Raw genomic sequence first — 133603 nt, 5'->3', positions numbered from 1 at the left:
TCAAAATATAATGTTCATTTTTTTTTTAATCCCCTGCACAATGTATAGCATAGCCCACATAGATACATTTAATACCTTTTTCATAGCCTTCAATTTGCGCAATGTTTGAAGTAGAGCTGCAACAACTAATCGATGATAATCGATGATGAAAATCGTTGTCAACGAATCTCGTTATCGATTAGTCGGGCTGAGCAGCACGGGGTGCGTTTACTCATTACGTTACTTCTGTTCTGAAAACACACATCAGAGAGTAAGTACTAAAGTTGTGTCCCAAATGACGTACTATACACTTACACTGTGCACAGTGTACTCTACCGTCCAGCGTATGAATGTTAGAAAGGTTTTTTTTTTTTTACTACCCGGAAGTATAAGCCGCTTCCTAATAGACGGTGCATGACGTCACACGTACGTAATGTGACGCCGCTAGCTTTAGCAGATACCCGGAATCACCGACAATGACCTTCTTCAGTTTACTGTTTATATCAACATTATTTTACATATACATATACATACATATATACATACATTTATGTATGTGTGGATTCAGTCTTATATAATTGGACAAACAGTTGTATAAAGTTTATATTTGTAACACTCAGTTTGTGGATTTTATTTTAAATAAACGAAAAAGTGGTACTGGAAGTTTGCCCCCATCCGATTAATCGGGGGGGGGGGGGGGGGGGGGCACAGCTGTGCCAATCTCCAAATCCATCGCTACTGAATATAGAGACCTGGGAAACGAGGTCATCCAAATGAACCAGTACATTCCAAGCTAGTTGCCCAAATAAAAACCTCACAGTCATCCTCAAACACACACACACACACACAGATCAAACATGTCTGCGAACTGAAAGAATGATACATCACCAAAGCTTTGGAAATGAGTCTGAAGGACCAGAGACATAAATAACGAAATATGAATTGCAAATATGCACAAATGCGCGCACACACCCCTCAGGTGTGAGAAAAGTGGACCGGTGGATTGGTATTCTAGCTGCCAGCTTTGACAAGTGCTGAAATTCAGACATCAGGCAGACAGTAAAGACATTTGAATCGATATCTCTGATCACGACGAATAAAATTATCTTACTCAAAGCTAAAACTTAAAAATAAAAAGATTCAAGCAGTACATAGCAACTCAACAAATTGCTCAACAAAAATCCTAAGTAAAAATTCGACACTGGATGTCCACATGTCCAAAAGAGAAACAACACTTCACCGTTAACATAGAGCCAAGGACATTATTTACACAGGAAAAGAGCATCTGTTTCCGCCATTAGAGACACACAGGGAGAAAAGAAAAACAACAACTGGGCATTTGGACAACCCAACACATTCGGCAAAGAACGGAGGTGAACATTTGTTGGCCGTGAAAGACCATCTGTCTGCAGATAACTGCATCTCATCGAGGAATCTCTCTGAGGTAGGTGGCTGAAAAGCTGAATTCACAAACTTGTCACCATGTGGCCTGCTAAACAAGAGACATACACTGCAGAATAAACACACAAAAAAACAACAACAATCCAGTCTTTTGTGTCACACACAAGGTGACGACATCTGACACAAACCAAATATCTCAACTTTAATACAGAAGAGGAAATGGTGATCTTTCTGATTAATTTTATTTATAGCAAGCACTAGAGCCTTGAGCCACTAAAACACTGACAAATCTCAACATAAGAACAGGTTAATAACAACAACAACAAAAAAAAAAACAAGCTCCAGGTTAAAAACAAGCTCCACGTCTACAAGGAAGACAGTGTCAGCATTATAAGCATGGACTTGAAAATCGGCCATGCAAAAGCATGAACACGAGAGGCATTGTACCGGGGAAAGCCGAGAGGGACGCGTTCAGCATATAAAACAGCACCAAGCTGCCAACTTTGTGCTACTGGGTCTGGTGAATTTTTAGGCTCCTCTAGCAACTTCATTCCACAGTAAATAAAATTTTTTAAAAAAAGAGCGTAGTGACAATTCTAGCAACTTTTTGATTAGTGACTGTCCTGCACTGGTTAGGGATCTCCAGCCGACAGCACTGGATGGATGAGATGAGGGAGCAGGCTCAGTCCACTCACCACCAGCGTGCAAAGCCTCAATAAGTTACGCTTGCACGAGCCAACAACCCATCACCACTGTTTCCAACAACCAATCACTAATCACCAACATTCCCAATGACCAATCACTAATCACCACAATGACCAATCACTAATCACCACAATGACCAATCACTAAAGTCCCCAATGACCAATCACCAATCACTAAGCACCACAACGACCAATCACTAATGTCCCCAATGAACTATCACCCATCACCAACATTCCCAATGACCAATCACCAAACACTAAGCACCACAATGACCAATCACTAAAGTCCACAATGTCCAATCACTAAAGTCCCCAACGAACAGTCACTAAAGTCCCCAATGACCAATCTCCAGTCACAAACATTCCCAGCGACCACCATTGTTCCCAACAACCAATCACTAACCTCCATTGTGCAACAACCAATCACTAACCTCCATTGTTCCCAACAACCAATCACTAACCACCATTGTTCCCAACAACCAATCACTAACCTCCATTGTTCAACAACCAATCACTAACCTCCATTGTTCCCAACAACCAATCACTAACCTCCATTGTTCAACAACCAATCACTAACCTCCATTGTTCCCAACAACCAATCACTAACCACCATTGTTCCCAACAACCAATCACTAACCACCATTGTTCCCAACAACCAATCACTAACCACCATTGTTCCCAACGACCAATCACTAACCACCACAGTTCCCAACAACCAATCACTAACCACCACAATTCCCAACGACCAATCACTAAACACCACAGTTCCCAACAAAAAAAAAATCGCTGACCACCACTGTTTGTCCCTCCCATGCACGTTGTCTGAACTCTCTTCTTAATGATATCGATAAAAACGAGTTATTCCATCTGTAACCGTCTCCTTTGTGTTTATTTCCCAACCCCTCACGAACACAGCTTCATTTTCTTTGCGTTCTTCATAGAAAGTATGGCAATTAAAAAAAACAAACAGCTCATTCATGGCGAGTCATAACCAAAGACGACTTCTTTCCTTAAGGAACAAGTTCTTATTCATTTCCATTATATTGACCTTCATAAATCTTCCTCCTTCGCTTCACGACGTGCGGATATGCAAATGATCACGAGGACCCAATGAATATGCAAATGACCTCATGACGTCACCCAGTGACCTCTAGCTCCTGTTGGAGCATGCAGTACCCACTTACCCCCGAAAAGACTGTACAACGACACAACTTGCAGGCTGTCACTCTGACCCACCACTAATTCACAGCTCCAGCTAGCTTTATTACTAGCTAAGTTTTTGGTCTGGGGTTCTTCAGTTACAATCACAATACATCGCACATTACAAATAATTTAAGATGAAATTTGTTTTCTTACTTACTGGGGAGAAAAAAAAAAGCGACGACAACAACAAAAGGACAAACCCCAGGGCGTGTTGTATGGATTAGCCTACAAGCTAGCGACATTTTATTGTATTGTTTGCTTCAAAATATTGTTTTAAACAATTTTAAACAACTCGGAACAAACACTAAGCCGATATTAGTATTACAAGCAGTCTTACATTTAGGTGTTCAGACGTATTCACGGTTTATTAAAACATAATAAATCCAATTCTGACTCGCTTTTATATAAGTGCTGCGTATTAAAATCAGGCGAGCTGCTTAAGTACCTAGCTATCCATATTGATATCGATAACAACATTAAATGCAAAAGCAAGGGAAGTTTCCATCCTATTTATTCATCAACAATGCAATAAAAACATTAGCGCATTAGCCGTGTTAGCTATGAAGCTCTTAGCTAGCTAAACACGTTAGCTAATAGCTAGCACTCAAGCTAGACAGCGCTACAGAAAGAACCTTAAAGGAATGATAGGCGCTGCAAAAGTATCACCGCACACAAATCTTCTTCTGCATCCTCGTCGTTTTGGTTGTGTTTACCTGGAAATCACGTTCCTCGTTGAACCTTGAAAATCTATCAGCCATTTTGTCTCAGCTCCTCTCTCGTCTCTCCTTCGTTTCGGAATCTGAGCGCCTGAAACGCCCACAGGACACGCAGAAAGGCGAGCAAGGACCAATGGCAGAGCGAGTCAGGTTGATCGATGGGTTTATTGTCCAATCAGATTCTACAGATAGAAAGGCTTTCTGTAACAGCGTAGTTATGTCAAGTAAATCGACTCGGCTTCAACACCTTCTGTAAAGATTTCAATTGATCTCTATTTTTACGCGTGTAAATAGTTTATTTAACGAATCCTAAGCTTTAAAACAGCATTCTTCTTTGGACAAGAATCCGATAAATGTCCGCCGCACTATATAGCGTTGTAAATCTACACGGAGAGGCCGCCCCCTAGTGGTGAATTTGTGCATTTGACAACACCGTTTCTTCTTACTTTTCATTACAAAACAGAATCACAATAAATAGTTGTATTGTATAATTGTAAAAGTATCTTACTAGTTATAGAAAATTAGTTAGTATTATAAATACTAAGGAATTAATGGGGAACTTTTTGAATGACAAGGCATTCTTTATGCCAAACAATATACAAATAAAATGTCATTCAGTTGTTTTAGGTCTTTAGAAAGACCTGCCGTTTAGAAAGTTTGTACAGGCATGCTTATAGAAGGATGCTTTTCATTTTTACTGTTTCATACTATTTAAGAATAGTAATGAAGACATTCACTCCATGAGCTACCGGTATGATGGAAAGTATATATTTATGGGAACTAAATATTAGGGGAAAAAAATTCAAACATAAACCTTTATCTAAATGTCTTTAAGACAATGGCCATAACATTAACTTTAACATTAAAACCACCTGTCTAATATTGTGTAGGTCCCGCTTGTGCCACCAAAACAGCTCTAAACGTCGAGGTATGGACTCCACAAGACCTCTGAAGGTGTGCTGTGGTATCTGGAACCAAGACGTTAGCAGACGTTAGAGTAAGTTCTGTAAGTTGTGAGGTCAGGCCTCCATGGATCTGACTTTTAGATTTAGATTTTTTTTTGTCCAGCACATCCCAGCGATGCTCGAGTGGATTGAGTTCTGGGGAATTTGGAAGCCGAGTCAACCCCTTGAACGTTTTGTCATGTTCTTCAAACCGAACAATTTTTGCAGTGTGGCAGGGAGCATTATGCTGCAGAAAGAAGCCACTGCTATTACGGAGTACCGTTGCCATGAAGTGGAGTACTTGGTCTGCAACAATGTTTAGGTAGGCGGTACGTGTCAAAGTAACATCCATATGAATGCCAGGACCCAAGGTTTCCTAGCAGAACATTGCTCAGAGCATCACACTGCCTCCGCCAGCTTGCCTTCTTCCTATAGTACATCCTGCTGCCATCTCTTCTCCAGGTAAGCGACACACGCGCACCCAGCCGTCCACGTGATGTAAAAGAAAACGTGATTCATCAGACCAGGCCACCTTCTTCCATTGCTCCATTGTAGGCACTTTCAGTGGTGGACAGCGGTCAGCATGGGTAATCTGACCGGTCTGCAGCTACGCAGCTCCATACGCAGCAAGAGATGAGCTGTTGCACAGTGTTATCACGAAAGATAAGAATGATTTCCGAAAACGTTCTTTATGGCAGATTCTGCTGGAAAATGAGCTCTGCTGTCTTTGTAGTGTGTCATGAAGGGGATGGGATGGATTGTCCATGATGGAGAGCAGTTTGTTCAGTGACCTCCTATTCCTTGCTGACTCAAATGTCTCCAGGTTTTGTCCAGTGATCGTTTCGGATTTGCTAATGAGTTTACCGATCCTGCCGGCATCTCTGACACTCATGCTGCTTCCCTCAGCAGATCACAGTATAGTAGATGGTGCTCACGACCACAGACTTGTAGAATATGTCCAGCATCTTGGTGCATACATTGAAAGAGCTGAGCTTCCTCAGGAAATAGAGTCTGCTCATCCTCTTGTACACAGCGTCAGTGTTGGTCCTACAGTCGTCTGTTGTTCAAGTGGACACCCAAGTCCTTGTAGTGCTCAACAATTCCAACCTCCTCACCCATGATGTTTATGGGCTTGGTCGCAGTTCTCATCCTTCTAAAATCCATCACCATCTCCTTGGTCTTGTTTATATTTAGGATGCTATTAAAGGCACTGGGAAAAAAAAACAACCCAAAAAACATGGTTCTCACAGTACCATGCTGCAGCAGGTAGATGATAGCATCCTCCACACTCATAAGCAAACTGAAGAGGGTCTAGAGCATGTTTCACCTGTGGTCCAAGTGTACCCAGTACCAGTCTCTCCAGTACATTCATGACATGTGACGTTAGGACAACTGGTCTAAAGTCGTTGAGGTCAGATAGTGTAGCTTTTTTTAGGTGTGCTCTTTTGTGGGATCGGACCAGACAGGCCTTCGCATATCAATGAGCCTTGGGTGCCCATGACCCTGTCACCTGTTCAGCGATTGTACTTCCTTAGACAACGGTTGGTAGGTACTAACCACTGCATACCTTGAATACCCCACAAGACCTGCCATTTTGGAGATGCTCTGACCCAGTCGTCTAGCCATCACAATCTGGCCCTTGTCAAAGTCGCTCAGATCCTTATTTTTAACCATTTTTTCTGCTTCCAACACATCAACTTCAAGAACTTGCTGCCTGACATATCCCACCTCATAACAGGTGCCATTGTAACAAGATAATCAATGCTATTCACATCACCTGTCTGTGGTTTTAATGTCTGATCGGTAGTGTGAATGAGAACTTGGAGCAGACATGACACTATCATGTTATGCATGTTGTACTGATGCATACCTTGTAAATGGTCTGCACTTATATAATGCTTTTCTCCAAAGCTTTTTACACTGGTTCTCAGTCACCCATTCACACACACACACACACACACACACACACACACACACACACACACACACACACACACACACACACACACACACACACACACACACACCAGTGGTAGCAGAGCTGCCATGCAAGGCGCTAACTTGCCATCAGGAGCAACTTGGGATTCAGTGTCTTGCCCAAGGACACTACGACATGTGAGTCATGTGGGCCGGGAATCGAACCACCAACCTTACGATTAGTGGACAACCCGCTCTACCACCTGTTCCACAGCCGCCTTGTAGGCTGATATTGATCAGCTTTAGCTGATTGGAGTGTTGAGTGTCATACAGCAGGTGGAGCTGTGACTGCATCTATACACCAGTGACAATAACCAATAAAACCATTACAGTTAATAGCAAAGAATGTATTCAAACTCAGATTTCACTGAGATTCCACTCCCTTAAAAAATAGCCTTTGCAGTCATCCGATAACTCTATAATATAGACACCAGGAATTAAAATAAGCCAGAATTAAAAGTTTCACTTTTAAGAAGGGTACATTTACAAAATATGTACAGATTATTAAGTACTCAGGTGGACAGCTTTTTTTTTTTTTTTTTTTACCATAAAGAACACAATTGTGAAATAAACCTTTATTGTCAAGGTGATCTCATAAGGAGAGAACAAAGATCTGAGGGTTGCCAGTTGCTGAATTATACAGAGAAACGAGATTGTTTCTACTCCTGTTTCATACTAGAATCCACTGATTTGAAAAAGACTACAAAAAAGAAACCACTCCTAAGTGATTGCTTTAACTGTGCTGAAAACATTGAATGTCTTAATTATATTCTCCATCTCCAAAGGTTAACAGCTTTGAATGAACATTTGGTCTTTGTATATTTCTTTTATTTATTTATTTATTTATTTATTTTACATCAAAGCCAGTAATAAAACAAAAAAGATGAGTAGTTTTTAAATTGTTTCATTGCTCAATATTGTTATATCCAGCAAACCAGTGACTTCATTTCCCATCCTGCACTGCGGACTACAAACATGGCCGCCATGGACTGCAATTCTCACTCATACCAAGCAGGAGACTATTTGAACACCATGACTTTGAGTGTTTTGAGTATTGAGTGTTTGGAGAAGGTGAACGTGTGTGTGGGAAGTGCAGTCCATGGTGGCCATGTTTGTAGGCCGCAGTGCAGGATGGGAAATGTAGTCGCTGGTTTGCTGTGACATGACAAATATGGCATGTTCTGCAGACAGAGGATGGGAATAAAGAATTATGTCAGCAGCTTAAGAATACAATATAAACACACCCAATTATCTTTACAATGCATTTGGAAAAATGGCATGTTTATTGTTTTGACCCGTTTAATTAGCTCGTCGGATTAAATCTGCAAAAGGGAACCCTTCTTGATGGTGGTCAGAACGTCCATGAAGTGTTTTATTCTTCTTACGCCGCAGCGAATTTTCATCAGTGTATAGTTACTTATAATGTTGTGGACCATTTAAAACACGTTTAGTTCCTGTTATTACTTTCATTATAAGATCTATAAAGAGTCATTCCCTCATCAGATTCTCTTCTCTTTTTTTCTCTGTGTTGAAGTTAATAATGTAAAACATACAGCTTGTCATGTTACACAAAAACCACAAATTGTAAACTAGTTTTCTAGTGTCCCCTGAACACTTTCCCATGTCCGGAATGTAAAGTTGCGGTCGGCTTTACGTTACGGTTATGGGCATAAAGTTATAGGCAGCTGTGGCTCAGGTGGTAGAGCGGATTGTCCACTAATCGTAGGGTTCGATTCCCGGCCCATGTGACTCCACGTGCTGAAGTGTCCTTGGGCAAGACACTGAACCCCAAATGTGCTCCCAATGGCAAGTTAGCGCCTTGCATGGCAGCTCTGCTCCCATTGGTGTGTGTAAGTGTGTGTGAATGGGTGAATGAGACACAGTGTAAAGCGCTATAAGATAAAAATAAGATAACAGATAAAAGCGCTATATAAGTGCAGACCATTTACAAAGTTACAGCTTTATGTCCGGTAAATGGTCTGCACTTATATAGTGCTTTTATTCAAAGCACTTTACACTGTGTCTCATTCACACTCACACACCAATGGTAGTAGAGCTGCTAACTTGCCATCGGGAGCAACTTGGGGTTCAGTGTCTTGCCCATGTGGAGTCACATGGGCCGGGAATCAAACCGCCAACCCTACGATTAGTGGACGACCTGCTCTACCACCTGAGCCAGAGCTGCCCCATGCATCTCAATGGGTTTCAAGTGAGGTATCAAGCCAGTCTTTGGTTCTCAAACCAATTTCGGGGACCACTGGGGTCCATGAAGCATAGCCAGGGGTTTGTGATGTTTTAATTTCGTAACAGAGCTGGAAATTACAATGTAATTTTTCTTTTTTTTAATTAAATGTGTTATTTTTTTGTTCCCATAGTTGGTTGGTTCATTGAATTGTCAAATATGAATAAATAATCAAAAGTCAACTTGAACCTAATGTATCCTGTTGGTGAGACATTCAAAAATGGAAATCTCTATGGCTCCAATAAATTTTCATGAAATAAATCTGTACTAATGGGACCTGCGGTTTTTGTTTATTTTACAGTTAAAGGGGACCCTTGCTATGAAACCTTGAAGAAGCCCTGTTTTGTATAATAGATATATTTGGGGTTATTTTCTGCTTATATCACCACCAATAGTGAGAGTTTGTTTAACAGCTGTATGTGTCCATACCACATACTGTAACTCTCACACATGTGAGATAATAGATGTTTTTCTACACACTTCCCTTTTTCCATCACTCTCGGGAAGGTTCCACTTCTTCTTATCTGGCCATGAGTGTTGTTTTTTTTCTCCAGAACTCTCTTTATATACTCTTTAGCGCTCTGAAACTTGACCTTTCTGTTCTTTAGGCATACTCATGTGTGTGCATGGTGATGTGGGTTGAACTGACACTCAGGTGACATGTCAGCTCGACATCTTCATAATTTCTGGACTCTCTTCATTGCTCCGCTTTCACTGTGTCAAAATTTCTATATCCTGGATTTGTGTTTCTAAAAAGAAAAGTATTGATTTTGAATTGTAGCTCCATCTCAGTGATATTGAAGACTTTGCCATGATCCAGCAGCGTTATCCGGTGACTTTGATGACACAGGGATTTTTTTAAAAAAAACGAGAAGTAGATGTCTTGTATTGCACAAACTGTTTTCTAACTGCTCGTTAAGCTAGCTGCTTGTCTTGCACCCACACCAAACCTGCCTGGTTTTCCCCGGTGCTTACCTTGGAAACAATAAACACAAATGAGAAATTCATTAAATTGGATTCATTTTGAAGGAAAAATGTGAAGGTTTCCTTTTACAGTCCATGTATTTGCCAGCCATGAAGCTTCAGTACCCACTCACCAAGATAGATTTGAAAAATGCATGTCAAATGCATTTCAGAACTCAGCAGAATATAGAGTATGGCAGGGATGAAAAGAAAATGGCATCGTTCACCAGCAGGGGGCATAACGAATACCTCCTGAGGCCATGTGTTCTGATTTAAGCCCCTACTATGCTCCCTACCATGTTCCAAGAATTGTCCACCACATCCTATGAGAGGATATCAATTTACTGTGTGAATTTGTAGAAAAGTGGATTGTTTTCTAACAGTAAACCCAAGCACAAAGTATACAGAAGTGGGAAATAACAACATACAGCAACGATAAACACTAACCTGCATGTTAATCCTTATAATCAACATCCGACCTTCTCACTGAAGGTCGGATGTTGCTTATAAGGATCAATATGGAGGTTAGTGTTTAGCGTGGCTGTACTTTGTTTATTTTGTTACTGAAATTTTATTTCTGACGTTTAATTTTTTTATTGACACATTGGTCTATTTTCACTTTGGTTAACGGTTTTCCACGTTACCCACAGTGCTGTTAGACTACCTGCTGATAGTGGTGCCAGTAGGAATAATGCTGCATTTGACTAAAAATATTAACTTGGGCAGGCAGTGGTAGCTCAGTGGTTAAGATGTTGGGCTACTGATTGGAAGGGTATGAGTTCAAACCTCAGAACTACCAAGCTGCGACTGTTGGGCCCTTGGGCAAGGCCCTTAACCCTTGACTGCTCAGATGTATAAATGAGATGAAGGTGAGTTGGTCTGGATAATGGGGTCTGCCAAATGCTTTAAATGTAACTTGGAATCTCTGAATCCTACTGGGAAAAACCAAAGAAAATGACCCTTCAACTCAAAATTCCTACTTGAATTCAGTAAGGGATGTCAAATCTCATAGCATCAACAGTAAACATGAACTTACTTTAAATGAATATTATTGATTTACTAGTTTGTTTGTTTGTTTGTTTGTTTTAGATTAATTAACATCCAGAGATATTCAGTTCACTGTTTTGCAGAGGTAAATATATATCCCTCATCACAGTTAGCTAGCTAGTTTGTTGCTAACATGCACAGCAAAATCCCCATTGTTGATTTAACACCCAGTTTCGAGTTCCGGCTTCCCCCTTCCGAAGTAAGTTGAATGAATCGACAGGCCTTGTTTCACAGAGAGTGGTGCATCAGCACTTTAGTCGTTTAGTCCTCCCAGCTTTCTCAAACAGATCATCTTCCAAAGCTTTATGCTAATGCCGCTGTCATCGCCAGTACACTCGTCATCTCGTAGATTTCTAAATTGTCAAGCCGAGTCTCTCTTGTAACTCAGCATGACTTCATCTTATAGCTGCATTGCATTGTGGATCTTTGAATCCAGTGTTTGTTGTCTCCACTAATTATCAGGTGGATTTCTCATTAATTTGATGGTGAATGTCAATGGACAATGGTTACTGAGGAAAGAAACACTTGCTCTTTTGTTTTTAGGAGATAACAGAAAACTTACCATTATCCCTTATGTTTGAGACATATGAAAATTTTGTCCTATAAATTTTTTTTTCTCCTATTCAGAACCATTGTAACTATGCTAGTAATGCTCCATTCGGGTTACCGAAGAAAAAAAACCCCAATAAAAACCATCACAGAAATTCTAATGGTTTCCACTACAAAGACCACTACAAACCAAGAGCTAACCATTAAAACATTACCATTACCATCACTGGCTCTTAATGGTATCCACTGGACATAACATGCCACCAATAGAAGGCAACAAATTACCAATAGGGACCAGTACAGGGTCCACAGGGACCATTACAGTTTCCATTGAAACCAAAACAAGTCCCATTATAACTATTAAAACCATTACAGAGTCGATGAGGGTTTCAATTGTTTGTTTGTTTTCCAACAGGGGCAGAAGTGGGAAGCTCGGAATGACGCTTCAAAAGCTTCAAGCTACAAAGTTTACTGTGGGGGGGGGGGGGGGGGGGGGGGGGGGGGGGGGCTGGACATGGATGCTTTTGTTAGCAACAAGCAACAAACTGTGACGAGTCATGTATTCGTCCTCAAATCTTTGCAGTGGTGGCTCAATGGTTAAGGTTCAAGTCCCAGGACAACCAAGATGCCGCTGTAGTGCCCTTGAGCTGCAAGGCCCGTAACCCTCTCTGCTCCAGTCCAGGGGTGCTGTATCATGATGAACCTTCGTTCTGAACCCGAGTTTCCTAATAAGATTTTCACTGTTCTGTAATGTATATGTGACACAATAAAGGCTTCTTCTACTTCTTCTTCGTATAATTACCGTTGGTTTACTTAGTGGAACTCGTGGTTGAGGAGACCGTGCCTAGTTCCCAAGTAGGACTTTCAAGTCGTGGTGGGGTTTTCTTTGGTTTTGCCTGGTCAGATGTCAGGAATTATGAGTTATGACCTGTAGTCGAACGCAGCGTAGCGTCCCCACCGTGACGTCAAAATGGCAGACAATCACAAGGGCAACATCTCATCCATCCATCTTCTATACCGCTTTATCTTTTTCAGGGTCACGGGGAAACCTGGAGCCTATCCCAGGGAGCATCGGGCACAAGGCGGGGTACACCCTGGACAGGGTGCCAATCCATCGCAGGGCACAATCACACACACACTCACACACCACAACATCTCAAGGAAGTAATGAAAATACAGCACCAACCAACCAACCAACCAATCCATACCAGAATCCCAAAGCACATCGTTCACATTTCAATCTAAAACCGCTTGGTGTGTGGGTGGACTTTTCCTTTAATAGGCTAAACTTCATATTATAGCTTCGAATGCACACACTTTTACAAAATCTAGGTGTATTTTGCACTAGGATCAACGTTTTAGATGCACATTTGCAACTTTATATTATGCTGCACTGCCAACTTTGGTCTCTCCATCCCTCCTCCTTTTACACTTCCTGTTCAACACATCTGGCAGAGAGAGAAGAGAAGAAACCTCCCAACACCACCACACCAGAGTTTTACACTACATTTACACCAACAGGTAAGTTCTTCTCACTTGAAACGGTCCGAATAGTTACATCATGTGTCACGTAAACCAGTTTAAATACGAGTTCGCGACAGCTGGCTTTACTTCGGTTACATTTAAAAACGTTTCTGTTGCTGTGAAATGGCGGAGAGAACAACCGGAAGTGCTCGCGTTAACTTCACACAATTCGGTTACATCTTATCAATAACTTTATACCGTTTTGTTTAGTAACGTAACACGGTTAAAACTTCGCAATATAAATGTGTATATATATATAGATAAAATATTTTTGAGTTTTTTAACAGGATATATTTATAGTACAGTTATAGATATTTTTGTACCAGGAAGCCCGTCGCGAAAATCATTTCCTCTTGTGCTTGTATATCTTTATCCGGGTTTGTATACATATATATATATATATATATAATTTTATTTATCCTCTATTTTAATAAACTAACGTTTTTCTGAGTTAGAACTAAGCTTAGGAAGTAAACTGTGCCTAATTTTAATTAGAAATAAGTCGTATTTGGACCTGTTATGTTCACTTACTTATGTATGTTCACATACATAAACGGTAATGAACCGTTTATGTATGTATACTAAGGAGTGTATTCAGCTGGGTCTTGTTCACACACACACACACACACACTATATATATATATATATATATATATATATATATATATATATATATATATATATATATATATACACACACACACACACACACACACACACACACACACATATATATATATATATATATATATATATATATATATATATATATATATATATATAATATACAATGAAGGGTATATTTGCAGTTTGTACACATAGAAGTCTGGGCTGCACACTTCATATATATATATATATATATATATATATATATATATATATATATTTGCATTTACACACTTTTAAACATCTTATACATTACAATAATATTAAAATAAGTGACACTAAATGGTGTTAATTCAATACTTGTATGAGTGAATGTAATAAATTGTTTATTACATTATCACTGTGAATTTTTTTGCTGGAATATTTTCAAATTTGCCACAAGAAAAAAGTCTACACAACAAAGTAGTGCCCCCCCCCCCCATATGCTTGTTGTAAACAAGTAAAAAAAAAAAAAAAAAATATCTTGTAGCATGTGTGCATGGATTTAGAAATACTATTTGAATACTTTTTAAACATTCATTCGTAGAATATTTAACATTGTGTTGTTACAGTATGCTGTAATACCATTACTGTGCAAAAGGTCTTAGGCCACCCAAGATGTTTATGTTTACAGGAATTGATCTGGGTATTAAGTGATCAGTTATCTGTTAACATGCAAATAAATGTCATATATTAGTCATATACTATAATATTATCAGGCTAACCAGAATTATTTGGATTATTTTAAATCGTTCCAGAATTTACACGTGCCCCAAGGATAGTTTGGAGGAAATTGACTTAGCTGAAATGCTGCCACCTTTTGCATCAAGATATTGTGAGCAATATCATAAAATAAAAATAAAATAAAATAAAATAAACTTTCTGAGATGTGATGGTTCGAATTTACATAAAGAAACTTGAAACTGGATACATTATAGAAAACGCATTAGAAGACCCTGGTCATTTCCTAAATGGTCAAAGAAATGTGGTATTTTCTGGCAGGAAGTCAACATGGAAGAGATTGCATTATACTAATAAAAACTAAAAAAGTTTACATGCAGCAAAATAATCGGTTCATAATCTGACTGATCAACCTGAATAAATAGGTTCATGTAAACATCTCGCTGACCAACGTGGCAGGTGCAAGAAAAGTCCCGTGGCTATACAAAGTTCATAATTACATATTTTAATAGCAATACGCGCAATACACATATACATGTAACTTTGAATCGGATTACGTGTAGCGTTCTTTGTAAAGAATCTCACAAGTACAAGTATAAGCTCGGATTTTAAACATGCGTACATACTATGAACCCAGAGCTGTTGTAGTTTGCATGGCCTGTTGATTATGGTGTTGTTCCTCCACACGGAAGAGAATTTCCCTCGTGCTGTGGCGTAGGTGTCCGAGCGAGCCAAACATATTCCGTCAAAATATCCAGCACCATTGCTTTATTCCGCGGAAGATATTATTGTGAAATTGTAGATGTTGTAGCTGAACATTTGGTGCAGTCGTAGTTGTATTCGCGTGTATTTCGTTTCATTCGAACGATATCTGTTGTTATTTCAAGCAATTCGCCATTTGCTAGTGAGACATGTTTTATACGGTTTACAGATACACGAGTAAACATATATATTGTACGAAAAATGCTACAGAACTCAATTATCTGATTTGGCTTCCTTGAACAATAGGCGTAATCCCGTCATGTTTCATGAGTTATTACATTTTCATAGCAAATTAATCTAACTATTTGAACTGAGTCAACTTTAGTGACTCAGTGAGTCAACTGACTGAACTGAGCAAAATTACAAGGAACTATACTGGTCAAGCTCGGTTTAAAATATTTTTTTTTTATATATACATATGACGAATAAGTCAAACACTTGTGGTGAGCTGTTATAGGGTAATAATCAACAGCAGGATGTTTGAAGTGTGATGTGGCCTGACGCGAAGCGGAGTTACCGATAAGCACCCCGAAGTTATTTTCCTATAACAGCATGTCCCAAAGTGTTCTGTTCTTCTTATACCACAGCAACGCCTACATATTTGGTCATTTATTGCGGAAGAAGCATCGAACATTTTGTCTGCGTATACAGTAGTAACAAGTTCCTGTTATTACTTATGCTAGAGCAACACCAGCCTCTCCTTTTCCTTCTCTCTCTTGAAATGAATGAGACAAAACAAATGCAGTTGATTATTTTCCCAAGAAAGGGCAGGTTGCTTCAGCTAATTGCATTATTTAATTACATCCTTCCGAATCATAAGATGCCATTATATATATATATATATATATATATATATATATATATATATATATATATATGATGCCGGTGAATGAATCCGTAACATGAATGGACGTCTGCGTAGCGATGCGCACGCTCGTAATCCGCATAGCGAACTGGATATAGCTTTGTATCCATGGTATATTTTTAGCTGCTCAGCGCAAGCAGGTGTTGTTGTGTATGCCGTGTTTAGTCGAGGTTGCCACAGCAGCTGGAAAATGTCCGTGCTGAGAGGTGCAGCATCGAGTGTCCAACGGAAACATTCCTTAAAACGAGGACGCGAGTGTAAATCCTGTTTCTTTGCAAACATGCACAAAGTTAACGTCTATACGAAGTCCACCGCGTTCTTTTGCAGTTTTCCGGACCACGTGCCACTCGGAAACCAAGCTAAGAACCGAACACTTCAAAGTATTTTATAACAATGAAGATTTTATTCTCAAATGTTTATTAGCAAATACTGTGTGAGTGTGCAGGATTTTAAATAGAGTAAAATAGTTCTAAAAAGTTATGGCATGTAAATAAATCAAACATTTAAAAAGTACTTTGAATGTAATTCGACATGCAAAATGCTCGAGCCAGAACATAGTGCTGAAAGAATGTACTGAAATTCAGTCTATAAAAAAAAAAAAAAAAGGGAAAGTAAAAACTCTATGGTAAACCTAAATAAACTTTATTTCGGTATTAAGATCTGACTTTAAACACGTAGCCAATGTAAAAAATGTTGTGTTTTTTTTTTTTAAAGTGGCAATAAGGCGTGTCGGTACAACGTAAAAAATGATTCGAAAGACTGTATATTTTTAGGTACCCCAGGAGAGGTGCGTATGATTTAAAGACTTAAAGACGCACTCGTTTACCCTGCCGAGGAAATCTGTGTGGGTGGTAGCTAAATGTGGATCATTTATTCAAGCCATCCGTCTCCCAGAGGATTGTGGGTGTAGAGGAGTGGGGCTATAGGGGTCTGAAGAGATCTCTTGGTGCAGGTTGGGGCTGGTTTGGGGCTTTAGGTTCCTCTGGGCCACAGATACAAAGCTCAGAGTAGGTCTTACTCAGGCCTGAAGCATCCTGTACATCTGCGGGGGCATACATGAGTCATAGCCCTGTGTGTGTGTGTGTGTGTGTGTGTTTCTCATTCTGCCTGGTTCTGCATTTTAAAGTCTTCCTTTTTTTCTCTCTCTCTTTTTTTTCACACGTTATCCGGTCTTTTTGATACACCCACCACTCGCCCCCGGATTATTACACACAATCCTGAGTGTACACTTTCCTCTCTTCCTCTCCTCTCCCACTCCTGTACACTCCTTCTCGTCGGGATTTCAGGGAGGAGAAAACATCCGATTTTCATTAGGAGCAGCCCCGTAATCCGTCTTTCTCATGCATTCCGACGTATCGAACACATTTTTCTCATCGTTAGTCATACAGCGGGGTCTAAACACAAATGTTTTCATTTGATCAGCTCGTATTTCAACTTATACCATATATATATATGTGTGTGTGTGTGTGTTTTTCATAGTGATTTCTGTTTCAAACAACATATTCCTCCATAATAATAATGGGGGGGGGGTGTTTTAGTGTCAGATATCTGATAAAATCTTGGACTCTATGATTTTAAGATCCAGAATAAAGAGGGATAAATTAAGATCATAGTTAGTACTCCCATGCAAAGTACAGGGAGGAGCCAATATTTAAACAAGGTTTTTCATTTTTTTCTTTCCTCATGCTAAATGGCCTGTTCGGATTTCATACACACTCAGACTGAAACTTGCTGAACATACAATATACGTAGTTATGTGCCAAGTATAAAGCCTTTTAAAAGGTTTCTGTTAAACACCTAAACACGAGTGTGTGTGTGTGTGCGTGTGTGTGTGTGTGTGCTGTTCATGAGGTAAAACTCTTATTACATGCTCTTTAAACGCTGTAGGGACCTGATATGCGAACATGCGATGAAGGAATAAACGTGAATAACCAACGTGAAGAAAACGTCAAAAACATTTCCTGCTATAATGTTGAGAGCAAAATTTGAGGTTTGAGGAAAGTTAATAAAAAATAACGGTTTTATTTTTTCGCAGAAACAGGCTTTCGCGAATGTATTACCTGCCCTTTGGTCGTATTCTGTCTTTAATGCAAATCAGACAAGACACACTCCACATTTCTTTGATAGCAAACTGACTGCACCATTACAAGGTTGCATTGTTCCGTGGCGATGAGTTAGTTAGGCTGCTGTCAGAAACCTGGTGCGTATTCGGTTTCAGTCATGGACGTTACTGAGCATGAGAACGTTCATGCCCAGTGGTCAGGGTGGTTTTGTAGTTTCAGACCATGAAGAAGCGAACCCTGTCATTATAGCCGAGTGTGTGATTTCCTCCATGTTCAGCTCCCACCCAGTTGCTCACCACACTTTTCCGGGTGCTCTCGCCAGAACCGTCCTTACTTCCCTTTATCATTGGTGCAAACTTCACTCACTCGTGCTGGAAATTGTGAAATTTCAGTTATACCCCCCAAAAAAAACAGTTCTTGATTGGGAACCCTATATTGTGTCTACTATACACCAACTATAGCCTCTGGTTTTTATGAGGTGAGTGACAAAGTGAGTGAGACAATCACTTTGTGTCTTTCACTTCCTCAAACGGCCCGGAGCGTTTCAGAGGAAAACAAGGATATGAGAAGTGGCCTGCTCTGTTCAGCTTTGGAAAACATTCACATTTTAATTCGATGCAGTCGAGGTTCAGGCGTCACCGTTCGGTTTCCAATGCCGTCCCGACGAAAGCCAACACCCAGTAGAATGAAATTTTCCTCAAAACGTTCTCCAACACCAAAACCGAAACAGGAGTGTCATCTCAGACTTGTGGTCTAACGCCTGTTGTGGGTAATTAATAATTCATCATGACTGTAAAACTAAAAGAAAACGAAAAAAAAGAAAAGAAAAAAGGATGTAGGATGGCTGGTCATAATGAATAAAGCAACTAAGTGCCAGTGGCAGTTACACCACAAGCCAGTTGTTTTTCCTTTAAACACACTGCCTTGTTGATGAATTAGGAACATGTGGAGTCTAATTTGAATAAATCATGTTGCGCAACACAATGCGAACCCAAAACACTCTGCTTGTTTCAGGATAATATCACGTACTGTTGCGTGATCCGTGCCATTATAGCAGACACGGTTTTAAAACGGCCAATTCCTCCATGTTGTGGAGGAAAAGAAGAAGAGGAAATAGGATTTTTTTTTTTTTTTACTGATAGGACATTTAGTGTGTTTGGTTTCTCAGTTGTTCCTTAATCATTACATATAATAGACATGGTTCAATAGTGTACTGTGTATTGAGATGCTAATAGTGAAACAATGGCATACGTTGTCCCTGTTAGTCACGTCTACACTAGTATAAACCTGCGCATCTGTGAGCTCAAGTATGCGGAAGAGGGCAGATAGTGTGCACTTTTTTCAGATTGTGTTGCTCTGCCCTGTAATGCTTGTTTGTTATGTCTCAGAGGAAGCACGTGTTTGCCCCGCCCTCCCCGGGTGGTGGTTGTCTTGTGATAAGGAAGAGTTAGCTAGTGGGTGGCAATAGGCAACACCTAAATTTGGGGAGCAAATTGGGAGAAAAATAAAAAAGAATATATATGTATCATGCTATATATATATATATATATATATATATATATATATATATATATATATATATATATATATATATATAATTGGTAACCAGCTGGCATTAAAATATATATGATCTTAAAATCGATTATGTCTACAAAAGTAAATTATTTTAAAGTGAAAATGATCAAAACAATTCTAAGATCAATTTTATCGTAAAATGTAAGAGTTCGAACATCAGACCAACTGCTTCCGATCAGAAAAAGTTCGTGTTGAAAAACTTTATCTCGTGTTAGCTCAGAAAAGTGTACCGTGACATCATTTGTAGCGATATTGATATTTCATCGTCTTATTTCCCATTATGTATTTATTCATTCAGATTGAGAGCGTATAAGGTATCTGGATCTGGTATCGGTTATGAGACTTACTGAACTCCTTACTGTAAGACTTACTGAACTCATTGTTTAAGCAGAGTTGGTACACTGGTACGTTTTGTCAAATCAACTCATGTCCAGCTCGTATCTTATTTCGCTCTTAAGGTCTAGCTGTAAAGGCTTAAGGCTTCTGCTCAGCCTCGTCCAGGTGAGACGATCGAAATAGTTTAGCAGCGACAAACGTTTCTCATAACTACGGCCTCCACCTTCTCTTGTATCCTCTGAACAGAATCTCTTGTGATTGGTCGATAAATTGGCGAAACAGACGGGAAACCCACGTTGGGCGAAAACCTTTTGCTCTCGGCCGTACGGTAATGAACTCCTTTCAGAAATGTCATTGAGGTTGGTGGTCGCATAGGCCATTGCGAGTCCAACATAAGCCGTTTATGTGCATGTAGACGACCTATGAATTTCTGTGTGTCTGACATGCCAGAGGAATTGAGGAAGCGGAATTAATCATTCGCTCGACAGTGAAGCTCGGGGGTGGGGCATGGCCATAACTTCTCACAGATCAACGACTTGTTGCTTGTTTTTTTTGTTTTTGATTGTCTGACTGGTCAATTTGGAGAATAGCCGTGTTTCCTCAGATGGTAAGTGTAGCGAATATAGTATGATGTTACACAGGTTTGAGCGATTGCTCAGGCGTGGAATTGAGTTTGTCGCTGTGATAGCAGCAAATCCAAACTTGGATGTTAAATAAAAGACAGATTGGCAGAGAGAGAGAGAGAGAGAGAGAGAGAGAGATTGAGAGAGAGAGAGAAAGAAAGAGAGAGCTTTCTTTTTGAAAGGTCACACTGCCGTCTTGTTAAAACGGGAACAGGAGAGAGAGCGAGAGAGAGAGAGGAGGGGTGAGAAAAGAGAAGCCGGATAGATTTCTTGTAAATCAGCATACCGCTTGCCCAATGAGAGTCGCCTGGAAGCAGGCCAGCATCCGACGTACACAGAGAGAGAAAGAGAGCGAGAGGGAAGAGCTGAATGAACAGAACGCCGTGTGTGAGTACACCAAACACACACGGACATGAGCGTAGAAAGCGTGCATTCTCCCTCATGAGCCTTTGAACGTATAAAGAAAGGAGAAACCGCCAGGAATGAACGATTCTCTGCAGTCTCATAGCTGGTATGCTTTTCATCTCTTCTTACTATCTTTTTGACTTTATATATATATATATATATATATATATATATATTTTAAATTCATGTGCAAGTGTACGTCATACTGCGTATCGTATTTCATATTACCCCTGCACAAATGAGGTGTTTGTTATTACTTGGTGTGTGGTATTATGTGTGATAGACAGTATTTCGCACTGAAAGGTGTGTGCGAGTGTAAGCGTTCCTGTACACAAGCGCTTGTGTTGTTTTGAACTCGGCAGTATAAGGAAGTCGGACGGAAAGAATGCGGTATTACCGGAGCGACACTGAGGCATGACAGCAGAATGATGATTTCGAGAGAAGAGTTAAAGATCTAATCTAGCGAAGCACGCTCCTCGCGTGTTAAAGTTAATCAGTGGTTATATTTACACGGAAACACCGTGCATTCAGGACGAGTGTTTTCCAGGATGCAGGGATGCCTTACTCCGTGCAAATGTGTTGTTTTCAGAGCAGTCGGAGCATGACGGTCACTGATTGGTCTCCTCGATGAAGGGGGAAAAAAAAACAGCAGCACTTGCCATGCTGTGTGGGCCTGTGCTGCCTGTTTGATTCGGATCAAAGCCCAGGGACTTTGCTCTGGCAGAGGCACGCAGTCGCGGTGAGAAGACGTCTTGTGTGCCTTCACCCACCCACACATTCTTCATTCGAGTTTATCACAGAGAGATCCGCCACTCCCTCTTTTCAAAGGTCGTCTCGGTACAAGTGTCACATGACCTAACATACATCCATTTTATACCCTTTAGCATGATACAACAGCGTAAATAAGAACAAGATGCCTGCAAGGCTTTGGATTACATACATTTTGCATGGAAGTGAATGCGTCTGCGTGCACTGTGCGTTGTTCTACACGCGATTTCGCGAATCAGCAACGGAGCAAATGTGTGTGTTTGTACAGTCGATGTTGCCTAATGCTTGATGATGACATCTCCCGCCTTTTTAAAATGGAGAACTCGGCATTCTGAAGGCAACGAGTGTTTGGCTCGCAGTCAGTTCATGTCCGCTTGAGAACGAGGCCTGCTTTCTTTTAAGTTGAGAGAGAGAGAGGGAGAGTGAGAGAGAGTGAGAGAAGTCAAGTGAGGACGCACTGATGCAACATGCTGTAACCACTGTAATCTTTACACACACCTCTCGCACTTCCAGTCAACTAAGTATCTCACCAACACTGTCTATTATTAATAACCTTTTATTTATATTTTTCTGTAGCTTGTGCAGTGAATACATCAGTTTATTTTGGGAGTTTGGGAAATAAAAACGCTGAAAATTTTTTGTCGTTGTTGTTGTTGTTGTCGCTTCCTTAAAGACTCAGTCAGCAATTGTAGTGCATTGAACGTTATGGTAGGGACACGCGTTTGTGAAATTTCGTTCCTCATCGACGATATATATCCTTTCCTCTTTCATCTAGCCCATCCGATGCGAACGTTCCGATAACGCGAATAAAAAAAAAATCGCACGGTGGTTTTAAAAAACGCTTCTGTAAGTAGGTCGAGACGCGGAAACAGAAGCGTCCGAGCGGCGCAACAGAAAACCGCCGAGAGATCGCACGTCAGGATCCTGAGAATGCTACAGCCAACCGTGGCCAGGAGCCAAGACGGCAAATTTGGACGTGCTCTCCGGTTGGGAGGGATGGAATACTCTGTCCCTGTTAGTCACGTCTACGCTAGCAAACCCTGCTCATCTGTGAGCTCAAGTATGCGGAAGAGGGCAGATAGTGTGCACTTTTTTCAGATTGTGTTGCTCTGCACTGTGATGCTGGTTTAATATGTCTCAGAGGAAGCACGTGTTTGCCCCGCCCTCCCCGGGTGGGTGTTGTCTTGTGATAAGGAAGAGTTAGCTAGTGGGTGGCAATCGGGAACACCTAAATTTGGGGAGAAAAATTAAAAAGAATATGTATCATGATACGTATTTCTTCATTCAGATTGAAAGAGTATAAGGTATGTGGATCTGGTATCGGTTATAAGACTTTCTGAACTCCAATCACTGTTTAAGCAGAGTTGGTACACAGGTACTTTTTGGCAAATCAAATCACGTCCAGCTCGTATCTTATTTCGCTCTAAAGGCCTAGCCGTAAACCGGCCTCTCTGGCTTCGCCTCCGCCTCGTCCAGGCAGTTACTTCCTCATCAACTTCACTGTCATCCTTTGAGGCCTCCGCTCCAACTGAGATAAGCGCTTGAGAACCGTGATCGGGTTTCCTCCTCACCAGATGGCACGAACGTCCTCGTGAGGCTCTGAAAGAACAGACTAGCATTTGTCCCTGTGAGCCAGAACACTGTCGGCGGTACAAAGTTCACGTGAGATTAGCGAAGCCACTGGCTGTTGGAAGTCGACGAGTTTTTATTACTTTCTCACGTCTGAAAGAAAATACTTGCCGGTGTAAGTCACCGTGACGAGCAGCCGTTAAAGAAGGCCAGGTGTGAAGGTGGATCTCTTGTGTCTGTTTCTTCCAGGTTCTGAAAGATGGCGGTGGAACAGAGGATCTTTAACTCCACCCGGCCCTTCTCCATGTCCACAAACCAGCCGAAAGCGAAGGGCCACGTCTGCCTCGCGTCCAGCGTCGAGCCTCAGTCGCCTGACACCTCTGGGAAGGGCGATAAACAGCATGAGCTGATGGATTATTCCAAATTCATCGAGGTCATCTCTCATGGAACAGCCAAGCATGTAGGCACAGGACCTCTGGGAACCGAGAAACCGTCCTTCATCGCCCAGGCAGAGTGTAAGTCTTAATCCTTCTACTAAAGAGCTTGAAAAAAGGAACGCAAAGGAAAAAGACTGACCTGTGGTCAACGTTATCTTCTCTCTACAGGTGAATCTCAGGACTCACAGGAATTCTGCCCCAACAGCAGGTAAAGCCCCGATCGATCGATCGATCGACCGCGTCACTAAAAGACACCGGAAACGAAAACGTGAACCGGTTCGTTTATATCGGTTTCGTTCCTTTTGTTTCTTTCCAGACATAAAAACGTGTACAGCAACTTCAGGCCAGCCCTGTCCTTACCCCAAGGCTCTGTCTCTCACCGCCAGCCGAGGAAAAAACGACGGAAGAGACAGCGGCGGAGGGTTTCGCAGAGGGAGGGCCAACAGAGGGACGGCGGGAGCGAGAGTGTGAGAGACAGAAGACTCACTCGAGTGCCACAACAGGACAGCGGCGAGGTGAGATGGACTCGAGTGTATATGGAGTGGTTACGGGTTAAACGCATTCATTATTAAGGGAAATCATAGGGAGTCATAAAGTCCACGAAGAACAAAGAGACTTCAACTAATTAATCGCCATGGTGACGGCAAACCGTGAACAGGAAATGTCGACCATATAAGGAAAGTGGAGAGAAAACGGGACAAAAACGAAACACATTGGGAAGGTGAACAGGAACAGAATCCGGGTGGACTTAACATTCTGTAACTTTAGCGTAAATTTATCACGGACGCTCAATACTTGATGCAGTGAGTAAATTAGAATTAGAACGTCTAGTATAGAATACCACTGAATATATGTTTGTATATAAACAGTTATACCAGTTTGTACCTCATAATTGAGCACTGAGACTGTGTGTGTGTGTGTGTGTGTGTGTGTGTGTGTGTTTTTCCACCAGCTTGGACAATGTAGCTACATCAGCAGCAGTGCAATTAGCACAGAAAGCCTGTCTGTGCAGGAGACAGCGGAGCCGTCCTACTCCTCTCACCCGGGCCTCAGCACTCCGCTGTCTTGCAAATCCTGGGAGCGCCTTTTCATTCCCGCTCATGGCCTGGAATCGTACGGCCAGGAGAGCGAGTGCTCGCCGGACCCCGACTCGCCGCTCATCAGCGAAGCCGAATGCAGCCTGGCACTAGCAGGCCTCAGGAACAACGTCTCGCAGGCCGAGTGCTCCTTCGCCTCGGCGTTCGCCAAACAGATGGTCCGAGACGCGAAGGACAGAGAAGACGAACAGGAAGAGACGGAAGAGAGCTACACGAACGAAGGCATACTTTTTAAAGAGGTGAGATGTGTGTGAAGTGACACTCGATGTGTCATACTGAAAAGAAAAAAACAAACAAACGGAAGAACGGCCAACCTATACCCGTTGTGAATACAAATACACACGCAGCCTGAGACAAGTACATACATGACTGCACAGTTAAATAGTTGAAAAAGTGAGTCACATGCAGTAGTCATACTACTACATACAAGAGAGAGTGAAACATACATCGATTAAAAAAATACACACACAAAAAAAAAACCATCGGGCGCGAACGCTTGCATGTTTGTCAGCGGTTTCCTGTTTTTCAGCTCGAGAGGTTTCATGTTTATCTCAGTAGCCTACTTCTGCTTACGGGAGTTTCCTCACATGCACCCCGCGCAACACGCGAACATTTATAGATTGCGATTCACTCTTTGCGACTGCGAGCACCCTTTCCACACCGGTCCAATACTTTACAAGTAAAAAAAAAAAAAGTTTCAAACGCTACGACCGAGTTTGGAAAATCGCAGCTTGCAGGAAGTGTGTAGAGGATGTTACACAATGTGCTTATATTCAGGAATTCCTCTGGAAAAAGATTGGACAGAACTAACATGAATAAATCTGACGTTTAATTCTAAAAACGTAAGTAAGTAAGTAAATAAATATCTTCTGAGTTCTCCTGAGGTGTTTAAACTTTACTGATTCATTTCCATTAATGTCCACTTGTTGTAAAACTAGCAACTGTTGTATAAACTAGACCTTGTCCTGTGTGTTTGTGTGTGTGTAGGAACTCCAGCCACAGGACTATGAATATCGAGAGGGAAGGGATTACGAGTGCTGTGATTTCCTAAAAGAAGGCTCGTTCGGATTCGTCTACAGCATCAGAGACAAAACCAGCGGCTTTGTGTGCGCTGCCAAAAAGGTACTATGAATGCTATGTGCCAGTGTGTACATGTGTGTGTGTGTGTGTGTGTGTGTGTGTGCAGGTCATGGTTGCATGTCCTTACCTCCTTCTCTCTGCTGCGTTTGTTAGGTGCCGTTAGAACATTTCAGAAGTGAGGAGGTGGGCTCGTGGAGTGCCCTCCAGTCTCCTCACGTGCTGGAATTTTTCGGATTCGTCCGAGAGGGTCGATCCGTCGTCCTGTTCATGGATCTCAAACCTGGTACGAATTAAGGCGAACCCCTGCCCCTAATGTGTTATAACCTCCTGTGCGATTTGAGTCGGGAAGTTAGTTGAATTTGCATTTGGGAGACAAGTGTTATGAAATACACACACACACACACACACACATATATTTAAATATATATATATATATATATATATATATATATATATGTGTGTGTGTGTGTGTGTACAGCAAGATCTGAAAGCAAGGACACACAAAATCACTTAGGACACGTGCGTTACACATCGTCACCTCTGCTTCCTTCAGCCAGTATGCCGTTGGTTAATCTAGTGCCAAACTTCACTTTCTCCTGACTCTCCTCTTTGTCCCGTCCTTCCTCCTCCACCTCCAGGCTCTCTGGGGCAGTTGTTGTCAGAAAGGGGTCGCCTGCCCGAGGATCTCTCCCTGCACTACATGCATCAGGTCCTGGGGGCGCTAGAGCACCTGCACAAGAGACACATCCTACACCTGGACGTCAAAGGTAACGACCGAAAAAACAAAACAAAAGCAATATAAGCGTAGCCGTGGTGTATGTTATATACTGTTTATAGTTCCATTTAATGTTGGGGAATGTCCACACAACACCTTATCGCTTGTTTTATAGCAGCTATACACAGTCATTCCCTCACCAGCTCTCCTTTTTTTTTTTTCCCTGTTACAAAGTGCTGACACTGGAGACTCCTTCCCCATTAAATTCGAAAGAAACATCCAAGAAAACGTCACCACATCCAACCATTCCACGCTTTTATCCGGAGCAGCTGTCGCTGCGAACGAGCCGCTACTCTAGAAACGAGAACGTGTTAGAACGAGCGGCTCTTCCAGAAAACCTTCCGACCAATAAGAATTCGAGCCGACTCGACCGTGACGAGGTTTAAATCTGGATACTGACTGCCTTTCGGGAACGTTTTATCTTTAAGATATCAGCGCTTCCAGTCTGAAACCAAGACGTTGAGTCACATGTTTGTAAGCAGATCATACCGGAAAGGTGCGCGTCCTGCTGGACACTAGGAAAGCAGTCGCAGATGCCGTGTGAGATAACTGTAGCTCGCTAATAAATACTGTTTTAATATGAGCACCATCAGAATTCAAGCCAGGGCTGATTTTTAGTTTTAAAAACTGCTTTGTGGTAGAAAAAAAAAAAAGTGCTTTGTGGTAGAGCACTGAAATGACCTCAGTGATGAATCTCTGTTCTGATCAAAGTCTGAGAGTGAAACGTCGGTGTTATTAGAGAACGATGGTTTCAGTGAAGGATATGATGTTATTATAACGTATCAACACATCAGTTGTTTTGTTCTGTGGCTTTTTTTTTTTTTTTTTTCTTGGTTTTAAGGCTTTTCACAGGAATCGGGTGCGGCACAGAGCGTAGCACCTGTGGTGAGAGAGTGCAGTCCAGTATGTGTGTGTGTGTGTGTGTTTAAGTTTAAGAGAGACAGACAGAGAGAGAGAGAGAATGTGTGTATGTGACTGAGACCAAAGCTGGGAATTTCCCAGAGTGACTCATGAAAAGTGCAGAGGGGAGGGGGGGATGAGGTGACATCGAGAGTCACAGGAAAACGAACAGACACAAAGAACTCAGAGAAGTTTGTTTAAAACAAAAACAAAAACAAAAAAAAAAACAACAAAAAAAAAAGAGTGTGAAGACATGAATCTGTAATATGAACATTTCAGTCTTCGGTACACACATTCGAGAGAATTTTTAGGAAGTTAGGAAACTATGTTTTGCTCCGTCTGTCTGTCTTTTGGAGCGCCCTCTGGTGTTCAATGAAGAAGGAAATCTTGTTTGTGTGGGCCATCAGATTTATACTCTAGTCCAGTCACGACATGGAAACCGAAAGCGCTTTTCTTTTCTTTTTTTTTTTAATCACACCTTCCTGGAACAAACTACTGACTGAGCAAACCGCCTGATTTCTGGGAAGCGTTTTGTTGCCTGGCAGTCGGGTTTATCATCCTGCAGAAGTCTTTAATGAACTTTAACCGATGCACACTCACCGGGTCAGCGTCCTTCCAACACCTACGTTTCACAATCTAATCAAACCTCGTTGTATAAAAGTCAAGTCCGGGTGTACGTTATTAATTTGCTCTGGAAAAATGCATCATGTTTAAGCATTAGTAACAGTGTTAATTAGGAATGAGTAAAAAGTTACACTTTTTAAATATCCGTACGTTGTCTGTGCTTTCAGTGGATAATGTGTTGTTGTCCGAGGATGGGAAAAACACATTCCTGTGTGACTTTGGCGAGTCAGAACGACTAGACGTGTATGGATTCAGCCCTTTCCAAGGTAAACTCTCCAGTAACAATGAAACGTTATATTAAAACCGAGTAAAAACCATGTTGCAGACTGGATGACCAAGCATGCATTTGTGTATGTGTGTGTGTGTGTGTGTAGCTCTGAAGGGGACGGAGACTCACATGGCTCCTGAGGTGGCGAGTGGAGAGAAACGTTGCTCCAAGGCGGACGTGTGGAGTAGCTGTTGCATGCTACTGCACATGCTCAATGGCTGCCAGCCATGGACGCGCTACTACTCCCGCCCTCTCTACCTCAAAGTAAGCGTAATGCCAAGCGATTCGTTTCGTTTTATGTACTATATGGAAAGTAAGCGTCGTCTACGAGCGTGGCGACGCAGATTTGTATTCAGTCCTCGTGGGTCTTGCCGATAACTGTTCTGACTGTGTCGATGCAGATAGCCGAAGAGCCGCCGCCCCTGAGAGAGATACCGCCCGACTGCAGCCCTCATACCTCTGATGTCATCAAACGGGGACTGCAGAGAGAGCCGAGCCGAAGAGCGTCAGCCACGGAGCTCAGAGTTCAAACAGCTAAAGCACTTAAACAACGTAAGCGTATGCATATAGACCACATAACTTCCTATAACACTCTACACCGCACGCACACTGCTATAGATTATATATATGTGGATGGTTGGGTTTTTTTTTATGTATCATCGTAATCAGGAGGACAAAAACAACACGTACGATTGATTATTTTACTATAACTGCGTGAACCGTCTGCCACGTAGAATGAATCCGATCCGTACGGGACTCTATAACCCCATGTTCACACTAGTAAGCAATTTATTGTCTATGTATTCTACGCATTACACGGCAAGTCAAGACATTTGTCCCGTGCAAATTAGGCGTGACACGTTGACAAGGCGACAAATCCGAACGATTCATAGCAGGAACTTGCGACTAGCTAGTGTGAACATAGGCATGATGTTATCACTGTAGTTCTGTGACCTTGACTGACTGTCTGTGTGTCCGTCTAGTGGGAGGTCTTCGGAGCCCAGCAAGGGGAGGAGCCTATCAAAAGCCACTTGGGAAGCCAGAAAGGTGTGTGCCCAGCCCCTTCTCCGATAGCTCTGTGCAGCAGTGGATGGGCCCAGGGCAGGAGAACAGAGAGCAGGCTGGACTGAGTGCTGAGCCAAAATGCCATAGACAACGAGTGGAAACAGTGGACGACGTGAAAGAGGAGAATGACAGGGAGGACGAGATCGTATCGAGAAAGGAGAGTCACCTCGCTCCACCTTCACCGCTCTTTCCTTCTCCACGCCCCGAGTCCCACAAACCCACAGAGCAGGAGCTCCGCAAACTCGAGAGGGGTCAGTTCTTCACTAGTACCCTACACTTATATTCATTCACTAAGCCCCTCGATATATATATATATATATGTATTTTTTCTTGAATAAACATGAGCTCACTCTCGTCCTTTGTAGAATTTTTCCTGAGCAGTCTGTCTCAGCCGCACTCAGTCGAGCTCCAGGAGCAACTCCTTTCCTGCCTGGGTAGTGACTGCCTTTCTAGCAGAGAAGCAGGAGACAAAAAGGTAAACACACACACACACACACACACACACACACACACACACACAGCGCAGGCCAGCGCGTGGTATGAGGAAAGCCGATTTTTGCTTGCAGATTAGATTAATCAGAATTAGTCCAGATAACATTAGCGTTACAGTTAGTGTGCGTGTTTTGTTATTGTGTTTCTGCCTGTTACAAGAAAACCGTAGGAGGCCTCGGTTCTCGTGAAATCTCTGAAATGAGTTCATCGTTTCCTGACGTACCGATTCTTTTTTAGTATTAGCTAATAATCACCGTAGGTTTCAGACGCTGAAGTGCGTTATAATGCTCCTCGTCAATAAAGCAGTGTGTCCTCGCACTTCTGCATTCCTCCTCTGACCGGAATGTCCGCACTTCCTCAAAGCCTCAAACCCCATCGACCTCCGCATAGTTGTTTTTCATCTCTGAATTTTGCATAAAGGTCTGTGTACGCAAGGGTCCTCCTCCAACTACACGGCTGAACCGGATGTCATAGTTTCAATTGAGAATCGCTTCTGAAAACATTGTAATATAGTAAAGATGTACCTGTAGAGCAAAGCCCAGGAAATCTAGCATTTAATGACGTTTAAATATCTTGACTTAAAAAAAAAGTGTTACTACATTTTTATTAAAGAATGTTTGTAAGGTGTATATATATATATATATATATAGTCTTTTCAAAGAATTTTTAAAGAAGTCAGATTTGCATATACGGTACTGTGCAAATGTTTTAAGCACCCTGTGTTTTTTAGTACAAACTTTGTTAGAGGAAGGAAAGAAGGAAAGAAGGATCTGATAATCCCGTGGAAAAACAGTGAAGCTTGTTGCATTTGTAAACAGTGCGTGTCATTTTTGGAGGTTTTAGTATTGAATTACTGTGATTTATTTGGAGTTAAAGTCGTTTTTTTTTTTTTTTTTGCGCTTCCGTAGCGTTTGCTACCCTGTTTGTCGTAATGCCGTGATCTTATATGTCGTCTCTTTCTGTCTTTCCCTTCTTTCAGGACTCTGGTCGCTGGTCAGTTGGCCCCGGGGACGACCTCAGCTCAGGCGTGTTTTCCTACAACAGCCAATCAGACGGACAGAGCTTCAGTATGGATTGGCTTGGCCCCGCCCATCAGCCGCCACCTCGCTGCTTTGAGGGTGAGTGATGAATCACCTGACCAAGTGTCAGATTTCGGTTTAGAGAAAACGAGTCTAGCGCATTGTGTCATACACTTCATTCAGAGATGCTATTTCTGTCCGAGCAGGAGTGGACGTTTGCATCAGGGACTTCAACGGGCGATGCCTCCGTATCCGGGAAACCCCGCGCGCAAAAGTGGGTCACATCGCCATAGGAATCAGCGATCAGGTAAGGAGACACCAAGGCGAGAGAGCGCAAAGGAGTTCAGAATGAATATGTCTGAACATGTGTGTGTGTGTGTGTGTGTTGACGTGTCTGTGCTCATCTCCGGCAGATCTCAGAGAGTGTGTTCAGTCTGCAGAGCGAGGACGGATCTCTGGTGCCTCACGATAAGCAAGTACAGGAAGCCGGCCTCTTCTTGCGCTGCGTCCTCGCCCCTGACTCCGCCCACGTCCCACGACACAGACAAGGCTCCTGCAGCAACATGCCGTGGAGCTGGAGGATCAGAGACGGGAGGTTGGAGACCAGGAACTGATGCCTTCATTACCTCCTCTGCTGTCTTATCGTTTTTTCAAAAAAGGTTTCACACTTTTATATTTCCGTGCTGCATGAAAGCGTCACGCATCTTCTCTCAGTTCTTACTGTAGATCTGTGCCAGTGTCCTCCATTCTCTGTATTCACCTTCGGCATGAGTTCACATCTGCTCGACTGTGCCAGTGCGTTTTGGAAAGATCTTATGCTCCTCTTCCAATATTGCAAGAATGTATTCATTTTTAAAAAAATTTTTTATGTGAAATGTCTTACAGTTTAAAAGTGTTATAATTGTGTTTATACAGTATACAAATACCGTCTACTGATGCCAGTATACATTTATAAATGAATGTTAATACATGTTATGAATTTCAACTTTATAGACTCTTATCTCACCTCTGTCAAAGACATTACATATCTTTTTTATATATATAGAGATATATATATATATATATATATATATAGATCGCTTTGCTTGTATTTCCACATTTGTAAGTCGCTTTGGACAAAAGCGTCCGCTAAATGAATAAATGTAAACACCATTTCATTTCCGATCAGGCAAAAGTAACAGAGTTATTTCTGTTTCATCGTATAAAATATATTAACTACTCTGCATTAACATTTCCTTTTTGCCACAGTGTCTATGACTGCAACAATAAACCCTGTGATACATCATTCCTCAGCTGTCGTTATTGTTCCAGGCCTCACTATCGGGATAAATGAAGTGATCTGGCAGTAAAAACCCATCTGTATACAGAGAGAGAGAGACACAGAGAGAGAGAGAGAGAGAGAGAGAGAGAGAGAGAGAGAGAGAAACAGAGAGAGACAGAGAAAGAGACAGAGAGACATACAGAGAGAGAGAGAGAGACAGAGAGAGAAACAGAGAGAGACAGAGAGAGAAACAGAGAAAGAGACAGAGACATACAGAGAGAGAGAGAGAGAGAGAAACAGAGAGAGACAGAGAGAGAAACAGAGAAAGAGACAGAGAGACATACAGAGAGAGAGAGAGAGAGACATACAGAGAGAAACAGAGAGAGAAACAGAGAAAGAGACAGAGAGACATACAGAGAGAGAGAGAGACATACAGAGAGAAACAGAGAGAGACAGATAGAGAAACAGAGAGAGAGACAGAAAAACAGAGACAGAGAGAGAGACAGATAGAGAGACAGAGAGAGACAGCTAGAGAAACAGAGAGACAGATAGAAACAGAGAGAGACAGAAAGAATAACAGAGAGACAGATAGAGAAACAGAGAGACAGAGAGAGACAGGTAGAGAAACAGAGAGAGAGACAGAAAAACAGAGAGAGAGACAGATAGAGAAACAGAGAGAGACAGAGAAAGACAGAGAGAGAGAGAGAAACAGAGAGACAGACCGAAAAAGACAGAGAGAGAGAGAGACAGAGAGACAGATAGAGAAACAGAGAGAGAGACATAGAGAAACAGACAGACAGACAGAGAGACAGACAGATAGAGAAACAGAGAGAGAGAGACAGAGAGATAGAGAAACAGAGAGAGAGAGAGACAGAGAGACAGATAGAGAAACAGAGAGAGAGAGACAGATAGAGAAACAGAGAGAGAGAGAGAGACAGAGAGAGAAACAGACAGAAGAATTACTACAGAATTACAGATTTTTGATTAAATGTGCGTCACCTCCATTTCAGCTTCCTTGTCAATGACAGGAAACTGTAGATTAGATTAAACTGTCAATTAAATTCTTTTCACAGACTTGTACCTCCCTAAAACACCGATATACTCAACGACCGGTTACTATTTTTAAAAATAAACTCAGAAAATTATTGAGCTTTTTGATTCATTAAAGTAGATGTCACTGTCTGTCTGGTTTTTTTAGTAGCTGTATGATTTTATTTAATATAAGCAGAAATGACATGGCACTCATGTTGTTATGATGTCACAGGCTTTGGATCTGGTGGCACAGCCTAAATTTTATTCAGGTCAAGGTTTTTGCATTTGCAGAATATCTTGTTTATTTTTGCACAAAATTCATATCTACAGCTCGTAATGCTGGTCAAAATTCCTGTACTGCCACGATGACGACGTATTTAATCATCATGTGCACCATGTAGGCTGAGTAGCAGAAAGCCACATGCACCAAATCTGGGAAACTACGCCTGGGTGCTGACTCAAATCAAGCCTGACTAAATGTATATATATATACATATATATATACGTATACACACACACCACATATTCTTTTATACATATACAGTATATTCATACGTTATGATTCTTTACTGGAAACAAAGTCAAGCGTCGATCTGCCACCCCAAAACCCGTGACTGATCTCAATACACTGATTTATTAGGAAATTCTATAATGGTTGTTCGGTATGTAGTTAATCAAACATGGGGTAAGGTGTTGAGTATGCAGCGCTTTGCAGAAGTATTCACCTCTCCTGAACTTCTACACATTGGTAGTGTTCGAGTCTGGACTGAAATGGACCTGACGGGAACGTATGTCATGACTCTAAACCAAGCTGTGGATAAATGAAAGTGCAGAGAATATTAGTATGATCAGTATAATATTATCTACGAATGAAAAACATAAAAGGTTACAGTGATTGCGGAAGTATTCACCCCCACTGCTGTGATGCTGTGATCAGTTCTAGTGCAGTGCATCAAAAGAAAACAATCAGTAAACAATCCAATTTCTGGTTTCTTTCCCATTAAGTCCCAACGCGATTTATTCGATTAGGCCTCAGCTACTTGAACATGAACACCGCTGTGATTTTTAACCGTGACATTTAACGCTGTGGAAGGGCTTAGAAAGAAGTTATTCTCATGTTATTACTTATACAGATCAGCCATAACATTAAAACCACCTGGGTAATATTGTGTAGGTCCCGCTTGGGCTGCCAAAACAACTCGTCGAGGCATGGACTCTACAAGACCTCTGAAGGTGTGCTGTGGTATCTGGTACCAAGATGTTAGGAGCAGATCCTTTAAGTCCTGTAAGTTGCGAGGTCGGGCCTCCACGGATCGGACTTGTTTGTCCAGGACATCCCAGAGGTGCTCGATCGGATTGAGGTCTGGGGAATTCGGAGGCTGAGAACCCTTTGTCATGTTCCTCAAATTGTTCCTGAACAATTTTTGCAGTATGGCAGGGCGCATTATGCTGCTGAAAGAAGCCACTGCTAAAACCTGGAATACCGGCGTGTACATTAGGGATGTAACATCCACATGAGTGCCAGCACCCAAAGTTTCCCAGAAGAACATCACCCAGAGCATCACAATACCTCCGCCGGCTTGCCTTCTTCCCATAGTGCATCCTGGTGCCATCTCTTCCCCACGTAAGCGACGCTCATGCACCCAGGCGTCCACATGATGTAAAAGAAAACGTGATCCATCAGACCATGCCATCTTCTTCCATTGCTCCATGGTCCAGTTCTGATGCCCATTGTAGGATCTTTCGGTGATGGATAGAGGTCATCATGGGCACTCTGACCGGTCCGCAGCTACGCAGCTCCATACACATCGCGCTGTGATGCTCTGTGTGTTCTGACACCTTTCTATCATATCCAGCATTACCCTTTTCAGCACTTTGTACTACAGTAGCTCCCCTGTGAGATCAGATCAGATCAGATCAGACGTGCAAGTCTTGAGTCTTGTGCGCCCACGACGTCGTCACTGCTTCATCGGTTTTCCTTCCTTGGACCACTTTTTTATAGGTACAAACACTTCATGAAAATTTCGTTTTTTTAGACGCTCAGACTCAGTCGTCTAGACGTCACAATCTGTCCCTTATCGAAGTCGCTCAGATCCTTACTACGCTTGTCCATTTTTTTTGCTTTCAACACCTCGACTTTGAGAACTGACTGTTTTCTTGCTGCCTAATGAATATATCCCACCTCATAACAGGTGCCAATCGAGGTTACTCACTTCATCGGTCAGTGATTTTAATGCTGTGGCTGATCGGTGTACGTCACAGCAGCTATAACTAATTGTTACCTCACCAGCACTCACTTCTCTCTAAGTTAATTTGTGCTACATGTTACCAATAAGCTTGAAACTTCCAACAGCACTCGCTGTTACAAAGCGCTGACACCGGAGACTTCCAAAAAAAAAAAAAAAAAGCTTAAAATAAATAAATAAATAAATAAATAAATACTTCTTCTAGCTTCACAGTAACGATGATACATTTTTTTTTCTTTGTTAAATATCAGCACATTTTATTAATCTCTTTATATCATTAGGCTTGGATTATGTGGAGCATCTGCCTGTACACGAGTTGTTACCATGGAAACAATCATGTATTAGAAGGAGTACATTAATATAAATCTGTGATCTGAATTGAAACTACCGTCGTAGACCATTAATCCACGTCTTCAGATCAGAGAATTCAGCGTAACAAAAATCAGCGCAATATCCGAAGCTGGAATCAGTTTAGTGAAGGTGATTTGAACATTGTGATGTTTTAAAAAAGAAATAAATAAAATAAAATAAATAAAATAACTAATCCTGATCAGTCGCGTTTAGGCCCCATAACAAACTCATTCTCCATCCGTTTAGAATTGAATGTCGTAAAAACATTTTATTATCACTCGTTACAACTTACAAAAAAATAAAATAAAAAGGTAAAGGGATCACAGAGAAAACAGCTCCAGCAAAATTCATACAATCATACAAACATTAAGAAAAGACAGAGGAAATGGTGATCGTATCAAAGTGGATTTATAATAAAAAAAGGCCAAGGCACTGTCAACGTAAGAAGAAAAACATTTGTTTTTTTTTTGTTTCGTTTTTTTGAAAAACAGACTGTATCCAAATACCACAAAATGAGAAGGTGTATAAAAGTGTGATTGCATGTGATTTGTGTTTTGAATAAATCAAGGAAAAAAAGTACAGTACTAAGACCACGTTGAGAAGACCGGGTCGATGTCCGTCTATGTGCAAGTGTGTACTTCCTAACGAGACACACGCATACCTATTCACACCAAGGGAGCTCGCAGCTAACTGGAATATTTGGAGTATCTATTGCTGTTGTTAATCCAACAGGTTGATTGAATTCAAAATTGTTAAAAAAAAAAAATACATAAATATATATGTATGTATAAATATATATTTATACACACAGTATCTCACAAAAGTGAGTACACCCCTCACTTTTTTGTTAATATTTGATTATACCTTTTCATGTGACAACACTGAAGAAATGACACTTTGCTACAGTGTAAAGTAGTGAGTGTACAGCTTGTGTAACAGTGTAAATTTGCCGTCCCCTCAAAATAACTCAACACACAGCCGTTAATGTCTAAACCGCTGGAAACAAAAGTGAGTACACCCCTAAGTGAAAATGTCCAAATTGGACCCAAAGTGTCAATATTTTGTGTGGCCACCATTATTTTCCAGCACTGCCTTAACCCTCTTGGGCATGGAGTTCACCAGAGCTTCACAGGTTGCCACTGGAGTCCTCATCTACTCCTCCATGACGACATCACGGAGCTGGTGGATGTTAGAGACCTTGTGCTCCTCCACCTTCCGTTTGAGGATGCCCCACAGATGCTCAATAGGGTTTAGTCCATCACATTCACCCTCAGCTTCTTTAGCAAGGCAGAGGTCGTCTTGGAGGTGTGTTTGGGGTCGTTATCATGCTGGAATACTGCATACTGTTCATGCTCTGCTTCAGTATGTCACAGTACATGTTGGCATTCATGGTTCCCTCAATGAACTGTAGCTCCCCAGTGCCAGCAGCACTCATGCAGCCCCAGACCATGACACTCCCACCACCATGCTTGACTGTAGGCAAGACACACTTGTCTTTGTACTCCTCACCTGGTTGCCACCACACACGCTTGATACCATCTGAACAAAATAAGTTTATCTTGGTCTCCTCAGACCACAGGACATGGTTCCAGTAATCCATGTCCTTAGCCTGCTTGTCTTCAGACAACTGTTTAGAAGAGGCTTCCTTCTGGGACGACAGCCATGCAGACCAATTTGATGCAGTGTGCGGGGTATGGTCTGAGCACTGACAGGCTGACCCCCCACCCCTTCAACCTCTGCAGCAATGCTGGCAGCACTCATACGTCTATTTCCCAAACACAACCTCTGGATTTGACGCTGAGCATGTGCACTCAACTTCTTTGGTCGACCATGGCGAGGCCTGTTCTGAGTGGAACCTGTCCTCTTAAACCGCTGTATGGTCTTGGCCACCGTGCTGCAGCTCAGTGTCAGGGTCTTGGCAATCTTCTTACAGCCTAGGCCATCTTTATATAGAGCAACAATTCTTTTTTTCAGATCCTCAGAGAGTTCTTTGCCATGAGGTGCCATGTTGAACTTCCAGTGACCAGTATGAGGGCGTGTGAGCGCGATGACACCAAATTTAATACACCTGCTCCCCATTTACACCTGAGACCTTGTAACACTAACAAGTCACATGACACCAGGGAGGGAAAATGGCTAATTGGGCCCAATTTGGACATTTTCACTTAGGGGTGTACTCACTTTTGTTGCCAGCAGTTTAGACATTAATGGCTGTGTGTTGAGTTATTTTGAGGGGACGGCAAATTTACACTGTTACACAAGCTGTACACTCACTACTTTACATTGTAGCAAAGTGTCATTTCTTCAGTGTTGTCACATTAAAAGATATAATCAAATATTTACAAAAATGTGAGGGGTCTACTCACTTTTGTGAGATACTGTGTGTGTATGTGTGTATATATATATATATATATATATATATATATATATATATATATATATAAATAAATTTATATAAAGTCCTGGATGACTGTTAGTTCGAGCATTTTTTTGGGTCCTATTCCGGGTCCGAGCACACTACACAGTAACTGGCTCATATCTGTGAGAAACTGGTAAAGAACCCGATCAGGACTCAAATAAACTCCCTGCATTATCAGATTGTCAGAAACATGAACTCTTATTCTCAGTCAAAGCTGCGAACCCCCCATTGTGCCTCTGCATATGACTTCAGCACCAAAATCACAACCGTGTCCCCACACACACATACACACACATACACACACACACGCACACACACGCACACACACGCACACACACGCACACACACGCACACACACGCACACACGCTCACTCACTAGTAGGACAATCTGGGTGTTGAGATGAAAGGAAGGAAAGAGAGAAAGAACAGAGGGAGACAGAGCAGAGTACCTCCTGAACCTACTGCTAACGGCTACAACTTTAGATAACATTTAAAAAAAGCAGACATTAATGAGGTAAAATATCGATGGCATGCTTATAAAGCCTTTATAAACCCTTTGAAAGTAGTAAGTATGTGCAATTCTCTCTATGTGTTCACTGCAAGAGGAGAACGATTCAAGTAGACATGCAGATCATTTCCTAGTACAGGAAGAGTCTGTCAAATCCTTCAAAAGTCTAATCTAAACATCTAATCTTGTCCATGTATAAAGACAAAGGCAATTACTGTTGAATTTGCCCGATGACAAAAAATAAATAACTTAAAAGTAAGGCCCAACACCATCTCCTCTCACACATCCTTTCACACGTCTTTCTCTGTTTATTTCCTTTTTTCAGTGCATGTGTGTGTGTATATATATATTGACGAGAAAGGAAATAGGCTCAAAAGTCACGAAGTGGAGCGATTAAACATCATGCTTGGCTCTCTCTATTATCCGATCTCAGTCGAATCTCTCTCTCCGTTCACATAGCAATGGATCTGCCTCTTATTGCCTTTCTCTGTCTCGCAATCTCTCTGTTCCCTTTCAGTCAGCTCTCTCGCTCCCTCTTTCAGTCCTCTCTCTTTTCTTGCCTTGCTCTCTCGGGTTTTTTTCCTCTCTTTTTTTCTCTTCACATCTTGCGCATGACCAAGACAGTGGTGAGAACTCCAGCCAGAAAGACGCCGACGGTCTGCCAGGTCGGTGTGCCAAAGTAGGACCGGATCCCCTCCTGAGGGAGAGAGCGGGAGGGAGGGAGAGACAGAGAGAGAGAGAGAGACAGAGAGATAAAAACAATATTATACTTGATCTTTGTTGGTCTCCACTCCTGGTTTATGGCGTGTGGCAGCCTACAAGAGACCTTCCTTTAGTTTACACGCGAGGAGAGATGTCTATTGCTCTAAGTGGAGGAAATTTCTTGATTTTTTGCAGTTTGCAGTACTTTTGTGGCGAGGTAGGAACAATATTGCACCAATGGTCACAGTAACAATGTCATAGTTTCGTATGGAACCTGATAGATATAGCTTTTTGTATGTACTATTTTTATTTGCATTGATTCATTCTCATTTTGTTTTGTGTCTCTTTGCTTATGGGTTTTGTGCTAAGCGATTGAGCATATGTTTGTTCTACCTTCTTGTCTGTTTGTAAAAATAAGAAAACCCAATAAAGAATAAATCATTGAAAAAAAAGTGTACTTACTTACTTGTTTAAATAATAATCTAGGTGGGATATTAGTATCCAGTATAGTTAAACGCCCATAATATATGAGATTAAGTGAATATGAAAAGTTGTCTTGCATGTCCCAATCAAAAAATAAGCAGCGGGACACTTACCCAGCCTCCCTGTTCCCTAATCCAATTAATCACATGTTCCCGCAGGTAGTCCAGAGTCCAGTTGATGATGGTTCTGATGATGTCTGGAATTTTCGTCAGGAGAGCCTGAAATTGTATGTGAACGAGAGACAGGTCGAAAAATGCAATGAGGATACATGCAAATGTAAAAATAGCTAATAGAGGCAGATACAGGGATGGGGGAAAAATACAGCTTTACGAAAGAAACGAGACTTCCCTCGGTTTCAAGTTAGAGTGGTGCTTTAAAGTTTGTATATAGTTTGTACAAGTTGCTATATATTTGCATAAATATGACATGAAACATCGTCAAAAGTCCTAACAGTACTGGTCACGCCAGATACTGAAAGCAAAGGTTCACATACTTTTGTCTCTCACAGATATGGGATGGATATTGGATCATTTTTCTCAATAAATAAACGGCCAAGTATAATATTTTTGTGTCGTTTGTTTAACTGGGTTCTCTTGGTCTACTTTGTGAAAATATGATGAGGTTTTAGGTCGTATTTATGCAGACATGTCGAAAGTTCTACAGGGTTCACAAACTTTCAAGCAGTACTGCGCACTGAGAGTAACTGGGCATGAAAAGGATAAAGAATCCTGTCTTGGAGACGGAAGGAAGGCTTTCGTTAAGGCCGAGTTAATTAGTGTCCTTGCCTTGATCACAAGTCGACAAGCAAAGTAGAAAAGCGCCACCACTCTGCCCCAGTTAAACTTCCCATCCGAGAAAATCTCGCGCGCCACCTTCACAAACACTTCTTTAGTTGGCTGGAGAGCTGAGTCGGCTAACATTCTGTCATGGAGAGAGAGAGAGAGAGAGAGAGAGAGAGAGAGAGAGAGAAACAGTGAAAATATGGTACAAAAGTGGGATTTTCCTCCTTGTTCCATCCGACTCTGGCAGGCTGGCAGGCACGCACGCACACACACACACACGTGTAAATAAGAAAAATAAAAAAGGAATAAAAATATATAAATAGTATATTTTAAAATAAATGGCAGGAACATCCTGCATAATCACCTGTAATCCTATGACATCAGCAATCACTATATATATATATATATATAGATATAGATAGATATACACACACACACATGCATACATACACAGTGGAGGGAAATAATTATTAGAAGTATTAGACATTTTTTTTCAGTAAATATATTTCCAATGAGGCTATTCACATGAAATTTTCACCAGACATCAGTATTAACTCAAGAAATCTGCAAATGTAAAGAATTCACAACATTAAAGTCCATTAATAAAGTTATGTGTAATAAAGTGGAATGACACAGGGAAAAAAAAAAGAAAAAGTATTGAACACACTAAGAAAAAGCAGTTCTCCAAGCCAAGGTAAGGCAAGGAACCAGCTGAAATCCGTAAGTAATTACACCCCCTATCTGTGCAAATTAATATCAGCTGGGTCAGTAAATTGATGGTCTATAACAGGGGCTCCCAAACTTTTCCAGGGCAAGGCCCCCCAAACGGCATTAACATTTGACCGAGGCCGCCCTTTTGCAAGATGTCTTTAAAACACATTAAAAATACAGACTTCTGAATATATCCCCCTTTTTTTTTATTAATAATTACATCTTACATCTTTACATTACATTAGGAACTGATGGTGTGTGTGTGTGTGTGTGGTTGTCTGAGAGTAAGAATTTTTTTTCACACCAAATTGTTGAGGCCCCTCGGGCGCCCCCTGGTGGCCCCCACTTTGAAAACCACAGGTCTATAAAAAAGGCTTTTCATTACCGAGGTGTCACACAAGAAAGATCTCATAATGGGAAAAAGCAAAGAGCTCTCCCAAGACCTTCACAACTTTATTGTTGTGAAACATATTGATGGAATCGGATACAGACATATTTCAAGACTTCTGAATCTTCCAGTAAACACCACTGGAGCCATTATCCACAAGTGGAAGCAACATCACTCCGTCATCACCCGGCCACGCACAGGAGCTCCTCGCAAGATTTCTGACCAGGGGGTCAAAAGAATAGTCAGAAGAGTAGCCCAAGAGCCAAGGACCACTCGGAAAGAGCTCCAGAAACACTTGGAGGCAGCAGGTACCATCGTTACAGAGAAAACAATAGACAATGCACTCCACTGCTCACACTCACCGCACAGGACTGCATTACTAAAGAAAAGGCATGTCGAAGCTCGTTTAAAGTTTGCTACAACTCATTTGCACAAGCCTATGAAATACTGGGAGCGTGTAGTCTGGTCAGTCGAGAGCAAAATTAAACTTCTTGTCTGTGATACTACACACCATGTTTGGAGAAGAAATGGCACTGCACATCACCCTAAAAACACTACACCAGCAGTGAAGTTTGGAGGTGGAAGCATCATGGTGTGGGGCTGTTTTTCATCGCATGGTACTGGCAGACTTCATATAATTGAAGGAACGATGAAGGGAGCCCTTTACCGGGAGATTCTTGAGAAGAATCTGCTGCCGTCCACCAGGATGATGAAGATGAGACGTGGGTGGATCTTCCAGCAGGACAACGATCCAAAGCATACAGCAAAGGAAACTCTCAATTGGTTTCAGAGAAAAAAATCAAGGTGTTAGAATGGCCCAGTCAATCACCTGACTCGAATCCAACTGAACAAGATTTAAAGACAACATGTTTAGAAGAATGGACCAAAATCACACCTGAATACTGCGGCCCATTAATTTCTTCATACAGGAAGTGACTTGTAGCTGTCATTACAAACAAAGCCTTCTCCACTAAGTATTAAATACATTTCAGTTAGCGTGTTCAATAATTTTTTCCCCGTGTCATTCCACTTTATTACACATAACTTCATTTATGGACTTTAACGTTGTGAATTCTTTATATTTGCGGATTTCTTGAGTTTGTCTGGTGAAAATTGTATGTGAACAGGCTCTTTGGAAAAATATTTACTGAAAAAAATGTTGCCGCGTTCAATACTTATTTCCCCCACTGTATACACACACACACACACACACACACACACACACACACGTACAGGTTGAACTGAACACATAATAATAAAAGTATATAACATAAGAAGCAGGCAGACATCACACTTTTATTACTAACACGACAGGAAACTTATTATTGAATGATGTATTTATCAATGCAGAAATGCAAAACACTTTCATTATTTGGTTTCTGTTAGCTCAGACCAAGGTTTGTTTACTTAATGTCCAGTGAACTGAATTTTATTTATTGCGACACAAAATTGTAATCTCACCTCTGTAGGTCTACGTTGTTGTCCAACTCGTCTCCAATTTGCTGTAAGCACTGAGCGAGTTTTTTATGGGTGGGGTCGCAGAGCTCGCTCCCGCCCAGTTCGTGCCGTGATACAACGGTGCCGCTGTCCCCATGACGACGAACTCGCTCATAAATGAAACTGTGCATCATAGAGAAAGAAGGGTCAGGCTCGATAGAGGAATGAGGCAAAATATAATATAATATAATATAATATAATATAATATAATAAAATAAAGGAAGACAGGATGGAGCCTCACTCCTTCAGCAGCACAGCTCCTACTTCTAATATTTGGTCAGGGCCTGAAAGAAAAAAATGTCACAGCTCAGGCCATCGTCTGTAAGAGCTCCTTTTAATCTCATACGAGAAACCAGACAGAGCTGATATTTAGGGACATGGTTACATTTCAGCCTATTTGTTAATAATCATTTCTCGCCAAACACGACAGGAAGGAAACATGAAAAGGCCTACGGCGACGTGAAGTTTCAGTTTATACTTCGGCGCTCAGACACACAACAAAAGCCGAAGAGTTCGCGCTGTTATGCGCTGCGAGTCATCACTCAACACCATGAACTGTCGATGACAGGATGAGGCACAGGATGAGGCACAAGATCACGGCACTCTCACCGACAATAATCTGTTGACCGCAGTACAATAACATTTCCCACTGTTGACTGCGTTGCCACCTACATATTTTTAGATTCAGCTGTTAATGGGTGTGTGTGCTTGGCTGCTGCCATTGTTCGGTCGTCTTTTATAAGCCTCTATACGATTAACGTATTAGGTAAAGCGTGTTCTAAGTTAGGGCTGGGCGGTGTCACAGAAATATCGTGTCACGACACGAGGTGGTTTCTACGATACGCAACGCGCATCACGATATATAAACTAGCTCACAAACTGACTGCAAAACAGAAATAAAATGAACAAAACAAACTATTAAACTGACTTTCACGCCACCTTTGTTCAATGCCTACAAATAAGATTTGTTTTAATTACACCAAATCGGCGGCATCCATGTATGTATGTATGCATGCATGTATATATATCACCCAGCCCTATTCGAAGTGAACTGGGGTTTTGTATCTGAAGTAACTTCTAATGCATGAGCACATACATACATACATATATATACATACATACATACACACACACACACACATATATATATATATATATATATATATATATATATATATATATATATATATATATATGTGTGTGTGTGTGTGTGTGTGTATAAAATAAAAATTCCAAACAATTATGCACATTATTCATATTTGTAAACATCCCACTGACAGAACAAATCCAAGTTCAGATGATTTCTAGGTGTGATCACGCAGAATAAAACCCAGCCTAACATAAAGTAGACTAAATGACACTCCACACTGCCAAAATCACATTATTTTCAACGAACTGCACCTCATAGATTCTGCAAAGTCATTTGGTAAACGTGTACATTGGGGTACTCACTCTGTTACACTGTTTCTGAAAGCACTCTTAACTCTAACGTCCTGCCGCCATAATCTGATGTCGGGCAACAAGCAGCACCACCTCACCGCTCCAGTGGTATGATCCTGAGCTCGGGTTACTGTCTGCGCAGAGTTACACACATTCTCCTCACGTCCACGTCTGTGTGTGTGTGTGTGTGTGTGTGTGTGTGTGTGTGTGTGCATGCGCATGGTGCTGGACTGGCGTCCTATTCAGGGTATGCCCCTGTCCCTATATCATGCCCGGTGTTCCCTGAATAGATGTGGCTCCAGATCCACCACATCCTCGATCAGGATACTTAAACGGTTACTTAAGATGACTGAATGAATGAAGTTCTGTACGTGAGTGTGAAAGAAGGACCACAGATTGAAGACGAGGCTGCTGGCCTGTTCGTTTCTCTCCAACGACAACCAATGACTCAGCAAAGTAAATTAAATTACAACATGATCACATGGCCTATTATGATCACATGGCCTATATATGAACTATAAGTGTAATATTAAGGATTTTACTTTTTGTTCTAAAGAGGAAACAGAACATTATTATTATTATTATTATTATTATCATTTGTACGTGACTACACTTCCTACATGAGCAGCAATAATTCAAGTAAACAATGACTAACCAGTGGAGCTAAACAATCAACACAGAGATGATGATGATGATGTCATCCCTCTGTCAAGAAAAACATCATCATCATCATCATGATCAACTCATGATCTAACTGATAAAGCACTTTATTTCCAGGAGGCTGTTAAGATGTTACCTGTTTATTAAACATGAGCGAGTGTGAACGCCGGTCTTTGTTGACACTCACACTGACACTGACAGCGAGCTGAGAATATGTACGGGCATGTTTCTGTCTCCCGTTAGCTTAGCTATGCTAACTAGAATGCTAGCCGACATGAGGTTCACAAAGCTTCCGTATCCCTTTTATTTTATTTTAATTTTTTTGCCAATATAAATATATCTATATATATAAACGATTCAAATACACTAGTGTTTTGTTAGACATGTTGAATACTGCGTTGAACAATACTGGTTAAATTAGTCTTACCCGCATCGCCTTCTCCTGATAGCGCCGCTGCCATGTTCGTGTGAAAAATGATTACACTGGACTTCCGCCTTGAGTGACGCAAACGTTAGGGGCAGGAAGAAGGGCGTACCCGGAAGTGCACGCTCATCTACATCTGTATTGTTTTTATTTATTAAATTGTTATGATTTAATTTAATTATTAAATAGAGTGCTATGTTACTATTACAGCATTAGAGATAAGCGGAAAATAATAAATATATGATTCCATGTTAAAAAAATGGTCTTTGTGGGTCTCTACTGGTAATTTGTTCCCTTCTACTGGTGGCATGTTATGTCTAGTGGATACCATTAAGAACCAATAATGGTAATGGTAATGGTTTTAATGCTAAGCTGATGGTTTGTAATGGTATTTTTTTATATAGTGTAAACCATTAGAATTTCTGTGATTTTTTGTATTGTTTTTATGTTTGTTTTTTCAGCATGGATGTTATGTCTAGTGGATACCATTAATGACCTATGTCCTTAATACGAACTAGTACGTAATGGAAACCATTTGGTAATGGTTGTAATGGTTAGCAGCTGATGGTTTGTAATGGTATTTGTAGTAGAAACCATTAGAATTTCTGTGATGGTTTGTATTGGGGTTTGTTTCAGCAGGGATGTTATGTCTAGTGGATACCATTAGTGACCTATGTCCTTAGTACATCCTAGTATGAAATGGAAGCCATTTGGTAATGGTTGTAATGGTTAACGGCTGATGGTTTGTAATGGAATTTGTAGTGTAAACCATTAGAATTTATGTGATGTTTCTATTGGGGTTTTTTTTTCCAGCAGGGAGGGCAAATAAAACGTATATTAAACACAACAACAGCAACAACATAGAGATGCACTATATGTCCAAACGTATGTAGACACCTGTCCATCACATCCATATGTGGTTCTTTCCCAAAATGTTGCCATGAAGTTAGAGGCACACAAATACACAGAATGTCTTTGTGTGTGTTTTAGCATTAAGATTTCTTTTCACTAGAACTCTTCACCTGACCTCATGAATGCTCTTGTGTCTCCACAGCCAAACTCCAAAATTTAGTGGAAAGCCTTCCCAGAAGTGGAGTGGAGGTTATTGTAACAGCATCGAGGGACTAAATCTGAAATGGGATGTTCAACAAGCACATATGAGTGTTATGGTCAAGTCTCCACAAACTTTTGGCCATATAGTGTATATTCAAGACGTTGTATATCGCAATAACTTTGTTGTTTCTCAGTCGGTAACGTGTTTTTAAAAAATTAAGATCTATATTTAATTCCATGCATCCAGAAGTTTCTTTTCTCATTTACATGTACGGATAATGTATTTGCAAAGTACATTCAATGTAAACGTCTTATTATAAACATCAATATCGCTTCCATGGTAGTGAAATATAATATTCGTTTTGCTAATCTGGATTAAAATCCCAAGAAAATTACACAAAAATAGCATTCAATATCCAACCAAAAGATTCACAGCACACTCATCTACTGTGATCTGTGTCTCAAATTGAATGCTTATCTAGTAATAAGATATACTTATATAACATTTACAGGGTCAACGATTCACAGGACGAAATACAGTAGAAGCAGACGAGGAAGCTAAAAAGACCCAGATGATACATTTGTTCAACTGAAATGTAGAGGAAGAGAAGTTGTGTCTTAAATGGCAGACTATGAACTACATAATAAGTAGTAATAAAATCTCATTTGATTGATTATATATTTAGAGCAAGATCATTAATAATAATATAAATATAATCAACACTATACCTATGTACTCAAGTGTGTAGTAGGTGGTTTTTGTTTCCCCAGTAACGATTCAGATCAGGTCTAAACAGCATCCCAGTGAACAGAGGCGATTTAAAACCCCAAATGTTTTTATCAAATTTGATCTTAATTAGCATGCGTAACAAAAATTTTGATTTTCAACCAAATTTAAGATGCAGCGCCCTCTAGTGGTTTCCCTTTTCCGTTACTCCCAGTGCTAAGTGCAAATAATGTCCTGTGTCATTGGAGACGCAACTAGATGATCGCCGTTCTTTTTTATATATATATTTCCCCCCCATCATTTCATTTTGCTTTTATAAGATATATACGCTCACCATCCACTTTCTTTACGGTACACTGCTCAGTCAATCATGTGGTAGCAGTGCAATGCAGACAGAGGTTCAGCTAATGTTCACATCAAACATCAGAATGGGGAAGGATTGTGTTCTTTGTAACTTTGATTGTGGCATGGTTGTTGGTGCTGGTTTGAGTATTTCATAAACAGCTGATCTCCTGGGAATTTCACACACACACAAATCTCTAGAGATTCCACAGAATATATATATATTTTATATATATTTACTTTTGCAGAATTTGGCAGATGCCCTTATTCAGAGCGACTGACATTTATCTCAGTTATACATCTGAGCAGTTGAGGGTTAAGGGCCTTGTCCAAGGGCCCAACAGTGGTAGCTTGGCGGTGCTGGGGCTTGAACTCCTGACCTTCTGATAAGTAACCCAGAGCCTTTAACCACTGAGCCACCACATGGTCTGAAAAACAAAAAACATCGAGTGAGTGGCAGTTCTGTCCGTGGAAATGCGTTGTTGATCAAAGAAGTCAGAGGAAATTGGCCAGATTGGTTCGAGATGCCAGGAAAGATATAATAACTCAAATAATCATTTTTTTACAACCGTGGTGAACAAAAAAAAAAACATATCATAATTGTCGCTCACTCAGTGGCTGCGTCCGAAATTGCGTACTTTAACAGTACTAGTGAATTTGATGCAGTATGTATTGCACGGCAAGTTGTGTTTAACCAAGGTTTAGTACTTAAAAAGAGCCGACGCTGTCTTCCGTGTTTTTTTTTCTGAGCTCTTCCACGCCAGTCCTGCTGCATTGTGGGATTGTTTGACCCGTGTAGTGTCCATTGGTTGCATACTGCAAAATCTCGCCGGAAGCAGTTCGCCATCCGGGTATTGCTCGCCTACTGAGAATTTGAACATACTACCCCTCTGGCGTACTGCTTTTCGCATACCGTGTAGTAGGTAAGTATGCGGTTTCGAATGAAGCCAGTGTTTTTTGTTTTTTGCACTATTTTGACTGTCGTGTGTATAAATGTTTTTCACTTAATACAAAATGTATTTATTAATTTGTTTGTTTATATAAATTACATTTAGCCATTTAAGTACCTAATTTGCTTTATTAATATACGTATTATAGACCTTGTAGGTCAGAGGTTCTCAACCTTTTGTAACTAAAGCCCTCCCCAAGTCTCCCCTATCATGTGACACGCCCCCATTCCCCCCATATTGGAGGAGACCAGGTATAATGATTATCTATTCTATATAAAATATATCTATCTATCTATCTATCTATCATCTATAATCTGTTTTTGATAGATAGATAGATAGATAGATAGGTTTTTTTGCTTTTATACTTTTTAAATTACTTTTCATCACTTTTATGATTTTTAAAATAACTTTTATAAAGCTATATAACGGACAGGTATGGAACATGAATGATCAAAACTGTTTCTGAACACTATAACTACTTTGAACAAGAGAACTAGGCTGTAATAACGTGTGCTATTTTACATGGAAAACATGTTGCATTCCATTCGTCTATGAATGATGTAAATTGGGACGAAGGGCGCGTCTCGTTATCCATGACGTTCTTAAATCTGCTCTCAGCCCCTCACTGAACAGAGCAGACGCAGAGAGAGGTGAGAGTGCAGAGGGAAAGCAAGACCTCGCGCTTGCAGGACAGTACTGCCATTATTTGGAAAGTTGCTACGGTTTGTCCAAATAGTCGCTAGGCGTTTTTTTATTTTTATTTATTTTTTTATTTATAAAATGGAACATGGAAACAGGCAGTTATAGTTCCAATACTCAAACCTGGAAAAGACCCGTCAGATCCAGCAAGCTATAGACCCATAGCATTAACGTCACAGCTAGGCAAAACTATGGAGAGGATAGTAACAGATAGACTAGATCACTATATAGAAAGTAAAGGGCTTCTTTCACCGTATCAGTCAGGATTTCATGAAGGGAGGGGGACAATGGATTCTATATAATGCCTTGAGTCAGAAATTAGGAAAGCTCAGACTAACAAAGAAAGTGTAATTGCTGTATTTTTTGATGTTAAAAAGCGTATGATATGCTTCGGAAGGATGGACTTCTAATTAAACTTGACAAATTAGGAATAAATGGTAAGATGTATAATTGGGTATTAGACTTCCTGAACAAATGAGCAATAGAAATTAGAGTAGGTGCAGAGTACTCAAATAGGTATGCAGTGGAAAATGGCACCCCACAAGGAAGTGTATGTAGCCCAGTACTGTTTAATATTATGATTAATGACATATTTGATCATGTTGGAGAAAATATAGGAAAGTCACTTTATGCGGATGATGGGGCACTCTGGCTTAGGGGTCGGAATATAGAATATTTAAGAAAGAAAATGCAACATGCAATAGGGAAAGTAGAACAGTGGGCAAATGAATGGGGATTTAAACTATCAATTTCAAAAACACAAGGTATATGTTTCTCTAAACGTCATAAAACAGTACCACTTAAATGATATGGGCTAGATCTTGAACAGGTCAAGGCTGTGAGATTTTTAGGAATGTTTTTTTGATGAGAAGCTGACCTGGGGTCTGCATACTGATAAAATTAAAAACAAACGTAAAAAGATTAGTAATGTTCTGAGATGTCTGTCAGGGCGAGACTGGGGCGCAAGTAGGGCATTGCTCATAGATATATATCAGGCTCTTACGAGGGCCGCCTTTGATTATGGCTGCCTAGTTCGATGCCGTATATGTCGGCATCGAACTGTTCTACATCCGGAAAAAACTCGTCAATCCTCACATTCCTAGCATGCTTAGTTTTTTCCAGAAAAGCTTTGATGTCATCTACGCTATATTCACGGCCCGAAAAGCCACTTTGATTTAAACTACATGTGATACTGCAGTCAGATGATTCGCTCTCACTTTCTACCTCCACGGAATTTAACTCATCTGCAACATCTTTCCTCTTTGCTTGTGTATGAGGATGGTTTCGCCGTCTCTTTCTCTGGGGTACCTTGAACACATTCTCTTCCGTTTCCATGTGAGAGCTTTCATCCCCAACTTCATCAGCTAGAGACTGATCAACACTATCCAGTGACACATTACTGTCTCGTGTATCTTTATCACATAAATCTGGCTCAACCTCAGCTTTCTCTTCTTCACCTGGTTTAGCACAGACACCCTGGTGAGAGGGGCCAGCTTCAGGTGTCTCCACCTGAGAAGGTACTGCTGCTTCCGCTCTCGGTGTCTGGGCCCCATCCACCCCAACACCCTCTCCAGCAGTAACCTCGTTACCAGCGGCCTCGTTAGCATCATTACTATTTGCGGGATTGCCACGTTTTTCCGGACAGGCCTACACCAGATGACCAGTTAAACCACACCCAAAACACTTCATCGTTGTAGTTGTAGCATAAATGACATAATTAAAATCGTCCACCTTTACATTTAGTGTCAGATCATTATTATCCTTCATGACCATGTACACAAAACGTCTGAAAGACACGATATGTTTTACAAGAGGGGATTTACTTGTTATCGCTATCTTCTTGATCTGCGAGACCAGTTTTCCATAGCGAGTTAAAGTTTGGGACAGAATCTCATCCTTAATAAAAGGCGGAACATTATCACAATGATGACTTTTTTTGATGGGGTTGACAAAGGAAGCACTGAGGTAAACACACCATCAAGCACAACTCCATTGTCTACCATTTCGTTGGCCAAGTCCACCGTTTTCAAAAACAACACGACGGCACTATTCATACGGGCCGCAGACAGAATCTTGTCGTGTCCAACACTCTCCCCCACGGCCAGACTAACCTCCTCAACACTGGTGGTAGTGGCTACTTTTACAGCATGCCACCGTGTGAGGGAATCATACTTCCCCGTACCTGAGGCAGCCATGCTCCCAACCACGGAAGCAGACGCCCAGGTCAGCGGGAAAAATCACACACACACACACACACACACACACACACACACATACACAAACAAGAGTAAATTTAGAGTATCTCAGAAAACAAAGAATAAAAAGGAAATCGTATTTCTGAAGAAGAAAAGATAGAAAAGGGAACAAGCGAGAGAGAGAGAGAGAGAGAGAGAGAGAGAAACAAGAGAGAGACAGGCAAAGACAGAGAGAAACAGAGAGAGGGACAGATAGATAGAGAGAGACAGATAGAGAAACAGAGAGAGAAAGAGAAACAGAGAGAGAGAGAGAGACCGAGAAAGACAGAGAGAGAAAGAGAGAGAGAGACAGATAGAGAGAGACAGATAGAGAAACAGAGAGAGAGAGAAACAGAGAGACAGATAGAGAGAGAGACATAGAGAAACAGAGAGAGAGAGACAGAGAGACAGATAGAGAGAGACAGATAGAGAAACAGAGAGAGAGAGACAGAGAGACAGATAGAGAGAGACAGATAGAGAAACAGAGAGAGAGAGACAGAGAGACAGATAGAGAGAGACAGATAGAGAAACAGAGAGAGAGACAGAGAGACAGACAGACAGAGAAACAGAGAGAGAGAGAAACAGAGAGACAGATAGAGAGAGACAGATAGAGAAACAGAGAGAGAGAGAGAGAGAGACAGAGAGAGAGAGACAGATAGAGAAACAGAGAGAGAGAGACAGAGCGAGAAACAGACAGAAGAATTACTACAGAATTACAGATTTTTGATTAAACGTGCGTCACCTCCATTTCAGCTTCCTTGTCAATGACAGGAAACTGTAGATTAGATTAAACTGTCAATTAAATTCTTTTCACAGACTTGTACCTCCCTAAAACACCGATATACTCAACGACCGGTTACTATTTTTTAAAAATATACTTATTGAGCTTTTTGATTCATTAAAGTAGATGTCACTGTCTGTCTGGTTTTTTTAGTTGCTGTATGATTTTATTTAATATAAGCAGAAATGACATGGCACTCATGTTGTTATGATGTCACAGGCTTTGGATCTGGTGGCACAGCCTAAATTTTATTCAGGTCAAGGTTTTTGCATTTGCAGAATATCTTGTTTATTTTTGCACAAAATTCATATCTACAGCTCGTAATGCTGGTCAAAATTCCTGTACTGCCACGATGACGACGTATTTAATCATCATGTGCACCATGTAGGCTGAGTAGCAGAAAGCCACATGCACCAAATCTGGGAAACTACGCCTGGGTGCTGACTCAAATCAAGCCTGACTAAATGTATATATATACATATATATATATACACACACCACATATTCTTTTATACATATACAGTATATTCATACGTTATGATTCTTTACTGGAAACAAAGTCAAGCGTCGATCTGCCACCCCAAAACCCGTGACTGATCTCAATACACTGATTTATTAGGAAATTCTATAATGGTTGTTCGGTATGTAGTTAATCAAACATGGGGTAAGGTGTTGAGTATGCAGTGCTTTGCAGAAGTATTCACCTCTCCTGAACTTCTACACATTGGTAGTGTTCGAATCTGGACTGAAATGGACCTGACGGGAACGTATGTCATGAATCTAAACCAAGCTGTGGATAAATGAAAGTGCAGAGAATATTAGTATGATCAGTATAATATTATCTACGAATGAAAAACATAAAAGGTTACAGTGATTGCGGAAGTATTCACCCCCACTGCTGAAACAATCATGTATTAGAAGGAGTACATTAATATAAATCTGTGATCTGAATTGAAACTACCGTCGTAGACCATTAATCCACGTCTTCAGATCAGAGAATTCAGCGTAACAAAAATCAGCGCAATATCCGAAGCTGGAATCAGTTTAGTGAAGGTGATTTGAACATTGTGATGCTTTAAAAAAGAAATAAATAAAATAAAATAAAATAAAATAAACTAATCCTGATCAGTCGCGTTTAGGCCCCATAACAAACTCGTTCTCCATCCGTTTAGAATTGAAAGTCGTAAAAACATTTTATTATTACTCGTTACAACTTACAAAAAAATAAAATAAAAAGGTAAAGGGATCACAGAGAAAACAGCTCCAGCAAAATTCATACAATCATACAAACATTAAGAAAAGACAGAGGAAGTGGTGATCGTATCAAAGTGGATTTATAATAAAAAAAGGCCAAGGCACTGTCAACGTAAGAAGAAAAACATTTGTTTTTTTTAAAAAAAAAAAAACAGATTGTATCCAAATACCACAAAATGAGGTGTATAAAAGTGTGATTGCATGTGATTTGTGTTTTGACTAAATCAAGGAAATAAAGTACAGTACTAAGACTAAGAATATCTTTAACCCTTTAAATCTATTTAATAACTTATTCTGTGAATGTATCAATTTAAATAATAACACTATTTTCCACCTTGCTACATATATATGTATGTATAAATATATATTTATACATATAAAGTCCTGGATGACTGTTAGTTCGAGCATTTTTTTGGGTCCTATTCCGTGTCCGAGCACACTACACAGTAACTGGCTCATATCTGTGAGAAACTGGTAAAGAACCCGATCAGGACTCAAATAAACTCCCTGCATTATCAGATTGTCAGAAACATGAACTCTTATTCTCAGTCAAAGCTGCGAACCCCCCATTGTGCCTCTGCATATGACTTCAGCACCAAAATCACAACCGTGTCCCCACACACACATGCACGCACACGCACACACACGCACACACACACACACACGCTCACTCACTAGTAGGACAATCTGGGTGTTGAGATGAAAGGAAGGAAAGAGAGAAAGAACAGAGGGAGACAGAGCAGAGTACCTCCTGAACCTACTGCTAACGGCTACAACTTTAGATAACATTTAAAAAAAGCAGACATTAATGAGGTAAAATATCGATGGCATGCTTATAAAGCCTTTATAAACCCTTTGAAAGTAGTAAGTATGTGCAATTCTCTCTATGTGTTCACTGCAAGAGGAGAACGATTCAAGTAGACATGCAGATCATTTCCTAGTACAGGAAGAGTCTGTCAAATCCTTCAAAAGTCTAATCTAAACATCTAATCTTGTCCATGTATAAAGACAAAGGCAATTACTGTTGAATTTGCCCGATGACAAAAAATAAATAACTTAAAAGTAAGGCCCAACACCACCTCCTCTCACACATCCTTTCACACGTCTTTCTCTGTTTATTTCCTTTTTTCAGTGCATGTGTGTGTGTGTGTGTGTGTGTGTGTGTATATATATATATTGACGAGAAAGGAAATAGGCTCAAGAGTCACGAAGTGGAGCGATTAAACATCATGCTTGGCTCTCTCTATTATCCGATCTCAGTCGAATCTCTCTCTCCGTTCACATAGCAATGGATCTGCCTCTTATTGCCTTTCTCTGTCTCGCAATCTCTCTGTTCCCTTTCAGTCAGCTCTCTCGCTCCCTCTTTCAGTCCTCTCTCTTTTCTTGCCTTGCTCTCTCAGGTTTTTTTCCTCTCTTTTTTTCTCTTCACATCTTGCGCATGACCAGGACAGTGGTGAGAACTCCAGCCAGAAAGACGCCGACAGTCTTCCAGGTTGGTGTGCCAAAGTAGGTCTGGATCCCCTCCTGAGGGAGAGAGAGAGACAGAGAGAGAGAGAGAGAGAGAGAGAGAGAGAGAGAGAGAGAGAGAGACACAGACAGACAGAGAGAGAGAGACAGAGAGATAAAAACAATATTATACTTGATCTTTGTTGGTCTCCACTCCTGGTTTATGGCGTGTGGCAGCCTACAAGAGACCTTCCTTTAGTTTACACGCGAGGAGAGATGTCTACTGCTCTAAGTGGAGGAAATTTCTTGATTTTCTGCAGTTTGCAGTAAGTTTTGCGGTACTTTTGTGGCGAGGTAGGAACAATATTGTACCAATGGTCACAGTAACAATGTCCTGGTTTCGTATGGAACCTGACAGATATACCCCCATCCCCCCCCCCCCCCCCCATGTTTTATTTTATTAAATTTTTTTTTTTCCAAAGGTGTCAAGTTTTTAACTACCGGTCAAAAGTTTGTGGACACTCGACTGAAATGTTTCTCATGTTCTTAAAGACCTTTTGATCTGAAGGTGTGTGATTAAATGTTTGAAATCGGTGTCGTAGACAAAAATATAATCGTGCTGACATATTCGTTTCTTTCATTAGAAAAATAACATTTTAATTAACAAAAAATATTTTTTAAAAGGACGACGCGGAGAGAAATATCCCGAAAAGCAGCCGATAAGAGTCCAGCGTCGGTGTGAACTCCTTTAATACTGTTTAAAAATCATCTCAGGGAAATTCCTCAAGAAATCGCTCGAGAAAACACCAAGAATACATTTCTGGAAATTCTGCTCAAAAAGGACGTCTACTCTGAAGATGCTAAAATACTCAATTATTTAGATTTATTTTAGATTTTTTACCACAACATAATTCCCATAGTTCCACTTGTGTTATTCCAGAGATTTGACGACTTTATTATTATTCTAAAATGTGGGAAAAATAAAAATAATGGATGAGTGTGAACTTTTTGTATGTACTATTTTTATTTGCATTGATTCGTTCTCATTTTGTTTTGTGTCTCTTTGCTTATGGTTTTTGTGCTAAGTGATTGAGCATATGTTTGTTCTACATTCTTGTCTGTTTGTAAAAATAAGAAAACCCAATAAAGAATAAATCATTGAAAAAAAAGTGTACTTACTTACTTGTTTAAATAATAATCTAGGTGGGATATTAGTATCCAGTATAGTTAAACGCCCATAATATATGAGATTAAGTGAATATGAAAAGTTGTCTTGCATGTCCCAATCAAAAAATAAGCAGCGAGATACTTACCCAGCCTCCCTGTTCCCTAATCCAATTAATCACATGTTCCCGCAGGTAGTCCAGAGTCCAGTCAATGATGGTTCTGATGATGTCTGGAATTTTCGTCAGGAGAGCCTGAAATTGTATGTGAACGAGAGACAGGTCGAAAAATGCAATGAGGATTCATGCAAATGTAAAGATAGCTAATAGAGACAGATACAGGGATGGGGGAAAAATACAGCTTTACAAAAGAAACGAGACTTCCCTCGGTTTCAAGTTAGACTGGTGCTTTAAAGTTTGTATATAGTTTGTACAAGTTGCTATATATCTGCATAAATATGACATGAAACATCGTCAAAAGTCCTAACAGTACTGGTCACGCCAGATACTGAAAGCAAAGGTTCACATACTTTTGTCTCTCACAGATATGGGATGGATATTGGATCATTTTTCTCAATAAATAAACGGCCAAGTATAATATTTTTGTCTCGTTTGTTTAACTGGGTTCTCTTGGTCTACTTTGTGAAAATATGATGAGGTTTTAGGTCGTATTTATGCAGACATGTTCTACAGGGTTCACAAACTTTCAAGCACTACTGCGCACTGAGAGTAACTGGGCATGAAAAGGATAAAGAATCCTGTCTTGGAGACGGAAGGAAGGCTTTCGTTAAGGCCGAGTTAATTAGTGTCCTTGCCTTGATCACAAGTCGACAAGCAAAGTAGAAAAGCGCCACCACTCTGCCCCAGTTAAACTTCCCATCCGAGAAAATCTCGCGCGCCACCTTCACAAACACTTCTTTAGTTGGCTGGAGAGCTGAGTCGGCTAACATTCTGTCATGGAGAGAGAGAGAGAGAGAGAGAGAGAGAGAGAGAGAGAGAGAGAAACAGTGAAAATATGGTACAAAAGTGGGATTTTCCTCCTTGTTCCATCCGACTCTGGCAGGCACGCACGCACACACACACACACACACGTGTAAATAAGAAAAATAAACAGAAAAAAATATATATAAATAGTATATTTTAAAATAAATGGCAGGAACAAAGAGCTCTCCCAAGACCTTCACAACCTTATTGTTGTGAAACATATTGATGGAATCGGATACAGACGTATTTCAAGACTTCTGAATCTTCCAGTAAGCACCACTGGAGCCATTATCCACAAGTGGAAGCAACATCACTCCATCATCAACCGGCCATGCACAGGAGCTCCTCGCAAGATTTCTGACCAGGGAGTCAAAAGAATAGTCAGAAGAGTAGCCCAAGAGCCAAGGACCACTTGGAAAGAGCTCCAGAAACACTTGGAGGCAGCAGGTACCATCGTTACAGAGAAAACAATAGTCAACGCACTCCACTGCTCACACTCACCGCACAGGACTGCATTACTAAAGAAAAGGCATGTCGAAGCTCGTTTAAAGTTTGCTACAACTCATTTGCACAAGCCTATGAAATACAGGGAGCGTGTAGTTTGGTCAGACGAGAGCAAGATTAAACTTCTTGGCTGTCATACTACACACCATGTTTGGAGAAGAAATGGTCTTTAAATCTTGTTCAGTTGGATTCGAGTCAGGTGATTGACTGGGACATTCTAACACCTTGATTTTTTTTCTCTGAAACCAATTGAGAGTTTCCTTTGCTGTATGCTTTGGATCGTTGTCCTGCTGGAAGATCCACCCACGTCTCATCTTCATCATCCTGGTGGACGGCAGCAGATTCTTCTCAAGAATCTCCCAGTAAAGGGCTCCCTTCATCGTTCCTTCAATTATATGAAGTCTGCCAGTACCATGCGATGAAAAACAGCCCCACACCATGATGCTTCCACCTCCAAACTTCACTGCTGGTGTAGTGTTTTGAGGGTGATGTGCAGTACAATATGTTTAGAAGAATGGACCAAAATCACACCTGAATACTGCGGCCCATTAATTTCTTTTTGCGGCCTTCTCCACTAAGTATTAAATACATTTCAGTTAGCGTGTTCAATAATTTTTTCCCCGTGTCATTCCACTTTATTACACATAACTTAATTTATGGACTTTGACGTTGTGAATTCTTTATATTTGCGGATTTCTTGAGTTTGTCTGGTGAAAACTGTATGTGAACAGGCTCTTTGGAAAAATATTTACTGAAAAAAATGTTGCCGCGTTCAATACTTATTTCCCCCACTGTATACACACACACACACACACACACACATACACACACGTACAGGTTGAACTGAACACATAATAATAAAAGTATATAACATAAGAAGCAGGCAGACATCACACTTTTATTACTAACACGACAGGAAACTTATTATTGAATGATGTATTTATCAATGCAGAAATGCAAAACACTTTCATTATTTGGTTTCTGTTAGCTCAGACCAAGGTTTGTTTACTTTATGTCCAGTGAACTGACTTCACCGCCGGGTGAATTTTCTTTATTTCGACACAAAATTGTAATCTCACCTCTGTAGGTCTACGTTGTTGTCCAGCTCGTCTCCAATCTGCTGTAAGTACTGAGCGAGTTTTTTATGGGTGGGGTCGCAGAGCTCGCTCCCGCCCAGTTCGTGCCGTGATACAACGGTGCCGCTGTCCCCATGACGACGAACTCGCTCATAAATGAAACTGTGCATCATAGAGAAAGAAGGGTCAGGCTCGATAGAGGAATGAGGCAAAATATAATATAATATAATATAATATAATATAATATAATAAAATAAAGGAAGACAGGATGGAGCCTCACTCCTTCAGCAGCACAGCTCCTACTTCTAATATTTGGTCATTGCTGGTGCCTGAAAGACAAAATGTCACAGCTCAGGCCATCGTCTGTAAGAACTCGGTTTAATCTCATACGAGAAACCAGACCGAGTTCTGTACGTGAGTGTGAAAGAAGAACCACAGATTGAAGACGAGGCTGCTGGCCTGTTCGTTTCTCTCCAACGACAACCAATGACTCAGCAAAGTAAATTAAATCACAATTGCACAACGTGATCACATGGCCTATTATGATCACATGGCCTATTATGATCACATGACCTATTATGGTCACATGACCTATTATGGTCACATGACCTATTATGGTCACATGACCTATATATGAACTATAAGTGTAATATTAAGGATTTTACTTTTTGTTCTAAAGAGGAGACAGGACATTATTATTATTATTTGTAAATGACTACACTTCCTACATGAGCAGCACTAATTCAAGTAAACACTGACTAACCAGTGGAGCTAAACAATCAACACAGAGATGATAATGATGATGTCATCCCTCTATCAAGAAAAACAACATCATCATCATCATGATCAGCTCATGATCTAACTGATAAAGCACTTTATTTCCAGGAGGCTAAGATGTTACCTGTTTATTAAACATGAGCGAGTCTTTGTTGACACTGACAGCGAGCTGAGAATATGTACGGGCATGTTTCTGTCTCCCGTTAGCTTAGCTATGCTAACTAGCCTGCTAGCCGACATGAGGTTCACAAAGCTTCCGTATCCCTTTTATTTTATTTTATTTTTTTGCCAATATAAATATATATATATATATATATATATATATATATATATATATATATATATATATATATATATATACATATTTAAACGATTCAAATACACTAGTGTTTTGTTAGACATGTTGAATACTGCGTTGAACAATACTGGTTAAATTAGTCTTACCCGCATCGCCTTCTCCTGATAGCGCCGCTGCCATGTTCGTGTGAAAAATGATTACACTGGACTTCCGCCTTGAGTGACGCAAACGTTAGGGGCAGGAAGAAGGGCGTACCCGGAAGTGCACGCTCATCTACATCTGTATTGTTTTTATTTATTAAATTGTTATGATTTAATTTAATTATTAAATAGAGTGCTATGTTACTATTACAGCATTAGAGATATGCGGAAAATAATAAATATATGATTCTATGTTAAAAAAAAAATGGTCCTTGTGGGTCTCTACTGGTAATTTGTTCCCTTCTACTGGTGGCATGTTATGTCTAGTGGATACCATTAAGGACCAATAATGGTAATGGTAATGGTTTTAATGCTAAGCTGATGATTTGTAATGGTATTTTTTTATATAGTGGAAACCATTAGAATGTCTGTGATTTTTTGTATTGTTTTTATGTTTGTTTTTTCAGCATGGATGTTATGTCTAGTGGATACCATTAATGACCTATGTCCTTAATATGAACTAGTACGTAATGGAAACCATTTGGTAATGGTTGTAATGGTTAACGGCTGATGGTTTGTAATGGAATTTGTAGTGTAAACCATTAGAATTTATGTGATGTTTCTATTGGGGTTTTTTTTCCAGCAGGGAGGGCAAATAAAACGTATATTAAACACAACAACAGCAACAACACCATAGAGATGCACTATATGTCCAAACGTATGTAGACACCTGTCCATCACATCCGTATGTGGTTCTTCCCCAAAATGTTGCCATGAAGTTAGAGGCACACAAATACACAGAATGTCTTTGTGTGTGCATTAAGATTTCTTTGTAGCATTAAGATTTCTTTTCACTAGAACTCTTCACCTGACCTCATGAATGCTCTTGTGTCCCCACAGCCAAACTCCAAAATTTAGTGGAAAGCCTTCCCAGAAGTTGAGTGGAGGTTATTATAACAGCATCGAGGGACTAAATCTGAAATGGGATGTTCAACAAGCACATATGAGTGTTATGGTAAAGTCTCCACAAACTTTTGGCCATATAGTGTATATTCAAGATGTTGTATATCGCAATAACTTTGTTGTTTCTCAGTCGGTAACGTGTTTTAAAAAAATTAAGATCTATTTTAATTCCATGCATCCAGAAGTTTCTTTGTTCATTTACATGTACGGATAATGTATTTGCAAAGTACATTCAATGTAAACGTCTTGTTATTACCATCAATATCGCTTCCATGGTAGTGAAATATAATATTCGTTTTGCTAATCTGGATTAAAATCCCAAGAAAATTACACAAAAATAGCATTTACTGTGATCTGTGTCTCAAATTGAATGCTTATCTAGTAATAAGATATACTTCTATAACATATACAGGGTCAATGATTCACAGGACGAAATACAGTAGAAGCAGACGAGGAAGCTAAACAACCCAGATGATAAATTTGTTCAACAACGGAAATGTAGAGGAAGAGAAGTTGTGTCTTAAATGGCAGACTATGAACTACATAATAAGTAGTAATATATTTAGAGCAAGAGCCATCCATCCATCCATCCATCTTCTACCGCTTACTCCTTCTTCAGGGTCGCGGGGGAACCTGGAACCAATCCCAGGGAGCATCGGGCACAAGGCGGGGTACACCCTGGACAGGGTGCCAGTCCATTGCAGGGCACAATCACATACACACTCATACACCCATTCATTCACTACAGACACTTTAGACACGCCGATCAGCCTACCATGCATGTCTTTGGACTGGGGGAAGAAACCAGAGTACCCGGAGGAAACCCCCGCAGCACGGGGAGAACATGCAAACTCCGCACACACATGGCCCCGGCGGGAATCGAACCCCGGACCCTGGAGGTGTGAGGCGAACGTGCTAACCACTAAGCCTAGAGCAAGATCATTAATAATAATATAACTATAATCAATACGATTCCTATGTACTCACGTGTGTAGTAGGTGGTTTTTGTTTCCCCAGTAACGATTCAGATCAGGTCTAAACAGCAGCCCAGTGAACAGAGGCGATTTAAAACCCCAAATGTTTTTATCAAATTTGATCTTAATTTGCATGCGTAACAAAAACTTTAGATTTTCAACCAAATTTAAGATGCAGCGCCCTCTAGTGGCTTCCCTTTTCCGTTACTCCCAGTGCTAAGTGCAAACAATATCCTGTTTTTTTGCACCATTTTGCGTAAGAGACTGTCGTGTGTATAAATGTTTTCCAATTAATACAAAATGTATTTATTAATTTGTTTGTTTATATAAATTACATCTAGTCATTTAAGTACCTAATTTGCTTTATTAATATACGTATTATAGACCTTATAGGTCAGAGGTTCTCAACCTTTTGTAACTAAAGCCCCCCAAGTCTCCCCTATCATGTGACACGCCCCCATTCCCCCATATTGGAGGAGACCAGGTATAATGATTATCTATTCTATATAAAATCTATCTAATTATATATATACACCTCATCTATAATCTGTTTTTGATAGATAGATAGATAGATAGATAGATAGATAGATAGATTTTTTTTTGCTTTTATACTTTTTACTGACTTTTCATAACTTATGATTTTTAAAATAACTTTTATAAAGCTATATAACGGACAGGTATAAAACATGAATGATCAAAAATGTTTCTGAACACTATAACTACTTTGAACAAGAGAACTAGGCTGTAATAACGTGGACTATTTAACATGTAAAACATGTTGCATTCCATTCATCTTCTTTTCTAAAACCTTTCGCATATGTATTATGTAAATTGGGACAAAAAGTATAATATTTATAAGGTTAATGCGTTTAAAGCATTTTCTTTCTTCATTTTTTAATTTTATTTTAATTTACAGTGAAGGTTAAGGATTATTACAATGTAGATATATGCGCTGAAAGGGCTGGCTTTAGGATGCGTCATATCCGGTTGTGCGGCTCTTCCGCCCGTCTCGCGCATGTGTAGTTCTCTTTACGACTCGGCTGGCAAAGATGGCGGACACTCAGGTATGTTCAGCCAAGCGGCGTGGTAGTCATAAAGCGGTTATTTTGCAATACGTTTTAGCTGGTTATCGCAATTTGTGATATATATGAGTGCAGGAAATCGATATTTATGTAAATTCAGTCGTTTATCGAGTGTTTGTTGATTATTTTGTCATATTTTTGGACTTGGTGGTGAGCGGAAACAGTCGCGAGGGCCGCGCGGGGTAATAAAGCGTGTGCTCTTCTTGTACAGCAAGAGAGATAGTCTCTTTGTTTAAAGAAAAAAAGAAACAACAACTTCACTTTGAATGGTTTATTAAGCGTTTTCTGGATGTATATTTCTTTTTGAGAGTGCTAGGTATCTGTAAGGCCTGCACACAATCCGTGCTGCCTAAAGCGCAGCTCCAGCACATGGCTATGAATAATATCTTAAATTGATTGGTTTCCAAACATGGAGATGAACATGTGTTTTCACATTCACTCCTGAAAATACTAAAATATACAGGATAGGGGGTCTCCTGGACCAGGTTTGGGAGCCTGATTTGCTTGTCAAGCCAACCAGTTTAACTGCAGAAAGGTAAAACCTTAATCCTGTATTGTTTATTTTTTTTTATATATATATATATATATGAGACATTGCTTTTTCCTATACATGTACACTTAAAAAAAAAAAGGTCAAGAAATAACCTTGCCCTGTTATGTACACTGAGGCATTTTTAAAGTTAATGTGTATTTGAAACTAATTTGCATCAAATGACTTGATTAGATTTGTACAATTCAGTAATCATATGGGGAAAGAATCATATGGTCCTGTGTAGGTTAATCTGATCTCCTCCTACTGCAGATGATGTCTTTTCTCACGATGGTCTTCCAAGCCGTTGAGGCTTTGACGACATTGCCTATATGGCTACACTGATGCAGTCCTTACTACTAACCTTCCCGAGACACGTACTTGATGTGCATCGAGTAAAACATTGTTGTTTTTTCTTCCTCCTTTTCTGTTGGCAGAATGAGAGGTCTTATCAGAAGCAGCCCACCATCTTCCAGAACAAAAAGCGAGTGTTGGTCGGTGAAGTGGGTGCGAAAGAGAAGCTCCCACGTTACCACCGAAATGTTGGCTTAGGCTTCAAAACCCCCAGAGAGGTGAGCTCAAATTTGCCATCGCATTTGGCTAGCTGCAAGTGATGTCTTTTCTCACGATGGTCTTCTGAGCCTTTGTGGTTTTGAGGATAATGCCTTATGGCTATGCTGATGCAGTTTTTCTACATGGTTGTGGGATTTTTTTTTTCTTTTCTTGCAAGTCTACACAACCTGCATTGTTTGTTTTACATGAAGACTTAGTGTTTTTTTTCTGTACTCCCCCCCAGGCAATTGAAGGCACTTACATTGATAAGAAATGCCCCTTTACTGGCAATGTGTCCATCAGAGGTCGTATTCTGTCTGGTAGGTTTCCTTGGCTTAATTCTTCCCATTCGATCGTTTGAGTGTGTGTTTTGTGGCATTTACTGGGTTGCAAATGATGTCTTTTCTCACGATGGTCTTCCAAGTCCTTTGGGCTCTGACGACTTCGCCTTATGGCAATACTGAAGCTTCCAGCATCCACAAATTTCTTTCTTTTTTTCCACTATTGAAATTAACATTTTTAAGCATTAATCTCATACCTGCTAAATTTACTAGTGGCAAGTTTATTTGTAAGTGCAGTTGATCTTAAACTTTGGCGTGAATGCTGCAGGTGTGGTGACCAAGATGAAGATGCAGAGGACCATCGTGATCAGACGCGATTACCTGCACTACATCCGCAAGTACAACCGTTTTGAGAAGAGGCACAAGAACATGTCTGTCCACCTCTCTCCCTGTTTCAGGTGAATTTTAGTTGCTTGATCCAATCAGCTGTAAAATTTCAAAGTACACTCTGTAAGCTGTTGCTGCTGATAGATTGTTTAAGCTGCATATGATGTTTTTTCTCACGATGGTCTTCCAAGTCTTTGACTCTGACGACATTGCCTAATGGCATTACTGATGCAGCTCTTCATGAATATGGACTGTCTTAGTCATGTTTTGTAACAATTTAAGCTGCTATGTATACATGTATGCATCTATGATTAAGAATATACAGTGCTGAACTAGTTTTTCAGTTGTACTGTTTATTGATGCTGGTTTTCTTCGTCGCCATGATTCAGCCCAAGTGAAAAGTGTGTTTTCTTGTGGTGTGGATTTGTCATGAGTGGGTCAAAGCATCATTTCTCTCATTGGGGAATTAAGATCCTTCTGTGTTGTGTTTTTTGTCCATTTTCTGCAGGGATGTGACTGTGGGTGACATCGTCACTGTCGGAGAGTGCAGACCCCTCAGCAAGACTGTGAGGTTCAACGTGCTGAAGGTCACCAAAGCAGCAGGCGCCAAGAAACAATTCCAGAAGTTTTAAAACCGTTCACTGAACATTTTCTGGGTTCCGCTGTATTGCCATGACATTTGGAAGTGAAATTAAATCTGTTCTTTAGATCTGTGTGAGGGTGGTTTTTAACTTCAGTTTGCTGGAATTGCTTGCATGGCCTTTCTGACCGTGCGCTGCCAATCAGGACTTCCCTGGTGAATACAAACATAGACATCGCTCAAAACTGTTGTATGAAACTTCTTTCATCAAATATAAAAAAAAATTATCTTGTGACCATATGTTAGTGATATGAAGTTTTCTACTTACTTGCCATACATGGCAACAGTGAGTAAAGCAATAACGCTGTAATATACAGTTAATTCCCAAAAGTTACCTGATCAATAAGTACTCAAATTTATGCTTTAATATCTATGGAATAAACTATGGGTATTGCTGTACATTAAGAGACTTTAAATGCTTTAGATAACACGAATAAACCGTGCACTTAAGCATTAATGTATCACAGGTAACGTTTAACAAACCTGTACCATTTATAGTGTTATTGTAAATATAATAAACCAAACAAGCTAAATAACACTTATATAAGCCTATATTTATTCTGTAACTTGGTAAAAACCAATATGAACATCTAAAAATGTTTCCAGTTGTTTGGTGCCAAAATTAAGAGCTGAGGCTGAAAAGGAAGTTTCTATTTTTCAAATTTAAGTATGTATGTATTTTTAACATCACTTTTAATTATTCTTAATCATAGCCTGAGTGAAGCAGAAAATACAGGTGGCTTTCTTCAACATTTAAATAGTATATGATAACCTTTGTGATTTATCAATGCTGAATGACTTGTTAATATTAACGAATAAAATCATAATATATATTAGTGGTGCAGTTAACCATGTGCTAATCCATATATTAATGACCAAAATCCATTAAGTCTCTGACAACATTGATTTCTGTGCATTAAGTACTTCTCATAATATCAAAGTAAACACTTGGGCTCGTATAAGTAGACATTGTGTGAAACCAACAACTTACCTTCCTTTGGACTGCACAAATTAATTACATTGCACTACTTTGCAGTATAACTAGTGTTTTCTTATATACTATATTACTATATGTAGAACATTTTCCTATAGCTAGGATATCACCTACCAATTTTACATGGTAATGTCCATGTTGTGTCCAAGCAGTGTTTTATAGCTCAAAATGCTCCAATATTCAGTGCTAATTTAAATTCAGTGTGCTGTATATTTGGCTGGATAATACAGCTCTTAGGTTAGGCTCTTAGTAATTCAGACAACTCAAAACACATTATAAAATAGAGTATATTACTCCAATAAAAACTAACACACAGAAAGGATCTGCAGAAAAGCCATATCAAAGAATAGCTTTCTTATTCAGGTGGCACCTAATGTAGAATGCTCACAGCAGTTATTTGCATGGTTATTATAAAATAAAATAAAAAACGGGTGTTTGAAATGAAGGAACCTTTATAAACTGTCGGTAAACCGATGTACACTTTTCTTTGACTTCATCTGTTTATCTATAAATGCAAATCAGGTTTGGGTAGAAATCATGATGCTCTTTTAGCTCTATTCATGAGGCTGTTTTAGGATTACACCTACAGGTGCATCTCAAAAAATTTGAATATGGTGGAAAAGTTCATTTTCTCATTAAGTTCATTAATTTAATTTAAAAAGCGGAATTTTCATTTCAAGGGTTGCCTCACAGATGACACCAATTAGTATTTTATACTTCCTGGCATCTGATTGGTTCAAAATCTTTGTCAAGCCAATTAGCTTGGCCTTATGTAGAACTGAAATTTATTTTTAGACATTGACGGAGTTTGGCTAACAATGGTTGAGTGGCAGCTCTAACCGATTATAAGTTACTAACTCAAATGATACAAAATTACACAGAAATCATTAAAATTTAACAGTTCCTGTGTTAAAAAAAAAAAAACCCTAATTGGTCAGGTATGCTCAAAATATTTATATTGATCCACTTTGTACATCCTCTAATGACTAAATCAAATAGGAAGTTATACATTGACTGCAAGTTTATTGCTTGAAGTTCCAGCTCATTTAACTGTCAACCAAACTGTAGTTAAGGGTAGAGTAGATATTGCTGAGACTTTTAGAAACATTTTTTTTGCTGGCTTAAGTTCCGAGTCTATTAATTCTGGTACCTTTATGAAATCTGTTGACCCTGCTAAACATTGCCCTGAACAAGAGTTTAATTTTTCCTCCCATTTCAACTTCCCAAGTTTACAATGCTTTAGTTAAACTAGACATTAAAACATCAGAAGGAGTTGATAAAATTGAGCCCTATTTTTAACAAATGGCTGCTGGGATTGTGGCAGGGCCAATTGCTTCCATCTTTAATCCAAGATCAACTTCCAATACCATAGCAAGAATGTGGAAATCAGCAACAGTCATTCCGTTATTAAAAGGTGGACCCTTCAGCTCTTAGTCATTGCGTCTCCAGATTACCAGTTCTAACTTAAAAAAAAAAAAAAAAAAAAAACAAAAACCCCCTAATCATTGATAAACAATTTCTAGCTGAATATCCTTAATGATCACCAATTAGGTTTTAGAGCAAGTCACAGTACCATAACAGCAGCTGTGTTAGTCACAAATGACTAACTTTTTAGATAGCAAAAAAGTTCTGTGCAGCATTATTTGTTGACCTTTTGATTACAATCAATGGCTACAGAAGCTTAGGTCTATAGTTCTTAGTGAAGCTGCTCTAAAATGGTTGGAAAACTACTTAAGTGCACTGAATGTGTATGTTTGTGGCATTCCCAAGTGGAGGGAAATGTTTATCCCAAGTTTAGTAAATCCAATTATGCCACCCTGGGGGAGAATCAGGGAAATACTCCCAAATAAAGGCACACAAGTTTTACCAATCGGGGCACCTTAACGTCAGCCATCTTCTGGCTAGCCCACCTAGTTATGCAGTCAGTTTTGCTGGGAGTCCCTGCTTGCACTCTGCCCATTACAAGACAAGAGCATACCCAGTTGTGCATCAGAAGTAACAAAGCATCACAAGACATACAAGTTATAAAATTTTATTTAGACAAAGTCATTAGACTACCAGACATTTTCCAGAACCATGACTGGGCCAAGGCTCACTTCTCTCTCCAGCTGCAAGCCTGCAAATAAAGGTGAAGTGCATGAACAGGTTACAAAACCACAAATACAACAGAATCATAGGTTGTGTAGTGGCATTTCAGGTCAAAGACTGCAAATTGAAGCGACATGAACACCAACATGGTTCTCCCAAATACCTTGCTCTGATGAGAGATCACGTCCCTTCCTTGAACCACAGCTGCTGCTACAACAGCTGCATACCTGGTCAACACCATATGCAGCAGTCCATCTAGGAAGAAACAGTAGTGTTAGTGGTCACAGCTCATCTGCACTGTACCAACAGTGCCACAGCAACATACCTATTGCCTGAGAAGGAACAAGCCTTGTGCTCAGCATCAGCAGGGGCAGATGCTGCTGTTGCCTTCAAGATGCATGCAATATAGAACTGGCAACAAAGGGAGAACAAGTTATATTCAGACAGTTAAACAGGCCCATCACCCCTGTCCAAACAGTCATCACCTACCCAGCTACTGTTCACATGCTGAAACTTGAATGCCTCCAGCTGAAACCCCAGCTTAGCTGCTTGAGTTTGGGGCATGAAGCGGGAACTGGACTGTGTAAGCTTGGCATCAATCAAGCACCTGGAAGGATTTACACAGTTAGGAATGTTCAGGACAGTTTACAAAGGCTCAAATGAACCTCACTCACCCATGGTTCTCAATGAAGGAATATCTGGGGACTGCATTTGTATCAGGGACAGCAGTGGCCACACAGCTGTCTACAAAGACACGCAGGGGCACATGGTTGAACTGCACTACAGATGCCTCAATATTTATAAGTTCACCCAGCTGGTAGTTGTAATCAGAAGGTCTTTTAGATATCCAGTCATCTACAAGGAGAAGCTTCATTAGTAACCCAGCCTCAAACAAGCAAGCTACAAGCCAACCATGATACAAACCCATCATGAGCCTCAAGGAGAAAAGGAGATGTTCCTCAGCAGCTTGAGCAGAAGCATATGGAATCCAAGCAGGCAGGAGAGCACTGCTACTCACATTGTGGAATCTGGAAAGCATTCGAGACAGGACCATCACAGATGAGCACATCCTTCCAAGTAAACCCAAACAGATTTTGTGGAATGGAGCAATACCTCAGATAGTGGCACTCAACAAAAGCTATAGCACCAGGACTTCTTAAAATGGGAGCACTACTTAAGGGCACTGAAGCAATACCAAGGGTGAAGATATAGACCAGCTCATTTGCAGTCACCTGAATGAGAGCGCTAAGTGTAAATTGAGGTCTGATAGTGAGCTTAAAGCAAAATTAAGGTATTTAGCAATAGAAGACTTACAGTCAACTTGCTGTTGCAGCCATGCAATGGTGATTCATAGACAAGGAATTGAGAAGAAACAGCCACCCCTTTGGCAGCACAGCCTCCCAGTGTGAGAGCAGCAATATTGAGGGGTGCACTAGTACCAAACAAGTCTTTTCTCACCTCTACATACACTGCAGTCTCATTGCACCTTGCTATTACACTCTGGGTAGGAACAGCATCAGACTGTCTTACAAAGTTCACTGGTGTTGGTGGGGTTGGGATTTGTGGTGCTGCTGGAAAACGCCAAGTCAGTTTCTTCACTGGTCTCTGCATTACTTGCTGGTCTTGAGCATCTGAAGGATTTTGAAGCCGCAATCCAAACGGGGCTACTGCAGGGTTTCCACTCTGGGGGCCACTTTGCATCCACTGAGAAGGCAACCCAGCAATCACTTGCAGTGAAGGATGACCTGGCTTGTTAGGTTGAAATCCAGCAGAAGCGTTCATCAATCCTGGCCATTGTGCTGCTGACAACCCAACTGTAATTATCAACAGCACACCAAACCCCACATGGTTGAAACCCATTGTTGTTAACAGACAACTGCAAGCACACCACTACTTGGAGAGCACCTCCTATTTATGCAGGTATTCAAGCATTTCTTAGCATCCTGATGTTCTTCTGAGCCTGTTGTGTAAATAATTGGACTGCCTAACAGATGACAGCAATTAGAATTTTACTGCCCCTTGCATGTGATTGGACCAATTGTTTAATTCTCTTAATTGTCTAGGTCACATGACCTAGCAAGCAATTTGCCAATCATAGAACTGAAATTTAACTTTAGTCCTTAATTGAGGAGGTGATGTAAAAAAAGTAAACAAATAAAAATATAAAACTGAAATGTCTTGTGTTGCCACAGGACATTTATTGTGAGCTGCAAAACAAACATACCTGCAGCTTACTTAAAGTGGGACTTTTGCTGTGGGCCCATGTGTTAGAAAGTAACAGAAACCAAAGGGGTATCCCTGAAAGCAAGGTTAACTTGACCTGACATAAACCCTGAACTCTAGGTTGATTAACCCAAACAATGCTTCCTCTGAGTTTTCCAGAACATTTGTGAGGAGTAAGTTCAATCCCCTTCTTATTGGTAACTCAGAGTTAACACATGAGTATATATAAGTGCATCTCAAAATATTAGAATATCTTGGAAAAGTTCTTTTTTCTCTGTAATTTAATTCCAGAAGTTGAACTTTAGTATATTCTGTTTTCATCTTGATGGGCTTACAGCTCATGGAAATCAAACATTCAGTATCTCAAAATATTAGAATAAAGAATTTGTAATACAGAAATGTCAACCGGAGAAGAGTTCTAATCAGCTTATTAACTGAAAACAACTGCAAAGGTTTCCTGAGCCTTGAATCTCTCGGTCTGGCTCAGTACACACAACCACAATCATGGGAAAGATGAAAGTAAATGTTGCATTTCATTTGGAAATCAAGGTCCCAGAGTCTGGAGGAAGAGTGGAGAGGCACAGAATCCAAGTTGCTTGAAGTCCAGTGTGAAGTTTCCACAGTCAGTGATGATTTGGGGGGCCATGTCATCTGCTGGTGTTGGTCCACTGTGTTTTCTCAAGTCGAGAGTCGATGCAGCGACTACCAAGAGATTTTAGAGAACTTCATGCTTCCATCTGCTGACGAGCTTTATGGAGATGCTGATTTCCTTTTCCAGCAGGACTCGGCACCTATCCACAGTGCCAAAACTACTAGTAACTGGTTTACTGACCATGGTATTACTGTGCCTGATTGTCCAGCCAACTCGCCTGACCCGAACCCTATAGACAATCTATGAGAGACACTTGACCCAACAATACAGACAATCTGAAGACTGCTATCAAAGCAACCTGGGCTTCCAGAACACCTCAGCACTGCCACAGGCTGATTGCCTCCATGCCACGCTGCATCGATGCAGTAATTCCTGCAAAAGGATTAAAGCCCTGACCGAGTATCAGCGCATAAATTAACATTATTTTCAGAAGGTTGACATTTCTGTATTATAAATTCTTTATTCTAAAATTTTAAGATATTGGATTTTTCATTTTTGTGAGCTATAAGCCGTAATCTTCAAGATTAAAACAAAAAAAGCTTGAAATATTTCACTTTACGTGTAATGAATCTATACTATATGAAAATTCCACTTTTTGAATTAAATTGTGGAAAAAAATGAACTTTTCCAATATATACAAAGTTTTTGAGATGCACCTGTAAACACACCAGGGTGAGAAAAGGTGATCCACATACTTTAGCAAAGCAGAATTAGAGGATTTAATGCATGCTTATGTGAGGAAACTAAGCCACTTGTAGCAAAAACAAAAAAACAAAAAACAGTAACACTGCTGCATCAGACAGAGAGTTGGCTTGGACAAAAAGTAACGGATCGAGTAAATGCTTGAAGAAGGCAGAGGCCTGTAAAATGGGTGAGGAACCACCAGCACCTTCACTCATTCCGGCTGAGTTGCTGGCACTGTCCCTTAATCAAGGGGGCAGTTCATCAGAGTCGGCTGTCTCCCATGATATTAGTGGTTTGGTAAAATGTTTATGTAGCAAATTAGAATCCGCCCCCAGTGCTTTAAGTGATTTAACCTTAAACAATCATGATAATCCTTATGTCTTTGTATATTAGTTGTATTTGTTTGAGAATGTACATTGAACATCTGATTTCATTTTCTTACAGTTGCTGATGGACACATATTAATTGAACCTTCTGCAACAGCACATCCTGCCACAGTCGTAAGTGGTTATTGTGTTCAGGTATAGTTTCTGTTTGCTAGACCAAACATCATTAGTAATTTGCACTGTAGGATGTAGATGAAGAGACCACCTCTGCTGTGACAGTGGTACAAAATGAAGATGCTGGGAGGCCCACAGAGGTTTAATATATAATGCATTCCCTTTTTTAATGATGTGTGACTTATTAAAAGCTTGCCATTGTCCCCTTAAAGGTTATGGCTGAGGATTCCTGTAGAGAGGAGGGTCCATCTACAACCCCAATTCCAAAAAAGTTTGGATGCTGTGTGAAATGTAAAAAAAGCAGAATGCAATGACTTAAAAATCTCATAAACCCATATGTTATTCACAATAGAACATTAACTGAGGAAATGTACCACGTTAAGGAAGAAATAAAGTAATTTTGACTTTGATGGCAGCAACACGTCTCAACAAAAGGCTGGAAAAGTAAGTGTTTACTAAAAAGAAACAGCTGCAGGAACATTTTGCGACTAGATTAATTGGCAACAGGTCAGTAACATTGTTGGGCATAAAAAGAGTAGTTTAGAGGCGGAATCTCTCAGAAGTAAAGACGGGATGGAATCTGGATGTAAGCACATGATAGTTGCTCTAAAACCTGTGTATATACTTTTCAGCATTGATGGTGCCTTTCCAGATGTGCAAGCTGCCCACTCCATAGGCACTACTGCACCCCCATACCATCAGAGATGTAGGCTTTTGTAGTGAGTGCTGATAAAAAGCCAGTCTTTAGTTTCCATGGTTTCCAAAGAGAATGTCAAATTTCGATTCGTCTGACCACAGAAGAGTTTTCCACTTTGCCTCAGTCCATTTTAAAAGCTTTGGCCCAGAGAAGACGGCGGCGTTTCTGGATCATGTTCACATATGGCTTCTTCTTTGAATGATAGAGCTTTAACCAGCATTTGTGGATGGCGCGGTGAACTGTGTTCACAGACAATGAGTTCTGGAGGTGTTTCTGAGCCCATGAAGTGATTTCCATTACAGGATCATGCCCGTTTTTAATGCAGTGCCGCCTGAGGGCCCGAAGTTCACGGGCACGCAATATTGATTTTCACCTTTGTCCCTTGCCCACAGAGATTTCTCCAGATTCTCGGAATCTTTTGACTATGATATGTACTGTAGATGAGGAGATATTCTTCTGATGAGGAGATATGAGAAGATAGTCTTCGCAATTTTACATTGAGGAACATTATTCTGAAATTGTTCCACAAATTGTAGATGTAGTTTTTTGCAGATTGGTGAACCTCTGCCCATCTTTACTTCTGAAAGACTCTGCCTCTCTAAGATACTCTTTTTTTTAAAAACCCAATCATGTTACTGACCTGTTACCAATTAACACCCAGCTGTTTCTTTTCAATAACACTGATTTTCCTGCCTCTTGTTGCCCCGTCCCAACTTTTTTGAAACGTGTTGCTGTCATGATTTCCCCTTGAAGCAGCGTGCTCTAAGTGTAAATGCGCGAGCACCTGCTTTTCCATTGTTGACAGTAGTGACATCTGGACACGTGTGTTTTGTTTATGTTTCTGTCATGTCTCCTCCCTGTTCTGTTATTGGCTGGGATTTCACGTGTGTCTGTATTGCCCTCAGCTGCTAGCAGTTTAGACGCTGATCATGTCCACATATATACCGCGCGCCTCCCAGCACACACCGCGGAAGATTATCATAGAGTTAGATTAGTTCGTTTAGTAGTCATAGTCACGGTCCATGTTTAGAGTTAGTTCACGCTGGATTATCCGCTCCCAGTTCCTCGTCATAGTTCATGTTTCTCGTTTTGTTTATCGACCCTGTTTTCCGTGACCACGACCTTGATTCATGTTTAACCCTGTGTATGCCTGTTTGCCGATGGCCTGACCTTCGCCTGTTTTGGATTTCGTTTATGGATCACGTTTTGGATTTGTCTGCCTGTCTCTCTTTTAAAATAAACAACTGTTCATACTGCACTTGCATCCGTCCTATCTCCGCTCCGTCACGATATGTGACAGTTGCAGCCATCAAATTCAAAATTACCTTATTTTTTTTTTCTTAAAATTGTATATTTACTCAGTTTAAACATTTAATAGTTTTTCTATATTCTATTGTGAATAACATGGGTTTGAGATCATGCAAATCATTGCATTCTGTTTTTTATTTACACTTGATACAGCGTCACAACTTTTTTGGAATTGGGGTTGTTCCTCCACACAGAACCTTGGCAGTGTAAAAAATTGTTTGCAGTCGTCCTGATTAAAAATATTTGTTCTGCATATGTATTACAGACATCAATCATATCCTTCTGTCTTCCTAGCTGCCTGCAAAGGTGCTGTATAAAGGTGCATCTCCAAATGCAAATTGGAAAAGTGACATGGAGATGGACCTTCTGCAACTCCAAATGGAGAAAAAAAGGTGAACGTAAAAAAAGGCTGTATTTGTCTAATGATTATTCTGTAGTTTATTGCTGAACGGTAAAGCAATAAATACAAATGTCTTTCAATTACAAGAAACAATGAGCCACACTTGATGGTTTACTTTGTGCATTAGTCTTTTAATAAGAACTGATTTTGGCAGATCACCTCTTGTAACAACCTGCAATCTCTAGTCCACTGGGTTAACTGGGATCATCTTCATAAAGAGTAGGGGGCCTCGAAATATTCTGGTATTGGGTACAGACCCTGGTCATTTTGCTTCCATGTTGGTGATTAGGTGGGTTGAGTCACATATTATCTAGTTAGTAGGGACCAGTAATGAGTTGCATTTAATTTGTTAAACCTCGATTCAGCACCCAGTATTCTATTGTTAGCTGCACATTGATGCTATGGAATGACTTCCTATTAACATAGTCTCCTTCATTCACTGAAGGAGCTTTAATAAGAACATCAATGCATCCAATCACATTCGGGACACGTGAAATTGCCAGGGCCCTGCACAAGAGTGTGTTGAACCCTTGGAGTGCCAGGCATACTGTACACAAATGTCCCTACACACAGATGCCTTCCCCATACGCTCTGCATCGCCCACATTGTACAGAAAACTCCCTCTGGCAAAAATGAAAACAAAGAGCACTGCATAAAACGTGCTCAGTGTTTAGCGGTGATCCACGATGTGTCACGTTGGTGATGTGAAGTTTCAAAAGGTTTGCCAAATAAAAATCAATGATTCATGTGAAAAATGGTGACGCTCCTGAAATATTCATCTGGATACAAAAACACATCTATTCATGGTCTTATCACCCGCTTACAGTGAAAAAGACTTTGTATACCCTGTGCTTCCTCATCAGGACATTCCTCAAAGCAGTACGCACTGCTCCGTTAGCTCTTTGGAAATTGACTAACCCTGGAATGTAACCTGCTTTAGAGCAGGTTATGTTCAGAGAGTTATTGCTATGGCTGGATACCCTAAAAGTTACCTCTGTTTTTGCGTAAACTTACCCAGGAAACTCGCATAACCTGCTCTCTGGAATAGACCACAGTTGTTGCCAACTGGACTTGTTTTAAAGAATACCTACGACAGAAGGCTTATTGTTTGTAATAAACCACAAGACTGGTTCATGTTCATGTCAGTGCCCACTTTTATAAGAACGCCTGTACACTTGCATATTTATTAAAGTCATAGAGCACTTAATGAGCATTGATTAAAGGCTGTGGCTAGCTCAGTCTCAGTTTAAGTCACAACTGCAAATTTAATAAAACATTTTATTTCAAAACAAGTCAAACACTTCTTCAAACACGATCGGCCCAAGGGTTACTTGTGTTGCCAGCTGGTACCCTAGAAGAGAAAAGCAGACAAAGTTCAGTAGCCTAGAAAATAATAAAAAGCTTTAAAGAAAACCATGAACTCTCCTGGAATTAGATGGTACAAAAACATGAACAAAAAAATGTCAGGCAGGGCCCTCATCTGTTTCTCAGTGTGCTAAACTGCAGAAAGCCGATCCTGACCTGGACTCCACCCCACCGCGACGCCCACAGCCAGTAAGGCTGCAGTTTCAGAGGCACCTCCTCACGATGAGGCAGCCCAGCCTATGCCACTCTATCCGAAACTGTCCTTCCTATTCTCACCAGTGGTGTTACACATGAGATCCCAAGTGAAGGGACCAACAAAATTGCTGCCTGAGGGCTTCAGACCAACAAAATCGGACATAGAAGGGACAATGCACGCCGTGTTAAATGCCCCAATGCAAGAAGTGGCCAGAGAAGGAGGCCCTATGCTAGTTCACAGACCCTGGTCATTGGAAGACATCAGGAGCAGCATGATGCATCTGCTGGCGCTCTGCGAAGTAGGAGGACGAAAGTTTGGGGATGAACTTCAGATATTCTGCAGAAAATTCAGACCCACCACTCATGAACTACGTCGACTGCTCATGGCAAAACTTGTTACGGACTGGGTCAAGGTTTCACGTGAATTCCCAGAGGATGATGTCCAACCCACAGTGGGATGATGGAGTCAACGCAAGGTACAGAGCACAAATCGTGGTGCTCCAGCAGAAGCTGACGAACACCTTACCTGTGCGATTGGACATGACAAAAAAAGCAAAGTGCAAGCAGCAAGATTCAGAGACTGTATCACAGTAGCTGTCCAGGCTCACGGAGATCCATGACGCAAACTCAGGCTTGGAGAAACCCGATGCTCTTGCAGATGGGCAGGCGGCCGTCACAGCATGGGAGGCACATCTCAGAAACAGATTTATGAATGGCATTAAACCAGAAATTGCCGCTATAGTCAAACAACAATGTTTCACCTAGGACACCGGAAGCCTCACACAAGTGGAAAGGTATGCAATCCACGTGGAGAAGCTCCTACGAGAGGCAAAGGAAAGAAAGATGGAGAGGAGAGGAAGACCAAAAGCATGCAGACGAGGAAGACCCGGCCGTCAGGGCTATGGACCAGGATTAAACTGTTACAACTGTGGAAAAGTTGGACATTTTGCAAGAGACTGTCCAGACTGACGGGCGGAGCTAAGGGAAGGGTGAGGCACCTGGGAAGAGAAGAGGTGACATCAGACACCCAAACTATCAGTTAGGTCACAAAGAACAGGAATATATGCACACACCCACATCCAACATTAGTCAGACTGACAATTCACAAATGTCTGAACCAGTCATGACCCTTAACCTTTTAAAATACAGCACCTCTCCTTTCACACAGTTACCATGTATATCTCTTGTAATTAATGGGCAGAATGTCACATTCTTGGTAGACTCAGGAGCAACGTATTCAGTAATAAAACACTGAATTAAAAAAATCCCCAAAGATGAGTTCACGGTGACTGCGCTCCATGGGTGTGACAGGACATTCAGTATTAGAATGTTTCTCTGAGCCGTTAGTTTGTGAATGTGAAAATGGGAAAAGAGTAACCCACCAATTCCTAATTTTGTCTTCATGTCCAGTCAATCTACTGGGCAGGGACTTAATGTGTGTTTTACACTTAAATTTGATGTCCTCACCTCAGGGAGTAACAATAACTGATGACTCATCTTTGGGAACTCCGCTTGTTAAAGAAACAGAGCTCTGTGTTTGTCAATGGTCTATGCATAACAAGCCTAGAACCTGTGCTCGTTGGTTGACATTGGCACATGATAAGATGAAGGACAAGTGTGTTGATTTCATGCTGTCCTCTGCCCTTCATTTCACAGCGCAAGTGCATGAAGGAAGAGACTTTAATTTTGAGAAAGAATGGTTTATAGATATCCCAGAAAGTGAAGAGCTGTACCTATATTGGTGTGACAAATTTTGTGAATGTTCAGTCAAATTGAGTGACACGCAATTGCGTGCATTTTTCGTCCCAGAATCAGCGCCCCACATCTCATTAGCCAAAATAAAGAACAAACAGTAGAAAGACGTGGATCAAATTATGTGAGAGTGGGAAAATTACAGTTTGGGAACAGAAACCCACGTCCAACATGTGGTACAGCCAGACGCTGGGAGTTTATTAAAAATTCTTTCAAGAAATGTGGAAGGTTAACCGGGTTGTAATTTGTCATGACAAGGGAATGTTTCTGAACCTTGGGACAAGCCCTACACCCATAGAGATACACCCACAATTGAAGAAGGTGCCTCTCGGGCTGTGGGCCCAAGGGAAACATGACGTAGGCCTGATTAGAAGTGCACCACCAGTCGTGATCACGCCCAAATCTGACTTTAGGCCCAGACAATCTCAATACCCTCTTAAATCAGAAGCTATTCAGGGCATTAGACCAGATTTCAATTCATTACTAAAGGCAGGGGTCATTGTTCCCTGCCTTGATTGGTCAGTGCGCACTCCAATATTTCCAGTGTGAGAAGCAAAAAAAAAAAAACTTGCAACCTGATGAATGGTGATTTGTACAAGATTTTCAAGTGGTTAATGCAGCAGTCAAACAGAGAGCTCCAGACATGCAAAATTCTTACACTACATTAAGCCAGGTTCCAGCAAATAGCAAATGGTTTTCAGTCGTAGGATTAGCTAATGCGGTCTTCCAGTATATCTCTTGATAAAGAGAATCAGTTTCAGTTTGCATTCATATTTGACGGACGTCCTTACTCTTTCACTCGCTTGTGTTAGGGGTATTGTGAGTCAGTAACAATATACAACCAAATGCTAAAGGACAGCTTAGCACCTCTACCACTTTCTCCAGGGCACAGTGTGAAACTGACACCATTAAATTGTTGCAGCATCTTGCCAAAGAGGGACACAAAGCCAGTCTCTCCAAATTACAGTATGTACAACAAGAAGTGAGATTTCTTGGGTCATGACATTTCTGCAAAGGGAAAGAAACTCTGAGCTGAAAGAGTATCTGCAATCCAGAAGATTCCCAGGCCTCTGATGAAGAAACAAGTTCTCTCTATCCTAGGTATGTGTTCGTATCGAAGATCTTTAATTCTAAACTATACCATTCTAGAAGCACCGCTCAGAGAGATGGCATATGCAACAGGTTGGACAGCTCATTCTCAGGTAAGTTGGATCCAGTCGCTGCAGGGTTTCCCCCGTGTGTACGTGTAGTAGCAGCAGCTGAGAAATCTATGATGGCATCCAGAGACCTGGTAGGTTACTCAGCAAAGCAAGCTGCACGGTTGTTAACAGAGTTTGGCGGTGCCCCCAGTGCTGTCCTTGTCTTCAAAGTTGATGCATGGCAGGGACCATGTGTCAATAAGGGGGGAATGGATATCTGTGATAAAGCATTGGTTTCTCTAATTACTCTAAAAATTTTTTAAATAATAATAATAATTTTGTTTACACTGTTTGCACAACTCATAATGTGGGTTGAGGTTTGAAGGTAGAGAAGGCCACGTCCCTAAGTCCAAACAGGACTCAGACGCGGTAGTGATAATGATAATCTCCAGTGATAATGGCACACCTGAGCCATGTCCTTAAGTAGGTGGGTGAATATTTGGGTATTGACTTAAAGCAGCGCTGTGCATATCATCCAGCTAGTGGTGGGGTGGTAGAGAGAGAAAATGGGACACTAAAAATCAGACTGAGCAAATGCTGTTTTGAAACAGGCTTAGGATGGGCTTAGCCCTTTGGGATACTGTTCGGGAGACCTCCACACACAGGAATTGGACCTGTGACAGCTCCTCTTCCCGACGCTGTAGCATATGATGATGCAATGTTAAATTACCGTGCAACCTTGTCCTCTGCTCTGCATTCTATCCTCAAGCAGGTAAAGGCAGCACTTTCAGCTCTAGCCATGTGTCCACTGCATGATCCGAAGCCTGGAGAGTGGATAGTGATCAAGGACTTCTGTAGGACCAGGTGGAACAAGCCACGGTGGTCTGGGCCATTCTAGATCCTTTTCATCACTCACTCCATGGTAAAGGCCAGCCAGAGAGCCATGTGGATGCATGCGAGCCACTGCAGGAGGGTGCCAGAACCAAGCACTGAGCTGGAGAAGACAGGACTGCAATAAGAGAACTAGACCATAATTCTCTATCAAGAGGCCTCTAGGAGGACCTATGCTCATGAGCAACGATCTGCATATACACACCCACACACATGACGCACCACACCCCGACACATCAACACACCAATCCCATGCGACTCCATGATAGACGGTCTTAAGTGGTATCTAGTAGCCTGCGAAATCATGGACATGTAGTTTTTGGAGAAAATGTTGACAACGGAAACTGTACTCTTAGGAGGACTGAACTTCATTAGTGTGTACTATATAGCCACGTGAACAGGACAGAGGTTAGACGACGTGACTTTGCTACCGCACCTCTTACGCCCCAAAGCTCCCTGACCACAGTTGCAGACGAGACACAAATCATTAGATGTCGACCTGCACATCCACTCATACATACAAACCTATTCCTATTCGTGCACCCTTCTCCTGGTATAGGTGGTATCTGTTAGTAAGCCCTGTCATAGAAATAAACACACAAATCACTGGGACTGTTCCCGACAACACTAGGGGTCCGGGGGTAGACCCTTAAGCTGGAAAGATAAACCGAAGTGCAATATTGAAGTATACTGGATGGAAGACTTAACGATCAATCACACCAATCACATTGTTGCAGCAGAAAGAGTGCATGACACACACACTACCCAAGTTTGGTATTTAGCTGATCGTGGTGATGGGACTAAGTGCCTAAGGCGACGTGATTTCTATAGGTCCCACATAAGCCCACAAAGTTCTTTAGTAAACTATTGCTGCCAAGTGGCTGACAATTAGTAGTTAAAAGCCTGTATGCCAAGATATTGGCCGCCTCTGTAAACCGTTCTGTATCTCCTTTCGTCATAAGAATCATTGCCAACAGTGCTACCCACACGTCACACGTCCTCTTGTCAGGCAGACACATAATGGTTATTCTATCATTGAACACATGCGGTCTGCGATACCTTATGTCCTCAAAAACAGCCTTCATTATATCTGTTTTATGATGAATTGAGTTGAACCGTGAAAAGATTCTGAAGTTCTGATGTATTCACAGCATTGTAATTTCTCTGTTAATTTTAGTTATCATATTTTGTAATGATAAAATGGGGGAAATGTGAGGGAAATTACTAATTTTTACTTTGTAATAAGTTTGTTCTTGTTCTGTTTCATTCTCATGTGAGGATAACGCCTAAGAAGGCCATGTCATGTCACTGAGATCAGTACAGAATGCTTATCTGCTTACAGAGACAGAAACGTGTTCTTCTGTTCCCAGTTCGTCTAAACATCTTCCAAGATCCTAAAACAAAGCCTGTTTGAACTGCCTCAAACTGCTTCTTATCGGTACACAGAATTATGTCATGCTCTGCATTTCATATATATAGTAGTGGTTTAGTACAAGGGCTTCAGAGTACTTTCATTATTCTATACTCCTTTATTCTATCCTGTATTTACCATCTTTCTGTAATAAACCTTTTTACCTTCAGAGGACTAGTCTGCGAGTGTTGTCTAATTTCCATGACAAAGGTTACTTAAAGTGGACAAGTTTAATTACTTTCCTCACCAAAAAGCTGGAAAGGTAATGTTTATCTGTATAAACATCTATCTATCTATCTATCTATCTATCTATCTATCTATCTATAAAGCTATTAAACAAATAAACCAATAAATAAATAAATAACTATACAGCCATTATTAACTCTTTCATCATCAATATTTAATCATTTTAATGTAGAATTAATTCCATTTGGGAAATTCCCCCTGGGAGGAGGGTTTGTTCCAGGAAAATAAATGGTTCTTTATGCCGTACGTGTGCATTTTGTACACCGACTGATTCAGTGCTTTTCCCCCTTTCCGCAGCCTCCCTGTTTCTTCCAGTTGGTGCTTGTTTGCCTTCTTTGCAGTCTTCGCCATCCGGAATGCTTGTCCTGCGAGCTCTTCCAATTTCTCCATTTTACCTGCACTGTATGATATCCCAATCTCCAGACGCTTAACTCTGCCTTCCAATTCCTTTTCTTCCTCTGTCACGTATGGGGTGAGCACCACATCCCCTTCTATACAGACCATTCGCCCCTCATTGTGTCTCGGCTCCCCTTCTTCTCCTCCTCTAGTGTGTGGAGCCTCTTGTCCTCCGTTTTCACCCCATGACTCTCTCTCACTCCTACGATCCCCCTGCTTCTCACTGGTATGGTGCTCCTCTCGGTCATGTACCTCCTCTGGTTTCCTGTCTCTTTGCTTGCTTACCATTTGCTGTGTTTCTGAATCCTTCCTTCCTGGCCTCGGGGTGCTAGAGGGAAGCTCCCCTTGCCCCGGCCACACAGGAATGTAGGTCCAGTCTTTCATGTACTCCTGCAGTTCCCTCTCCCTTTCTTTGTTGCCTACATGTGGGAGGTCCAGCCGCGGGTTTTCATCCTCGTGTCCAGTAGCTCCGCCTTCCATTTTGATCGGTTCTGTGCCCTCCCGTGTGGGATGCCTCATTCTTTGATATCTGGTGAATGTTCCCTGAATGTCCACCTCAGTCTCCTTCCATTCATCTTCTCTGTCCTCCGCCCCTTGCATCATATATAGCCCTGCAGGCGGGGCACATCTGAGAGGCTTCACCGGTGAGAGGAGCTGAGAATTATATGGAGGGGGGGTGCCTGGCTCCCCGTGCTTCTCCCGTGGTGGCTCAGTTCCTACTTCGGCCCTTTCTTTCTAAATATCCTCCTTTATCGTTTTTGTTAAACTCCCTTACTTCTTTCTTCCTCTCTGCCATCTCTGCCCATTCCTTTTGTCTTCTGTCTTTTTCCCTTTCCTCCTTCCCTATATCTCAAAGCAGTCCACTATCTTCTTTTTTACATACATCTTTCCTTTGCTCTTAGTCCTTTTTTATGCTCATTCCATATAGCTAATCTCTCCTTCATTATTTGGCATAGTTGTTCATCAAAGGTCCCCACCTTGGGCCATTTCCACTCACCACTGGTTTTCTCGCTCCATTTTTTACAATAATGCCTAATGTCTTTCTCATCTGTGTGGTGTTTGTTGATCACCCTCTCTATCAGGCTCAGCTCTAGCTTATGCTCAGCCATATTTTTGCATAGGTGCAAGTATTTATGCGTTTGCGTAGGTGCAAGTCATGTCTCACGGCCCTCAGCCTCTGGTGTCCTGTTGATGAATTACACGGGCGCCCTTCCCCTAAATTAGTCAGTCACAGTTATCCTTCACAGCCAAATGTTCCTCCCCTACCTTGTCCCACTGTCCAGGCCCGCTTAGTTTACCTCCTGTCGTACCGTTTAGTCCTGTTTCCCCTTCTGTCCTTACTCAGTCCGGCTTTCCTAGGGACTCATACACACAATATACATATCAATACATTTCATATAATATTTAATCTTAGCTTATACTTTTTCTTTTTTCCTTTTTTCTTTATCACCAACGCACGCACGCTCACACACAAGTACCTGTTACACACATTCCTAGTATCACACACAATTGTTATTTCATACTCATTCACCGGGCACGCTTCTCCTGTCAGGTCCTTACCCTGAGTTGCGTTAACCCAGACCTGGGCCCAGGATTTCACCCCTCTCTAAGCAAACCTGAGTCTTTCATCAGTGGTATCAGGGGTCCCCACCAAGAAGCCGCAACCTCTCGTGGCCGGTATCTGGGGTTTAAGACCTCACTTCACCTGCCTTGTATTGCAGACCTGAGTCTTTCATCAGCGGTATTGCAGGACTTTCACTCACTCTTCACACATACACACAATTTAGTAAGTTCCATAAATTCAATTTCAACACTTTGTCAACTTTGTCCACGATTGTCTTACTCTTTTGCCTTTTCTCACTCTCTTTTTAGTTCACAGGATAGTATTTTCACCTTTACTAGTTTTCCAATTGCTATACTGGGTCCTTTTGGAGACAAACTCAGCCTTCCTTCCCGCTCTGGGGCTTCTCACTCGTGGCAACAGAATAACTAATGCAGAACTTTGAAAAACAGGCGTCTGCTATGCCTTTTTCCCTAAACGGCCTATCTATTGTCCCTGGAGTGAAAGGTCCCACAAGCAGGATCTCAGACCTTTGGGTCTTAGCCCAGTCCCATCTGGGGTGCCAAAATGTGGATACATTTTCTGTCCACTACACAGTTACAATTATAATTTGTTACAAAATTAAGTGTACTTACAACCAAGTGCCCGGATGAAGAGTAAAGTACCACACGGAACCAGAGAGTGAGGAAAAGCAAAGGTCCAAGTTGATTGTTTATTGTTGAAAAAAACCCTATTGAGCATCTGTGGGGCATCCTCAAATGGAAGATGGAGGAGCACAAGGTCTCAAACATCTACCAGCTCCGTGATGTCGTCATGGAGGATTGGAAGAGGACTCCAATGGCAACCTGTGAAGCTCTGGTGAACTCCATGCCCAAGAGGGATAAGGCAGTGCAGGAAAATAATAGTGGCCACACAAAATATTGACACTTTGGGCCCAATTTGGACATTTTCACTTAGGGATGTACTCACTTTTGTTGCCAGCAGTTTAGACATTAATGACTGTGTGTTGAGGTGACAGGAAATTTACACTGTTACACAAGCTGTACACTCACTACTTTACATTGTAGCAAAGTGTCATTTCTTCAGTGTTGTCACATGAAAAGGTATAATCAAATATTTACAAAAATGTGAGGAGTGTACTCACTTTTGTGAGATACTGTATATATAAACCGAGAGATGTATGTATATATAAACCGAGAGATTCAAGGCTGAGGAAACCTTTGCAGGTGTTTTCAGTTAATGAGCTGATCAGAAGTCTTCTCCGGTCCACACTTCTGTATTATAAATTCTTTATTCTAATATTTTGAGATACTGAATGTTTGATTTCCATGAGCTGTAAGCCCATCAAGATGAAAACAGAATATATTAAAGTTCGACTTTTTGAAATAAATTACAGAAAAAAGGAACTTTTCCAAGATATCCTAATATTTTGAGATGCACTTGTATATCCTCATGTGTTAACTCTGTTACCAATAAGAGTGGGATTGAACTTACTCCTCACAAATGTTCTGGAAAACTCAGAGGAAGCATTGTTTGGGTTAATCAACCTAGAGTTCAAGGTTTATGTCAGGCCAAGTTAATCTTGCTTTCAAGAATACCCCCTTGGTTTCTGTTACTCCTTTCTAACCCATGAGTCCACAGCAATGGTCCCACTTTAATTAAGCTGCAGGTATGTTTGTTTTGCAGCTCACAATAAATGTTCTGTGGCAACACAAGACATTTCAGTTTTATATTTTTTATTTTTTACCTCACGTCCTCAATTAAGGACTAAAGTTACATTTCAGTTCTATGTTTGGCAAATTGCTTGCTAGGTCATGTGACCTAGACAATTAAGAGAATTAAGCACTTGGTCCAATCACATTCAAGGGGCAGTAAAATTCTAAATGCTGTCATCTGTTTGGCAGTCCAATTATTTACGCAACAGGCTCAGAAGAACATCAGGATGTTAAGAAATGCTTGAATACCTGCATAAATAGGAGGTGCTCTCCAAGTAGTGGTGTGCTTGCAGTTGTCTGTTAATGGCAATGGGGTTCAACCATGTGGGGTTTGGTGTGCTGTTGATATTGACAGTTGGATTGTCAGCAGCACAATGGCCAGGATTGATGAATGTTCCTACTGTATTTCAACTTAACAAGCCAGGTCATACTTCACTGCAAGCAAGGGCTGGGTTGCCTTCTTGGTGATGCAAAGTGGCCCCCAGAGTGGAGGCCCTACAGTAGCCCCATTTGGATTACACCTTCAAAATCCTTCGGATGCTCAAGATCAGCAAGTAATGCAGAGGCCAGTGAAGAAACTGACTTGGTGTTATCCAGCAGCACCACAAATCCCAACCCCACCAACACCAGTGAACTTTGTAAGACAGTCTGATGCTGTTCCTACCCAGAGTGTAACAGCAAGGTGCAATGAGACTGCAGTGTATGTAGAGGTGAGAAAAGACCTGTGTGGTACTAGTGCATCCCTCAATATTACTGCTCTCACACTGGGAGGCTGTGCTGCCAGAGGGGTGGTTGTTCCTTCAAGTCCTTGTCTATGAATCACCACTGCATGACTGCAACAGCAAGTTGACTAAGTCTTCTATTGTTAAATACCTTAGTTTTGCTTTAAGCTCACCATCAGACCTCCATTTACACTTACTCCTCTCATTCAGGTGACTGCAAATGAGCTGGTCTATAGCTTCACCCTTGGTAATTCTTCAGTGCCCTTAAGTAGTGCTCCCATTTTAAGAAGTCCTGGTGCTATGGTTTTCGTTGAGCGTCACTATCTGAGGTATTGCTCCATTCCACAAAATCTGTTTGGGTTTACTTGGAAGGATGTGCTCATCTGTGATGGTCCTGTCTTGAATGCTTTCCAGATTCCACAATGTGAGTAGCAGTGCTCTCCTGCCTGCTTGGATTCCATATGCTTTTGCTCAAGCTGCTGAGGAACATCTTCTCTTCTCCTTGAGGCTCATGATGGGTTTGTATCATGGTTAAATTGTAGCTTGCTTGTTTGAGGCTGGGTTACTAATGAAGCTTCTCCTTGTAGATGACTGGATATCTGAAAGACCTTCTGATTACAACTACCAGCTGGGTGAGCTTATAAATATTGAGGCATCTGTAGTGCAGTTCAACCATGTGCCCCTGCGTGTCTTTGTAGACAGCTGTGTGGCCACTGCTGTCCCTGATACAAATGCAGTCCCCAGATATTCCTTCATTGAGAACCATGGGTGAGTGAGGTTCATTTGAGCCGTTGTAAACTGTCCCGAACACTCCTAACTTTGTTAACCCTTCCAGGTGCTTGATGCCAAGCTTACTCACTCCAGTTCCCACTTCATGCCCCAAACTCAAGCAGCTAAGCTGGGGTTTCAGCTGGAGGCATTCAAGTTTCAGCATGTGAACAGTAGCTGGGTAGGTGATGACTATTTGGACAAGGGTGATGGGCCTGTTTAGCTGTCAGTCTATAACTTGTTCTCCCTTTGTTGCCAGTTCTATATTGCATGCATCTTGAAGGCAACAGCAGCATCTGCCCCTGCTGATGCTGAGCACAAGGCTTGTTCCTTCTCAGGCAATAGGTATGTTGCTGTGGCAGTGTTGGTACAGTGCAGATGAGCTGTGACCACTAACACTACTGTTTCTTCCTATATGGACTGCTGCATATGGTGTTGACCAGGTATGCAGCTGTTGCAGCAGCTGTGGGTCAAGGAAGGGACGTGATCTCTCATCAGAGCAAGGTATTTGGGAGAACCATGTTGGTGTTCATGTTATTTCTCTTTGCAGTCTATGACCTGAAATGCCACTACACAACCTATGATTCTGTTGTATTTGTGGTTTTGTAACCTGTTCATGCACTTCACCTTTATTTGCAGGCTTGCAGCTGGAGAGAGAAGTGAGCCTTGGGCCGATCATGGTTCTGGAAAATGTCTGGTAGTCTAATAACTTTGTCTAAATAAAATTTTTATATAAATAAAACTTGTATGTCTTGTGATACCTCATTACTTCTGACACACAACTGGGTATGCTCTTATCTTGTAATGGGCAGAGTGCAAGCAGGGACTCCAGCAAAACTAATTGACTGCATAACTAGGTGGGCTAGCCAGAAGATGGCTGACATTAAGGTGCCATCCAAACAGTCAACTTTACCAGAACACTCCATGACTGTGGTACCTACAGGTTTGTGAATTTACCCGAGAGAAAAGCTATTAACAAAAGGCTTAAATAAACCAAGATTTTCTCAACCTGGACTGGGACTGTTGTAATCCTGAACACCTAACTGGAAGGCTTTTACACCTTTATGGTTATTGGTGTTGTGGAATATTTCTAGCTTGGTACAGAATTGGTGTTTGAAGCGGTTGTTTCCAGTTGAATAGACTTAAAAGAATACTCCATGCTATGCCGGAATGTCTTTTTCTTTTTCTAAATCTTACTTTCTTGAACTCCTGTTAAATGGGTAGGGGCTCACCATCCGTTGAAAAGGATCCTGGTATTTTTCTTGCAAGCTTCTAAATGATGCTTGTATCCACATAGTTAAATCTGCTTTAGTGACTTTTGTAATGTAGTCTACCTGGGCATTTGCCATTGTGCATGTTTTTAACTGTATAAGATTCCTGAGTTGAAAGACCACACTGGAAGCTCTATCTTCTCAGTGAACCTCCTACAACTTTGAATTATACCCCCCACCCCAGGATTTGCAGCAAAGTTTAACGGGCAGGTCAAAGCTGTTTGGTTAATAAGCCCCAAATAATATACTTTAAATGAAATGCAATAAATGTCCATCAACTGAAGGACAAGCAATCACTACAAATTAGTTTTGGGTGAACTACATTGATGTTAAATCCAGTGATGTATCTTGTTCCAAGAACCTCATTGCCATGGTGTTCAAAGATCATCTTTCCAGGTGGACAAGTCCCTTACAGCTATTCATGTTGTAACTGGATTGATCTGGACAATAAGTTACATAGGATTTAACAGAAGGTATACTGCTGTTACTTTTTTATAAAATCACAATCTTTACATCAAGCCTGTCACATCAGCTTTACATCTGTATATTATGGCTTTCCACCATAATGTTTTCCCAAGTATATGGATTTACTGAAATAAAACCAATTGGGAAAACCTGATCTGGTCCTAATTAAATATTAAGATTTAATTAAATTCATCCTCAATTACATTTATTTATATATCCTTTATTTAACCAGAAAGATCCTGTTGAGATATCACAATCTCTTCTTCCAGGGAAACCTGGTCAAGATGGCAGCACATACTTTCACACAGGGATAATTACAGAAAACAAGAGTAAAATCAAGAAAAGCAATATCTCTAGTTTAACTACATTTTGCAGATCTTTCCAGGCCCAGGGAGCATGAAAAGAAAAATCATGTTTGCCAAATTCTGAGTATACCTTTGGGACTTTTAACCGAATATGTGATTGAGATCTAGTTCAATGGCTATTTGTATAAAAAGTTAAGCGATTAGAAATATGAGGACAATTTACCTAGAAGTGCCTTAGCAATGAACATATGCAATTTCCTCCTATGATGCAAAGATGTCCATGCCAACGATTCATATGGTATACAGTGATGAGTACATGAATCTGCACCACAAAGCGTAATGCTGCATGATGGAGTCCAGTTTCCTTAATAAAGATGAAGTCGCATGCATATAGACAAGGTCACCATTATCAATTCTACTCTCCACTGTTTTCTTTCTAGCCTCACAAGGAAAACAGTTTTTTAAACGATAAAAGAACCCCAATTTTGGTTTAAGCTTCTTCAACAGATTATCAATGTATACATTAAAAACTAGTTTTTCGTCCAACCATATACCAAAGTATTTATAAGAGCTAACTCTTTCAATGGTTGTTCAGCTAAAAATCATATTTTGAATCCACTCTGAAGCATAAATCATTGCTAAAAATAGAAAACAAAAGCGGAGCTACAATGGATCCTTGAGGAACTCCTATTTTTACTTGATGGAAAGGTGAACTATAATTTTCTAAACTTATACATTGAGTGCGCTTAAAAAAAAATAGTTTTCCAACCACTTTAGAGCAGCTTCACTAAGAACTATAGACCTAAGCTTCTGTAACAATAGATTATGATTGACGGAATCAAAAGCTTTCGAAAGGTCAACAAATAATGCTGCACAGAACTTTTTGCAATCTAAAAAGTTTATGATGTCATTTGTGACTAACATAGCTGCTGTTATGGTACTGTGACTTGCTCTAAAACCTGATTGGTGATCATTAGGATATTATTATCAGTTAGAAATTGTTTTATTTCATCATATATCACTGATTAGAATTTTTTTTTAGCTAGAACTGGTAATCTGGAGACAGGACAATAATTATTAAGATCTCAAGGGTCTCCACCTTTTAATAATGGAATGACTGTTGCCGATTTCCACATTCTTGGTATGGTATTAGAAGTTGCGCTTAGATTAAAGATGGAAGCAGTTAGCCCTGCCACAATACCAGCAGCCATTTGTTAAAAATAGGGCTCAATTTTATCAACTCCTTCTGATGTTTTAATGTCTAGTTTCACTCGAGCATTGTAAACCTGGGAAGTTGAAATTGGAGATAAATTAAACTCTTGTTCAGGGCAATGTTTAGCAGGGTCAACAGATTTCATAAAGGTACCAGAATTAATAGACTCAGAACTTAAGCCAGAAGAAAAATTGTTTCTAAGTGTATCAGCAATATCTACTCTACCCTTAACTACAGTTTGGTTGACAGTTAACTTCATGCGTTAAACTTGAATTCAACGTAGATTTAACTAACTTCCAATTTGATTTCCAGTCATTAGAGGATGTACAAAGTAGATCAATATAAATAAATATTTTGACCATACCTGACCAATTAGTGTTTGCTGTTTTTTTTACTCAGGAACAAAAATTGTAATGACTTATCTGTGTTATTTTGGATCACTTGAGTTAGTAGTAACTTATAATCTGTTAGAGCTGCCACTCAACCATTGTTGGTCAAACTCCATCAATGTCTAAAAATAAATTTCAGTTCTACACAAGGCCAAGCCGATTGTCTTGACAAAGCTTTTGAACCAATCAGATGCCAGGAAGTTTAAAATACTAATTGGTGTCATCCGTGAGGCAGCACAAATGCTAAAACAACAGGTTTAGAAGAATGTCAAGATAACTAAAAGGGGTGCTTGAAATACAGAATTAAATGGAATAGCCAGCTTGTACGTGTGTACTTAGAATTCTCTGAGTCAATAATAATGCAATTAAAACAAGTTGGTGGTTTTGTACTGCTGTTTATTGCTCTTGGATTGGCTGAAGCACAATGGTCAAGACTGTGGAAACTTCAATCTACTGCAGGAGCACCACCCTGCAGCTTGATCCTTTTCCGACTTTGAGTGTAACAGCAGAGTGCAATGAGACTGCAGTGTATGTGGCAGTGAAGAAAAATCTGTTTGGTAATGGTAAACCCATCAATATGGTTGCTCTTACCCTGGGAGGCTGTGCTGCTAAAGGGGAAAATGCTGCTTCTCAAGTACTTATCTATGAATCTGGACTGGATGGCTGCAACAGCAAGTTGGCTGTAAGTCTTTATTTCTAGAAATCCTTGGTTCTGTTTAAATCTTGTGATGGCTTGCATTACTTCTCTCTCAGGTGAACGAGGATGAACTGGTCTATGTCTTTGCCCTTGGTTTTGCTTCAGAGCCTTTAAGTGGTACTCCCATTTCAACTGAGTGTCACTATCCAAGGTATTGTTCCATATGTTAAACCTGTTTGGGTTTACTTGGACAACTCCACTAAATCTGATCTCTTTCAAATGATTTCCAGATTCCGTGATGCTCCCAGCAGTACTCTGATGCCTGCTTGGATATCACATGATTCTACCCAAGCAGCTGAGGAACCTTTTGTTTTCTCTTTGAGACTCATGATGGGTTTATATCATGGTTAAACTGTAGTTTGCTTGTGTAGCAATGTGGCTCGTTTCGCAACAACTACGCCACCCCGAGAAAATGGGGAAATAACCCAAATAAAGACACACAAATACGTTCCACTTAGAACAGGCAAGAGGCATGGGTTTCCATACAAAAATACATTTTATTTTGAAGTTAAAAAAGACTGGCCAAGAATTATTATTTTTTTATTTTTTTTAAAACAGAAACCAACACAATCAGGCATTGGTTAAATAAAACAGCCACAAGAAGAAATTAACAATCATAGGAGAACTTCCTGTATGAAGGGCAGGCTAGTACGACAGCACCAGCTATACCAAAGGGAAAAACACCCCACTAATCAGAATCATACAAAACTCACTGCAAATAAACACAGCAATAATAACAACCGTTAATTAAGTAAAGCCTAACGTGCAGCAAAGACCTCCCCCCAGCCTCAGGAAGCACTCAGCTCCTACAAGAAGAAAAAGACACAAGAAACATTAATTACAATATGCTCAAAGCAGACAAACAAAAGAATAAAACAAACAAAGACAAACTTACTGTCACAAAAACACAGATAACCCTGAGCTCTAGCTGATTACAGGTAGCAAGTTTACCAAGACTGACCAAAACCACTACTACCACATAGCAGTATCAGAATAATTGATAAAGACTGTTACAACACAGTTGAATTAAAGAAAGCTGATCTCAGTGACAGTAACCAACACAGCAAAATAATGAAACAAAACAGAACAAAATAAAACAGACTCAAGCAGCCCCAAAGCAGCAATGTGGCTCCGTGAGTGAGGGGGAGGAGCTATACCAAAACGACCGCACTCACTCAGCCTGTCTTAATGCATGCAAAATCAAGGACCCATGATCCAATGACATAATACACACGACGGCACATACGAAAATCATATGATGGCTTCTTTAATAGTTGTGACAGCAACAGCTGGCGCTCCGACCGGGGCTACGTTAAACTGCCATGCTACACAGATGAGAGCCCTAACGGCACACCGCACCGAGAGCAAGCAGCACACTACACATGCAAGGTCTTGGTAGCCCAATGTCACACTCTGCAGTCCATAGCAACGAAAGGAAGGGGTGGATTTTCGACCATGACGCATTCCGTGAGGCCTAAACAACAGCTTATATACTATGGGAGGAAGAGAGCTCATTGGCCACGTAGTTAAAAAGGGTGACGTTTTAATCACAGCACACCTCACTACACTTGTTTGAGGATGATGCGTTACTAATGAAGTTTCTTCTTGTAGATGACTGGATATCTGAAAGGCCATCCAACCAGTACAACCTGGCCGAGCTTATAAATATTGATGCGTCGGTACTGCCGTTCAGCAGTGTGCCCCTGCATGTTCTTGTAGGTAGCTGTATGGCTACTGCTGTCCCTGACATAAATACAGTCCCCAGATATTCCTTCATTGAGAATTACGGGTGAGTGAGGTTCTTTGTGCACTTGTAAGCTGACCAGCAAAACCCTAACTGCAAGTCCTTCTAGGTGCCTGGTCGATTCCAAGACTATAGCGTCTAATTCCCACTTCATACCCCAAACTGGTGCAGCTAAGCACAGGTTTCAGATGGAGGCATTCAGGTTTCAGCAAGGGAATGGTAGCTTGGTAAGTAATGACTGTTTACAGTGTAACTGCCACCTTTAACTGCCACTGTAACTTGGACTCTCTTGCCAGGTCTACATTACGTGCACCTTGAAAGCAACAGCAGTGTCTGCCCCTCCTGATGCTGAGCACAAGGCTTGCTCATTCTCTGGCAATAGGTATGTTCCTATGACCCTAAAATGGTACAGTGCTGATGAGCTGTGACTACTAAAGCATTATGATCTCTTCCTAGATGGACTGCTGCATATGGTGCTGACCAGGTGTGCAGCTGTTGCAACAGCCACTGCAGCTTGAGGAAGGGACAAGATCAATTATGCCGTGTTTGAGGAGAAAGTTGCAACTTGTAATTCCCCATCTACAAACTGAAAATGCCCCTCCATCATAAAATTTGAACTCTGTAGTCTTCTCAGCTACTTCTCAAGGAAGTTCCTTCCCTGTTTAGAGTAACATCAAATCAACATGGCTGCTCACACTGAACAGAGTGATGCACTGCTTCTATACTTCCAAGTTAGTTTATAGCTTTATATTAATAATTAATAAATTAATACACACAGTACATGGTTAAAGCTATAAAACTAACCCTACTAATTGCAATCTTGAAAAGCCAATCCTCAATGTTGTAGCTAATGTTAGCTGGCTAGCCTGTTCCCAATGCTGCTTGTTATTGTCCCCTGACTACCTTCTTGCGAACACTACTTGATACGGCCTGACGCTGTACTGCAAGGTCAGTCCAAATGTTGCAAGAATGTTGGTTCACTATAGTAGAACAGTACCAGCAGTCAATCAGGGCTGTAACAAAATCCAGTTAAAGTGGCTTTTTAGGAGCTACATGCTTTTGTGTTGGGCTCCATGGTGTACTTATAAATGATATTGCAACTTGCAAGGCACCCTGAATCCAGCATTAATGAACCCAGGGATCCAGTAGCTTGTTAATGCTCACCTTGTTTCAACACATGACTGCGTTCATGAAGGCTTTGACTGGATGAGGTGTTCTGTATTCTGTGGATTCTGGGATTTGGAACCATGTGTTTTTGTACAATCTAATTCCAGGAGACTTCATGGTTTTCTTTAAAGCTTTTTATTTTTTTGTAGACTACTGAACTTTGTCTGCTTTTCTCTTCTAGCGTACCAGCTGGCAACACAAGTAACCCTTGGTCCAATCATGGTTGAGGAAGTGTTTGACTTGTTTTGAAATAAAATGTTTTATTAAATTTGCAGTTGTGACTTGAACTGGGACTGAGCTAGCCACAGCCTTTAATCAATGTTCATTAAGTGCTTTATGACTTTAATAAATATGCAAGTGTACAGGCATCCTTATAAAAGTGTCGCACTGAATGTGTAGAGATTGTACAGATCCACTAACATGAACCAGTCTTGTAGCTTATCACAAACAATGAGACTTCTGTCGTATGTATTCCTTAAAACAAGCCCAGTTGGCAACAACTGTGGTCTATTCCAGAGAGCAGGTTATGCGGGTTTCCTGGGTAAGCTTACACCAAGTAAATGGATCACCTCAACCATTGGTTCCAAAAACGGAGGAAACTTTTAGGGTATCCAGAAATAGCAATTACTCTCTGAAAATAACCTGCTCTAAAGCAGGTTACGTTCCAGGGTTAGTCCATTTCCAAAGAGCTAACAGAGCAGTGCAAAAAAGTACCCTTTTGAGGAATGTCCTGATGAGTAAGCACAGGTTATACAAAGTCTCTTTCACTGTGAGTGGGTGATAAGACAATGTATACATGTTTTTGTATCCAGATGAATATTTCAGGAGCATTACCATTTTTCACATGAATCATTGACTTTTATTTGGCAAACCTTTTGAAACTTCACATCACCAACGTGACACATTGTGGATCAGCGCTTAACACTGAGCATGTTTTATGCAGTGCTCTTTGTTTTCATTTTTGCCAGAGGGAGTTTTCTGTGTAACGTGGGCGATTCAGAGTATGTGGGGAAGGCATCTCTGTGTAGGGCCATTCGTGTACAGTATGCCTGGCACTCCAAGGGTTCAACACACTCTTGTGCAGGGCCCTGGCAATTTCACGTTTCCCAAATGTGATTGGATGCATTGATGTTCTTATTAAAGCTCCTTCAGTGAATGAAGGAGACTATGTTAATAGGAAGTCATTCCATAGCATGTGTGCAGCTAACAGTAGAATATTGGGTGCTGAATCAAGGTTTAACAAATTAAATGCAACTCATTTCTGGTCCCTACTAACTAGATAATATGTGACTCAACCCACCTCATCCCCAACATGGAAACAAAATGACCAGGGTCTGTACCCAATACCAGAATATTTCGAGGCCCCCTACTCTTTATGAAAATGATCAAGAGGAGCCCCCAGTTAAACCAGTGGACTAGAGAGATTGCAGGGTGTTACAAGACATGTCTGCCAAAATCACTTCTTATTAAAAGACTAATGCACAAAATAAACAGTCAAGTGTGGCTCATTGTTTCCTGTAATTTAAAGACATTTGTATTTATTGCTTTACCGTTCAGCAATAAACTACAGAATAATCATTAGGCAAATACGGCCTTTTTTTACGTTCACCTTTTTTCCTCCATTTGGAGTTGTAGAAGGTCCATCTCCATGTCACTTTTTCAATTTGCATTTGGAGATGGACCTTTTATACAGCTCCTTTGCAGGAAGCTAGGAAGACAGAATAATATGATTAATGTCTGTAATACATATGCAGACCAAATATTTTTAATCAGGATGACTGCAAACAATTTTTTACACTGCCAAGATTCTGTGTGGAGGAACAACCCCAATTCCAAAAAAATTGTGACGCTGTATCAAGTGTAAATAAAAAACAGAATGCAATGATTTGCATAATCCCAAACCCATGTTATTCACAATAGAATATAGAAAACCTATTAAATGTTTAAACTGAGAAAATATAAAATTTTAAGAAAAAAAAAAGGTAATTTTGAATTTGATGACCGCAAGACGTCTCAAAAAAATTGGGACGCGGCAACAAGGGGCAGGAAAATCAGTGTTATTAAAAAGAAACAGCTGGATGTTATTTGGCAACAGGTCAGTAACATGATTGGGTATTAAAAAAAAAAGAGTATCTTAGAGAGGCAGAGTCTTTCAGAAGTAAGGATGGGCAGAGGTTCATCAATCTGCAAAAAACTACATTTACAATTTGTGGAACAATTTCAGAATAATGTTCCTCAACGTAAAATTGCAAAGACTATCTTCTCATATCTCCTCATCAGAAGAATATCTCCTCATCTACAGTACATATCAAAATCAAAAGATTCCGAGAATCTGGAGGAATCTCTGTGGGCAAGGGACAAGGGTGAAAATCAATATTGCATGCCCGTGATCTTTGGGCCCTCAGGCGGCATTGCATTAAAAACAGGCATGATCCTGTAATGGAAATCACGTCGTGAGCTCAGAAACACCTTCAGAACTCACTGTCTGTGAACACAGTTCAGTGTGCCATCCACAAATGCTGGTTAAAGCTCTACAATGCAAAGAAGAAGCCATATGTGAACATGATCCAGAAATGCTGCCGTCTTCTCTGGGCCAAAGCTCATTTAAAATGGACTGAGGCAAAGTGGAAAACTCTTCTGTGGTCAGACCAATCGAAATTTGACATTCTCTTTGGAAACCATGGAAACTAAAGAGGACTAAAGAGGAGAGGGACCATCTGGCTTTTTATCAGTGCTTAGTTCAAAAGCCTGCATCTCTGATGGTATGGGGGTGCAGCAGTGAGTGCCTATGGAATGGGCAGCTTGCACATCTGGAAAGGCACCATCAATGCTGAAAGGTATATAAAGGTTTTAGAGCAACATGTGCTTCCATCCAGATTCCATCCCATCTTTACTTCTGAGAGACTCCGCCTCTAAAATACTTTTTTTATGCCCAATAATGTAACTGACCTGTTGCCAATTAATCTTGTCGCAAAATGTTCCTGCAGCTGTTTCTTTTTAGTAAACACTTACTTTCCCAGCCTTTTGTTGCCCCGTCCCAACTTTTTTGAGACGTGTTGCTGCCATCAAAGTCAAAATTACTTTATTTCTTCCTTAACATGGTACATTTCCTCAGTTTATGTTCTATTGTGAATAACATATGGGTTTATGAGATTTTCAAGTCATTGCATTCTGTTTTTATTTACATTTCACACTGTCACGTTTCGTGACGTAACGGAGATAAGGTAGGATGCAATCGCAGGTTAAACAGTTTTATTGAGAGACACGCAGGAAGGTAAATCCAAACAGTAAACCAAAACGTAATCCACAAACGTAATCCAGTAACATGCAAAGTTCAGACGATTGGCAAACAGGCTTACACAGGGCTAGGCAGGAATCAAGACTGTGGTCACGGAAAACAGGGTCGATACACAAAACAGGAAACATAAGTTATGACTATGAACTGGGAGCGGAGAAACCAGCGTGAACTAAACAAACGGACTATGACTATGACTATGACTATATTTACTCTAGTCTATCCAAGTTACTTATCTAATATTCCACGCCGTGTGCTGGGAGGCGCACGGTATATATGCGGACATGATCAGTGTCGTAAATGCGCACAGCTGAGGGCGATTCAGACACACGTGAAAATCCCAGCCAATGACAGAACAGGGAGGAGACATTACAGAAACATAAACAAACACACGTGTCCAAATGTCACTACTGTCAACAACGGAAAAGCAGGTGCTCGTGCATTCGCGCTTAGAGCATGCTGCTTCAAGGGGAAATCGTGACACACACAGCATCCAAACTTTTTTAGAATTGGGGTTATAGATGGACCCAGCCATAACCTTTACGGGGACAATGGCAAAGTTTTAATAAATCGCATCTTTTAAAAAAGGGAATGCATTATATGTTAAACCTCTGTGGGCCTTCCCACATCTTCATTTTGTACCACTGTCACAGCAGAGGTGGTCTCTTCATCTACATCCTACAGTGCAAATTACTAATGATGTTTGGTCTAGCAAACAGAAACAACAAATGAACACAATAATCACTTACAACTGTGGCAGGATGTGCTGTTGCAGAAGGGTCAATTCAATTCAATACAACGTGTCCATCAGCAACTGTAAGAAAATGAAATCAGATGCTCAATGTACATTCTCAAACAAATACAACTAATATACAAAGACATAAGGATCATCATGATTGTTTAAGGTTAAATCACTTAAAGCGCTGGGGGTGGGGGGAGAGTTCTAATTTGCTACATAAACATTTTACTAATCCACTAATATCATGGGAGACAGCCAACTCTGATGAACTGCCCTCTTGATTAAGGGACAATGCCAGCTCCTCAGCCAGAATGAGTGAAGGTGCTGGTGGTCCCCACCCATTTCACAGGCCTCTGCCTTCTTCAAGCATTTACTCGATCCGTTAGTTTTTTTTCCAAGCCACCTCTCTGTCTGATGCAGCAGTGTTACTTTTTTTTTTTTTCACTACAAGTGGCTTAGTTTCCTCATAAGCATGCATTAAAACCTATAATTCTGCTTTGCTAAAGTATGTGGAGCCTATCCCAGGGAGCATCGGGCACAAGGTGGGGTACACCCTGGACAGGGTGCCAATCCATGACAGGGCACATAATATAATATATATAATATAATATCTATCTATCTATCTATCTATCTATATATATATATATATATATATATATATATATATATATATATATATATATATGCATCTCTCTCTCTCTCTCTCTCTCTCGCTATATATATATATATATATATATATATATATATATATATATGCATCTCTCTCTCTCTCTCTCTCTCTCTCTCTCGCTATATATATATATATATATATATATATATATATATATATATATATATATATATAATTTTTTTATTTATTTCTGAAATACTGATATCTTTTAGAAGTTCAATACTACTGAAGATAAATGTGATATGTAACTGTGCCCAGTAGAGGCCCTTTGAATCAAACCATTTTCCTTTTCTTCGGTCACCATGGGCCACCAGTGTATTCAAGGCCCAGTGACTATTTGGCACATGAAAAAGGTTCCCAGACGTCCTTTATAATAGATGATTGTCCTGATTGTCCTGTTCAATAAGAGACTCGATTTGTCCCATGTTCTTGAACACATCAGTTAATACATTCAGTTCCTTTTACCTCACAGTTCCCCTGAGGTGAGTATAGTGTGTTGTTGTTGGTAGTGGTGGTGTTTTAATATTTTCTTAATGTTCAGTTCTGATTAGATATCTGACTGAAAAAGGGTTTACCTGAATTCACACTAGAACTGTGTACTGTGTACTGTCACTTACTGTGCCCATTGTCCTGTTTTTAGTAGTTACTGTACTGTTGTGTTGTCTGCATGTGCACTTTATGTAAAAATGTGTAGATCTTATTTAGTTCTGTGTCATCTCATGTGGTTAGTGTGTTGTTTTATGTAGCACCATGGTCCTGGAGTGTCACTGTTTAGTGTACCAGCTGTATATGGTTGAAATGACAATAAATCCACTTCAACTTGATGAGCATTAACTGATAGAAATAGACAATATGACTAATCTTAATCAATTAAGTGCAAATTAGCTTAATCGTGCTGATACTGTAATATCCCATCCACTCTCAGAGATTTTGGACTGAAGGTTAACATTATTAGCTAGATAAATTTTATAATTAAAAATATGATAGTTTAAAATGTAAAAACTCTAAGTAAACACCATGTCAGTCTATCCTATATGCTATTCTAGTTCATACATATGATATCATTAATTTTATTTTTAAGTTTTGTTTACTGTGTGTGTGTGTATGTGTGTGTGTGTGTGTGTGTGTGTGTGTGTGTGTGTGTGTGTGTTTGTGTTTTTAAAAGGAAGGGTTCAGTTTGCCAAAATTTAAACTTTAATATAGTGTAACACAACGTAATGTCTGTAAAAGCAAGTTGCTCTTGGACGTCTGTCCTGAAGCCACGGCCAAGCTCAGGGTCAGGTTGGGGAACATCAAGGAATCTAAGGCTGTGAGTGATATGCAGGTGAAGAGCTTATCTTCACACATTTCCTCTGGTTTATTCAGTGCGACACATTCCGGTGGCAGCACAGCACCATCAGCTTTGACCACAATCTTGTCAGAAGGCCTGGATTGAATTGCTGCTGAAATCTTCTACAAGATTCACAGTGGCTTTAATGTCACCAGAAAACCTGATATGTAAAATGAAGCAGGTGAAGCTCAGGCAAGTGATGCTGATGCACACTACTCCTGACTCAAAATAGCTTCTCAGACTTTTTCACAAAGCTCAGAAGACTTTTTAGACTCAGAAAGAAACAGTCTAAGCGTCCAAACCTGCAGTCTGATGTTTACCGATGCACCGGGCTCACTGAGAAGGTTTCAGTTTTATTTGTGTGTGAGGAGCTGCTGGCTAAGTCCATCTCTACTAAAGCATCTTAGCACGGTCTGCTGTATCTGCAGCCATGTAGATCCGGTCATTGGATCGTTTCCAAGAGAGAAAAGACAGACGAGTGGCTCAGGTGGTAGAGCGGGTAGTCCACTAATCGTAGGGTTGGTGGTTCGGCCCACATGACTCCACATGACTCCACAAGTGTCCTTGGGCAAGACAAGGACGATTTGCCCCCGATGGCAAGCTAGAGCCTTCCATGGCAGCTCTGCTACCATTGTGTGTGAATGAGAAACAGTGTAAAGTGCTTTGTAGAACCGCTTAGGTAAAAAAAAAAAAAAAAAAAAAGCTATATAAGCGCAGACCATTTATCAAAATCTGATTATCACTGGTCAGCATGATCGACCTAGTCTCAACAGCGACATTCCTGGTCATGGAAGCTCCTCAAATCCAGGATCAGGAGAAGAAAAAGCAGCTTTCATATTGCCTCAATTTTGCAGTGTAATTTAATCAAAATGCTTCAGTGGAAACATGTGGAGAGCTGTTTCTTTAGTCAAGTGTTGTGAGGATAAATAGAAATTAATCTTCTTAACGAAGCACAGACACAAAAGGGCACAATAACAGGGAGCTTAATGTGTTTCTCAATGTTAAGCTGATTATTTATAATTACTTAAACAGTTTTTATTTTACGAAAATGAGGTGAATTATGTCGCTTGGAAAAAAGAAAGAGTCGTTCAACTCTTACTGGTCAACCGAGCCAAATGATCCGACTCACTGAATAGAGCCGTGTGAAAAAGGTTCCGCCCACTTCCTTGTTCGTCATCACGTAAAACTACGTTCTGTTCGAATGTGGCAGCGAATGTGGTTATCCGCTTCGGTGGATGTTTCTTCGGATGAGATTTCGCAGGCAAACTGGACATTTTGAGAGATATGACGACGCGGTAGAATCTAATAAGGATTATATATCAGCTAATTCTTCTCTTTCCGAAGTCTAAACCAAACTGGAGGACATGACAGCTGCGGTAAGATGATTAGCAGCTACTTGTTTAGCTAACTTCTACTAGCCAGACCCCCCCCCCCAAGATACTGATTTAAAATGTAAAAAATGAGCTGCAGAGATGTTTTATTTTTTCTTTTTCCTCTCTTTGTTTAGGCTTGCAGCATGTGGAGAGGACTTTTCAGCGTAGGAGAAGACCTGGATGATGAAGTGTGTACATTTTGTGTTTAAAGACATGACAAACATGGTGTTAAGAACTCAAAACTCACACCTGAATTAATATATTAATATACGTGTCCCCCCCTCCATGTATTACACACTGTAGCGTCTTTCCCTGCTTTATACATCATTTAAACCTTCTTTCTACCTGAATATCATTCTGTATATTCTCAGGTCCATCACAGGTTCTTGTTAACTTATGATTTGAATCAGGTGTGTTAGATCAAGCTGATATTACAGGACCAGCTTTTAATCTAGCACATCTAATTCAGCTCAAATACCTGGCTTAATTAGCTGATGAGTTAAAGCAGGTGTGTTGGAATAAGGGAAAAGAGAGCTGGCTTGTAATGGTTCTTGTTCCAACATGAGTGGGCCCTTGTGGTAAGGGCCCTTCTAAACAGTCATTATTGAACAGATTAACTGATGGAGACAGCTCCCAGGACTCTGAATGTGAACTATAGTGCTGTTCGGATTGGATTAATTTATCAGGGGGGACGTCTGTGATTCAGTTTTTTTTTTTTTTTAATATACACACACACGTCTCGCCAGTTGTTAAACTCTTGCACCGCTTCGAAAGCGTCCAGGGGAGGGGCACTGATACTTGCTTTTTGATACTAAATATTGGCAAGTAGCAGCAAAAATCTTTATTTATTTGTTTATTTTTCCAATGCGGGTAGACATCTCCATTAAAAAAAAAAAAAAAAAAAAAAAAAAAAATCAGCCAACCCCCTGGGTTTGGTGAGAAATGCAAGGTAATTCTTCAGAGGAAAAACATCACCATGGCTAATTGGGACGTGAATAAAATCAGTGTAAATTAGGAAATTACTTGGGGGGGGGGCAGTGGTGGCTTAGTGGTTAAGGCTCTGGGTTACTGATCTGAAGGTTGGGGGTTCAAGCCCCAGCACTGCCAAGCTGCCACTGTTGGGCCCCTAACCCTCTCTGCTCCAGGCTGACCCTGCGCCCTGACCCCAACCTCCTAACATGCTGGGATATGAGAAGAAAGAGTTTTTCTGTGCTGTAATGTATACATGACCCCTAACTCATTATCATTACTCCAGGACCTCATGTAAATTGCCTGAATAGGGCTTATATGTTTTGAATTTAATTGACGGTATTAATGAAGTAAACAAATCCATGATAAATCCATGTTATAAAACATCAGTGAGTGATGCATCGACTGATCCGCTGACAGATTCGCTCGGTTTGATTTACTGCGTTGAATTTTGTGTTGTGCTGTAGGACTTGCTGGAAGCTGACTGGACACGTGCGTCAGCTTCGGGGTCATCTGCAGTTCCAGCTTGTGCACCCTTAGAAGAATCACATGCAGTTTGTGCCCATGATGCACAGCAGAGCTCCGCTGCACCATCAGCCAGCTTCTCAGACAGGAGTTCAGTGCCACGCTCAGATCTTTCCAAATCCCGACCTGTCAAAGGTTTAAGAAGCCTGGCCAACCCTGCCTCTTCATCTGTCTCCTGCTCTGTCCCTCACACACATGCAGGTTCTCCGGCTTCTCTTCAAGCACCTTTTGGGGGCTCTGATGCAATCTCATCTCTGCGACCTCCCTCAAAATGTCCACCTGTCCATTCAAACCCTCAATCTGGCATCTGCCATGTTCCCAAGAAAGACATTCCAGCTCAGGATGACTTTGATGACTGGGATATAGATCTGGAGGAGTTGGACGAGTGTGTTCCTCAGAAAGTTTCTGCTCCAGACAAAGACATTGAACCCGACAGCATTTCCCCAGCTAAACGGACGAGATTATCAGGTGTTAGTGAAGATGCACCAGTTATAACTTCTCTCCGAGGATTCTGCAACACTACGCCAAAATCTGCACCCCCGCAGTCCTTTATTCGTCCCCCATGTTCTAGTACACTTTTCCCACAAAACTCCCGGCAAGCCCCTGTACCTCCAGCCTGCCGCTTCACCAGTCCAGTGACTCCTGGACCTATGAGAGCGGCATCTCCGTGGCAAAGAGGAGCTGTTACTCCTCTAGCAGAAAATCGCTCTTTATTCCAGGCTGTATCTCCTGCTCCGTTGACTCCCCAAACACCACGTCCTCTCCACATGCCCGTCCTGACTAATCACTTGGTCCAGCTGGTGTCCGCAGCCAGTAAGACGCCGAGGAGGCCGAGGAGCGATTCCGGTCGTCCCAAAATGCGTCGGTTTCCTGGTCCAGCGGGTGCACTGCCGCAACAGGTGACTCCTGAGAGTCTGGGCTTTAGCTCACTTGATAGATTTTACAGAAATGTGGGAGGTGTTGTAGGCGGAAGGTTTAAATAGTTCTGTCAGTTGAATAAAGGTTTTTGTTTGTGCATTCTTTTTTTTTTTTAATTCCACAGATCAGTGGGCGGGGTCTGGATGACATCGTTGTGGCAGTTCCACAGACACCAGCACACGGGGCTGTGGCTCGCACACGCAGTGACGTACTATGCTACATATGTTATCACACAAACTTTGTACATAAGCCTTTCTATAGAGCATTGTTCTCAGTCCCGCTCTCTTCCTAGTTTTCTCCATGGCATGACAGCTACCAATCAGGGAACCCATCAGAACGTGTGTGTGTGTGTGTGTGTGTGTGTGTGTGTGTGTGTAAACAGGTCCCAAGCTCTCAAGTAAATGAGGAAGAGGAGTTCAGTGTCGGTCCGTGGGCAGCAATGAAGGCTGAGATGGGATTGGATGAGAGAAACCCTTCCTGTTTCCTCCATTCGTACAGCGTTGTCATGGTGCTGCGGAAAGTAAGCAAAACATTCTAACAACAGTTTGCTGTCCTCACTGCAAAATATAAATATGCTCTAATTGCAGATGTAAATTATTTGTCAGGCTAATTCATAGTTGTTAATTCATTAGTGTTCCAGAGACCTTGGTGTTGTGTCTAATTAGATTTTTATTTTCTGTTGTTTTTCTTTCTTCTTTGCTTAATGACTCTTCTGCTCCTTTTGTTACTGATTTGAACAAATTGTCTTTCTTAGGCAGCGTTAAGACAACTGTCCAAGAATAAGGTGCCTAACATGGCGGTGGTGTTAAAGAGCATTTTACACACCCATGCCGATGCCAAAGCAGTGTTCAGGGACCCCACAGGTAAGACGTGTGTGTGTGATATTATAATAAAATATAATAAAAATATTTAAAATAATATAATAAAATACAATATAATAAAACTGGCACCCTGTCCAGGGTGTACCCCGCCTTGTGCCCGATGCTCCCTGGGATAGGCTCCAGGTTTCCCGCCACCCTGAAAAGGGGTAAGCGGTTGAAGATGGATGGATGGATGGATGGATGGATGGACAATATAATAAAAATAATATTAAAAAGTACAATATAATAAAAAAATAATATAATCAAATCTAATAAAGAATATAATACAATAGAATGTAAAATATAATCAAATATAATAAAAAATAATATATAATAAATAAAATATAATAAATATTATATAATATAATAACAAAATAATATATAATAAAAAAGAATACATAAAATATAATAAAATATAATCAAAATAATATAGAAGATTATATAATAAAAAATAATATAATAAAATACAGAAAAATGTTTAATATAAAATATAATTAAAAAATGTTATAATATAAAATCATATAAAAAAGGTTTGACTTTCATAGGTAGTGTTCCTACACCTTAGCATTGTGTCAAAGTGGAAATATTTGAGCCAGGTTAAATCTAGGGTCATATTTCCAATGCTAAAATTCTTCCTAAACAACAATCATGGCTTAGCAACTGTAATTAGACACAGGCACACCTTTCAGGAATTAACAAAAGTGCTTTGTGTACTTCTAATTCTGACAGCCAGCCAAAACTAACAAAATGTGGGAAATGTTTTAAAAGCATTTAAATATTTGTTCAAAACTACAGTTTAAGGTATATGTTAAATGAAAGGTATGTGTGAATGATGTTTATATTTAATAATAATTTTTCATTTAATTTTCACTACAGCCAGTTGTGTTTTTATGTCTGCTTATATTATCAGTTTTTTATACGGCTGCTTATTAGTTGTTTTTTTTTTTTTATATGGCTGCTGATATTATCAGTTTTTTACATGGCTGCTTATATTATCCTCACCAACTTCTATAAACAAACACATAACCTCGGGTGGCAACAAAAATCCCCCACAATGGATTTCAGGCATTTTGCCCCCAAATTAAACCAACATTCAGAAACCATTTGGGGAAAAAATGAGTATACCTTTCCTACTTCCACAACCATTAAGAGAGTAATTAGTAGCCAGGTGTTACAAATAAAATTAGTATTATTAGTTCATCATTAAGAAGTGTGATTGCCTCTATAATAGCAGAAGTTTTGGTAGTTTGGTGTTCTGGAGCTCTCAGGTGTGTGTCTACACCATGCCAAAAAGGAAGGACATCAGCCGTAACCTCAGAGAAGTAATTGTTGCTGCTCATCAATCTGGGCAGAGTTATAAGGCCATCTCCAAACAATCTGAACTTTCATCATTTCTAAATCGAGAAGGATTGTTTACAAACTGAGAGATTTCAAGACAGACTGCCAATCCTCCCTTGGGTGGGTGCCTCGGCAAATTCTCCAAATTCCAAGGTCAGAAAAACCCAAAAGCTACATCATGTGACATATAGGCTATTGTAAGCACATTAAATGTTTGTTCATGACAGCACAAAAACTGAACAGTTATGTCTTTCGTGGAAGGGTGGTTAGGAAAAAGGCCTTCTCTCCAAAAAGACTATGGAGCGTGAACAAACCATGAAAGTTCTGGAACAATTTCCTTTGAACTGATGAGACTAAGATGGAGGTTTGGTCATCGTGCACAGCACTATGTTTGTTTGCCAAAAACCAAACGCAGCACATCACCACAAATACCTTATACGAACTGTCAAGCATGGTGGTTGATGGACGGGTAATGTGCTGACCATTCACCACTGAAAGCATCTGCTGGAAATCAGCTCCATCCGTATTACAGCTGTTTACCTACAACCTTTTTTTCCTCCCTGTACATTGCGTCACACTTCTGATGATTTGCAAATGTATTCATATTTGATCTAGGTGAGATGCAGGGTACAGTTCACAGACGGTTGCTGGAGGAGAGACAGGGAGAGCTGAAGACTGGCGCAGTGCTGCTGCTCAAACAAGTAATATACCACTGCTTACATCATACTGCCTTACTCACCATGTGATCCCTAGAATTCTTAAGGAATCGCCGTGATGCTCTTGCCTAGGTGGGCGTGTTCTCCCCCTCTAATCGGAACCACTACCTGAACGTAACACCCAATAACCTTCTTCGAATCTACCCTCCTGACGGAGCAGTCCACGCCTCCTCCCAGCATTCTCAGCCTGCACTGGTTAGATTTGCACTCTTCAAGATGTTTTCGATTAATATTCATTGTTCAGCAAAGTTTTGCTGATGTATTTTTTGTTAATGTGTTGAATGAAAATATAGGAACCTGCTGGATTACTGCATTGTGTGTCCTCCAAGCCTGAAGGGGGCCCCATATCTCACATGGAACTGCATTTTGATGATGATGAGGAGCAGGAGCAGGGCAGCATCCCAGCTAAACCTAGGGTCCCAGCTAATAGGGTGGTCCAGTCTACTGCACGACCTGTCTGCTCAGAGGATGCTCAATGGGATGCAGGTGCAGTGATCTCGAGAAACCGAGTGTGTTGTATCAATCAAACACTTGCACCTTGTTTGTGATTTACTGCACAAATCCTTTTTTTTTTTTTTAAGTCGGATCGTTTACATTAGCGGTGTCCAATCTTATCCGCAGAAGGCCGGTGTGTGGGTGCAGGATTTCATACCGATCAAGCAGGAGCCCCACCTGATTCCACCTGTTTAATCAGTTAATTTTGGTTTTCAGTAGACTCGGGTGTCGTTTCTGCTTGGTTCCGCCCTTTCCAGATAACCTTGGACACCCATGATCATTTCACCGTGGCCTTTATCTGACACGTACTTCTGAGCCGAACCGCATGCACAAAAAACAAACAAACCTGGTTATGACTAGAAAAGCAACCTGCTTAGACAGAAAATAACTTTTTTTAAAATAGTGATTTAGAGAAACTGGCTGCATCTGAACCCGCATATTTTCCTATTATATAGTATGCGAAAAGCAGTACGCCAGAGGGGCAGTATGTCCGAATTCTAAATATACGAGAAACAGTAGGTGAGAAAAACCCGGAAGGCGTACTATTTCCGACATGATTTTGCAGTATGCAACTGATGGACACTACACGAGTCAAACAATACCACAATGCAACGGGACTGGTGCGGACGAGCTCAGAAAAAAAAAAAACCGCAGAAGACCGCGTCGGCTCTTTTTAAGTATTAAACCTCGGTTAAACACGACTGGTTTAACAATACCCGAATAAATTGTTAACTTGTTTAAGATTTTTGTGTTTATGATGACGTCGAAGGTCACATGACAATGTGGCGGATGTAGTATGTCCGGGATTGCAGTAAATTGTAAGTCGCTTTGGATAAAAGCGTCCGCTAAATGAATAAATGTAAGTAACATGAAAATGAAAGACGTTTCAATCCAGATAGAAACTGGTCAGTGTTCTACATGTAAAGCCAGTTATGGTAAGACATTTGTTTCTATGGTAACAATCAACGAATCCAGTAAAGTACATGCATCTTTAGAGATTCGATGTTGTATAACAATGGATTTGGGTCATTTATTTATTTATTTCCCCATTCTAGTTTGTTAAACACAAGAGGGCGGTAGAGGGCAATTTTATAATATGCGTCCAAATCCATGCATTAATTCCCTGAAGTCTGATGAAATTATTAGACCCTCGTTAAAGGTGAACATCTGTGAAACAAATGTCGTGCATATGTTCCTCAATGCTGATTAATGTTCATCTGCTTGTGTCGTGCAGATGATCTTGACGAGCTGCTTGGGGAGTTGCCTGTCGAGTCTTACTCCACCTGACGCCGACCCCATTAATATAGAAATGTGCCAGACCACAGCAAAATGGCATAGCCGAACATGCTTTTTGTTCAGTTTGTGTTTGTATAGAAGCTGTTGTAAGATATGTACATAATCAGAAAACAGTCATCTAGACGAGGAGATGAATAAATGTTCAAGTTTGAACTGTCTACTAGGGTTTTTTTTTTTTTTTCCCCTCCTCCCCCAACCTGAGTATTCTAGGTTTAATTCTTCCTGGTTAAATAATAATACCAGATGAGTTCATGCTAACTTAACATCATGATTTTTCTTTTGCGCACCAACACTGACGGGTTACTCAGGCATTAGCAGTGCGAATGAATTCTCAGTGCGTATGTGAATGAGATCTGTGTGTTGACGAGTGTAATATTTGAGCTGTCATAGAGACAGGTGTGCTGGGGTAGGTTTCCATGGCTACTCCATCCTGCGCCCTTGAATTTAAAGAGGTTCTCGAGACAAAAGTCTGACAGCTTGATCCACTTGCGAAGACATAACGGGTCTTTCAAGGTCACTGGAGAATGGTTTTAATGGACTTTATTCGTGTCAAAACCCTGTCCTGTGCTGATCCGCGTGTTGAATAAGGAGTATTGTGGTGGTGATATATTTATTTATTTAATTAATAATAATTATTTTTTTTAACATATGGCTGTCTCTATAACTCTCTAGCCTCGCACTCTTTATTTATTTATGTAGTTATTTATTTTTTTGAATTATTACTTTTTTTATATAGCCGTCTCTCTAGCCTCGCTCTTTTTATTTATTTGTTTATTTATTTATATATTTAAATTATTTTTTATATAGCCGTCTCTCTAGCCTCGCCCTGTTTAGTTATTTATTTGTTTATTTTTATTGTTTTTAACATTTTTTTTTTAATATAGCCGTCTATAACTCTAGTCTCGCTCTTTTTTTTTCCCCTTTTCTTTTCTTTTCTCCCCCTCCCCTCCTTATGCTTTCTCATCTTGCTCTTGTTTCTTCCTACTCCTCATGCAAGTAATCATGTCTTTCACCCCCAGATGAGGCGTATTCCCACTTGCATGATGTTATGTAATTATATATAATTGAATTAATGACCGTAGTGTCATATCCCATTCACACTTCTTGTTTTAACTCTTCAGACCAATGGACAGAGATTGATGGACTGTAAATGTTGGAGTGTTTTGAGAGGAAATCAGTGAACGAGGCACTGCCAGATGGTGAAAGTTTGTCTTCGACCTGTAAGACATACTTTTCAAAAATGTCTGTGACCGAGCCCAAACGTTGTAGTAATAAAAATGGTTTTGCTTTGATTAAGTTAATGGACAGACTTTTTGGGTGTTGCTAAACCGTTTATTTGAACTCTTTTGCTGCTGCTCAGAATGACGGTTTAATTAAACTGCTAATTCCACGACCAAAGTGTGTCTCACCGGTTTAAAAAAAAAAAAAAAAGTGCCATTTTCTCTGCAGAAACATGTCCCTTGAACTTTAATGAGCCTCAAGATTCAGCACAGACAATCCCAGGCTCAGACAGGAACGATCAGAGAGTAATCTGTAAAGTAATCATGCTTTCAAAAGGGCTCCATTTTCCATACAGGCAGAAGAAATGTATTTGTTCTTGGTCACGTCCCAGAGGAGAGCTAATCTGTGCGTAAAACTGCATACACATTAGCTGAGCCGAAGAAGCACGGGGACCTTGTCTGAGACACCTCATTAAATCATTAGCAGGCTGGAAGGCCTGCAGCTGTCAGGAAAACCAGAGGACTCCACAGGCAATCTGGCGCAAAGAGGAAACCGAACCTCTGTATTAGGGACATGTTCCTTGTTCCATGTTTTAACATGGATGTATGAATGCCAGGTCTTGAGGAACTAAGTGTCTCTTTTCATTTGTTTAATTGTGCCTTGGTGCTTCCCTTCTTGAGTCTTTCGGCTGAGGAACAGGGGTGTGAAAAGGGAAATAAGCACAGGAGACAAGACAAGAGCGATCACGGAAGTGTCAATTTAAAGCAAAAGACGTGAAATGACTTATTGACGATATGCTGCCCAGTTGTATTATCTGTACACACACAACATTGATTACACTCTAAATTATCTGTTGATGAAAATGTTGATTTCTTAGCCTAAACATACGTCTACTCATCACTTGAATCTGTTCAACACCTGCCATTATTTTCTTTCATATTTTAAGAATAAGGATTGCACAAAGACTTTTTCAAGGATTTTTTTTTTCATATCCATTGTTTATTTAGCTTTATTTATTTATTCATTGTTGTTGTTATTATTATTGTTGTATCCATCCAATTTTCTGTACCACTTATCTTATACAGCGTCACATGGAGTCTGGAGCCTATCCCTGGGGACTCTGGCACGAGGCGGGGGACACCCATGGACGGGGTGCCAACCCATCACAGTGCACACTCTCTCTATCTCTTTGTCTATCTCTCTCTAATTTGTAAATGCCTATCAGCCTTATCTTTGGACTGGCGAAGGAAAAGACAAGGCTGAGGCGGGAATCAAACCCCTAACCCTGGAGGTGTGAGGCAATCATGCTAACCTCTGAGTGTGGTTTAAGAACTGGTACTTTCCTTAAATGAAGACGAACCTTGATTAATTTTTGGACCATGGGCAGAAAGATGTAGGATCAAGGAGGCATCAATTAGAGTTTTGGGACACACTTTTGTTCTGCAGTGCAGTTCTGAAGCGTGAAGCCATTTCTGTCTGAATTATTTATATTTTTTATCTGCCTGTCTCATTTACTTAATTGGTAACTAAAAAAAATAATATCACTAATACAGTAAGTATATCCAGCTTCATTTCTTTAATGTTTGCCGGACCAGAAGTTAAAGAATGACTTTTACAGGGTGCCTGTGAAAGCATTGCAGGACTCTATGCAGTCTCTAGAGGGCGACTCGTTCTCATTAAGAGTGGCTGTTCATGACGTTCCTAAACGACGTACATTTTACTACATTCATTTGTTCAGCTAAACCTTTAGTATTTTAGTCTTCAGACATTTTCTCTCCTTATTAACATCCTACGCTTACGATCCATTTCAAACACTTTAAGCTGCTAATCACCGTACCAGTTCTCTACTCAATCTTACCCCGGTGAATGACATGATAGAATGTCACGTAGCCCCATGATGTGCCACATGTGACAAACCAGCCTTTGATTAATGACCCAAGCCGGAGGACTTAATCGCTCCAGACTGTCCTATGTAGTCAGTCTAAAGAGGTGCATTTTAAGCCCACACCTAAGGAGTCAGTCCATTGAAATTAGTATTCTGACTTAGTACAACATAACATTACACATTCCCGCAGCAGTATTCAAAAAGGAGTTGGATTTCTGTTTGATTTGAAATGTCTGACTAACTCTTGACCTCCAGGTTTAATTTCATATGATGCTTCTCCACTTCTAAAGGGAAAAAATATATCCCGAATGACTTGCATAATAAACTTTATAACTAAAATTGTGTCCAAGATTTATTTCGTATTGATATCCTGAATTGACCATTTTAGGTTAAAGATAGTTTTTTGCAATAGTCTATTTTCTCTTCAGTTAATCATTTTACTACATTAGCTACAGTGTTTTTTATTTATTTTTTTTTTATTTTATTTATACACTCCTTGTTTTATCTCCGCCTAAAGACAGCACTGATGCAGCAGAGCTTTAATCCTTTAGTCTAGCTCTCTCAGGTTGTCATTTGTACACTACTCAAACAGATCAGGTTCTATATCGTCAACCTTCATGCTAATGCCACTGTCAACACGGATGCTGTTCGCTGACTAGCTGAGCCAGGTGTGTGCCAAAGCTCGGCACAACTGCTTGGAAATCTGAGCCCAGTGTTTAGTTTCCACTCCTACTGTGTTGGATTTCTCATTAATATGACATTGAACGTTTCTGGAAAATGGCACGTTAGAAAATGGCAAGTTTTCTTTTTAACAATGCCTGATTATTATCCTTTATGCTTCAGATTGTTGACATTTTTCTGCAGCTAAACATCACTGTAACTTTGCTAGCGATGTCTCCGTGTGTGTATCAAAATATAACAGCTCTCGTTACGTTTATTTATTCATTTTTTAGGAAGGTGAGTATAGTTACTACACAATTTCCTTCACTTTACAGAAATGTAAACAAGCGTATTACCTAATTCATGGATAGATATTAAATCATGGTTTAATTATAAATATATCTATTTACAATTTTGGTATTTGGTTACTGGGATTCAAACGTGTTAGCCGTGATGCTAATGTGGGAACGGTTTGTTAACAAACAAAAGGTGAATGTTTCATATATATATATATATATATATAAATATACTATATATATTTTTATGTGTATATATGTAAGTATATATGTATATGTGTGTGTATATATACACACATCATATACAATATATATTTATATAATATACTATATATATTTATATTTTTATATATGTGTGTAAGTATATATGTATGTATATATATATATGTATATATATACACACATACAATATATATATTTATATATATATGTGTGTATATATATACACACATCATATACAATATATATATATATATATATTTATGCATATATATATATATATCATATACAATATTTTATTTATATTATATATATATTTATGTGTATATATGTATGTATGTGTGTATATATATATGTAAGTATATATGTATGTATATATATGTATATATATACACATACAATATATATATTTATATATATATATAGTATATATGTGTATATATATACACACATCATATACAATATATATATATATATATATATAAATATACTATATATATTTTTATGTGTATATATGTAAGTATATATGTATATATGTGTGTGTATATATACACACCATATACAATATATATTTATGTAATATACTATATATATTTATATTTTTATATATGTGTGTATGTAAGTATATATGTATGTATATATATATATATGTATATATACACACATACAATATATATATTTATATATATATGTGTGTATATATATACACACATCATATACAATATATATATATATATATTTATGCATATATATATATATATATATATCATATACAATATTTTATTTATATTATATATATATTTATATTTATGTGTATATATGTATGTATGTGTATATATATATGTAAGTATATATGTATGTGTATATATATGTATATATATACACACATATACAATATATATATTTATATATATATATAGTATATATGTGTATATATATACACACATCATATACAATATATATATATATATATATATATATATATATATATATATATATATTTATGCATGCATATATATATATATATATCATATACAATATTTATTTTATTTATATTATATATATATTTATATTTATGTGTGTATATATGTATGTATGTGTATATATATGTAAGTATATATGTATGTATATATATGTATATATAGTATATATATATATATATATATATATATATTTATGCATGCATATATATATATATATCATATACAATATTTATTTTATTTATATTATATATATATTTATATTTATGTGTGTATATATGTATGTATGTGTATATATATGTAAGTATATATGTATGTATATATATGTATATATAGTATATATATATATACACACATCATATACAATATATATATATATATTTATATATATCGTATATATGTGTGTATATATATAATATACTATATATAATGTACGTGTGTGTGTGTGTATATATGTATGTGTATATATATATATATATATATATATGTATATATATATATATATATATGTATATATATATATATATATATATGTATGTATATATATATATATATATGTATATATATATATATATATATATATATATGTATGTATATATATATATGTATGTATGTGTATATATATATATATATATATATATATATATATATATATATATATATATATATATATATGTATATAATGTGTGTGTATAGTTCTGCTTTTTAAACTCGGTCAGTACTTGACATGGTATGAGTTTTGGTTTTACCATGAAGATGACAGAAAGGAGCAAGCGGTTCCTTGAGTGTCTTTATACAGATGATAAAGATTAAAACCTCTTTTCCCACAGTATATACTGGAATCTTTATCAACAAGTACAGTACAGATTGCATATACAATATATTACACGGCGTTACTTCTACTGATCATTTTATATAAGATAATGTATGGCGCAATCTTGCGTACCTATACAAAATGACTGACTGATTAATAATTAATAAATCATTTGGACAGGACGTGTTCTTCAATCTAGTCCACACTGTAAAACCGGATAAGTTCATTTAACTCCAAAAATTTGAGGAAACTAATTACGTCAAAAATTTTTTAAGTTGATAAATCGATTTCTTTAAGCCAAATACACTTTAATACACCAAAAATTTAACTCAGACTTTGTAATTTAAAATCAATTTTTGTTATATTGAAGTGTATTTGGCTTAAACAAATTGATTTATCAACTTAAAACATTTTTGAGGTAATTAGTTTCCTCAAATTTTTGGAGTTAAATGAACTTATCCGGTTTTGCAGTGCAATTGGAAAAAGACTTTTATGTTTGAGAAGGAAGGACGTTTCCATAAAGTCTCTTACATTATCACTATTTATATGTTGTGTTTTTTGGATTGTTTTTTTTCTTTTGGGCCCGCCACCACCGCCCCACTTTGGGGGACCATTAAGACTTCATGTATTTTATTTTATTCGTGTTTTCAGATGTGTTGTACTTTTTATTTAAAGGCTAGTATGGGTACGTGGTGGGTTCAGGGCATGGAGAGGACAGTTATTAGATAGACAAGACAAGACAGTAGATGTGACTGGGATATGGTACTTATCAAAGCGACTTATAATGCTGTGATTGTAAGATGAAAAGACAGAGCGGTTGTCAGAAAAAGCGACAAAGCGAGGGGACAAAACAAGCGGAAATGTATTTTAATCTGTATATTGAAAAAGCCAATGGTGAGGTAATTACCCAGTCAAACACAATGACTAATCATGGAACTGTGACTCTGCAACAACCCGAACCCTCAACCTCCATTTTGTAATCAGTGTTAATAACCTGACTCCACAATTTGCTGAAACCACAATCATGGTGTTCCTAGATGGGCTCATTGCTGAAAAACCTGCTAACATGACTAGCGGTGTATAAGTGTAGGCAATTGCAGCTTGTTGTTGCAGTTTATCCTAGGAGATGAATAAAGTCTGTTGCGCTATCTTTCTAAATAACTATCTCGCTCCTTATGCATTTCATATTCATTACTAGGCCAGAATCATGCGGTTGTCCCATCAGAAGCAGATAGATAAACTAAATACAACCCGATACTGCACTCAGGCTTTGTATATGCACAGTCATGTAACGCTTCCTTTTCCTCCAGAGAAGCGTCTTTGCTTGAGCTCGGGTCACAGAGGCCGAAACGAATGTGATAATAACAGGAAGAGGTGTGTAATAAAAGTGGTCAGGTCGAGGGAAATGGGCAAGGAGTGGGCGAGGGAGAATAGAGCAGCTGTCAGATGGAATAAAGTAATCATATGACTCGTGAGGAAAAAAAAATATTTGAACGGAGGGTGACATTTTCTGCATTTAGAAAACTAAGTACCTTTAAAAAAAATAACTTTTCTTCTTTTTTTTTTTTTAACCTGCGTTCCTTTCACTTTTGTAAAGGAAGTGCATGCTGTGGAGTAGATCAATAGCTCTGGTTGTGTTTTTCCGCACATTTGCAGCCTGGTGATGGAATTCAAATGAGAAGTACGCATTGTGGATATGAGGAGGAACAAATGTTTATTATTATTATTATTATTATTATTATTATTATTATTATTTTGCCTTAGTGGTTGACATCCAGAAAGTGGTAGTTATGAATAAGGAAAGAAGGATGACCTGTCGTGGTCACACCCACACAGGAATAAGATCTGTCTAAAGTGTGTTGTGTTGCCAGGTTTGCGGTCTCTTTCATCCATTTAGCACATGATATAAATTCCTCTTTTCACTGGTATCTTTCTTATCTCAAACTACGTACTCGTCCTGTCCTAACTAGAGCTGCCTGTATGAGACCTTACGTCACCCTTTGGCAAAGCCTGCGTTGATGCGGTGTCAGTTAGTTGCCGTTTCCAACCCAGAATCCCTTGAAATTATTACAAGACTGATACCAAAAATACGAGGTAGAGTCTTAAAGTATCCTTCTTAGTTAACTGGTCATTTTGTACCATTGGTGTTACAAATGGGCGACTGTGGTTCAGGTGGTAGAGCGGGTTGTGCACTAATTTTAGGGTTGGTAGTTCGATTCCCGGCCCATGTACCGAAGTGTCCTTGGTCAAGACACTGAACCCCAAGTTGCTCCCAATGGCAAGTTAGCGCCTTGCATGGCAGCTCTGCTACCATTGGTGTGTGTGTGTGTGAATGGGTGAATGAGACACAGTGTAAAGCGCTTTGGATAAAAGCGCTATATAAGTGCACCATTTACCATTTATTTAACCTGTGGCGAATACTGGGAGTGGGACTACCTTCATTAACATCTGAGGCATTTATAGCATTCATTCAATCTTAGTTAGTATCTGCCTGGTCAGAGCCACGATGTTTAAATTAGACGATTAGTTTGTTTCTTCTTGGAACTAAATTCTTACCAAAATATAACGGGCAGGTACAAACAAAAATGATAAATAAACTAAATAAAACAGTCATGCATACATCTCAAGTTGGGAAAAATGATGGACTTGAACGATATATCTGAGGCTTTTATATATCTTTTTTTTTTTTTTTGGCTATTGGGCAACAGCTTTCCATAGGAGCAAATCTGGCCATGCTGTCTGTATGGGTGGGATGGCTTAGTCTCTTCTCCCTTGTCAATTAAAGAGAAACTAGTGAGTCATGGACGTCTGTGAGGGCATGTATGTGGAAGAGGGCAGACCGCGCTTTCCTCTGAGTGTGATATGCGTACCGTTCTGGGACGCTGCATGAGCAGCTGTCCAAAAATATACAGTTGGATGGTGTCACGTGGCTCGGAGGAAGCACATGGTCATGTGGTAGGGGAGAGATTAAATTTGTGGAAAATCTAAAAATAAATAAATAAAATAAAGTGTTAGCCTTCTCTTGTTGGAGAGGAATGGAAAACATTTAGTATTATATTTGTAAAAAATTAATATAGAAATGTACAGTATACAGTAAGAGCCGGGTACAGTGGCTTCATGGTTAGCATGTTTGCGTCGCACCTCCAGGGTTGGGGGTTCGATTCCCGCCTCCGTTGTATGTGTGTGGCGTTTCCTCTGGGTACATCTAGTTTCCTCCCCAGTCCAAAAACATGTATTGTAGGATGCTTGGCATTTCCAGATTGCCCGTAGTGTGTGATTGTGCCCTGCAATAGGTTGGCACCCTGTCCAGCGTGTCCACCAGCTCTTGCCCCGGGACAGACTCCAGGCTCCCGCGTGACCCTGGATGCAAGTTTCTTTTTGCCTCAATGACCCTAATGTCCGGTTATGATGCTTATTCATGCAGAATCTTTCAAGAAAGAATAAATCAATTTTCTCAACCCTTGAAAATAAAAAAACAAGAACAACCCCAGACTGCTTACACACACATTAGCACATATGCGTCCATGTGATAGATAGCTGCCGTGTTAAAGTGCTCTCCATCTCTCTCTCTCTCTCTCTTACTCGCTCTTTTCCTCTCTCTCTCTCTCTCCCCCTCCTCTATCTTTTTTTTTCCTCTGTGCGTACGGCACTGGTCTCTGGTCTCTCCATTACCTCCTGCTCTGCATTTGTCCTCAGTCGCGTGCGCTTTTCTGCACCGCGTGGATGGATGGGAGTGGAGTATGAGCACGTGTGTATCAGTACAGGGTGGAACGAGAGAGAGAAGGCAACACTGAAGCAGACTCGAGTAAGCGGCTCGGGGAGCGCGTGAGAGACCGAGGCTGATCAGCGCTGCGCGTGCATGTAAGTATCTCCCCCTCGTCACAGCGGCTGTGTGTGTGTGTGTGTGTGTGTGTGTGAGTAGGTCACGTTTGTATCAGCTTGTTCATTAGCCGTTGTCGGGAGAAAATACGAGGGCACGTAGCTCCATCTGTCCTCACAAGAACGGGAGGCACTAGAATTCTGAGGTCTTAACACATTTACTTTACACACACACACACAGCCGGTTTAGAATCAAGCCCGGCATCATCCCAAGCCTTGACCCGCCTCCCTAACTCTCTCTCTCTCTCTCTCTCTCTCACAGGCACAGATACCCACTCGCATACACAACTGGATGTTGTACTGCATGTGAGGTGCCTGCACTTGTTGTTGGCTGTCCTGTGTGTGTGTGTGTGGTGTGGCTATGCTTGGTGCTCTGTCTTGAAGCTGCATTTGTATTATTGGCTGATAAACAGAAGAGAGAAAAGAGTTGTCGGTTGAGGAAAGTAGAGAGAGTAGGCTTGGTTTTGGGGCAGGCAGGAGGAGAGAAAGTGGGCAGAAAAATGCTGGCAGGAAGAAAGAGGGTTAAAACGTTCTCGACTAACTCTTCTTGTGCTTATGTGTGTATTTTCTAGGTGTCCCTCATATTTATGTATAGGAACAGCTGCACTTTCACGTCAGTTGCTCTATGTAATCCATCTCTCCCTTGCTGTATATCAGCTGGTACCTAAGGGGACTTTTTGGCTGAGATCTATTTTAATATGCCTGTGTGTGTGTGTGTGTGTGTGTGTGTGTGTGTGTGTGTGTGTGTGTACCTGGCATTTCTCATTACTTCCACTTGTCATCGACAAAGGTGTCGTTAGATTGATTGTCATCTCATCCCTACTTTTCTTAGGATGTACTCAGGCAGACAATTCACGTCTAACTCATATCCAGTTAAAACAAAAGGCATAAAAAGTTATATTTGTATCTGATTTCAAATCCGGAATAATAGTTGTGGATGTGATGATTAGTCGGACTAGTTGAATCAGACTACATGTGAAAATAAATAATTTATTCAGCACTCTTGAGACATTTGAGACAAGAAAAACAACACTGATTAAAACCAGCGTGAAGGCCTGGGGAAGACAAGTGGCCCATCTTCTATTGCTGTTTAAAAGGGATTTTGTTCTTCTTGTTGTTATCTGAGCTGAATAGCTTAAGAAGTATAAGATATTATCCACACTAATCTGTAACAAGCGTTGTGGATATATGAGCAAATCGTGCGAATACATTAGTCACGGGTAACTGCCGGGGTCTCACGTTCAATCAAAAAAAAACAAACAACGGTTTACTTAAAAAGATTTCCTTTCTTTCTGCCTCGAAATCTATTAGTAACGTGGAAACTCTTTCAGAAGCATATGTTGTTCATCTCCGTGCCTCCATCTTTCTTTTCCACCTCCTGCATGCCTTGACTGTCTTGACTGTCTCTCCATTACTCTTACATGTATGTATATTCAACCAGGTTAAAAGGACCCATGTCACACCCCTCTTCATGTCCCTCCACTGGCTTCCTGTAGCCACCCATATCAAATTCAAGGCCTTGATGCTCACGTACAAGACCTTGTCTGGAACAGCGCCCCCTACCTCAACACTGTCCTTGAGGTTTACGTTTCCTCACGAAATCTGCGATCGGTTAATGACCGACACTTAGTAGTGCCTACTCAGTGTGGCTCAAGGTCCCTTTCAAGAACCTTCACACTAACCATCCCTCAGTGGTGGAATGAACTTCCAACCTCAATCTGGACCGCAGAATCTGTCTCTATCTTCAAAAAACAGCTAAAGACCCACCTCTTCCGTGAGCACCTAACTAACCCATATACATATAAAAACCATACTCTGGCTCTTACACCTCTACTCTGTGCACTTTGCTTCTCTAAAACTCAATTAAAAGATCTTGTATAGTAGCCCTACTTGTATTGTTCTCCGCTTGATATATCGCTTTCCTTGTATTTCCTCATTTGTAAGTCGCTTTGGATAAAAGCGTCCGCTAAATGGATAAATGTAAATGTATACTTGAATATTTTCACTAAACACAAAGTAACATAACACTTTTCCATTCTTCTCTCCTTTCTTTAGGTGAGTGTTTGTGTATTGTGCCCAGCATAATTATTCACTCATCTTGCACTTTTCCTCATTGTGTTACAACCTGGAACTGAAATGGACTTAATTGGGATTATATGTCATGAAGCTACACAAAAATGTCCATAATACTGAAATATAGGAACAATCCATCCATCTTCTATACCGCTTATCCTTCTCAGGCCCACGGGGGAACCTGGAGCCTATCCCAGGGAGCATGGGGCACGAGGCGGGGTACACCCTGGACAGGGTGCCAATCCATCGCAGGGCACAATCACATACACATTCACACACCCATTCATACACTACGGACACTTTGGACATGCCAATCAGCCTATCATGCATGTCTTTGGACTGGGGGAGGAAACCGGAGTACCCGGAGGAAACCCCCGCAGCACAGGGAGAACATCCAAACTCTGCACACACAGGGCCATGGTGGGAATCGAACCCCCGACCCTGGAGGTGTGAGGCGAACGTGCTGACCACTAAGCCACTGTGCGCTAGGGGAACAATTTTGCACAAGTTTTTTTTTTTTTTTTTTTTTGAAACCCCTAAATTACTTCTGATGGAATCAGAAGTCACATAATTATTTGGATGGAGTCCACCGATGTGCAATTAAACCCCTGTCAGGTGTCAGAGTTCAATTTTACCTACGCAAACAGCATTATGAAGACCAAGGAGCTATCAAAACACGTCTCTTGTTTTCCTCAGAACAAGTTCTGGAAAAGTATTAGTTAAGGTTTGGTTATGAAAAAAAATGTCCCAGACTTTGAACATCCAATGGAGCACAGTTAAACCCATTATTAAAAATGGAAAGAGTACGGCACGACTGCGACTAGAGGAGGCCGTCCAGCGAAAGTCCGAGACCGAGTACAGAGGGGTTAGACATAGAAGAAACCAAGAGGTCAAGGGTAACTCTGAACATGAGATATAATCCACTTCAGTTCCATGTTGTAACACTACAAAATGTGGAGAAACACAAGGGGTTGTGTATTTTGACTTGAAGGTCAGTGTTCTCCTATGTGTGCATATGTGTTTTGACTAGAGCTCTGCACTCTTCCCCCTCTCCCCCACAGGTGTGCCCATGATGGAGCTGAAAGACAGCTGTGGCAGCGAGGGTAGCCATGAAACAGAAAGCGCTGGCACAGGCAACCTGTCAGGCCCCTTCTCCTGGCACTTGTTTGCCCAGCGCAGCACGCTACATGGACTGCGTTACGTCTTCCCAGCCCGTCGCTCCTCAGCACTGCGACGTGTACTCTGGAGCGCAGCTCTACTGGCCTGTCTTGGTCTGCTGGCACTGGAGGGTGCGGAGCGCGTAGCCCACTTCCTGTCATATCCACATGTGGCTAGCGTGGGCGCTGTGCCTGCAACGAGCCTGGTGTTCCCTACTGTCACCGTGTGCAACCTGAACGCCTACCGCTTCACGCGGCTCACGCGTAATGACCTGTATCATGCAGGAGAATTGCTGGCACTACTTGACGTGCATCTGCATGTGCCCGAGCCACAGCTGGCCGAGCCCCACGTGCTTGACTTTCTCGCAGAGCGCGCCAATTTCAGTGGCTTCCGGCCCAAACCGTTTAGCATGCGCGAGTTCACTGAGCGCGTCGGCCATGACCTACACGAGATGATGCTTTACTGTCGCTACGAGGGCCAGGAGTGCAGCCACCGGGACTTCAAAACCGTGAGTCTCCTGTTTTTATTTTATTTTTTTATATATATATATATATATATATAATATATTTTTTTTTTTCATGGCTTTGGAGAGGCAGGAAAAGCCAGACTGAGTGTTCTTGAGGCCTGTGGTTGGATGTATAGCCGGCAGCTCATCACTTTTAGGTGGGTTGGGTGTTGGCCACTTAGCGGATCATTTAAAATGTTTCATTAACCCTTGGATGGATTTGAATGGATTATCTAACATCTTTAACCTTGTCCTAACTTACTATGAATTACTTTAGGAGGACTCTAAATGGGACAGGTTCGCACACATGTTTAGAAATGCGTATTAAAATCAAACCTGTCTGACGTGATACTATGCTGATCCTAAAATGGCAGCTGTCTTTGATGAAGCAGTCCCAATTACCACCATAATGACACACTATTTATTTAAAGATTTGGCCATTCAGTTGGAACGAGTGGAATACATAGTGATGAAATGGGTAAATGTGGGGAGTGCTGCTCATCTGGAGCTTCTCTGCTCTCTGCTTCCTCCTCCGTTTACAGTCCTTCTGTCTGGTTAAGTTTTAGATTTCTCCCATGCTTATGCCCAAAGGGAATACATACGATAGAATCCTGTATATTTAAAATACAAAATCAGATCTAATTTCATAAGAAGATACAAAGATATTACATAGACTCACTATGTATATATATAATATATATAACTTTCTGTGTTGTGTTTTTTGTAGATGGTTACTAATTACTTTAAATATTTCAGTTTGTAAAAAAAAAAAAAAAAGACAAAATTGCACTCTCCGGTCCTGTTTTTAGACCTTTTTTTTTCTACTCCGTGTGTCATGTCTCATCAGATGTAGTGAGGGAGAGAGAGATGTGAAATGACTGTGTGCTGTCTACTTTGAAGATTCTCCTTTAGAGATAAGTGTGTGTGTGTGTCTGTGCTCCCTTGGGGAGACTGGCTGTGTGTGTGAGTGTGTGTGTGTGTGTGTGTGTGTGTGTGTGTGTGTGTGTGTGTGTTCTGCTGTGACCCACTTCCACACACACAATTCATCCACACACACTGCGCTTGCAGACCTTAAGGATGCTGAAGTTTGTTTGTGGAAAAGTAGTAAAGGGATCATTTATTATGGCACCTCATTCATGAGGGGAAATGTATATAAATCAACACATTTAGGCTACATTGACCTTTGACCCTGATGAAGTACTGCCCAATGGAGGAAACTTTCAGCTGGTGTCTTTTAAGAAATGGCTGTCATCAAGTGTGTTTACCTTTGGAGGCAATATAACTCGTATATCAAAATGTAGTCATAGTTACGAATGAAGATTAATTACTGATTAGCATAATGTCAGTTTAATGGTTGCCATGCCGATAAATCCGGCGGGTTTTCTAGTTGTAGCAAGTGTTAAAGGGAACCCCGACGATGAAGACTTGTAGGGCTTAACATGCAATAGTTGCCCTCTAATACTAAAATACGTTGTTAGAAACACACAGAATTTTTTAATTGTTTTTAAAATCCTTAACGTTTTATACATATTTTAACCTACGGAGGCCGCCATTACGTTACATGCGCAGTGCACTCTGAGTCGATGGCGTCAAATGGTTGCGTTCAGCACTCTGAACCACACTCCAGCACAGTAGGTGGCGCCATTAAACAAAAAGAATTCGCTACTAACCCGCACAGCAGGAAATGAATGCCACACTGTGCTGCTTTCGGCTGTAGTTTACAGTCGAAAGGCAACAAGGGAAGTAAGGTAAGTCTTCGCAGCTTTCCTAGCTGAAGGAAAGAAGAGGAGAAATGAGTGGGGAAATGCTTGTGGATGAAGACAAATCCCTAAAGATCCATGGCCGTGTTCTCGCCACACTTCCCTCCTGGTGCATTTGATGCATTTAATCGAATAAAAGAGCTCAGAAATGCTGCTGGTTATAAGCGAAGACTAAAACCAAAATTCTGTGCCAATGCTTTCTCCCACGAGGAGTCTAAACATCCTCGGATATCGAGTGAGAACCGCTTTACGAAGTGTCAAAGAGAGGAGATGCTAGAAGCGCTCCTGCTAGGATCTAAACAACATGCTCCTGCTGTTTCTGAATCTGTAGGTGAACCAACGGTCATGGCCCTGCTCATGAAGGAGCCTGACAATCCGTACGTGTGCAATGGTCTTGATTCTCCTTTCTCTTAACCTACAGCGATATAAACACATCTTCTGTTCAGCCTGTTCAATTTGAACCCGAGCGAACGAGGAGGCTAACATAGAAGACATTATCAGATAGCACAGCTGCATCCGATATATATAAATCCATCTGACTAGCCGCATCTTACTTGGAGAACACTGTACACTTACGGATTGCTGAACTGACTGAACTGGTGGATTGTCAGGCTCCTCCATGAGCAGGGCCGTGACCGTTGGTTCACCTACAGATTCAGAAACCGCAGGAGCAGGTTGTTTAGATCCTAGCAGGAGAGCTTTTAGCATCTCCTCTCTTTGACGGCCGTGGATGTTTAGGTTATTGTCTTCCTCCACAAGCATTTTCCCAATCATTTCTCCTCTTCTTTTCGCTAGGAAAGCCCAAAGCAGCACAGTGTGGCATTCATTTCCTGCTGTGGGTGCTAGTAGCGAATTCTTTTTGTTTAATGGCGCCACCTACTGTGCTGGAGTGTGGTTCAGCATGCTCAAGCGCAACCATTTGACGTCATCGACTCCGTAGGTTAAAATATGTATAAAACGTTAAGGATTTTAAAAATAATGAAAAAATTCTGTGTTTCTAACAACGCATTTTAGTATTAGAGGGCAGTTATTGCGTGTTAAGCCCTACAAGTCTTCATAATCGGGGTTCCCTTTAAGAGGCGAGGAAAGAGGTGTAAATAAACTCTACCTCACTATTTTGAACAGTTCAAGGAACTCCAGATGGGCTTTTCTTCTGTGACAGAGAGATCTGGGCTGTTTTCCTTTATTCTTTTCACTTGTAAAATATAGCAAACTATCATCCGCCATTATCATGATGTCTGTCCCCCTATCTTGGAAACCATCAGATGGTTAAAATAATTTGGAGATGGTATCTCTCCTGTGAGGCTGTCCACACATAGCAAAACGAATAACCATAATAACTTTATGCTTATTTGTTCTTGCAGTACCAAGAACACTGTAAAAAAAAAAACAACCCAAAAACAACAACAATGAATCAATGACCATGAGGAAGCTCACAAACTACATTCAAGGAGTTATTTTAGACTATTTTAGACAATAGTTCAAGCACCGAGGCTTTGTTTTTTTAATCACGATAAAATATGCACACAAATAAATATGTATCTTATTTTAAAATAAATGTTTATAAATTTTACATTCATATTGACATCGTTTTAATGAATTTTAAATCACACGGAATAACCAAAAGTAATAATTGACATACCTTTTGATTATAATTCTCTTAGTACTGATATACAAAAGTCTTTAGAATTTATTTTTTTTAATTCCAAACACTTAACACATGAGCAGCATGTTGAACCAGCATGCTGATCCCAAGTGTGAAAGTGTCCTGACTCTGGTTATAGTTAGTAAGGACTGTGTTTGGATCCTGAATGTAGTGGGTCAGGCAGTGAGTCATAGCAATGGAGTCCTCTCTGAGTAAAGTGTAGTTTAATTTTAAGTGTTGCCAGTGCTGCGATGGTAAAGCCAGAAAGCTTGAGTTCTCGTAAGGACTTGAAGGTATAACAGGGGTGTCAAACTCATTTCAGTTAACACACTTAGTCCAAGGTCAAGTGGGCCAATAACAGACCAGTAGCACATCTTCCCTCCTATTAAATGTGCTCATTTATTTATGTTTCTATTGAAAGTACATTCTGAATGCACAAATGGATTAAAACATGACCTACAAAACAGATGAACACACTGCAATTCCATCTATCCATCCATCCATCCATTTTCTGTACTGCCTATCCTATTTAGGGTCCAAGGAAGCCTGGAGCCTATCCCAGGGGACTCGGGGCACCCTTGATGGTGTGCCAACACATCGCAGGGCAAAATTTCACACACCCATTTACACACTACTGACAATTTAAAGATACCTATCAGCCTACAGTGCATGTCTTTGGATAAGGGGAGGAACCCGGTGTAACCTGGACGAAGCCCCCGAGGCACAGGGAGGGAGGGCAGGCATGTCAGCTCTGCGCACTTTGGGCGGAAGTGGGACGTGAATCACCGACCCTGGAGCTGTGAGGCAAATGTGCTAACTGCTAAGCCTCCGTGTCTCCCTCACACTGCAATTCATTAACCGAAAATAAAGATAAATAAATAACATAGCTTTTATAATATTGAAGTGGTGAGAAAAGTCAGTCTAATTATGTTATCACATAAGTGTTCACCACCGTTGCTGTGAAATCTTTCAAATGGGTTATTTTGGAAATGAGCTTTTAGCTTGTCAATGAAGAGTAATATCGTTAGCACATTTTCGTACCCTGGTGGATGGTCTGGGTTCGATCCCCCGTCAGAGGACTGACCCCAGCTACCAGAGGGTTGCATGAGTCAGTGCTCTCTCACTGCTGATCTCAAGCCCAGAAAATGGGGAGGGCTGTGTCAGGAGGGGCGTCTAGCATAAAACTTGTGCCCGAGTCTAAATATACAGAATCTAAATATATATATATATATATATATGGGCAGTTGTGTCAAGGCAAGGCTTCTGCAACATCTCTCTGTGCTCTTCCCATGAGACTTTTCTCATCTGACTAGTTTTAAGCATCTTTTAAGAAAGTTTTTCTTAAAAAAACTTCTTAGCGTGCATGCCATAATTTATACCAGGTAACGGACCTGGGTCTGAACTATGCATGAGGCTTTCACCGATTCACAAGACTCACCAGTCTTCAGGTTGTGAATATGATGTCGTTGTGATTTTTTAAAAGAAAATACCAAGAATGAATATAATCTGGTGTAATAACACTACTGGATTGTGAAAAAAAAAAAATATTGCTGAAAGGCCTTGTCTCTGGGGCGCACTGGGATTAGCACGTTCGCCTCACGCCTACAGGGTTGGGGGTTCGATTCCCGCTACTGCCCTGTGTGTGCGGAGTTTGCTTGTTCTCCGGGTTTCCTCAGGGTACTCCGGTTTCCTCCCCCAGTCCAAAGACATGCATGATAGGCTGATCGGCATGTCCAAAGTGTCCGTAGTGTATGAATGGGTGTGTGAATGTGTATGTGATTGTACCCTGCGATGGATTTGCACCCTGTCCAGGATGTCCCCTGGCTTGTGCCCAATCCCCCCCTGGGATAGGCTCCAGGTTCAACGCAACCCTGTAGGATAAGTGGTATAGAAGATGGAACTACACACTTTCTTGGGTATTTCTTCTAATAATGCTTTAGACACTTTTTTTTTTTTTAAGTTTAGGGAGTCCTGATAATTTCATCTCCTGGAAGATGGACAGTGTGCTTACACCTATCTTCTGTGACAGGGGACCAAAACAACATTTTTCATTTGTTATTGGATTGTGTTGTGCATTGCTAAGAGATTAAGAGAGAGAGAGAGAGAGAGAGTGGAAGATAAATGAGTGCAGTAGAGCAGTACAACACTTCAATAATGATTCAAAAAAAATAAAATAATAATGTTTATGGGCTTTAATGCCTCTGACATGGCTAAAAAAGATGGATAAGACAGAAAAGTTTGAAATGTGTTCATTCATGCGCGTGCATATCTTTAAGTGTGTACTGTGTGTACTTGAGTCTATGCATCCTTGAACTTGATGACAACTAATGGATCTAGAAATAGTCCTTTTTATGAAAAGGAATAATTATTTCCAACAATCAAAAGCTCATAAAGTATAACACCGAGCAGTAAAGCGTGTGCGGAAGTGTGTGGGCCTGGGAGAACAGCAAAAATAGCATCATGGGAAGAGAGGTGTGTGAAATCACTGTGAGATAATGCTGGAGAAAGGATGTGTGTGTGTATGGCGAGACATACAGTAGGCTAGATATCTGTGTGAAAGCGTGCTCACATGGAGTAGATGAGCACCAGAAGTCTAGGAGAAATGGACAGACCTGGGAATCCGTATGAGTGTTTTTCCAGTTCTAACACACCTGAATTCATATCTAATGAGCTTAGCGATTAGCTAACGAGTCAGGTCTGTTGTGTTACATTAGGCAAAACACTAAACTACGCTGAGCTTGGGTTTCCCAGGACAGTCGAGTGTATCATTAGCTGCACTCAGGACATCTTCTCTCAAGTTTTAGATACTTAGACTACAAATGTGTTTTCAGGAATCATATGGCAGCTTGCATGTGGTGGCAAAAGGTAGTGTTATGTCGAGTGAACATGTGTATGTGTGATAGGGTTTATTTAAGGATGTGACTGAGCCTTGATGAGCACTCGAACAACCAACATCAGTGTGTCAAATTGCATTGAAATCAAACTTGTTTCACCCTGCGTTCCTCATCTCCATTAAGCCAAATAACATCTGTCAATCAAAAACCCTCTTCTTAAATGCGATTCATTATTTTCAACTGTCAGGCTGTTTTGTTGACATGTTTCGAAGGTTAACCGTGCTCAACGACTGATCGTTTTCGTATCGAGACCACTATTTGACAGAGTGCGATGTATAAATCATAAGACCCTTCATTAAAACTATGACGTTGTTTTGTAGCGACATTGTTTTGTGTTCGTTTCCACGATTTTCTCCCCAGTTTGATCTTGGATAAGCAATTCCCACCCACCAGCCAGCTTTTCCCCCATCACATGACCAACGGCAACCGTGGAAGGTGACACTATCACACGTTTCCTCACATGAAGCCAACCTCTGCACCTTTTTGAACTGCTGATCATGCCGATCATACACAGGGCAGTGGAGCACACTCAGAAGAAAGTGCTATCTGCCACCCAAGATTTGTGTTTGTGTTGTTTTGTTCCACATCGGAGAGAGATTATGCTGTCCCTCACACCCAGTTTTATTCTCTTGGCTCCCAAGGTGGCTGTGGCACCGTTAGGATTCGAGCTCGCAGTGTCTCGATGATATGGCGATATCGCTTTCTGCTGCTTGTCGATAAGAACATCTGAATGTTGAGCTGCGCTTGTCTAAATATGGTTGGGGGGAAAAAAATAGAGCCTAGGACTGCACAAATGCAGGACTTGGCCAGCTGTTTCAGTAACTTCAGCGCAGAGTAAACGCCTGAAGCTATGTGCACTTGTATTTTTCTATTTTAAGATCATTTTGTTGCATCTTAAGGATTTTTTCCAATTGAACAAGATATAAGAGCATGCCTTTTTGTTCTGTGATTCTAGTATTTCATGAATTCTCCCAGAAATATGAACAGGGAGTACTTGTAATGGTCAAAACTATGGATGTTTAAATACAGGGACGCTCCAGTGTCATTTTTTTGGTTGCCCAAACCTAAACATCATTTATGTAATGTAATGTAATGCAATATAATGCCACTTGCTCTGTTTGACTGAAAATGAATATATTGTTTGCCGTCTGTGTGCTAGTTTTGCTGAATTCTGTCAGAAATAGGGACAGAGACTAGTGATAATGTTCAACAAATTGATATGGATTCATTACCTAGCCAACTAGGCAAGTAAAATGTTCCTGCAAAGTCCCCTTTTTAGGCTAAAATGTTGCAGATAATGCAATTTAGGCAAACCAGCTGAGTTCCTGGATGGATTACAAATCTGTGTAGCAATATCATTATGCTCTCCTATGTACAGTAGCACATTGTGTGTGCGCCCGCAACAGCAGATTGTTGGTCAAATGTGTAGATATTTTAGACGTTTTAAAGTCTGGCTGCTGTCTCAAAAATGTTTAATATCCGAATGACTGTTATTTATAACAGGAGAGTTATAGGACAGATTAACGCTGCATTTTATTTTTCGTAAGTGTTTCCACCTACCTGCAAGGTCCTGATTCTGAAAAGATCATCTTCATACTCATTAAGACGCACGTCGTAAAAATCATCCAACCGACAACCAGACGCATGTCAGTGTAGTGCAGCAGGTGGCGAGATCCGGGACGGCGTTATAGTACCAGCACAGAGTCGCATCAAACTGCCACGAAGTGTTAAATGGTCTAAATGGTAAATGGTCTGCACTTTATACTGTGTTTCATTCACTCACACACTCATGGTAGCAGAGCTGCCATACAAAGAGCTAACTTGCCATCGTGAGCAACTTGGGGTTCAGTGTCTTTCCCAAGGACACTTCAGTATGTGGAGTCACGTGGGCTGAGAATCGAACCCCCAACCCTACGATTAGTGGACAACTGGCTCTACCACGTGAGCTACAGCCGCCCCAGTAGCTTACAAAATGCATATCAAATAAAGCATTTTTTTGACTAAAGAAAGTCAGCAGGAAGTAGATTTATTTTCTTTGTCTGGTTCTTGAAACTATGGGCAACTACAAATTAAAAAATAAATAAATAAATAAAAAGCCTGGACATGACATTCTGATAACTTTTCCCTGTTGTTTAGTGCCCGAAGTGCCATGCTTTAACTGGTAGCCTAGTACATGAGTTTTTCTCTTCAGACCTCATCTGAGGTCATAGCCAATGTGCTTTTGGGGTAAAAACATCAAATCAGATTAGCTGTGACATGTTCTGTCTCACAGTCCTCAAATGGTCTTAATATTAAATACAACATTCTTGCAGCATTTTCCTCTGAATTTCCGCATAATAAACAGATTGCTGCTGGCTGCCATGAAATCCAGTTTTGTCTTAAAGTACCATTTTGGTTTTGCTGTGGTTTGCCCACTTGCTCTACGTGTAATGAAAATCAATATATTGTTTTTTCCGCCTCTGGGGTTCTAGTTTTACTGAATTTGTTTCAGAAAAGTAGGGATGGTGGCCATGTCTGTGATTATTTGCATATACGGGGAGAAAACATGGAGGCAGAGCGGGGTTGTCAAAGTGTGATACATGATGTGTAGTGAGGGCATGATCGTAGTGAAGGTCACTATTACGTGCCATCAGAATTATTATTAGTTATTAAAGCTAGACCGAATCGGTCCTGGCAGGTTGTTACCTGAACTGAAGTTGGATTACTAAATCTATTAATATGATAAAAACAAATGTTTCTAAAAATGTTGCTCAAAAAATTAGGAATAATAATAATAAAAAAAATAGGTTCAGGAAAGCCTCAGTTTTCCGTTATTGTCATGTGAACAGTGAAAAAGAAAAAAAAAAAGAAAAGTATATTAATACCAAATAATTAAAGAACTTTTTGGCATACTCATCCATTTTACTTGTCTCTTTTTACTTTTAGTGTAATGTTGTAGGCATGTCGTGGCATTTGGATGTTCTTTGCATTATCAGAAAATGTCTGCCCACATGACATTTCAGATTTTGTACTGCACTGTAGCTCGAGACTATGACCTTTCTCAGATCTTTATTATTTCTCCTGCTGGTGTTTCTTTTTCTGTAGCGAAGGCTCTCTGTGGACTGACTTTTTAATGCTGCCTAGTGTAGCCTTTTACTGTTACTTCTTCACCCCTCCAGATTTTTCTCTGTTGACAGCAGGTAGATCTCAGTGGATGATTCCTTATCCACCAATATGCTTAAGTGTGTGTGTGTTTTGTTGTCATTTATTTGTGAGAACTAAAACCATAGTATAACTTTTGTTGAGTGCTGAGTACTGCTGTAGTGAGATTATTGAGTATCGTAATGATTTCGACCAATGTTAATAGCAATCCTTAAATATCTAGTACTAGAACATCCATCTATAATGATAGTCTTTATTGATCACATATACATTACAGCACAGTGAAATTCTCTTCTTCGCATACCCCAGCATGTCAGGAAGTGTAGGGTCAGCCATGATACAGCGCCCCTGGAGCAGAGAGGGGTAAGGGTCTTGCTCAAGGGCCCAACAGTGACAGCTTGGCAGTGCTGGGGCTTGAACCTCCGACCTTCTAATCAGTAACCCAGAGCCTTAACCGCCAAGCCACCACTGTCATCTATCTAGCCATCTATCTCTCTGTCTGTCTGTGTTTGTTTGTCATTCTATTTGTCTATCTGCCATTATCAATATATGTCTGTCTATCTATCTGTTTGCCTATGTATCTGTCTGTTTACATATCTGTCTGTCCGTTAATCTATCTGCTAATAAATTTGTCTCTCTGTCTGTCTGTCTATGTTTATCTGTTTGTCAATCTATTTGTCTATCTGCCATTATCAATATCTGTCTTTCTATCTATCTGTTTGCCTATCTGCCTATCTGTCTGTCTGTCTGTCTGTCTATCTATCTATCTATCCATCTGTCTATCTATCTATCTATCTATCTATCTACAGTTGTGCAAACCTTCTTACTGACATTCCAGACAGTGGACATTGCAAGCATTCCTCTCTTTCTTCTGCCTTTTAGGCATGAATTAGATCCGTTTTCAGATCCTCAGTCAGCTGCATGGTTGTTAAGCATTAGCACAAGGTGTGAAG

The 133603-nt window shown here is 40.4% G+C and overlaps 9 protein-coding genes, 4 non-coding genes and 1 pseudogene across 16 annotated transcripts in view; 10 read left to right on the top strand and 4 right to left on the bottom strand.

Moving 5' to 3' along the window:
* The window catches only part of gpatch8 (G patch domain containing 8), a 34887-nt gene extending 30781 nt beyond the window's left edge, over positions 1–4106 (bottom strand). The window contains exon 1 of the mRNA XM_053616391.1: positions 4001–4106. Within this exon, the coding sequence (XP_053472366.1) occupies positions 4001–4045 (45 nt within the window). The 5' untranslated portion in view covers positions 4046–4106. The remainder of the gene's footprint in view (positions 1–4000) is intronic.
* Positions 4107–13168: 9062 nt separating this feature from the next.
* On the top strand, positions 13169–32583 carry map3k14a (mitogen-activated protein kinase kinase kinase 14a). Of its 3 annotated transcripts, XM_053616356.1 has the most exons (17): positions 20653–21310; positions 21794–21943; positions 23791–24056; positions 24147–24186; positions 24295–24493; positions 24931–25314; positions 26063–26197; positions 26309–26438; positions 26794–26922; positions 28622–28720; positions 28829–28986; positions 29124–29274; positions 29706–30038; positions 30153–30262; positions 31259–31397; positions 31505–31605; positions 31712–32583. In XM_053616356.1, the coding sequence occupies exons 3-17, from the start codon at positions 23801–23803 to the stop codon at positions 31910–31912; spliced, it is 2565 nt and encodes an 854-aa protein (XP_053472331.1). In that variant the 5' UTR covers positions 20653–21310; positions 21794–21943; positions 23791–23800; the 3' UTR covers positions 31913–32583. The 3 variants fall into 3 exon arrangements, with proteins under 3 accessions (XP_053472313.1, XP_053472331.1, XP_053472322.1); XM_053616338.1 differs by lacking the exons at positions 20653–21310; positions 21794–21943 and adding an exon at positions 13169–13246; XM_053616347.1 differs by lacking the exon at positions 21794–21943 and having other exon boundaries at positions 20654–21310.
* Positions 32584–38639: 6056 nt separating this feature from the next.
* LOC128602514 (apoptosis regulator BAX-like) lies at positions 38640–46278 on the bottom strand. The gene is made up of 6 exons (XM_053616381.1): positions 46206–46278; positions 43920–43962; positions 43643–43801; positions 41086–41221; positions 40414–40518; positions 38640–39812 (listed from the first exon to the last, which is right to left on the bottom strand). The coding sequence occupies exons 1-6, from the start codon at positions 46237–46239 to the stop codon at positions 39714–39716; spliced, it is 576 nt and encodes a 191-aa protein (XP_053472356.1). The 5' UTR covers positions 46240–46278; the 3' UTR covers positions 38640–39713.
* A 7884-nt stretch (positions 46279–54162) lies between these two features.
* On the bottom strand, positions 54163–60694 carry LOC128602505 (apoptosis regulator BAX-like). The gene is made up of 6 exons (XM_053616369.1): positions 60637–60694; positions 59696–59744; positions 59419–59577; positions 57667–57802; positions 57002–57106; positions 54163–55766 (listed from the first exon to the last, which is right to left on the bottom strand). The coding sequence occupies exons 1-6, from the start codon at positions 60668–60670 to the stop codon at positions 55668–55670; spliced, it is 582 nt and encodes a 193-aa protein (XP_053472344.1). The 5' UTR covers positions 60671–60694; the 3' UTR covers positions 54163–55667.
* Positions 60695–63553: 2859 nt separating this feature from the next.
* rps11 (ribosomal protein S11) lies at positions 63554–66105 on the top strand. The gene is made up of 5 exons (XM_053616325.1): positions 63554–63631; positions 64616–64750; positions 64975–65050; positions 65340–65469; positions 65907–66105. The coding sequence occupies exons 1-5, from the start codon at positions 63617–63619 to the stop codon at positions 66028–66030; spliced, it is 480 nt and encodes a 159-aa protein (XP_053472300.1). The 5' UTR covers positions 63554–63616; the 3' UTR covers positions 66031–66105.
* LOC128604528 (small nucleolar RNA SNORD35) lies at positions 64447–64532 on the top strand. The gene has a single exon (XR_008385196.1). It is a non-coding gene; the product is annotated as a small nucleolar RNA SNORD35 (small nucleolar RNA).
* On the top strand, positions 64784–64868 carry LOC128604526 (small nucleolar RNA SNORD35). Its single transcript, XR_008385194.1, has one exon. It is a non-coding gene; the product is annotated as a small nucleolar RNA SNORD35 (small nucleolar RNA).
* LOC128604555 (small nucleolar RNA SNORD35) lies at positions 65119–65203 on the top strand. The gene has a single exon (XR_008385199.1). It is a non-coding gene; the product is annotated as a small nucleolar RNA SNORD35 (small nucleolar RNA).
* On the top strand, positions 65554–65636 carry LOC128604544 (small nucleolar RNA SNORD35). The gene has a single exon (XR_008385198.1). It is a non-coding gene; the product is annotated as a small nucleolar RNA SNORD35 (small nucleolar RNA).
* Positions 66106–67016: 911 nt separating the features above from the next.
* LOC128602471 (zona pellucida sperm-binding protein 3) lies at positions 67017–71272 on the bottom strand. Of its 2 annotated transcripts, XM_053616313.1 has the most exons (7): positions 70435–71272; positions 70234–70352; positions 70045–70148; positions 69795–69975; positions 69610–69727; positions 69446–69531; positions 67017–69375 (listed from the first exon to the last, which is right to left on the bottom strand). In XM_053616313.1, exons 1-7 carry the CDS (start codon positions 70978–70980, stop codon positions 69231–69233), a joined length of 1299 nt encoding a protein of 432 aa, XP_053472288.1. In that variant the 5' UTR covers positions 70981–71272; the 3' UTR covers positions 67017–69230. The 2 variants fall into 2 exon arrangements, with proteins under 2 accessions (XP_053472288.1, XP_053472278.1); XM_053616303.1 differs by having other exon boundaries at positions 69795–70148.
* A 15214-nt stretch (positions 71273–86486) lies between these two features.
* LOC128617694 (zona pellucida sperm-binding protein 3-like) lies at positions 86487–88446 on the top strand (annotated as a pseudogene).
* Positions 88447–91647: 3201 nt separating this feature from the next.
* LOC128602466 (zona pellucida sperm-binding protein 3-like) lies at positions 91648–94384 on the top strand. Its single transcript, XM_053616290.1, has 7 exons — positions 91648–92070; positions 92142–92236; positions 92316–92419; positions 93697–93874; positions 93939–94056; positions 94126–94211; positions 94286–94384. The coding sequence occupies exons 1-7, from the start codon at positions 91813–91815 to the stop codon at positions 94377–94379; spliced, it is 933 nt and encodes a 310-aa protein (XP_053472265.1). The 5' UTR covers positions 91648–91812; the 3' UTR covers positions 94380–94384.
* Positions 94385–102191: 7807 nt separating this feature from the next.
* hrob (homologous recombination factor with OB-fold) lies at positions 102192–109678 on the top strand. The gene is made up of 10 exons (XM_053616276.1): positions 102192–102406; positions 102538–102591; positions 103840–104796; positions 104940–105023; positions 105198–105335; positions 105570–105678; positions 107629–107714; positions 107802–107924; positions 108023–108215; positions 109459–109678. The coding sequence occupies exons 1-10, from the start codon at positions 102395–102397 to the stop codon at positions 109509–109511; spliced, it is 1809 nt and encodes a 602-aa protein (XP_053472251.1). The 5' UTR covers positions 102192–102394; the 3' UTR covers positions 109512–109678.
* An 11674-nt stretch (positions 109679–121352) lies between these two features.
* LOC128602447 (acid-sensing ion channel 2-like) overlaps positions 121353–133603 on the top strand; it is a 414535-nt gene continuing 402284 nt past the window's right edge. The window contains exon 1 of the mRNA XM_053616256.1: positions 121353–123213. Coding sequence (XP_053472231.1) covers positions 122617–123213 — 597 coding nt within the window. The 5' untranslated portion in view covers positions 121353–122616. The remainder of the gene's footprint in view (positions 123214–133603) is intronic.

The sequence above is a fragment of the Ictalurus furcatus genome, chromosome 2 (genome assembly GCF_023375685.1).
Source record: "Ictalurus furcatus strain D&B chromosome 2, Billie_1.0, whole genome shotgun sequence".
In the NCBI taxonomy this organism is placed as follows: Eukaryota; Metazoa; Chordata; class Actinopteri; order Siluriformes; family Ictaluridae; genus Ictalurus; species Ictalurus furcatus.
Note: the sequence above shows the minus strand (reverse complement) of the source record. Positions and strands in the feature narration are given on the sequence as shown.

Bases quoted from the DNA above. Each gene is read 5' to 3' on its own strand.
- map3k14a (XM_053616338.1), top strand. From the start codon at position 23,801: ATGGCGGTGGAACAGAGGATCTTTAACTCCACCCGGCCCTTCTCCATG. The intron at 24,494-24,930 runs GTGAGATGGACT...TTTTTCCACCAG, and splicing joins CACAACAGGACAGCGGCGAG to CTTGGACAATGTAGCTACAT. The intron at 31,398-31,504 runs GTGAGTGATGAA...CTGTCCGAGCAG, and splicing joins GCCACCTCGCTGCTTTGAGG to GAGTGGACGTTTGCATCAGG.
- LOC128602514 (XM_053616381.1), bottom strand. From the start codon at position 46,239: ATGGCAGCGGCGCTATCAGGAGAAGGCGATGCGG. The intron at 43,963-46,205 runs GTAAGACTAATT...TTTTTCTTTCAG, and splicing joins ATCAGGAGAAGGCGATGCGG to GCCCTGACCAAATATTAGAA. The intron at 41,222-43,642 runs GTGAGATTACAA...TCTCCATGACAG, and splicing joins AACAACGTAGACCTACAGAG to AATGTTAGCCGACTCAGCTC.
- LOC128602505 (XM_053616369.1), bottom strand. From the start codon at position 60,670: ATGGCAGCGGCGCTATCAGGAGAAGGCGATGCGG. The intron at 57,107-57,666 runs GCAAGGACACTA...ATACAATTTCAG, and splicing joins CTTGTCGACTTGTGATCAAG to GCTCTCCTGACGAAAATTCC. The intron at 55,767-57,001 runs GTAAGTATCTCG...TCTCTCCCTCAG, and splicing joins TTAGGGAACAGGGAGGCTGG to GAGGGGATCCAGACCTACTT.
- rps11 (XM_053616325.1), top strand. The intron at 64,751-64,974 runs GTGAGCTCAAAT...ACTCCCCCCCAG, and splicing joins GCTTCAAAACCCCCAGAGAG to GCAATTGAAGGCACTTACAT. The intron at 65,051-65,339 runs GTAGGTTTCCTT...TGAATGCTGCAG, and splicing joins CAGAGGTCGTATTCTGTCTG to GTGTGGTGACCAAGATGAAG.
- LOC128602471 (XM_053616303.1), bottom strand. From the start codon at position 70,980: ATGGGTTTCAACCATGTGGGGTTTGGTGTGCTGTTGATAATTACAGTT. The intron at 70,353-70,434 runs GTAAGTCTTCTA...GCTCTCATTCAG, and splicing joins GCTGCAACAGCAAGTTGACT to GTGACTGCAAATGAGCTGGT. The intron at 69,728-69,794 runs GTGAGTGAGGTT...AAATCCTTCCAG, and splicing joins TCCTTCATTGAGAACCATGG to GTGCTTGATTGATGCCAAGC.
- LOC128602466 (XM_053616290.1), top strand. From the start codon at position 91,813: ATGGTCAAGACTGTGGAAACTTCAATCTACTGCAGGAGCACCACCCTG. The intron at 93,875-93,938 runs GTGAGTGAGGTT...AAGTCCTTCTAG, and splicing joins TCCTTCATTGAGAATTACGG to GTGCCTGGTCGATTCCAAGA. The intron at 94,212-94,285 runs GTATGTTCCTAT...ATCTCTTCCTAG, and splicing joins TGCTCATTCTCTGGCAATAG to ATGGACTGCTGCATATGGTG.
- hrob (XM_053616276.1), top strand. The intron at 105,336-105,569 runs GTAAGCAAAACA...TGTCTTTCTTAG, and splicing joins TTGTCATGGTGCTGCGGAAA to GCAGCGTTAAGACAACTGTC. The intron at 107,925-108,022 runs GTTAGATTTGCA...ATGAAAATATAG, and splicing joins AGCATTCTCAGCCTGCACTG to GAACCTGCTGGATTACTGCA.